This window comes from Rhopilema esculentum, chromosome 2, assembly GCF_057945365.1.
Source record: "Rhopilema esculentum isolate cy_ngs chromosome 2, ASM5794536v1, whole genome shotgun sequence".
NCBI lineage: Eukaryota > Metazoa > Cnidaria > Scyphozoa > Rhizostomeae > Rhizostomatidae > Rhopilema > Rhopilema esculentum.
Genome location: NC_142816.1, coordinates 1636168 through 1780346, shown reverse-complemented (window position 1 = coordinate 1780346; position 144179 = coordinate 1636168). Strand labels below are relative to the sequence as shown.

Below are 144179 nucleotides of genomic sequence, written 5' to 3'. Positions count from 1 at the left end.
ATTCAACCTAGGGTGAACCCTGTTTTGCCCACACTTGATTTTCATGCTTTTTAATGTGGACACAAAGTCGGGGCGAACCCTGGTTAGCTAATGCTACGCATGCGTAGTTAAATTATAACAACAAAACAAGGACAACAAAACAAACAATCTACAAACACGATCAAGATGGAAGTTGCCGAAGTCGCAGTTTATTGTATTTTGTCTAAAATGTTTTTCCTTGCAATGCAGTTTATTCAGAAGAAATATCCAATGGGACGGCAATCAAGATTAAAGCGAATATTGGCTGCATCTCGCAAACGGATTCGACAGTATAAGAGATCCAGATCACAGAGGAAGAAGAAATTTGAAAAATGTCTCAAAAAAGTGCATTCAGCCGGTAGAAGTGGGAGGAAAATATTGGCGTAAAACCCGAAGTAAAAACTGGTGGGACGCAATTTTCTTACATCTTTTTGAGGCATATGATTGGCATGCGTCACAAAAACCAACTCAGGTTCACCCCAGGTTGGTGTCCACACTAGAAATTCATAACACTAACCTGGGTTCAACCAGGGCGAACCCAGGTTAGTTGTGTCCACACTGCAAAATCTAACATGGGTTAGCGAAAACCTGGGGCGAACCTGGGTTAGTTTGTGTAGGTGGACAGGGCCTTTCTAGCAAGCTTAATCTCTTTTGTCTATGAACAATAGGTATTATGTTTGTCAGAAGTTTTTCTTTAAATTTCGTTCAGTTGTCAAGTGTGCCACAACTGTATCCGTAACTTTACGTAAGATCTCCAGCAAAAAACAGTCGAATTGCAAAAGAAGAAGAAACGTAATGTGTAAAAAAACGGATTTCAGCACATTGAACCTGGAGGCTTTACGGGTGATTACGTTTAAAATCCAATGTTGTTGTTCGAATATTTACAGTCAGCAAAAGGTTTGACAAATCCGTAAACACTTAAATGTACCTGTTTATCGCCGAAATTTTGGTCATTTCATTCAATGAGAAAACATAATGTTTTCAGGCGACCGCGTTGTGAACAACATGGCGATTCAAATTAGAACCACCTATGTGGCGTCCTGTTATAGTTACAAACCGATGAAACCAAACTTCAAACCATTGGCAACACTTTTACTCTAAAAATTGAAAAAGCTACTTTTTTAAAAGTAAAAATTTAAACTTTTAAATTGACAGTTGCTCAGCTTTGAAAAATATTTGAGACTTGCTAAAACTTTATCAAAAAGTTTTGTAACAGGTTCTGTTAAACGCAACACAAAAGATTCAGAAAAACATTTGCAAGAACAGATCTAGTCGTTGGAGTGCCTAGTAGGACAATATTAGCCCTGTATTTGGTTGAAAGTGGCATATTCTGAGTCATTTTATCATGCTAATAAATTCGCAGCTATTGAAGTACTTGAGTGTACATGTTTATCGCGGGAATTTTGGTCTTTTCATTCAATGAGAAAACAAAATAATGTTGTTTCAAGCAATTGGCAGCATCTTTTTTCCCTGACCAACGATTTGAGACACCTTTAATTGATTGAGTTCTGATGCAATATTATTATTATGATTGTTATAACATTATTTATATTTGGTTAAAATACTGTTAGTTCTAACTTGAACTAATTAAGACCAACTATTTACATAAAAAGAATTCTAATTACAATAAATACAGTAAATATATGCTTCTGGTGAGATTTCCACGTACCTTTTATCTACATATTTTACATGAGTAACTATCACCTTTCCACTCTTTAATTGTTCTCTTAAAGCTAGCACTGGCTGTCAGACTTTTTATTGAGTCAGATAAAGTGTTCCAAAGGATGGCACCCCTGAAGGATAGTGAATCATTCCCATATGTCATTGTGTTGGTGCTCGGTAACTGTAGAAGATCTTTAGTCCTTAGGTTATAGGCTATATCTTTTGCCCGGAAGATTTGCCGCATAAAAGATGGATTTTCCGAATTGAGGCATTTATATATTTCCAGCATCAATTTTTGCAATTTTTTCGTGGGAATAGTTCTTTCGCTACCCCTAGCTAAAAGTTCAGCAAAGGGGGCTGCGAAGTCCCCCCACATAGTTCTCAGTGCCCTTTTGTGAACTCTGTTTATTGCTGCATTGGCATCTTTCCCACAGAACATCCAGATTAAAGGACAATAATTGAAGTTTGACATGATATATGTATTGTAAAGAATATGTCTCTTGTCCTGATCTAAATACTTTGCTACTCGCGAAAAAGCGCTGGTCTTGTTGTTTGCTTTCGTGCAAAGTGTGTTTACATGCTCGACAAATTTTAGCCTAGAGTCTATAGTAATACCTAAGAGTTTGACTGTGCTAGTTGCAGGAATGGGTTGGTTATCAATTTCAAACTTGTACTCCTGGTCTGGTTTTAGGATTTCCAACCATTCCATTGTCCCGAAACCAACACAGTGCATTACGGGTATCATCCCTAAGATAAGATACAGCCTGTTCTAGGCTTTGACTGCATGTATATATTGTATTATCATCTGCAAAATTACAGTATTCTGACTTAGTAATGACATATGTGAAATCGTTCATGAAAAAGTTAAACAGAAATGGACCTAGCACTGAACCCTGGGGAACCCTAGATTCTATGTTTAGACATTCACTAAATGAGTAGCCATACTTGACGGGTTGCTTCCTGTTTGAAAGGTAACTTCAAAATAGTCTCAGTCTTTTTCAGACCGAAACCAAAGGCAGCTAGCTAAGCTATCAAGAGATCGTTTGGAAGGCAGTCGTAAGCTTTTGATAAATCCATTAGTACCATTCCCACATAGCCCTTTTTATCCAGTGTACTGCGACAAGTACTGTAGCATGTTGTGTGCTGTAGCTGTCACGGAAGCCACACAGTAAACTAGAAAATCTGGTATTTGCAAACGGTTTCATTTGTTTGACCATGATGCGTTCAAAGACTTTTGAAAGGGCCGGAAGGACACTTGTAGGCCTAAAGCTAAGATAGGTGATACATCAGCCAGTTCTAGTTGGCCAGGAAATTCACTATATTCGAACATATTATTAACATACAATGTAATTTGATCAATACACAAATGTGAGAGTAATTTCAAAATGTCCGTAGGAATCTCCCCACTAGATTTTTTGAACTACTAAGCTGGTTGATTTCATTCCAAACATCAAAAGGTGCAACAAATTCAAATTCGTCAATAATAACAACATTCTCCTTAATTCTGATAATAGGGTGGTTCCTGTATTTCAGAATCGAATACAGCACATGATCAGTTGACGAAATGATTTCAACGTCAGACTCTGGCGGTGCTGTGATAGGTATTGTGTCGGTTATGTTGACAAAATAAGAATTGAAAATTTCACAAATCTTCTTGTCGTCATTTATTATGTTGTCGTTTTCTACGAGAACTGTCTTTCTCACTTTCTGACTCAGCCTGTGCAATACTTTTGCTCACTGAGTGTAGATATTATAAGTAAATTTGCTCCATGTGCCATTTTTCTCGGTATTTTCGAACGCTTTTTTCTGTTTAATTCGAATATGAATTGCTGAGCAACTCCGAACGCAAGTCACCTTTGGTGACGTTTACCAATGCCCAAGAGGTTTTGATCCGTGATCCATAATGACAACATCACTGGAATAGAACTAAGAAGTGGTATTTTTAGCACTAGTTTAGAAACTTGGTGTTCGCGGAATATGTATTCATATAATGTGTAATTTGTGCAAAAGTTTAATTTTTTGAAACATTCTTCTTTCTACTATTGGCCTTAACAAGCTGTGTAATATGTTTCTGTTAACGATAGAACCAGACTTGAGCAACAGAGGCGCAAAAGGATGACATTATAACAAAACTGTTTTTCTCTGAATTTTCAATTTTGAACTAATGAACTATTTTACTATTGCACAGGCAGAAACAGCACGTTAAAATGTCTCTAAATGTGGAAAACAAGTTAAATCTGTTGCATAATTTATGCGATACGGCCATTTGAAGTTTTATAACTAGAAAACTGTTAAATTGGCTTGGTTCAAAGATTTTAAAGCTGATGCAGGTCCCTTTTTTCATAACTTCGACGACTGTCGCAAAAAAGAATTAATGTAATCTATCTTTGAAATTAATAAGCAACTATATACCAGTGTTATGTAACTTCTTCAAAAAGGACACTCAACAGTACCAAAAGCATTAGCTCAGCTCTATCAACCGTAAGAAAGTAGAACAGGAAAAATTGTTTGCCTTTAAAGCATTAAAATCAGAACAACATACGATGCAAGTTAAAGGTTATTCCTCAATAATCCTAATAAAAAACTCCCTTTCCTGTCAACTATCACCTTACTATATAACAAAAACAAAAATATCGTGTTTTCTTTATCCTTTATTCGTATTCGCTCAAAGTCTATATTCTTAATATCTTTCTTCAACTTTGATATTTATTTTCTTGCAGTTCACTGGTCCTAATAATCAATGTACTAAAAGCTTTATAAAATCATAAATTTTAGAATGATACAAAAAAATCTTGTCCCAAACACCTGAAGGACCCAAACAGATACCTAGTGTTTACATTAAGTGTCCAATAGGGAATTCTCAGTGTCCTTATAAAAGTATGTACTTCCACTTCGTCGCAACCACTAGACGGATAGTCTTGTATAAGTAAAATAAAATTAATTCCTACCTCATAGGCATACCATTAAATAATATTGGAAAGCTGCCAAAATTATATCAAATCATATAATTATATTTTGATGATATCTACAAATATATCTTGAAATCATTTGCACAAAATTTCACATTTTGACAAATTTTGTCTTTATTTTCTCTAACAGATTATAACATGCAGTTGTTACACGTCAAATTGCTAATAGCAACGGTGTTCGTCACACTTGTGACCATTTTGATGATATCAATGAAAATGCAGATGAAAAATCAACCGATCTTTAGAGGAACTTTTCCGTCAAGAAACCCTTGGGATGGCGTTCCTGAGTTTGTGCTATACTTGAGATTAACCTCTAGTCCGCGTTTTGAGCAAGAGTATAAAGATTATTTGGTTCGCACTATGAAGCTTTTCTTTCCACCCGAACGAGCAAAACTTTTAGTTGTATTGGACAATGAGAAGAAAGAAGACCATTTGCTTGGAGACAAAATAAAAAAGGAATGGCCATATCCACAAATATGCTACAGAGATCCAAGTTCCACCGATGCATACCGCGGATGGGGCAAGGCCAGAATGTTTTGGGACATGATGTATCCTGATAAATGTACCAGTGTATCTTATGTGGGTTATCTCGATACTGATACATTTTTTAGCACCTTAGTAACACCACAGTTGTTATTTGATAATGGAAAACCAATTATAATCGCAAAAATTGGCCAGGTTGAACATAAATGTTGGGCTGAAACAACAGAGTTGTTTCTCGGCAAAAAGGAAGTTATGCAGTGCATGTCAACTTTCCCTATTATGATAAAAACGGAGCATATGTTGAAAATGAGAGAGGTCCTTGCAAGAAATCATAGTATGGATTTTGATTCAGTGTTTAAAAACACTCCTCGTCAAATGTATTGTCTTTGTCAGTTTAGTATCATGTGCAATTATCTTTGGTACTATCACAGAAATGACTACTCATGGCGTTTGCAGATGGTCCCAAATGGTGACTGGAGAGGAAAAAATTTGCTTGCCAGTCAAGTGTCACCAGATTATTATCGGATTAACGTACCCCCAGATATGACGATTCCAATGCAGCGTTCGTCAATTCATCTGAGGTACACGATAACAAATGGTCAGTCCTATCTTTCAAAAGCCCCTTCAAAAAATTATATCGAAGATTTTATTAAAGAAGGACTTTGTTACTCAGCTGGATTTGATGTCTGTCCGGAAAGTTGCAAAAAATGGAACCAGACAAAGATACATTACAATCTTTATTCATTTGAATTTTTTCCATGGTTTTGGGACAAAAGGTGCAAGAAGGAGCAAGACAAGCATTACAGAAACGTCAAAGAGCTAGTTCGCTACTATGCTTCTTCAAAGATGGAAGTTTTTGGACTTTCGTCTCTAGATCAACTATGTACCATAATATGAAAATATTTAGTTATATACCGTTGATGGCGACAAATTTTGCATTTCTTCTTTTTATTCGCTGTTGAGGTCTCTTCAGTTTGCTATAAATTTATCATAGATGAAATGTGCAGTAGATGTGTGTTTTGCAATGATTCAGCACAATGAAATGATCGAAACTGTAGCAGGGTTTATTTTAACGTGCAGTGGTAGCCAATTTGTGCAATGATAAATCATTAATGTACGGTGATACACTCGTTGGTCAAATTTTTTGCAGTGATAAAACTAAAACAAAAGATTTAGTGGTGGACAAGTAAAATTGCAGCAACTACCAGTAGACAACACATAAAGATTATCACATCACAATATTTAAAACAAGAACATAACACTAACAATGATCCATGAAATCTCTCTAAATTTTATCGAATTCAGTATCTAGAAGCCATCTAGTTTGTTTTGTTCTTCATCTTCTCCTTTGTGATTTTTGTTCTCGAAAATTCTTTTAAATCTAGACCACTTTTCCTTGTTGAAAACACTTGTGAAGCTAAGGTGAAAGGCGGTGTAGCTCAAAAACTTTACATACAGTTAGTTCAATTGGTGCGGTCATAAAATTTTCAAAGGCAACACCCAACTGTGTAGCGATAAAAATTCGTTAAAATAAACCTTGAAATCTAGGGGATATATATTGTATACTGTATATCAATATAATATAATATAATAAAATATAATATAATATAATACAATATAATGTAATGTAATATAATATAATGTAATATAATATAATATAATATAATATAATATAATATAATATAATATAATATAATATAATATAATATAATATAATATAATATAATATAATATAATATAATGTAATATAGTATAATATAATGTAATATAATATAATATAGTTTTTTGGCGTTTTTCTTTTTTAGTCAAACGTACTTCTTGTTGAAGTACATTTGACATGAGTTGAAGTACGTAGCAAACGTCTTCAAATTTCTCTCCGTAGTTATTTACCTGTGAACTGTGATCGAGAAAGTTTGAAACTATGTTGTAATGACGTCTCGTGTAAGATCAAAAAATTATTTCAAGGCTTGTTTCAAAAGCAACCACTTGCTACTTACCTTGGTATGATAAATATTATCAAACGAGATCTTTTTCACTAACGAACAAATTGAGGCTCTTTCTTCATTCTCCTAATCGTACTAAAAATTTCTTTTACAGATTAAATCAACTCGTACAATTTCACAATGGCCTTAAAAAATATAATATTGTCGCGCTTCATCAAAAGCTTAGCAACCGGCAGCACTTGTTGTCAATTGACCCCTCTTTCTATTTTGGAATATCTTTCTAGCAGGAAAAAAGTCTGGAGCTTAATGTGAAAATCAGTTGACACTTCTTCCCAAAACTGTAGGGAAAGTGGATCTTCGCTTCGTGAGAGGACTTCAGTATGAGGTTGAAATGATGTCGATTGTGAATCGTTGTTCATGTGAATTTTACCGCTTGTAACAACAAGAGCACATTTTGTTCTAGACCAATCAGCGAGTTTGTTTACAAAATGTCATTAGCCAATCACCTGCCTCCATTTCGAGCTTGATTTTTCAATATTTCAAACCAAAACACAGTTGCTGTGGAGAAAAACCCACCCCTATACTTTTGCCCGGGAAAAAAATTTACGTTTTTCTACGAAGAAGATCTTTTAAACTTACTTTCTAGAGTAATTTTTTGGTTCGAATCTAGGAGCCCTAAGCAGGAACACAAACGGTTGGTAAAATATCTGCAGTGAAACATTACCTATTTTCCACCTCGACCCTACCGCCAAAAATGCCCACCCCCTAATTTATTTCTTATGAAGTTTTCGTTAATTAAACAAGGAATTTTTTTAAGATTTAAGTTACCTGATATTTTGCACAAACAAATCACCCAGCCATCACCTGGGAATATTGTATTTTCCAAACAAAACTAGGCTTTATGATTGCCTTTTCCTTCCTCTACACTACCGCACGGGATGCCTAGGCCCTTTCTAAACCTTCATCGATTTTGATCCACGACAGGAATGCCCTTTCTCGTAAAAGGAATATTCTTTAGATTTAAGCTATCAAGCACTTTTTGAAATATGGCTCTTTGCCCTAAGCTGGGAAAACTTAAAATTTTGGAAAAAGCACATTGAGCTATACCTACTGTACACTAGGTGAGCCAAACTTTGTACTGTACACAACAAACCGGCAGTTCTGCCGCAAAATGTTTTTAAATAACCTAATTAAAAAGGCTGTGACTAGTTGCATAAGAGTTCATGACTGTTTAGGTAGGGAATAATGAACGATCTATATAGGTAGAGTAACAAATATATGAAAGTTTTCTTTTTACAAACATTATCAACAATTGCGAAAGCACAGAAATTGGGCTATGATGACAGGTGTGCACTGTGCCTAGAAGTACCTCTGTATTTGCAATAAAATAAGCTTTTCTTTGCACAACCTCGTAAGATTTCCAGAAAGTGAACTCGCACATACTTAACATTATGCTTGGGTGTCTAAGACTGCTCATTTTCCTCTGTGTTATTCAAGAAATGCTCTTTTCCCCCATTGTTATTAAAGAATAGGTTAAACGTCTAGCAAATCATCCATTTTTTTGTAGAATTTTGTAGAATTGATGTAGAATTTGTCCAAAGCCTCGAAATCCATCTTGTTGGGAACGTGCACTCAACAGTTACGTAATTGCTGCGTTTGTAAGTAAACTAATGACCTTCGTAATTAGTAGCTAGTGTAGGACACGTGTTAGAGTAGATTGCTTGCTGCTCTATTGTCAGCTAATTAGAAGCTTCTAGAAAGTTCTAATGATCGCTGAGTTAGAACCTTTTGCACGCGTCACGTAGAGTTTAGATAGTTGCATATTTCGCAGTGAACGAGTCGATAGAGTCTCAAAACAACAGGTTATGGGCCCAGAACCAAACCACTGCACATGGCTGGATTTGGAGATAAATTCGAAATCGAAAAATTAGATAGGTCAAACTGGCCTACATGGAAGTTTCAAATGAAACATTTGTTGATGGCGAAAGATGTGTGGGGTCACGTAGATGGAACGATTTCATTACCTGACGATAATACAGCATCTAGAGCTACATACGAAAAGGCCAAGCAAAAGGCAATGGCGACGTTGGTAATGGGAATTCAGTCGAATCTTATCTACTTGGTGACATCATGCGAAACACCGAAGGACCTGTGGGGTACTCTCAAAGCCTATTTCGAGAGGGATACGATAGCCAACAAGCTGTTTCTCAAGAGACAATATTTTACTTCAAAAATGCTTGAAGGGCAATCGGTCCAAGATCATTTGAAACGTATGAAGGAAATTGCTGATAAACTCCATGCACTCGGGTCTACAGTAGCTGAAGAAGAGCAAGTCGTGGCATTGCTCATAAGCCTTCCACCAAGCTATACAACACTCGTTACAGCTCTGGAAGCTAAAGGAGATGAACTATCACTGGCCTTCGTCCAGCAAGCCCTTATCAATGAAGAGCAGAAAAAACAGGCCTTCAAAGCAACCGCAACGACTAAAATTAATCGAGACTCAGCATTACATTTGGAAAAGGGCATCAGCAGGCCTTTCAAAAGCAAATGTTACAACTGTGGCAAGGAGGGTCATAAAAGCTTTGAATGTCACAAAAGGAAGCAAGTGAGGCCCAGCAATTCATTTAAAAATGAAACACATAATGCAGAGACTGCAGGAAAGGAGGAAGATGATGACTCAGACTCTCAACTCTTTCTAGCTGAAAATGAACAAACAGAAAATGAGACAAACAGACAATGGATTCTGGATTCGGGTGCCTCGCAGCATATGACCTCAAACAAACTGCTTTTGATTAACTACAGAGAGTTCAACCAGCCTGAATTAGTCAAACTGGGTGACGGACATACAGTGGAAGCCCGTGGATCAGGACGAGCTCAAATAACCATGGAAACAAGCCACAACAAGCAGCTGACAATTGAAATGGATAATGTACTCTATGTTCCGAAACTAGCTTGCAACCTGTTCAGTGTGCGAGCTGTGACACAGAAGGGACTCATTGTTCAGTTCGGACATACTTGTTGCTGGATAAAAGACTCGGACGGTAAGGCTGTAGGCAAAGGAAGACTCGTTAAGCGAATGTACGTTCTGAGCTGCAAAACCGATATAACAGCAGCTTATCACCAATCTGAAAGGATGGAAAATAGCAACCCTAGCACGATGGATATTTGGCATCAACGGCTAGGACATATAAATAGAAAACAGCTATTGGAATCAGTCAAGAAGAAGCTCATCAAAGGAGTTGCCATCCAAGGAAATGACGAACTGAACTTTTGCACAGGGTGTGCGGAAAGTAAGATGAGCAGAAAACCTTTCAAGTCAACAGAGGGGATCAAGACTTCTAGAAAATTACAGATAGTTCACAGCGACGTATGTGGACCAATGTCAATACAGAGCTTTTCGGGAAAGCGTTATTTTGTCACATTCATTGATGACTACTCGAGATGTGTCAAAGTCTACTTCATTAGAAAGAAGTCTGAGGTACTAAAGAGGTTTAAAGAATTTGAAGCCTCTGCAACCAATGAAGCTGCATGTAAAATTGGAACCTTGCGTACAGATAATGGCGGAGAGTATGTATCAAATGAATTTGAAAATCTTCTGAAAAGGAAAGGTATCAAACACGAAACTTCTGTTCCTCACTCTCCACAACAGAATGGAGTGGCTGAGCGCATGAACCGGACTCTCGTTGAATCCGCAAAAGCAATGATGAACCATGCCGGACTCAGCAAGACCTTCTGGGCAGAAGCAGTCAACACTGCAGCCTACATAAGGAATCGTGTTATAACCAGCGCATCAGGTCAAACACCGTATGAAAAATGGTATGGAAAACCCCCTGATGTCTCCCACTTTCGTGTGTTCGGCTGCATAGCTTATGCTCATATTCCAGAGGCTGAGCGAAGAAAGTTGGACAAGAAAGCCAACAGACTTCGATTCTTGGGCTACAGTGCAAACCAGAAAGGATACCGACTCTTTGATATGCAGAGCAAGAGAATAGTGATTAGAAGAGACGTTAACTTCAATGAAAATGATTTTGGATCTCAAAAACAGTATTTGAAGATGGGTCCAGAACCAGCAAAGGAAGATAAACGACAAACAGAGCCTACGGAAAGGAACACGGATGCAGAAGAAAGCCATCCTCGACGATCTCAAAGATCCACAAAAGGGGTACCACCACCTCGATTTGGCTTGGATGAGTATGCTGACGTCACAGAAGCAAGACATGTTGTATTCTCAGCAATCATCGAAGAACCAGCTACCATCCAAGAAGCCTTCAATAGTGAATATTCCGCACAGTGGAAAGAAGCAACGGATTCAGAGTATCAGTCACTCATAGAGAACCAAACGTGGGAGTTAGTGAAGCCACCAAAAGACCGAAAGGCTATCGGGTGCAAGTGGGTCTTCAAAGTAAAGTATGACGAAAATGGACAAGTGGAACGTTTCAAAAGTCGTTCAGTAGCAAAAGGGTATTCTCAGAAGTACGGCGTCGATTTTGATGAAATTTTTTCTCCTGTCGTACGGTTCAGTTCTATTCGAGCCTTACTGGCTTTTGCAGTTCAAAACCGAATGCTGATTCATCAAATGGATGTAACTACGGCATTTCTGAACGGAGATTTAACGGAAGAAATCTATATGGAGCAACCAGAGGGTTACGTGATACGTGGAAAAGAGAATCTCGTTTGCAGGCTCAAAAAATCCCTCTATGGACTCAAGCAATCACCACGTTGCTGGAATCGAAAATTTAGAAACGCGCTCGAATCACTAAATTTCAGACAAGGCCAAGCAGATCCGTGTATCTTCGTGAAAGGATCTCTTGAAAGAAACAATTTGACAATTATTGCTGTTTACGTAGATGATTTAATCATCATATCCACTACTCAAGATGAAATGAAACAAATGAAAGTAAACCTGAGAAAGAATTTCAAGATGAAAGATTTGGGCAGCCTTCATTTCTGCCTTGGAGTCAGCGTTGAGCAAAGCGAAGAAGGTGTCAGTCTATCACAGAAGCAGTACATTGAAAAATTACTGAAGCGCTATGGACTTCAAGATGCTAATCCAGTGTGTACACCTCTTGATCCAAATGTCAAACTTGTAGCAGATGATGGAAACAGTAAACCTGTTGATAACGTTCAATATCAGTCTATGATAGGGAGTTTACTCTATGCTGCCATCGCAACAAGGCCTGATATCGCTCAAGCAGTGGGAGCTCTTTCTCAATTCAATTCAGCACCAACAGAAGCGCATCTTACTGCAGTAAAAAGGGTATTTCGTTATCTGAAAGGAACAATCAATCTTTCGCTGGTTTACAAGAAATCAGAAAGCAAAGAAGTTACGGGATTTAGTGATGCTAGTTGGGCTGACGATATGCAGAATCGCCACTCAACCACTGGAAATGTCTTCATGATGGCCGGAGGTGCGATTAGCTGGCTTAGTCAAAAACAATCAACAGTGGCTCTTTCAACCGCTGAGGCAGAGTACATTGCCTTGAGTAAAGCTGCCCAAGAGGTCGTATGGCTGAAGCAACTGTTTAGAGAAATAGGAGACAATGTGCAACCTATAACCATCATGGAAGACAACCAAGGAGCAATTTCGATGACAAAAAATCCAGTCGGACATAAACGGACGAAACACATCGACATAAGGTATCATTTTGTTCGAGAACAAGTAGAGAAAGGGACTCTGCTACTAAAATATTGCAACACGAAAGAAATGCTGGCTGACTTACTTACTAAATCACTGAACAGAGGTCAATTTGAGTACCTACGCTGCAAGCTCGGAATGCAATAAAACCTGAAAAGAAACTGTTGATTGAGTGGGAGTGTTGGGAACGTGCACTCAACAGTTACGTAATTGCTGCGTTTGTAAGTAAACTAATGACCTTCGTAATTAGTAGCTAGTGTAGGACACGTGTTAGAGTAGATTGCTTGCTGCTCTATTGTCAGCTAATTAGAAGCTTCTAGAAAGTTCTAATGATCGCTGAGTTAGAACTTTTTGCACGCGTCACGTAGAGTTTAGATAGTTGCATATTTCGCAGTGAACGAGTCGATAGAGTCTCAAAACAACACATCTTCTTCAATTCATTGCGATATTGTTCAATCCAGTGTACGGAAAACTAATGCTGCAATTTTGTCAAAGCCACATTTTATCACCCTGAGTGCATACACTCGCCTCAACCTTACGAAAGTAAAGTATCCAGATAGTTCTATGATCGATTGCCCTTTCGAACAAAAACAAAGTCAGGCTGGCGATAATGACTCTATAGTTTAGTCATCATAATCTTGTGAGAAACTCTTCTACAATGAACCAAGTTGTCAAAATTTTGCAAAACTTTTGCTCTTTTCATCTGTTATCATTTTTTGTTAAAATGAGAAACCTTTGCGCTACAAGCTTGACGCAAATCAACTGATGTCAAATAATCGAAGAACAGCAAAGTCAGGTGACTTGGACTCAGTTGAAATGGGCCAATAAAACATGGTAATTTTTTACAAACTGGTTCTTGAGACACAAATATTTTGAATAAAGAGAAATACAACGTGTTTACTCTCAGTCGAGGAAACTATTTGCATGGAGATGCCACCGATCGATTATTAAACATGCATGACATATGGTAACATTTTAGCAGCTCTGAAACGTTCTTGCACAGCAGAAATATCATTTACGTAGAACATGGTTATAAAGCCACAGAACTTCTTTACAGAGGCCAAGTCTTGCTGAACTCGATCGGTACGACGATAAGTTTTAATTCCTTTTTATCTGCCTTGCAATATTTACCGACAGCTTTTAAAACTTCAATTTTCTGTTAATATTTGTAGCAATTCTGCATATCGCAGACCTTTTTGGATGCAAATCGTGTTGTGAGAGTTCTTGCTCTTTCTGACCGCCACAAATTTTTAAGCACCTTGCTTTTAAACTTGTTTGCATATGTTGAAAGAAGTAATTTTTGTGCATCCAGTGATGTAAGGAATTTGATGATCGCTTTTCCATCTTTGTGATAAACGATTATTTCTAGCCGCTGTTGTAAGTCAACTTTCGTTTCCTTCGCTACCAGCTTGACAAAAACCCTCGCAACATTTACTTACACATCGATAAAATAATGTTTTTGACGAATAGATAGTTCAAAGGGCAAATAAACCCACAGACTTCAATCTTAAATCTTAAATCTTAAAAAAAATTCCTTGTTTAATTAACGAAAACTTCATAAGAAATAAATTAGGGGGTGGGCATTTTTGGCGGTAGGGTCGAGGTGGAAAATAGGTAATGTTTCACTGCAGATATTTTACCAACCGTTTGTGTTCCTGCTTAGGGCTCCTAGATTCGAACCAAAAAATTACTCTAGAAAGTAAGTTTAAAAAATCTTCTTCGTAGAAAAACGTAAATTTTTTTCCCGGGCAAAAGTATAGGGGTGGGTTTTTTTCCACAGCAACTGTGTTTTGGTTTGAAATATTGAAAAATCAAGCTCGAAATGGAGGCAGGTGATTGGCTAATGACATTTTGTAAACAAACTCGCTGATTGGTCTAGAACAAAATGTCCTCTTGTTGCTTGTAACTAGAAATTTTATTACTTCTTCATCTAAGACGAAGCTATTTTGGGACTCGGCCATTTTGCAGGATGTCGAATTCGTAGGCGACAGAGGAAAAAGTTCAATAGTTTGAGTTTTCAAGGCGAACGCCGCGCACAGCACAGGAAGCGAAAAAATTCAAATACGCATGCTCCTAACCTATCGCCGGTGTACTATACGTTTCTGCATAGGCATGCGTTTCTGCATGGGCCGAGACGCATATGCGTTTCAAGTGTTACAGCGCACAGTTGTGTAGCATCACTCAACGTGATCACCTTGGTTTTGTATTATACCATACTTTGTAAAGGAAACAGGATACCCTATTTTCTCAGTTTCATCATAAGTGGTCCTTGTTGTTTTTTAAGTTCGTTTCTCACAAACTGCTTAGCAAATTTATAATCGACGACCTTTCAATTGTGACATAACTTGAGAAAACTGCTCTTTTGCCGACTTCAGGCTGTTCCTTAATTTGCCGAATGAATGTAATTCTTTACTTGATTTGCCGACTGGGATTTTGCAAAAGGGGTGCCGCAACCTTAGCATCCCCAATGTAGCTACGGCCCTGTCTATATCCTGCTATATCATCATTTTCTCTTTCTTTCAACGTAAAAAATTCATTTTAAATTAAAAGTCATATCAAAAATATCACTGTAGGAAATATTCTGAATGGTACTTGAATTTAATTTTAAGGGTGTTATTGAAATTTTTTATAATTGCTTCTCTTCATGGGGTCTCGTCTTTTAGTTTGCCCAAGGGCCTTGAAACCTCTCGGCGATACTTCGTTAAGTGAAATTAAGGGATGCTGTAGATTGCTACATGTCAAGATTCTTTTTAAGGAATCTTTAGAGCCGCAATTTTTTCTCAGGACACTATTTTGAAGGAACAATTATTGGTTTTAATAAGTATAAACAAAATGTACATGATGCATGGTGCAGGTAGCTTGTGCTCCAGACCCATAATTTAAAAAAGTGGAGGTCTGGATATTGATAAAATGCATGTTTAATTGCCATGCCTCTTGGTAAGACAAATTAGGCATATATATATAAATAAAACTCCATCTTAACGAAAATCTTTCCAAATAGATTTATAATGAAACGTCAATTTGTCAGAAAAGCAAATAGATTCTAACTCGACCTTGGAAGCAAAATTATAAAGTCATTATTAAAGAAAACCAAATTTTCGAGGGTGTGACAACCATTGTGAATTCTTGGTTATATAGAATCACAAGAAACCAAACTCACCTATATAGAATCTTTAAAAACAAAATTGTGTTTGTGGAGTGACATTTACTAGCGATGTAATATATAATGTTTTTCAAATTTAATATCGTCTGACTTTTCGAAGTATGCCAATTAGACGGACAAAACTGATGACGATAAAGAAAGGTATTTATAGCAATTGCATAATAATGGAAACATTTCATTTTCAATTCAATTTAAACTACAATTACAAATCTCACTATTACAAGGTAATTTGCAATTGGCTAGCCTGGTTTTACAAGAAAAAACTATAACAATCGTAAGGTAAAAGGAAAAACTGAGAAAAATAAAACAACCAAAATTAAAACGGATGTAATTCCGGATTTGTCCATGGTTTATTTTTGCAACAAAATATGTAGTACGTAGTACGGATGGCAATGTTGGAAAGTTTAGAGATGAGATACCGTTTTTGTTGTTGATCGATGGAGAAAGAGTCACACATTTTGAAGAAGGAGATGCAGGAATTGCCAAAGATGCCAAGAGAGCTCATAGAAAGATTCACAAACGAGACACATTTCAACTTCCGCTGTAAGTCAGATAGGAGAGAAGCATACTTGCTATGTTTTCTTGTTGCATTTGTGTCAAGATTAGATTCAAAACCAACAGTAAGCTCTAAGATGTATAGGTAATTGTTGTTAGTCTTCAAGAGAAGATCTGGGCGAAGGTTTTCTCCAGTTATGATTGATGGTGAAAGATAGCCAGGTATATCAGCGTAGATGGTAGATTCATTAACAGCTTTAAGAGACGTAGCTAGAAAGTTTAAGATAGAGTTATGACGCCAGGTGTATCGGCCTTGTTCCAGGTATGTTTTGCAGCCAGCAACAATGTGAAGGAGGGTTTCTGGCATAAAACAGAAAGAACAGTCAGAAGTCTGGCTCAAGTTCCACTTTTTCAAGTTTTTCTGTGTAGAAAGGGTATTGCTTAGGTACCTTATGGTGAAATTGAAAATATTCTGAGGCATGCTACTTTGCACCTTGGACCAAAGTTTGTTTATTTGTGGAAGATCCTGGTTAAAAAGATGTGATAATAAAGATCCTTGGGAAGTTAGAATGTTTTGCAGACGATCTTTATGTTCTTGCTGGACAGCCTTTAATGCTTCTTTCGTGTTCCTATATATGTCATATAATAATAAAAATAATAATAATAATAATAATAATAATAATAATAATAATAATCACTAGAAAGATCACTAGAAAGAAGAGGCAAGGAGAACCTATGTGGAAAAGAAGGTTGCAGAAGCAAGTAAAATACTTGAGGAAAGATTTAAGCCGAGTTGAAGAGTTAAGAAAAGGGAAAACAATTAAGACAAGATTTCAAGAACAGTTACAGAGAAAGTATTGGTTAAAAGAAAAGGGTCTCATAACAGTAAGTGAAGAACTAAAACAAAGGATTACAGCTAAATCAGGAAAAATTACAAGATATCAAGCTAGAATAGATCAATTTAGACAGAATCGACTGTTTCGGGAAAACCAAAGTCGGTTCTATGATGAATTGAATGGCGGAGAGAGAAATGAAGTACGACCTGAAAAGGAAGAAACTATGGAATTTTGGAAGGATATATGGAGCAAACCAACACGGCACAATGAAAACGCAGAATGGCTGCAGGACTTGAAGGAGGAAATTAAAATTGACAGGCAAAATGATGTTGTGATTACCAGGGAAAAGGTAGAAAAGGTTGTTAATAAAATGCCAAATTGGAAATCACCAGGACCTGACTTAGTTCAGGGCTTCTGGTTGAAAAGATTTACTAATCTGCATGGGAGAATTACATTGCAGCTCAACGAGTGCTTGAGGAAAGGAAATGTACCAAAATGGATGACTAAAGGAAGAACAGTTTTGATAGTCAAAGATCCACAAAAAGGAAGGGTGCCTAGTAATTATCGTCCAATAACGTGTCTCGCTATGTGCTGGAAATTGTTGACAGGAATATTGGCAGGTGAGATTTATTCTTTTATGGAGGCTAAGAATGTATTACCAGAAGAACAAAAGGGATCGAGGAAAGGATGTAGGGGGTGCTTAGACCAATTGTATATTGACAAGAAAATCATGAAGGAAGTGAAGCAAAGAAAGAAGAATATTGCAATGGGCTGGCTGGATTATAGAAAAGCTTATGATCTAATCCCACATTCATGGTTGAAGGAATGTTTGAACATGTTTGGAGCTGCAGAGAATGTAAAAAATTTGCTGACCAACAGTATGAAGGAATGGAGCACCATGTTGACATCTTGTGGGGAAGCGATTGGTGAGGTAAAATTTGCCAGAGGAATTTTCCAAGGAGACAGTTTATCACCATTAATGTTTGTGATTGCTATGATACCACTAACGTTAGTACTGCGTAAAATGAAAGCGTCCTATAAGTTCAGTTCAAATGGAGAGCAGATAAATCATTTAATGTTCATGGATGACATCAAACTTTATGCGAAGAATGAAAGTGGACTAGATGCATTGATACAGTCTGTCAGAGTTGTTAGTAATGATATAGGTATGGAATTTGGAGTAGAAAAATGTGCAGTGTTGGTTATGAAGCGAGGGAAAGTAGTCGAGTCTAATGGCATTGACTTACCAAATAAGGAAACCATTAGGTCTATACACGAGGAAAATGGTTATAAATACCTTGGAGTTATGGAAGCTGATCAAGTATTAGGTGAAAAGATGAAAGAAAGTCTAAAGAAAGAATATAAGAGAAGAGTGAAAAAGATACTGAAATCTAAGCTTAATGGAGGCAATATGATAACTGCCATAAACACTTGGGCTGTTTCAATGATGAGATACACGGCACCTTTCGTTGACTGGAGAAAGGATGAGCTGAAAGAAATAGATCGGGGTACTCGTAAAATGATGAATATGTACAGATCACTGCATCCAAGAGATAGTGTAGCAAGACTCTACCTACCCCGTAAAGAAGGAGGACGAGGACTTGTAGAAATTGAGGATTGTGTTCAGCTCGCAATTTTGGGGCTTGAAAACTATGTTCAGGATAGCAAAGAGAGGATATTGTCATCAGTGAGATGCGAGGCAGGAGAAAGAGTGTCAGAGAAAGATTTCAAGAAGCGAAGAAGAGAAGAGAGGCGATCAGAGCTAGAAGAAAAGGCGTTACATGGACAGTTTTTCAGGCAGACAAAAGAAATAAATGACCCAGAGTCATGGGGATGGCTCCGGGACGGGGAATTGAAAAAGGAGACTGAAGGACTGATAATGGCGGCGCAGACCCAGTCATTGCGAACAAATGCAATTAAAGCAAACATCGATAAGACGCAGAGGGACTCGAAATGTAGAATGTGTAATCAGAAAGAGGAAACAATAAGCCACATTGTCAGTGAATGCCCAAAACTGGCACAGAGAGAGTATAAACGTAGACATGACTGTGTAGCGAAAGCCCTCCATTGGGATGTCTGTCGCCTGTATGACATAGATTGTGGAAATAAATGGTACGAACATCAACCAGATGGAGTGGTAGAAACAACAAATGTAAAGATTCTCTGGGATGTCAATATTCAAACAGACAATGAAATCCAGGCAAGGAGACCTGACATAGTGGTTGTCAATAAGAAAGAAAGGAAGTGTTACATCATTGATGTTGCAGTCCCGGGAGATGTGAGAATAGCTGAAAAAGAGATAGAGAAAATCGAAAAGTATGACGAATTAAAGAGAGAAGTGGAAAGATTATGGAAAGTGAAAGCAAAAGTTATTCCTATTGTCTTGGGAGCCCTTGGAACAGTAACACGAAATTTGAGCAACTACATCAAGGAAATTGGAGTCAAGACGCAGATAAAACTAATACAAAAATCTGTACTTTTAGGAACTGCAAGAGTGTTGAGAAAAGTTCTCGAGATCTAAGATCATGGGTATTGATCCGATTTCAAGAAACATCAAGAACAAGCCAGTTATAACATCAGAACTGTGTACATCAGCATAATAATAATAATAATAATAATAATAATAATAATAATAATAATAACAATAATAATAATAATAAATATAATAACCTCTTTATCTACAGTTGGTTTGAGCAATAGTTAATATACATAGATAATTATGCAAAACTAATTAATACCAACTATTTATATACATGTGAAAAAAGTACAATGTTAATCTACCTATTTACATATTTTACAGCTACATTTGTCTCCATACCAGGCATGTATGCCTTTTTTATTTTTTAAATTTGGATACGTTTTCCACATTTTTTATCGTATCAGGCAAGGTGTTCCAGATAATGCCTTCCGAGGAAAAAATGACCCACTCGTCAGGTAGTGACTGCCTTGTTCGAACTTCCTTGGCTATTGCGGTGCGCACAAATTTAATTTAAATGATCCAAATACTATTTATTTGGACGAAAAAATTATGGTCAGTGGGGGGAAAAAATGCGCATTTTTGAGAAATTTTCGGTTCCCCCACGATTGTTCACACATATTGGAAAAAATTATGTATAGTTACAAAGTAGCCTTGATAAGTTCCTTTAGCAACAAAAAATTGCTACCCATTCTTTAAGAGATTATTTTTTAAAAATGAAAAACTGGTGTGCAATTTTTAACCACAAAAAGGAGAAAAAATGCGCACACGTGGCAAAAAACTGCGCACCTCTCAATTACGAAAGAATGTTAATTTGATTCAATAAATTTGTTGATATTTGCTGTAGATAATTTTTTAAATCAAGATTTCCATTTAATACAAAAAATACGTATGTCAATAAGCTAAAAATACAGCTAATAAAAATAGTTTCAACATCCGTAGAAGTCATGTTTTCTTATTGTACCGAATCGTGAGTGTGCAGCTGAATCTTCTTCGAATTTGTATCCTTTGCCACTGACGATTTGCGATGGCTGACATGGGCCAAGAAACAGGTACTTCACATCAACGATTTCAACATCTTGCAGTTTAGGGAAATCCCAAAATCCATCACCTCGATAACGGAGGAAGTTCATCTCTACTGTGTCAGCATTGTCATCAGGATCCTGTGCAAAAGTTTTTTGTACTTTCCCCCAATAAAATTGGTCCCCGTAGTAAACGCAATAGAAAAGACCTTTCTTGTCATCATCCATTTGTTCCGTTATCAGGCTGATCTCCATAGCCAAACTTTCTTCAGTGTTCCTTCTGTTTTTTGCCGCAGATTCCTGGCCTTTTTGCTCTTTTTGTATTTCTCTGACTTCTTTTCCATTATTTGTTTCTTTCGAGTCACTCTGGGAATCATTACTATCCGTTGAATCGTCTGAGATAGCTTCGTCATTTGCGATATTTGATTCGGTTCGTCGTCGCTTCCCGGCTGAGATGTTGCATTCTGCGCCTCCTTGAACAGCGTTCTTACTTGGTCTTCCCCTTTTTCTGATACCTCCTTTCTTTGGTTCATTCTCTTCCTTTTCCTTCATTGCTTGGTAAAAATCGTCATCGGTCACAACTCTTGTCTTCAGGTCAATCTTCCTTCGCTTCTTGGTTTCCTTTTTTGACGAGTCCTTAATCTTGTGCAAAATAAGTTCTTCAAAACTTGCTGAAGTTGAGGGTGAAGAGTCTGTAGCGACAACCACAGGATCGTTGACTAAAATCCAGGATCTTATCCACTGCTTTCCTTCTGGTGCATTTGATGGCATAGGACCAAGTTCCTTACAGGCAGGGCAATCTGATGAAGCTTGTTCTTTAAAGGATGCTGTTTTTTTTGGAGAAAACTTCTTTGGCGTTGATGTCTTCTTGGGGGTTGACATTTTCTTTGGTGATGCTGCTTTTTTTGGACTGGCCCTTGCTTCGTGCAGCAGGTTGTCAAAAGCATTTTCTGGTTTACCAGATTCAACCCAGGCCTTGTACTTTTTAAGCATGTTGGCATCCAGCCTTGAAATTGGATATTTCGAGCTATCGGCAGGAATAATCCCAGTGGCTTCAAACCCTGCTTTTATATTTTGAGAAGATAAACCAAGATGCCAAATTTCCGACAACAGGTTGACAAACTGCGCTTTTCTTACTGGTTCTCGTGCACCCCATTGGCTGACCCAATCATTCAGTTTCTGTCCCCATAGCCTTTTTAGTGGTCCGAAACAGGCAACTGTAAGACACTCGGTTTAGCAAAACGCAGAACTTTCGACATCAATTTTCATTCATCTTTTCGGCATAGGCCATCCACTTTTACACAAACACGCGGTCGCGTGAAAACGAGGCAAATAGATTACGTAATCCCTAAAAAGAGTTCCTTATTGGGAGGGGTTTGAAACAACTTAAATTTACCATCTAATAATATAAAATATATCATTGTTCTTACAATCCAACATACACCCCTCCAAGGTAAATGTTGTCCTCAACATTGAATCTGTTTTCTTGAAACTTTGCTTCCGGGTCACTGTTTCTCACTTCAGTTCTTGTAATGGCGCCTTACAACAACTGTCCAATCAACTCTCTTCACTTTTGTATCATTGCAACCCGACAATTTGTCTATTCAATACAATATGTTGTATTAGGTAAACTGCTCGCAGTCAACAATTTTTCTTCTGGTGAGTCAGACCTTTTGTTGATGTCGTTTATAACAATTTTATGCAAATTTTAACGATTAAGTGGTCCATTTCCAAACACGATAATGTTTTTTTTGTTATGAATAGCTATTAAAAGTACTTTGTCACAATGTTCCACATGATGTGTCTTTATGTACAATATATCGGTCTAATTGGTAGCATTCTGTGGCCTCCTGGTATGAACATCGGGTGAATGAAGACTGGTGGTGTTACAGGAAACTGTCCTTGGGCGTTTCCGAATGGTTGCTGTGGAAAAACTGAATTAACAAAATAGTTGGCTGAATTTCCTGGGGCTGCGTACATCAACCGAGTTGGAGGTAAGCGGGTTCTTTTGGGTCTTCTGATTTGTTCTGATTCTGGGCTAGCAGGTAGGTACACATCTGCTTCTGGTCTCAGGTTTGTTGCATATTCATTGTCAGCTGGTTCAGGGTTTTGTTCTTGTTCTTGAATTCTTGGTTCTCCCTCTGCAACCTGTGCTTGATTGATAGTATTTTCTGTTCTGGGTGCAGCTGTTTCTTCAATATCATTTGGGTAAAACCCAATCTCTTCTGTATCCTCCTCCTCCCCTTGGAATGATTGGTCTGCTGTTGTGTTATGACTATCTGTTTGTTTATGTTTCCGAGCTGACTTATTTCTTCTTGATGGGATTGGATCATCAGGAGTAAGCACGTCACATGGGAGCAATAGGTTTCTATGAACAGTGCGTTTTCGACCTCCACCCTTTTCTGGTTCTATGGTATAAACCGGGCTTGTTTCATGAAGTCGACTTAAAACTTTATAAACCTTGTCCTCCCAGTAGGAGCGGATCTTGCCAGGTCCACCCTTCTCTGAATTCCGTACAAGTACTCGATCTCCTGGATAGAGAGCAACTCCTCTGGCTTTCTTATCATACTGTTCTTTACTTTGACTTGCACTTTTCGCGGCATGTGTGAAGGCTGTTCTGTACGCCTCTTGCATTGCAGATCTCCATTGTTTGACATAAGATGGATAATCTTTCTGTGAACTATGCTTATTTATGTTGAATGCAAGGTCGATAGGCAAACGTGGTGATCTGCCAAAAAGCAGGAAAAATGGAGAATATCTAGTAGCATCATGTTTACAGCTGTTATATGCATGTACAACTTTCGGGAGGTGATCACGCCAATGGGTCTTATATGTTTCTGGTAGTGTTCTTAACATCGATAGCAGTGTCCTATTAAATCGTTCTGCCTTACCGTTTCCTTCCGGGTGATACGGAGTGGTTCTTGAATGGGTAATATCAGCTGCTCTTTCTAGGTGGTGGAATAATTCATTTTCAAACTCCCCACCCTGGTCGTGGTGGATTTTTTCTGGGAACCCAAACCGTAAGATGAAGTCATTGTAGAGGTACCGTGCTGCAGTTTTCCCTGACTTGTCCTTTGTAGCATAGGCCTGGGCATATCGGGTGAAATGGTCCACCACTACCAGGATGTATTCATAACCACCACTACTCTTTTCCAAGTGCATGTAATCAACTGAAACAATCTCCAATGGAGCTGATGTGATAATAGGCTGTAGGGGCTCTCTTTGCTTAAACGTTGGTGGTTTTTGCTTCAAACAGCGACAGTTCCTCGTTATGAAATCAGTTATATCACGTTGCATGTGAGGCCAATAGAAGCGTTCTCTAGTCAACTGTACCACCTTTTCGGCACCTATATGCCCCATTTTAACGTGAAGCTCATCATACACTAACGTTCGCAGTGCTCTTGGTAAAACGATCTGTGTGTTCTGTCCTGAAATTCTCGTTAAGATGCCATCACTATCAAGTTTTAATCTGTTCCATTCACAAGCAAGCAATCTGGTGTTATAGTCAAGCTCCTTCAGTTGATTTGGCGTTGGTCTGTTTCCCGTTTTCATCATGTTTACAATCTTCCGGATACTTGCATCCTTGTCTTGTTCTTTCTGCACACTGACTTTGTCTATCTTCTTTGCAGCGAAACTCTCATCGGGAAGGTGATTATTACTGAAAAGAGCGGCTGATGGATCTGTAAGCACATATATCCAAGCAGTGTCCTCATTAGATCTCTGTTGTACAGCATCAATTGTAGCATCGACCATATCAAGTGTACTTTTGTTTGTGCATGTTGACATATACTTCTCCATATCATAAGGAAGTCTCGAGAGAGCATCAGCATCACCATTGGATTTTCCTGGCCTGTACTGAATTGAGAACTTGAAATCTGCTAATTCTCCAACCCATCTAAGAGCAGTTGCATTCAATTTTGCTGTGGTTAGTACGTTTGTGAGTGGGTTGTTATCAGTGAAAACTTGGAATGGTGGAGAATAATACAAGTAGTCCCTAAAATGATCAACAATGGCCCATTTCATGGCGAGAAACTCAAGCTTCCCTGAATGCATGTGGTAATTTCTCTCACTACGAGTTAGTGTCCTGGATCCATATGCAATAACTCTGAGTTTCCCTTCTTGACATTGATATAGAACGGCCCCAAGTCCTTTCTGACATGCATCAACATGTAAGATATATGGTAAGCTTGGGTCAGGGTAGGCCATAATTGGTGGACTAATCAAGTGTTTGATCAACTCTTGCAATGCTGTCTGATGTTCTTCTGTCCATTCTACTTTTGATGATGATGGCACTTGCCCATTGTGATTCTTTCTGTCTCTTCTCTGATATTGGCTTTTGACTTGGCTTTCATTAGAAGTGAGTAGCTCATATAGTGAACTTGCAATTATTGAGAATCTTGGTATGAAACGACGATAATAGCTAAGCAAACCTAATAGGTGTCTGACTTCACCAACTGTCTTTGGTATTCTATCTTGCAAAGATGTCACTGCTTTGATGTTGTCTGGATCCATTATATAGCCTTTATCGGACACAATGCGCCCCAGAAACTTGACTTGCTTCTTGAAAAATGAACATTTACTTGGTTTCAATTTGATTCCATGTTGGTGTAAGCGTTGCAATACTTGGCGGACATGTTCTACGTGTTCCTCAAAAGTTTTGCTATACACAATGATATCATCGAGGTATGGAAGGCAGGTTCTATCTCGTAGATCACTTAAACTTTGTTCCATGAACCTCTGGAAGGCAGCAGGCGCATTAGTAAGTCCGAAGGGAATCCGTTCCCACTCAAAGAGTCCCCACGGTGTCACAAATGCTGTTGCCGGTTGACTTTCTCGTCCAACAAACCCCTGGTGGTAAGCTTTACCTTGATCCAGGGTGCTGAACCAGCGATTTCCACCAAGACTGTCAAGGGCTTCCTGTACTCTCGGCAATGGGTGCATGTCCCTGACAGTTTTCTGGTTCAACGCTCTGTAATCAACGCATAAACGCAGTGTCCCATCTTTCTTGCGAACACAAACACAGGGTGAGGAATATGGCGATTTTGATGGCTTGATAAAATTTCTGTTCAGCATGTCTTCAATGTACTGTTTTACTTCTCCATACAGTGGACGTGGTATTGAAGCATAGCTCTTCTGAATCGGCTGTGGGTCTGTCAGTGTGATGTCAAGTTGTAAGCCTGGAGCACATCCAATATCGCTATCACCTGCTGAGAATGATTGAATTTCTTCACGAAGCATTTTCTTTACAATTTCTGTTTCATCATGTGTCAGACCACTAAAATCAATTTTTGACAAGATACTGTCTGCATCCTTCTGCACGACTGTCTCCATTACGCAGTTTTTTAATGTTCCTTTATGCTTGTCCATGGTTTCACTATCAGTTTTAGGACGAATCAATGCAGGCGTAACTGATCTGATCATTTCTAACTTTCCCATTGGTGTTCTCCCTGGCAGCATTATGTCATGATTTGTCTTGTTTACCACTTGCAGCTTCAATATATGTGAAGTTCCTTTCTTCAGTGTCAAAACTGACTCTGTCACACTTAGTCCTGATGGTAACATAGAAGGTAAACTTGGCTCAAAAATCATTGGGGTGTGTCTCTCCAGGTAGCTTGTATTTGCTCTGCAAGGAACATCAATTGTTGTGTTCTTCTGAATAACAAAGTCTTTCTTAGTTGTTTTGACATCACAAACCTCATTTTGAGTTTGAGAGTTATACACTAGGTGAATTAATGCAGATGCTTTGTGGTCCGACATGTTTGTGAAGCTTCTTTGAATACTACTCAAAACTGCCTCCTTTCCAACAGAGTCTTCACTGTTACCACAAATAATCTCCTCAATCAGATTATATCCAATAATTGGCCTCTCTATTGTTTCTGCTGTTACAAGAAAAGGTACCTGAATAGTCTGATTTTTCCCCTTGTTGTTAATTAGCTGAAAGCTGAGTTCTGTCCAGCCTTTATATGGAAGATTATCCCCACTTGCTGTTACAAGATTCAAACATGCACCATCTCCTAAAAATTCTGATATGTCCCTGATAGGTCTGTCAGAAAAACAATTGTTAATCAGTTCAGAAGAAATTAATGAAACCTGTGAACCTGTGTCCCAAAGAGCCTCAATTTGAGTCCCGTTTAATGTGCACTGCACATGACACCTGCTACCAACTAACTTTGAAATTCTACCTTGAACCTTTGGAGCAATATGACAAGGAAAAATATTTGGGTCTTGTCCATCACCAAGCCCCCTATCAGACAATGTTGAGTTCTCAGCCAACTCCTTAATTGCTAGGCACAATATTTTATGTTCATGCCATTGTTTCTTCTGACATTCTACACTACAATATCTAACAGACTGACAGCCACCACACTGTGGAAACTTCTTGTTATTATTTTCTGGACGACGACAGTTATTACAAAAAAAATGGGGTTCAACTTTCGAGGCTAACGACCACCCCTTCTCGGAAGCCTCCCTCCGTTTCCCGATTTTCTGTTCCTACAGCCACAGAAATAATGGTCAGGGCTACCACAATAACTGCAATGATCACAATCGGTTTTGCCTGTTTTCCTGCAAGATTCACATGTTGGTCTAGACAAGCTGCTTTTTTGTTGTTCTTTTGCATAATTTGCTGTTTTCATTTCTGCAAGTTCAGTTTTTAGAGCTGCCACTTCACACTTGATCTGCTCAACAGCTGCCAAAATTTTGTCATTATTTTCTGAAATTTTGGCTTGTTTCTGGGGATTGTTTTCCACAATTGAAATTTCATTTACTTTGGATGCTTTGTTTTGGAGTCCAAACTTTTTCTTTCTTTCAGACTCAGCCAATACAGCTAATTGCATTTGGTTAATCAGTTCCTCATCATCAACATTTGAATTTTGCAGGTATGGCCTTATGCGCCCACGAATAGCATCACTCAACAGACCTGTCTCCACTGATTGCCGAAAAAGGCCTGTGACCAAAACTGGACTATACTTAAGGTCATTTTCAGACTCTTCCCTGCATGCAAAAATAATTTTCTGCCTGCAGTCCATTGCACGTATCAAAAAGTTAACTGGGTCTTCCTTGGGCTCCTGTGACATTGTAAGCAATTCTTGATATAGATCTGTTGCACTACCCTCTTTATAATGGGATCTCAAAATTTTCCTCAACCTTGCAAGGGATATTTGCCCTGAACCTTCTAAATAGCTTCTTATTTGTAGACCAGGAGAGATAGAATTTATTATTGCATTCACTACTTCCCCCTCAGAATATCCTCTGTCCAACCCAACTTCAACTTGCCTTATTAGGGATACATAAGACAATTTTTCCCTTTGACCCACCTCCCCAATCTGACCTATAATCTTAAATTCCCTTCTAAACATGCTAGTCTGCATGGTCAGATTATCAGGCTGGAAAGTGTGTGTTGTCTTAATTCTTGTGTTATCCCCCTCTGCACCTTCTGCACACCCTGGGACTGTAGATGTTTCTTCTACTTCATCCCCTTCCAAGGGAGGGGGTGACAACTCACCAAATTTCTTTAATTCATTAAGAAGGGCTTCAAATTCTTGTTGGGTTGATTTTTCAAAGTTTTCTTCATAAACTGCAGACAATAATTTAACGAGCTTTAATCGACTCTTACCAACAACATCTTTCTTCGGCACTTTTAATTTGTCTGCAAGTACTTTCAATTTCTCCAATTCCAGCAAATACAATATTCCCTCAGCCTGCAACAATAATTCCTCCATCTCTGCCATCCTTGTACTAAATCTCCCATCTGGGGTGCCAAAATATGTAAGACACTCGGTTTAGCAAAACGCAGAACTTTCGACATCAATTTTCATTCATCTTTTTTGGCATAGGCCATCAACTTTTACACAAACACGCGGTCGCGTGAAAACGAGGCAAATAGATTACGTAATCCCTAAAAGAGTTCCTTATCGGGAGGGGTTTGAAACAACTTAAATTTACCATCTAATAACATAAAATATATCATTGTTCTTACAATCCAACATTAACGCCAGTATGAATGCCACTCAAGTTTTAATGAATTTAATTTTTAAGAATGGAATTAATGGCGTGGTCGCAGAATTTTTCTCCTCGCTTCGCTCGCGGAGAAGTATCTTCTGATGTCTTACCTCAGGGATTGTCGTAACTGTTAAAGGCCTGGCCATGTTCACTATCAAAAAGATACTTCTATGATATTCAGTCAAAGCGGGCCTAGGTGCTTGACCAAATCAAGCTGGATGGTATGCTATTAGAGCTGGTGCAGAAAGTAAAAAGCGGTGCGACAGATAGTCAAGCGCATGAAATTGTTAAAAACGAACTTTCTAAAATTGCCGAAAATTGACACTTTTACAGCACTGCCAGCACTTGTATAGTAGATTTGTATAGTTTTGTTCTGTTTAATATCTTGTTTTTTATCTGTTTGTTTTGTTTGTTTTTCTTAATTTGGAAAATTCCTAAACAAAATCCTCAAAAACATATGTTCCTTAAAAATCTCTTAAAAATATCCAAAATGCCTTAGTCTAAGGAGAAATCCTTGAAAGTGAGAGCCCAGATGAAAACTTTCTTGCCCGAAATCAGGTGGCCTCGCTTCCACACTATTGTGTTGTTCCTCTAGCCAAAGAATAGAGATTACACTTGCTCGCCTACGAAGCCCGCTACGCGGGCTTGCCAGTGGTCCTACTGTAGAGCATGCAGACTAGCCTCGGAAAAGACAAGAGGTCTATTAACCTCGAAAACATTATAATTATTCAGCTCATTGTTTGCACACAGTTTGTATTTCTGGATTCCTTTAAAATTTCGAAGGAGCGATACTGCTGTTTTTGCTGATTAACGGTAAGTTTGTCCAGGCAGAGAAATCGCTTGACCTTGTTTCTAAAATGAATTTGAAACTCAGGTTTTTTGGAACTGCCATAATTGCTTTGATAGCAGTTGCTTTCTTGTACAATAGCATTGATAATGACTCAGTCTTTCGTGGAAATTCCAAGGCCATTGGTGGAGTCTTCTACAAGATGCAGTTTAAATATAAATCGCTGCTAAAACGAAATCTCGGACCCAAAATGTCCTCAGCGGTGGATCCAGAAACAGGACACCTATTAGAAGAAGAAAAATCTGGCTTGTTTCATTTGGTGACAACATTTGTGCCATTTGATCACGAAGATGTTAGAAAAGGTTTGTTAATCAAAGGTTTATCACCTACTGATGAAGAAATTAAGGCAAGGATGGCTGAAGTGTTTGAGTGTCTCAAAAGAAACCTTGAAAACCAACTGGTATCGCATGTTCACGTTTTGGTCAGGCGAGAATCGACCATTAGACGGTTGAAAATGCTAGATTTCAAGTTTATTCATAAACTCGTAATTCATAACAATTTCGCATCACCGTCCATCAAAGATAACATTGACTATGCTGCAAAATATTTGAAAGGAAAGACTGTAATGTTACTTCATCAAGACAATTTATTAGGACCAGGCTTCGAAAAAGTGAATCACACGGTCCTGAGAGAAAAAAAATTGATGTATGCACTAACAAGGCATCCTGCAAACTGCAGTGCATCATATGCGTCCGAGCATTGTGGAGAGGGTTATCGTTACGTTGGAAGTCATGACGTATTTATTTTTCACGTTAGAGGAGAATTCGCTGATGACAAACTGGCTGAACTAAATGTCCCTCCAAATACATTTGGTATGGAAAACGTTCTTTTGTGGATCTTTAAAAAAAGACTGGCTTATAAGGTGCTAAACCCCTGTAAAGTGCTTAAAGTTTATCATCAACATTGCATTCCGGTGAGGGATAATTGGAGGAAACGAATCAACAGAAACGGCCTGGATGGCGGAGCTTCGTTTACCGACAAACTTGAATAAATTTGACATTGCTAGTGACTTTATTGCTATTAAAATTGCTTTTTGTGTAGCATTTTTTTAAATTTGGTTCAGTTCTTAAATAAACACAATATCATCTTTGAACATCAATATGGATTTCAAAAAATCAAATCAACTACACTAGCAATTGTGAAACTACAATCACAACTAATCTACAACATTGAAAATAATCTTACATCATGCTGAATATTTCTCGATTTGTCCAAAGTATTTGATACAGTCAACCACAGTATACTACTAAGTAAGTTAGAGCACTATGGAATTAGGGGAGTAGGTCACACCTGGTTTAAATTGCGAGAACTCTACAGAATTGAAAATTGATTGTGGTGTCCCTCAAGGAAGCATATTAGGCCTCTTCCTCTTCTTGCTTTATATTAATGATATATATAACTCCTCCGAAGTCCTTGATTTTCGTCTCTTTGCTGGTGACACAAGTATTTTATTTGCTGATAAAAGCCTAGATACAATTGAACAAACAGTCAATTATACCTTGGCCTTAAATTGCATTCTTTGCAGTCTTAAATGACACGGGATACCTATGCTCAGACGGAAAACCATATTTTGATGAATAGGCTGGTGTCTACGGAGGCAAAACAACAAATAGCGAGCAAAACAAAAGGGAAAAACTTTTCTGTGGTATGCAAGACAAAGAAAAGGGTATTGAGAAAGGGAGGGGGGTTGCAAAAATTTTCACAGAGGCACTGTCTTCTGTCAGAAAGAAATCTAGAGTGTAGATTTAGTGAGTGATGTATACCTACCCCTCCCTTCCCCCCTCATGGTTCCAAAATGCATAAATATGAGTAGTAATATTGCTTTAGGCACAATTATCAATGCATTATCTGAAAGACCCTAGCCCTGGCCTGGAACTCAGTCAGGTTTTCTGCTGGATCCACCCCTGGCTTGGATGATGCCATATTGAAAATTGCCTGTTTCATGGCGGGCTCCATTGAGAATCCACTTTTGGAACTTGCTCTGGTCATTTTTATCGCGGGGCCCCTTCAATGTCTAAAACTTTGTAGCTTGGGTGTTCTGTTTGCGCTGACTGTTCTGTTGGTGACGAAAATGAAAAAATAGTCGTCTTGGTGTAAAATTATTAAAGCATCTCTTAACTATAAACGCCTTGTAAAATTTATAAAGTTTATTCAATCTCCAATTTCATTTCTTTCATTACTCAAATAATTGTTGTAAGTAACTAATTCCATGTGTATTGTAAATACTACTGTAGCGCCTGCTGTAAAAAAATTGATTATGATTATATTATGACTCCCTGCAAATAGGATATTCTTGTTATTTTTGTGAGCGGCCAATTTTTTGCAGTCTATTCAGGTGAAGTAGGGCTCGTACCACTCGAACAGGATTTGCTTTTCCGTTAACATTGCTTTAGTCGACGCCAAGTGTCATTTTTATCTAGATTTTTTTCGTATTTAGCTTGCTTATCATTTACATTCTTCTTTTATAAGAATATTTTAATAAGAACACGAGCCTCAAATTTGTGAAAAGTTAAGAACAAATTCAGAACAAGCCGAGGCTGAACATCTGCCAAATGTATTTTTTGTTGAAAATATATGATTATTATTATGACTCATGTTATATTAAGTGATTGACATTTCGAACTGCTTTTGCTTGAACTTCCGGACACTTCACGCTGAGAACATGTTTTGTTGACCTCTAGATTTCCATTACTCGTATTCTCGGATTTAACCTGTTGCAATTGAAATATATGAAAGTTCTGTTCAGTTTATAGTATGATAATTTATAATATTTTAACAGGTTATGGGCCCAGACACTTTTCATAAGTTTTTTCGTCTGTACATGGCTTAGATATTTGCTCCGTACATAAATAAATCAGAGGAAGTCTGTTGGAATATTTCGCTGTAATCGTGGCAGCCGAAGACACTGGTTTTAAAGTTGAAAAAATGAATGGAGAGAACTATCATAGCTGGAAGTTCCAGATGAGAATGTACCTTATCGGAAAAGATTTATGGGAATTAGTTACGGGAGAAGAAACCCTGAATGCCGCAGCAAATCTTGAACAGCAAAGGAGATTTCGAAAGAGGGAAAATGTGGCCCTCGCTACAGTGTGCCTGTCTGTTGAAACAAGTTTACAAATTTATGTTCGATCTGCTAAGAATGCTAAAGAAGCTTGGGACAATCTTGAACAACATTTTGAACGAAAATCGTTATCACAAAAAATATTCTACCGCAGGAAGCTATATTCTGCACGAATGGGAAAAGGAGCGAAAATGATCGACCATATAAATTACATTAAAGGACAAGTGCCACACTTTTCACCCTATCTTTTCTTTTCATTAACTTATAGATCATCATTTAGAAGTAAGTTTTTCCTGGTTTAGAACAAAAAATTCTAATCAGGGGGCGCAGGGGGCGCGATTTTGCTTTTTATCACGTGACCCTGTGACGTACATTGCGATAACTCGGAATTTTCCTGTCATTGATAGGGAGTTTACGAAACACGACGCGACAGGTCCAGACGAACTGAATTCATTTAGAAGCATGTTGTAAACGTTAATATTGCACTGCATACCAGTAGCAGCAATAACAAATTATTACAATCTACGTCACGGTGTCACGTGATTCATATCCCGCCATAATTTGAAAATGGTTTTTAAGTGGGAAAATGAAATCAGAAAGGAAAAATATTTCAACAACACTCTCATGCAGCATTTTACTTTAAGTTAAAAGGAGAAAAAAAATTTGGCGCCAAAAGCGTGTCACTTGTCCTTTAAAACACTCGCCGAGCATTTGGAAGCAGTGGATGACGAAATAGCTGAAAAAGATTTGGTTATCATTTTAATCAGCAGTCTACCTGAGGAATACAATTATTTGATCACTGCTCTAGAAACAATTGCTGAAGAGAAATTGAGTTGGAACTATGTTCGTGACAGATTAATTCACGAATATGATAAAATGCAAGGCGGAAGTGAAGGGACAGTGAGTACTCCAAAAGCTGAGGCGTGCCAAGATGCATTATTTACAAAGAAGTTAACCGAACACAAGAAAATGAGTACTTGCAAGACATTTCAATGCCATTATTGCAAAAAGCCCGGACACTTTGCCAGGGATTGCTTTAAAAAGAAAGCTGATGCAAAAAATAACCCCAAGAACGTAACAGCAAGTATGGCAGAAACAAAACAGGAAAATAGCAATGAAGAAACAGCAACTGAGATTGCGTTAGCTGTGGGTAATACTCCATCAGATAAAGATGACTGGTGGATAGACTCGGGGGCATCACAGCACATGACCCCTCTTAAAAAGGGGATGTATGGATATACCCCATTCAAGAAACCATTAGAAGTGAAGCTTGCTGATGATACTGTAATTTTTGCTTATGGAAAAGGGGAATTGCAGCTTGTTTTGTATGATGGCAAAGACAAGGTGAATGCAACCCTGAAAGTTGTACTTTACGTACCAAAAATACAGAAAAACTTGCTATCTTTGCCTTCTATCACTGACAAAAATGCAGAAGTGCAGTTTAAAGGTCAACATTGCAAGATAATCATCAATGGCAATGTATACAGTATTGGCCACAAGCATGTAAACTGTATAAATTGAATGTAGATCCTGAGCAATCATGCTGTTTTGGATCAACTTTTGCAAATGATGACAATGCACTTTGGCATTATCGCTATGGACACCTTGGTTATGACAACCTGAAGCTGCTGCACAACAAATCTATGGTAGATGGGCTGAGCTGGAAACCAAATGAGCAAACTGATAGAAAATGTGAAGGCTGTGCGTATGGGAAACAAAGTCGCCAACCATTTTCAAAGAACTGTTCACAGAACAATACTCAGCCTTTAGAACTCATACACAGTGATGTGTGTGGTCCCATGAATGTCACTTCAGTGGGAGGTTCAAGGTATTTTGTCACCTTCATAGATGACTGTACTAACTACACTACTGTGTACATGCTAAAGAAGAAGAGTGAAGTACTGGATAAATTTAAAGAATTTGTTGAGTCATCTGAAAGACTGATTGGAAAACAAGTAAAGAAGCTTAGATCAGATAATGGAGGCGAATACATTTCAGAAGAATTTGCTGAATATTGCAAAAGTCGTGGAATACTGCACGAAGTCACGGTTCCCTACACACCACAGCAGAATGGCGTTGCTGAACGCATGAACCAAACAATCATAGACACTGTAAGGTCAATGCTACATCATGGTAATCTTCCATTGAGTTTTTGGGCAGAGGCTGTGTCTACAGCAAATTACTTCAGAAACAAAAGCCCAACATCATGTTTGAAAGAGAAAACACCACATGAGTGCTGGTATGATGAGAAACCTGATGTAAGCCATTTCAAAGTATTTGGCTGTAATGCTTTTGTCCATGTGCCAGACCAAAAAAGAAGCAAACTGGACAAAAAGTCTATGAATTGTATCTTTGTTGGTTACCATTTTGGCTGTAAAGGATACAAGTTGTACAATCCTGAAACAAAGCAGATGATAAGAATTCGTGATGTCATATTTCTGGAGAATTCCTTCGAACACAAACTTGTTTGACAATGAAAAGGGATTAACAGAACTTTTAACTACTGACAAGAAAGATTTATCGTCTGATGCTTTGCATTTCAAGGCCGTACAAGATGCCAACAAGAATGAAGATAATGAAGAACTTGCAGAGAATCAAGAAGAAGAAAATGCTGTGCCAGAAGAACTGCATCAAAGACCTCAAAGAAACAGAGTTGCTCCTGAAAGATTAGGAAGTATAACGGGTGAATGGTGGAACTATGCAACACTTGCTGTATCTGACACTGATGAACCAAAGAATATGAATGAAGCACTGAACAGAAAAGATGCTCAAAAGTGGCAAGATGCAGCTGATGCTGAATACAAGTCCTTAATGGAGAACAATACCTGGAACCTTGTAGATTTGCCTGATGGAAAGATTTTAGTTGGCTGCAAATGGCTGTTTAAAGTAAAAAGGAACGCAGATGGGAGCATCAATCGCTACAAAGTTCGTTTAGTTGCACAGGGTTACTCACAAGAAGCTGGTGATGATTATGATGAAATATTTGCACCTGTGGCAAAATACAATTCCATTCGATCTGTGCTGGGAATTGCAAACCAATTTGACATGGAGGTACATCAAATGGATGTAAAGACGGCATTCCTTAATGGCAAGCTGGACAACGAGATAAATATGAAACAGCCTGAGGGCTATGTAGATGACAAACAACCACACAAGGTTGGCAAGCCTAACAAGAGCATTTATGGATTGAAACAATCTGCTAGGTGTTGGAACATTGCAATAGACCAATACTTTAAAGAATTTGGATATGTTCAGAGTACTGCTGATCTTTGCGTTTATTGTAAAACAGAATGTAAAGACGGAAAGAACTGCTCGATTATAATTGCGGTATACGTGGACGATACTATTTTAGCTTCGAATGACATTGCAATGTTAACTGCTGAAAAGACCAAATTAAAAGAAAGGTTTGAGATGGAAGATCTTGGAGAGATCCATCACTGTCTTGGTATGTCTATAAAGAGGGACAGAAACACTAAAGTTCTAATGATAAGCCAAAAAACGTATCTTGAAAACGTGCTGAAGAGATTCGGAATGCAAGACTGCAAGCCCGTATCAACTCCAATGGAAAGCACTGCACGTTAATCAAAGAATTGTTCGATTGTTCATATGGACCTTGATAAAACAGAAAAAGATGGACCTTGTTTATTGTCCGACTGAAAAAATGATTGCCGACATAATGACTAAAGGATTACCAAAACCAAGATTCGAAGAACTTCGTTCACAGATAGGAGTGAAATTGCTTGATTAGCTTAACTATTACCCACTTCAATACAGTATAACATTCGTCAAGTGGGAGTGTTGAAAATATATGATTATTATTATGACTCATGTTATATCAAGTGATTGACATTTTGAACTGCTTTTGCTTGAACTTCCGGACGCTTCACGCTGAGAACATGTTTTGTTGACCTCTAGATTTCCATTATTCGCATTCTCGGATTTAACCTGTTGCAATTGAAATATATGAAAGTTCTGTTCAGTTTATAGTATGATAATTTATAATATTTTAACATTTTTGAGCAACGTTTTTCTCAAAATCAAGGATTTTAGCGGTATGTAGTTGCTTTTTCGGTGAATATTCAAATTTTTCAGCAAATTAAGGCTGTCTCTCTCACTTTGTTGGCAACTGAGGCCTGAACGCCACCCTAGAGCTAAAGAGCTAGCACTCGCACTGCTTATACTCTATTAGAATCTATTTGTGAGGAGGGAGCCTGAGATAGAAAGGGGGTAGAGGCTCCCCTCTTCCTAGCGATATTCACAGGAGTGCGAGTAATTTTTTTATCACGTGACCAGTGCGGAGCCAATTTTTTTCAAATCGAGTTTAATTCACCTCTTGTCTTTTCCGAGGCTAATCTGCATACTCTACCGTAGGGCCATTGGCAAGTCCGCGTAGCGGGCTTCGTAGGGGAGCTAGTCTTCCGTTAATCGAAATTTGCATGCTATCAATTTGATACATTACATTTCTCATTTAGAGGCAGGGTTGGAAGTTGCTTAAAAACATTTTGCAAGCCCGGGTTTATTCGTGGTTCTTGTGTAGCGGAATTTACTGGGGCTAGTTATCCGTCCATTGAAATGTACACATCTTTCTGCCAGCCCCCACCAATTATTAATCCTCGTTGACACAATTTCATGGATTATTCCTATAAATTCTCCTATTTAGTCAGAATAAAATTTTATAGTTTTCCAACAAATTTTAAAATTTTCTAGTCATCCACTCTTAGCCCTTGTCGACTTATGGGGCGTTTTTATATATTTTCTAAGGTCATTCTTAGAGCTGTTATGTTCATTTTAAAGCACCTCGTTCAATCTTTCTTCACTTGTGATGCTGTTTTAAGCTTGGTTCCCACTAGGCGACTGAGTGCGTTCAAGTGCGTTCATCTCTGGGCGTTCAAGTTAAAAGCTAAGTGGGAATGCTCCGGGCGTTTAACTTGGAGGAGATGAACGCATTTGAACGCTCAGAAAAGTTAAACGCCAAGATCAGAAAATTTTGATCTGAGCGTTTAGACATAGAAGAAGCCGAAAAATTCAAGGAATGTTTCATTCATCAACCAACAAGTAAGATGCAAATGTAAAGCCAAAATAAGGCACTTTCAACCATAGCAATGCATGAAATGCATTTCGTGACTGTTAGCACCTTGAGATCAATAAAACATTGCCAATTAAGAGATTTCTGCTAACTTATAAATTTTGAAAAGAGCTATACAATCAGGATTACTTGAAATGACTAACGAGAGGCAATAAACTGAAAGCATAGAACACCTACAATGTACACGTAAAAGAATTGCGAAATTTGTGGCACGAAAATGCAAGGGAACTTAAGTTGCGATCCAGTTGCGATACTTGATCGGATAGTGTGGCTAACAATGGCCTTTACATAATTTTCAAGAAAGGATTACAACATCTTACATATGCATAATTAATAAGTGATAAAAGAGCAAGAATGATAATTATTTTAGTGTTTAAATGCATGTCCTAGATTCTCTAAAATGCGACATTTAGACATTTTGACTTGTCTTCACACAGCTAGCTGAGGGTTTATGTTTTGCAAGTGGGAATGCCTCGGTAGTTTATCTGTTATCTTTAATTCAATTAAAGGATTAGAGATGAACGCACTTGAACGCACTTTTAGTCGCCTAGTGGGAACCAAGCTTTAAGAAATATTTGCGGGCCACCCTCAAGGCTCCCTGTTTATTCTAAATCAAACTCCTGAAAAAGTATGTTGATTCATAAAAAAATTAACGATTTCTGATCTAAACTCCAAAGAATTAAAATAATTACACAGTTATTTCATTTGAGGCCCTGGTATCATATCTTCGTCACAATTAGCTTTTGAAACACTGCAGCAACAAAGCACTTAAGAAATTGAAAGATAGAAAACAGCCAAAGTTTCGTGCATCAGAAAGGATTCTTACTCCAACAACAAATTCACAAAATACAATTTATGGACAACAGCTAATTTTCATAGATTTAGTCATTTTCTCCTCTTGTTTCTTTGTTCGATTTAACGCCAGCATAAATGCCATAAATTTCGTTTCGAAGGGGTTGAGGATCATGTCTGCGTCATAATTATTGCTTGAAACGCTCTTTGATCTAGATGAAGAACAAAAAGAATAATGATGTTCTTCTATGGTTAATGAAAGCACGTTTTAAGGAAATCGATAGTCATAATGCTTTGTAAAAAATTTCAGAAAAAACGTTCGCCCAAGGGTTTAGCCACCCCTTTAAGCGACCGGTTTTTAGTGTAATTTCGTTGAAATAAGCGCAAAATCATTTGAAATTGTATTATTAGAGGGCAATACAGCCTATCCATATTCTTTTAAGCCCAAAACTACGCAAGAGGTAAAAAATTCAGAGAAACACGTTCGTGGCGGGTCTAGCGACTCCTTTTAGAAACCGGTTTTTTGTGTACTTTCACCAAAATAAGCATAAAGTCATTTGAAATGGTTTCTAGAATGATTCATTTACTATAAACCATTCCCGGGTAACGCCCGCCATTAAATCTGAGTAGCAAACTGACCTTTGGACTCTATGGCCATCAACCGTAGCAATGGTAATTTCCAATACATCAAAGCCGTAATTTCACAATCACGCTATTCTAACGTCATGTCATTCACTTATCGACACTTAATTAAACTGTCTATTATCTTGTACATAATTATTCATTGAATTTCGCCTATTATTTTCCATTGTCTAGCCCCGTTGGCAATTTCAGGTGGAATAAGTGTAGAAATCTTTTGTAGAAAGCAAGAGAAAAGAGAGAGAAAGAACCTTTAGAAACCACGGAGAGCACTAATCGTGATAGAGACGCTTTTGGGACGAAACCGGGAGAAAACCGTAAACTATAGTAGATTATAATCATTCACCTCATTGTTTGTACACAGTCTGTATTTCTGGATTCCTTTAAAATTTCGAAGGATCGATACTGCTGTTTTTGCTGATTAACGGTAAGTTTGTCCAGGCAGAGAAATCGTTTGACCTTGTTTCTAAAATGAATTTGAAACTCAAGATCGTTGGCACTGCCTTAATTGCTTCGATAGCATGGACTTTCTTGTACAAAAGCTTTGAAATTAGTTCAGTCTTTCCTGGAAATTCAAAGGCCATTGGTGGAGTCTTCTTCAAGATGAAGTTTAAATATCAATCGGTGCTAAAACAAAATCTCGGACCGAAAATGTCCTCCGCGGTGGATCCAGAAACAGGACACCTATTAGAAGAAGAAAAATCTGGCTTGTTTCATTTGGTGACAACATTTGTGCCATTTGATCACGAAGATGTTAGAAAAGGTTTGTTAATAAAGGGTTTACCACCTACTGATGAAGAAATTAAGGCAAGGATGGCTGAAGTATTTGAGTGTCTCAAAAGAAACCTTGAAAACCAACTGGTATCGCATGTTCACGTTTTGGTCAGGCGAGAATCGACCATTAGACGGTTGAAAATGCTTGATTTCAAGTTTATTCATAAACTCGTAATTCATAACAATTTCGCATCACCGTCCATCAAAGATAACATTGACTATGCTGCACAATATTTGAAAGGAAAGACTGTAATGTTACTCCATCAAGACAATTTCTTAGGACCAGGCTGGGAAAAAGTCAATCACACGGTCCTGAGAGAAAAAAAATTGATGTATGCACTAACAAGGCATCCTGCAAACTGCAGTGAATCATATACGTCCGCACATTGTGGAGATGGTTATTCTTACATTGGGAGCCATGATATATTTGTATTTTACGTAAGAGGAGACATAACTGCTGACAAATTGACTGAGCTAGATGTCCCTCCAAATTCATCTGGTATGGAAAACGTTCTTTTGTGGATCTTTAAAGAAAGGCTGGCTTATAAGGTGCTAAACCCCTGTAAAGTGCTTAAAGTTTATCATCAACATTGCATTCCGGTGAGGGATAATTGGAGGAAACGAATTAATAGAAACGGCCTAAATGGCGGAGCTTCGTTTACCGACAAACTTGAATAAATTTGACATTGCTAGTGACTTTATTGCTATTAAAATTGCTTTTTGTGTAGCATTTTTTAAAATTTGGTTCAGTTCTTAAATAAACACAATATCATCTTTGAACATCAATATGGATTTCAAAAAATCAAATCAACTACACTAGCAATTGTGAAACTACAATCACAACTAATCTACAACATTGAAAATAATCTTACATTATGCTGAATATTTCTCGATTTGTCCAAAGTATTTGATACAGTCAACCACAGTATACTACTAAGTAAGTTAGAGCACTATGGAATTAGGGGAGTAGGTCACACCTGGTTTAAATTGCGAGAACTCTACAGAATTGAAAATTGATTGTGGTGTCCCTCAAGGAAGCATATTAGGCCCCTTCCTCTTCTTGCTTTATATTAATGATATATATAACTCCTCCGAAGTCCTTGATTTTCGTCTCTTTGCTGGTGACACAAGTATTTTATTTGCTGGTAAAAGCCTAGATACAATTGAACAAACAGTCAATTATACCTTGGCTTTAAACTGCAGTCTTTGCAGTCTTGAATGACACGGGATACCTATGCTCAGACGGAAAACCATATTTTGATGAATAGGCTGGTGTCTACGGAGGCAAAACAACAAATTGCGAGCAGAACAAAAGGGAAAAACTTTTGTGTGGTATCCAAGACAAACAAAAGGGTATTGAGAAAAGGAGGGGGGTTGCAAAAATTTTCACAGAGGCACTGTCTTCTGTCAGAAAGAAATCTAGAGTCTAGATTTAGTGAGTGATGTATACCAACCCCTCCCTTCCCCCCTCATGGTTCGAAAATGCATAAATATGAGTAGTAATATTGCTTAAGGCACAATTATCAATGCATTATCTGAAAGACCCTAGCCCTGGCCTGGAACTCAGTCAGGTTTTTTGCTGGATCCGCCCCTTGCTTGGATGATGCCATATTGAAAATTGCCTGTTTCATGGCGGGCTCCATTGAGAATCCACTTTTGGATCTTGTTCTGGTCATTTTTATCGCGGGCCCCTTCAATGTCTAAAACTTTGTAGCTTGGGTGTTCTGTTTGCGCTGACTGTTCTGTTGGTGACGAAAATGAAAAAATAGTCGTCTTGGTGTGAAATTATTAAAGCATCTCTTAACTATAAACGCCTTGTAAAATTTATAAAGTTTTTTTAATCTCCAATTTCATTTCTTTCATTAATTAACTAATTGATTGTAAGTAACTAATTCCATGTGTATTGTAAACACTACTGTAGCGCCTGCTGTAAAAAAATTGATTATGATTATATTATGACTCCCTGCAAATAAGATATTCTTGTTATTTTTGTGAGCTGCCAACTTTTTGCAGTCTATTCAGGTGAAGTGGGGCTCGTACCACTCGAACAGGATTTGCTTTTCCGTTAACATTGCTTTAGTCGACGCCAAGTGTCATTTTTATCTAGATTTTTTTCGTATTTAGCTTGTTTATCATTTACATTCTTCTTTTATAAGAATATTTTAATAAGAACACGAGCCTCAAATTTGTCAAAAGTTAAGAACAAATTCAGAACAAGCCGAGGCTGAGCTTCTGCCAAATGTATTTTTTGTTGAAAATATATGATTATTATTATGACTAATGTTATATTAAGTGATTGACATTTCGAACTGCTATTGCTTGAACTTCCGGACGCTTCACGCTGAGAACATGTTTTGTTGACCTCTAGATTTCCATTACTCGTATTCTCGGATTTAACCTGTTGCAATTGAAATATATGAAAGTTCTGTTCAGTTTATAGTATGATAATTTATAATATTTTAACAGGTTATGGGCCCAGACACTTTTCATAAGTTTTTTCGTCTGTACATGGCTTAGATATTTGCTCCGTACATAAATAAATCAGAGGAAGTCTGTTGGAATATTTCGCTGTAATCATTGCAGCCAAAGACACTGGTTTTAAAGTTGAAAAAATGAATGGAGAGAACAATCATAGCTGGAAGTTCCAGATGAAAATGTACCATATCGGAAAAGATTTATGGGAATTATTTACGGGAGAAGAAACCCTGAATGCCGCAGCAAATCCTGAACAGCAAAGGAGATTTCGAGAGAGGGAAAATGTGGCCCTCGCTACAGTGTGCCTGTCTGTTGAAACAAGTTTACAAATTTATGTTCGATCTGCTAAGAATGCTAAAGAAGCTTGGGACAATCTTGAACAACATTTTGAGCGAAAATCGTTATCACAAAAAATATTCTACCCAGGGACGAAAACAAGTTGCTAATTTTGGGGGGGCGTGGAAGTATGAAAATTCCAACTTCAAGTGATAAATTTTTCATTCGACCAGTAGATCTGTTGTACCTACCAAATTGATATTTGTAAATAGCCCGAGCACCATAGTTCTATTTTCTTTATAATTACCAAATCTTTACTCAATAATTAGCCTAAAGCATAAAAGCCTAAATCTCTAAATTTTGATTAACATGAAACAAACATTAAACATACTGTAAGAAGTAAAGCAACATTTAAGCAAAACCAGTATTAGATATACTTAATGATTAGTAGTATTCTTTCAGATCAATTGATCAATTTTATCTAAAATACATTTTTTCACGATATAGAAGCACCAAGAATTTGGGCCTTTTATTTTCGTTCTTGATCGAAGAAAACTACCTTTAAACTTTTCAGAGGGCCAAATGCCTTTTCATTCTTTACAATTGAAATGATGATTTGAGAACAAACTTGTGCATATGCCTGATTCGAAAGATGAAATACTCTTCTTTGATCAAATACTTCTACTGCAGTTTTTGCAATGTGTTCTTGCTCCACAGCAGTTTTGTCATAGGAATTTATGATAAGGACTCAAGGACATTAACAAATAACAGGGGGAGTTTAGCATAAACTCGTTTTTTATAAGAAGCGTTGAGAATTTTTAGTACTGAAAGATTCTTAATCTTTTATTGAATTAACTACTCGTAGTTTCTAAAAAAATTCCCACTCTAATATTTTCTGATCAATGCGGGTATTATTATTCCAAACTGTAAGTTTCAAGTTTCTTATCCGTAAGTTCACCTTGCCTGTTCGTAATTTGATTCAACTCCCGTCAGAAAGAAAGAAAAAGAAAACGGGGCAAGTGTGCAATTTGGATCCAGTGGAGACGGGATTCACAATAGAAAACGATTGGATGGGTCAGCTTCAGTCTGTGAATTTTAATGTTTAGAATTTTTATATTTAAAATAAAAAAACTTCTTAAAATATAAAATTCACAAGTTTGGTCTTAAGAAAAAAATTCCAAGTCAACCGTTACGTTTTCCAACTGTAACTGGATTTTCCAAACTTTGGGGGGGCGTTACGCCCCCCACGCCCCCCTATTATTTACGTGCCTGATTCTACCGCAGGAAGCTATATTCTGCACGAATGGGAAAAGGAGCGAAAATGATCGACCATATAAATTACATTAAAGGACAAGTGCCACACTTTTCACCCTATCTTTTCTTTTCATTAACTTATAGATCATTATTTAGAAGTAAGTTTTTCCTGGTTTAGAACAAAAAATTCTAATCAGGGGGCGCAGGGGGCGCGATTTTGCTTTTTATCACGTGACCATGTGACGTACATTGTTATAACTCGGAATTTTCCTGTCATTGATAGGGAGTTTACGAAACACGACGCGACAGGTCCAGACGAACTGAATTCATTTAGAAGCATGTTGTAAACGTTAATATTGCACTGCATACCAGTAGCAGCAATAACAAATTATTACAATCTACGTCACGGTGCCACGTGATTCATTTCCCACCATAATTTGAAAAGGGTTTTTAAGTGGGAAAATGAAATCAGAAAGGAAAAATATTTCAACAACACTCTCATGCAGCATTTTACCTTAAGTTAAAAGGAGAAAAAAAATTTGGCGCCAAAAGCGTGTCACTTGTCCTTTAAAACACTCGCCGAGCATTTGGAAGCAGTGGATGACGAAATAGCTGAAAAAGATTTGGTTATCATTTTAATCAGCAGTCTACCTGAGGAATACAATTATTTGATCACTGCTCTAGAAACAATTGCTGAAGAGAAATTGAGTTGGAACTTTGTTCGTGACAGATTAATTCACGAATATGATAAAATGCAGGGCGGAAGTGAAGGGACAGTGAGTACTCCAAAAGCTGAGGCGTGCCAAGATGCATTATTTACAAAGAAGTTAACAGAACACAAGAAAATGAGTACTTGCAAGAAATTTCAATGCCATTATTGCAAAAAGCCCGGACACTTTGCCAGGGATTGCTTTAAAAAGAAAGCTGATGCAAAAAATAACCCCAAGAACGTAACAGCAAGTATGGCAGAAACAAAACAGGAAAATAGCAATGAAGAAACAGCAACTGAGATAACGTTAGCTGTGGGTAATACTCCATCAGATAAAGATGACTGGTGGATAGACTCGGGGGCATCACAGCACATGACCCCTCTTAAAAAGGGGATGTATGGATATACCCCATTCAAGAAACCATTAGAAGTGAAGCTTGCTGATGATACTGTAATTTTTGCTTATGGAAAAGGGGAATTGCAGCTTGTTTTGTATGATGGCAAAGACAAGGTGAATGCAACCCTGAAAGTTGTACTTTACGTACCAAAAATACAGAAAAACTTGCTATCTTTGCCTTCTATCACTGACAAAGATGCAGAAGTGCAGTTTAAAGGTCAAAATTGCAAGATAATCATCAATGGCAATGTATACAGTATTGGCCACAAGCATGTAAACTGTATAAATTGAATGTAGATCCTGAGCAATCATGCTGTTTTGGATCAACTGTTGCAAATGATGACAATGCACTTTGGCATTATCGCTATGGACACCTTGGTTATGACAACCTGAAGCTGCTGCACAACAAATCTATGGTAGATGGGCTGAGCTGGAAACCAAATGAGCAAACTGATAGAAAATGTGAAGGCTGTGCGTATGGGAAACAAAGTCGCCAACCATTTTCAAAGAACTGTTCACAGAACAATACTCAGCCTTTAGAACTTATACACAGTGATGTGTGTGGTCCCATGAATGTCACTTCAGTGGGAGGTTCAAGGTATTTTGTCACCTTCATAGATGACTGTACTCACTACACTACTGTGTACATGCTAAAGAAGAAGAGTGAAGTACTGGATAAATTTAAAGAATTTGTTGAGTCATCTGAAAGACTGATTGGAAAACAAGTAAAGAAGCTTAGATCAGATAATGGAGGCGAATACATTTCAGAAGAATTTGCTGAATATTGCAAAAGTCGTGGAATACTGCACGAATTCACGGTTCCCTACACACCACAGCAGAATGGCGTTGCTGAACGCATGAACCAAACAATCATAGACACTGTAAGGTCAATGCTACATCATGGTAATCTTCCATTGAGTTTTTGGGCAGAGGCTGTGTCTACAGCAAATTACTTCAGAAACAAAAGCCCAACATCATGTTTGAAAGAGAAAACACCACATGAGTGCTGGTATGATGAGAAACCTGATGTAAGCCATTTCAAAGTATTTGGCTGTAATGCTTTTGTCCATGTGCCAGACCAAAAAAGAAGCAAACTGGACAAAAAGTCTATGCATTGTATCTTTGTTGGTTACCCTTTTGGCTGTAAAGGATACAAGTTGTACAATCCTGAAACAAAGCAGATGATAAGAAGTCGTGATGTCATATTTCTGGAGAATTCCTTCGAACACAAACTGTTTGACAATGAAAAGGGATTAACAGAACTGTTAACTACTGACAAGAAAGATTTATCGTCTGATGCTTTGCATTTCAAGGCCGTACAAGATGCCAACAAGAGTAAAGATAATGAAGAACTTGCAGAGAATCAAGAAGAAGAAAATGCTGTACCAGAAGAACTGCATCAAAGACCTCAAAGAAACAGAGTTGCTCCTGAAAGATTAGGAAGTATAACGGGTGAATGGTGGAACTATGCAACACTTGCTGTATCTGACACTGATGAACCAAAGAATATGAATGAAGCACTGAACGGAAAAGATGCTCAAAAGTGGCAAGATGCAGCTGATGCTGAATACAAGTCCTTAATGGAGAACAATACCTGGAACCTTGTAGATTTGCCTGATGGAAAGAATTTAGTTGGCTGCAAATGGCTGTTTTAAGTAAAAAGGAATGCAGATGGGAGCATCAATCGCTACAAAGTTCGTTTAGTTGCACAGGGTTACTCACAAGAAGCTGGTGAGGATTATGATGAAATATTTGCACCTGTGGCAAAATACAATTCCATTCGATCTGTGCTGGGAATTGCAAACCAATTTGACATGGAGGTACATCAAATGGATGTAAAGACGGCATTTCTTAATGGCAAGCTGGACAACGAGATATATCCACAAGAAAATCAACATCGGGATACATCTTCAAGTTAGGAGGCGCTACAATCTCATGGAAATCAAAAAGACAATCGATAGTCGTCTTATCGACATCGATAGTTGCTATTGAAATATATGAAAGTTCTGTTCAGTTTATAGTATGATAATTTATAATATTTTAACATTTCTGAGCAACGTTTTTCTCAAAATCAAGGATTTTAGCGGTATGTAGTTGCTTTTTCGGTGAATATTCAAATTTTTCAGCAAATTAAGGCTGTCTCTCTCACTTTGTTGGCAACTGAGGCCTGAACGCCACCCTAGAGCTAAAGAGCTAGCACTCGCACTGCTTATACTCTATTAGAATCTATTTGTGAGGAGGGAGCCTGAGATAGAAAGGGGGTAGAGGCTCCCCTCTTCCTAGCGATATTCACAGGAGTGCGAGTAATTTTTTTATCACGTGACCAGTGCGGAGCCAATTTTTTTCAAATCGAGTTTAATTCACCTCTTTTCTTTTCCGAGGCTAATCTGCATACTCTACAGTAGGGCCATTGGCAAGCCCGCGCAGCGGGCTTTGTAGGGGAGCTAGTCTTCCGTTAATCGAAATTTGCATGCTATCAATTTGATACATTACATTTCTCATTTAGAGGCAGGGTTGGAAGTTGCTTAAAAACATTTTGCAAGCCCGGGTTTATCCGTGGTTCTTGTGTAGCGGGATTTACTGGGGGCTAGTTATCCGTCCATTGAAATGTACACATCTTTCTGCCAGCCCCCACCAATTATTAATCCTCGTTGACACAATTTCATGGATTATTCCTATAAGTTCTCCTATTTAGTCAGAATAAAATTTTATAGTTTTCCAACAAATTTTAAAATTTTCTAGTCATCCACTCTTAGCCCTTGTCGACTTATGGGGCGTTTTTAAATATTCTCTAAGGTCATTCTTAGAGCTGTTATGTTCATTTTAAAGCACCTCGTTCAATCTTTCTTCACTTGTGATGCTGTTTTAAGCTTGGTTCCCACTAGGCGACTGAGTGCGTTCAAGTGCGTTCATCTCTGAGCGTTCAAGTTAAACGCCAAGTGGGAATGCTCCGGGCGTTTAACTTGGAGGAGATGAACGCACTTGAACGCTCAAAAAAGTTAAACGCCAAGATCAAAAAATTTTGATCTGAGCGTTTAGACATAGAAGAAGCCGAAAAATTCAAGGAAGGTTTCATTCATCAACCAACAAGTAAGATGCAAATGTAAAGCCAAAATATGGCACTTTCAACCATAGCAATGCATGAAATGCATTTCGTGACTGTTAGCACCTTGAGATCAATAAAACATTGCCAATTAAGAGATTTCTGCTAACTTGTAAATTTTGAAAAGAGCTATACAATCAGGATTACTTGAAATGACTAACGAGAGGCAATAAACTGAAAGCATAGAACACCTACAATGTACACGTAAAAGAATTGCGAAATTTGTGGCACGAAAATGCAAGGGAACTTAAGTTGCGATCCAGTTGCGATACTTGATCGGATAGTGTGGCTAACAATGGCCTTTACATAATTTTCAAGAAAGGGTTACAACATCTTACATATGCATAATTAATAAGTGATAAAAGAGCAAGAATGATAATTATTTTAGTGTTTAAATGCATGTCCTAGATTCTCTAAAATGCGACATTTAGACATTTTGACTTGTCTTCACAAAGCTAGCTGAGGGTTTATGTTTTGCAAGTGGGAATGCCTCGGTAGTTTATCTGTTATCTTTAATTCAATTAAAGGATTAGAGATGAACGCACTTGAACGCACTTTTAGTCGCCTAGTGGGAACCAAGCTTTAAGAAATATTTGCGGGCCACCCTCAAGGCTCCCTGTTTATTCTAAATCAAACTCCTGAAAAAGTATGTTGATTCATAAAAAATTTAACGATTTCTGATCAACTCCAAACTCCAAAAAATTAAAATAATTACACAGTTATTTCATTTGAGGCCCTGGTATCATATCTTCGTCACAATTAGCTTTTGAAACACTGCAGCAACAAAGCACTTAAGAAATTGAAAGATAGAAAACAGCCAAAGTTTCGTGCATCAGAAATGATTCTTACTCCAACAACAAATTCACAAAATACAATTTATGGACAACAGCTAATTTTCATAGATTTAGTCATTTTCTCCTCTTGTTTCTTTGTTCGATTTAACGCCAGCATAAATGCCGTAAATTTCGTTTCGAAGGGGTTGAGGATCATGTCTGCGTCATAATTATTGCTTGAAACGCTCTTTGATCTAGATGAAGAACAAAAAGAATAATGATGTTCCTCTATGGTTAATGAAAGCACGTCATAAGGAAATCGATAGTCATAATGCTTTGTAAAAAATTTCAGAAAAAACGTTCGCCCGAGGGTTTAGCCACCCCTTTAAGCGACCGGTTTTTAGTGTAATTTCGTTGAAATAAGCGCAAAATCATTTGAAATGGTATTATTAGAGGGCAATACAGCCAATCCATATTCTTTTAAGCACAAAACTACGCAAGAGGTAAAAAATTCAGAGAAACACGTTCGTGGCGGGTCTAGCGACTCCTTTTAGAAACCGGTTTTTTTGTGTACTTTCACCAAAATAAGCATAAGGCCATTTGAAATGGTTTCTAGAATGATTCATTTACTATAAACCATTCCCGGGTAACGCCCGCCATTAAATCTGAGTAGCAAACTGACCTTTGGACTCTATGGCCGTCAACCGTAGCGATGGTAATTTCCAATACATCAAAGCCGTAATTTCACAATCACGCTATTCTAACGTCATGTCATTCACTTATCGACACTTAATTAAACTGTCTATTATCTTGTACATAATTATTCATTGAATTTCGCCTATTATTTTCCATTGTCTAGCCCCGTTGGCAATTTCAGGTGGAAGAAGTGTAGAAATCTTTTGTAGAAAGCAAGAGAAAAGAGAGAGAAAGAACCTTTAGAAACCACGGAGAGCACTAATCGTGATAGAGACGCTTTTGGGACGAAACTGGGAGAAAACCGTAAATTATAGTAGATTATAATCATTCACCTCATTGTTTGTACACAGTCTGTATTTCAGGATTCCTTCAAAATTTCGAGGGAGCGATACTGCTGTTTTTGCTGATTAACGGTAAGTTTGTCCAGGCAGAGAAATCGTTTGACCTTGTTTCTAAAATGAATTTGAAACTCAGGTTTTTTGGAACTGTCATAATTGCTTTGATAGCAGTTGCTTTCTTGTACAATAGCATTGATAATGACTCAGTCTTTCGTGGAAATTCCAAGGCCATTGGTGGAGTCTTCTACAAGATGCAGTTTAAATATAAATCGCTGCTAAAACGAAATCTCGGACCCAAAATGTCCTCAGCGGTGGATTCAGAAACAGGACACCTATTAGAAGAAGAAAAATCTGGCTTGTTTCATTTGGTGACAACATTTGTGCCATTTGATCACGAAGATGTTAGAAAAGGTTTGTTAATCAAAGGTTTATCACCTACTGATGAAGAAATTAAGGCAAGGATGGCTGAAGTGTTTGAGTGTCTCAAAAGAAACCTTGAAAACCAACTGGTATCGCATGTTCACGTTTTGGTCAGGCGAGAATCGACCATTAGACGGTTGAAAATGCTAGATTTCAAGTTTATTCATAAACTCGTAATTCATAACAATTTCGCATCACCGTCCATCAAAGATAACATTGACTATGCTGCAAAATATTTGAAAGGAAAGACTGTAATGTTACTTCATCAAGACAATTTATTAGGACCAGGCTTCGAAAAAGTCAATCACACGGTCCTGAGAAAAAAAAAATTGATGTATGCACTAACAAGGCATCCTGCAAACTGCAGTGCATCATATGCGTCCGAGCATTGTGGAGAGGGTTATCGTTACGTTGGAAGTCATGACGTATTTATTTTTCACGTTAGAGGAGAATTCGCTGATGACAAACTGGCTGAACTAAATGTCCCTCCAAATACATTTGGTATGGAAAACGTTCTTTTGTGGATCTTTAAAAAAAGACTGGCTTATAAGGTGCTAAACCCCTGTAAAGTGCTTAAAGTTTATCATCAACATTGCATTCCGGTGAGGGATAATTGGAGGAAACGAATTAACAGAAACGGCCTAAATGGCGGAGCTTCGTTTACCGACAAACTTGAATAAATTTGACATTGCTAGTGACTTTATTGCTATTGAAATTGCTTTTTGTGTAGCATTTTTTTAAATATGGTTCAGTTCTTAAATAAACACAATATCATCTTTGAACATCAATATGGATTTCAAAAAATCAAATCAACTACACTAGCAATTGTGAAACTACAATCACAACTAATCTACAACATTGAAAATAATTTTACATCATGCTGCACATTTCTCGATTTGTCCAAAGTATTTGATACAGTCAACTACAGTATACTATTGAGTAAGTTAGGGCACTATGGAATTAGGAGAGTAGATCACACCTGGTTTAAATTGCGAGAACTCTACAGAATTGAAAATTAATTGTGGTGTCCCTCAAGGAAGCATATTAGGCCCCTTCCTCTTCTTGCTTTATATTAATGATATATATAACTCCTCCGAAGTCCTTGATTTTTGTCTCTTTGCTGGTGACACAAGTATTTTATTTGCTGATAAAAGCCTAGATACAATTGAACAAACAGTCAATTATGAATTGAAAAATGTTTCTGAATGGCTTCTAGCTAATAAGTTATCACTCAATATAGCTAAATCAAATTTTCTCATAGTAAGACCTTATAAAAATAGTAGAATAGAATAATAATAGTAATAAAAAAATAATAAAAATAATAATAATAGAACTGTAAATCTAATAATAAATGACACTAATAAAACTACTCTTAAACCATTGAAAATAAGCCTACGTAAAGCTGTCAGAGTAATAGATTTTGCTTCTTACACAGCTCACACAGAATCAGTCTTTAAACGTTTCAAGTTATTAAACTTAGAAAATCTTTACAAGCTCGAAACAGCGAAATCTATGTTTCAAATCAACCAGGAAAATCATAGTAACTTTCTTCGAAAGGAATTTATCAAAACTAGTAAATTACATTGCTATAATACGAGACAATCGTCCGATCTTGGTTTTTCTCTTCCCTCTATCTCTACAAACTTAAGAAAAAACTTTCTGACAGTTGATGGAGTTGAGCATTGGAATCCTTGGCAATTGAAGTAAAGAATATCCGCAACAAAAATCCCTTCAAAAATTGATGAAACTATACCTTTTACAGAACTCCTAGGCCATAAAAATTCTCTGTACATTTTTTAAATATATCCCTAACCAGTGAAAGTGTAGATCGGCATTCCTTTGTAACTGCTTAAACTAATAATTCCCGTGATTTCTTGTTTATTCTGGAACTTTCCGTTTAAAATGGTATAAAAGCAGCATTTGTAAGATTTGAGTTTTAGTATTAGTTAGTTCGATAGTTAGTCTTCACGCTCTTCGACGATAGAAAATTATTATAGAGACTTATTATTGCTCTCATAATCGGAGAGTCATTTTTCTATGATCAATCTTCGGATCATGGGGGGTCTAAAGAAATGGGGGGGGGGGGGTTAAAACCGTATAAAAAGAGGCTTTTCTGGTAATTTGTTACTTAATATTTGGCATTTTTTGTAAAAAGGGGGGCCAAAGCCACCAAGCCCCTCCTCTTCCGCGGTGATTGTTAATTGACTAAATTTTTTAAATTTCAAACTTTTGTATTCCAACTTTGTATTCTTGGTATATTGTAATTAACATCTGTTTTTGCTGATAGAGATTTTAAGTTTGAGTTTGAGTTTGATCTCGAAGCAATCAAAGAGGGCAAGTTTCTTCTTTGCAATGCTGGTTTTCAGTGTATGGTTTCCATCTGTCGAATTAAACAGAAAAAAGCGTTCCAAAATACCGAGAAAAAGTGCACATGAAGCAAATTTACTAATAATATCTACACTCAGCGAGCAAAAGTATTGCACAGGCTGAGTCAGAAAATGAGAAAGACAGTTCTCGTAGAAAAGGACAACATAATAAATGACGACAAGAAGATTTGTGAAATTTTAATTCTTATTTTGTCAACATAACCGACACAATACCTATCACAGCACCGCCAGAGTCTGACGTTGAAATCACTTCGTCAACTGATCATGTGCTGTATTTGATTCAGAAATACAGGAACCCCCCTAGTATTATCAGAATTAAGGAAAATGTTGTTTTTAGAGACGAATTTGATTTTGTTGCACCTTTTGATGTTTGGAATGAACTATCGTAGGGCCAGTGGCAAGCCCGCGTAGCGGGCTTCGTAGGGGAGCTAGTTTTGACACTATAATGCGTTTTCGTGTCAATCCAATAGCAATTACAGCAGATATTGAGAAGGCATTTCTCCAAATTGAAATACAAGAAGCAGATCGTGACGTATTGCGTTTTCTTTGGTACAAAGATGTGAATAGTCCAAATCCTTCCATTGTACAATTCCATTTCAGGCGTCTTGTATTTGGTTTAAGGTGTAGTCCAGCTTTGTTAGGATAAACAATAAGGCACCCAGAGAACAATATAGAGAAGAAAGCCCTGAAATCGTTAATATACTTAGTAGATTGTACGCTGATAACCTTTCTTGCAGTGCTAAGAATAGAGAGGAGGGTTTTGATATTTATCGTAAAACTAAGGAGATCATGTTGAAAGGTGGCTTTAATCTTCGTAAATGGCATACTAATAATAAGGTTTTGCAAAGCAAAATATCGAAACAGGAAAACAAAATTCAGGTAAATGAGTCTCACGGTAACGAAATTGTAGAGGACGATCAAACATTTTCTCAATATTGAATAGGCTCTACGCTAAGTAACGAGAAATCTAAAGTTTTAGGGGTAAACTGGAATAATGACTCGATACCCTTGGCTATCAACTTGAAAATGTGATTTAAACTTGGCTATAAACTTGAATTCGCACGCGCGCTACCTCCTACGAAACGTTCCGTTTTAAAGTTAGCGGCCAAAATATTCGACCCGCTAGGTTTTCTAAGCATTTTCACCTTCAATTTGAAAACCTTCTTTCAAAAACTGTGTCTAGAGAAATTATCGTGGGACGAAGAGTTGAAGAGTTCGCAAAGAAAATGTACGACTCTTGTATAGCAGAATTAGGCCTTTTGCAAGGTATACAAATAACAAGATGTCTTTTTCAGCCAAAGGAAAAGGTAAGAAAGATACAAATACACGGTTTTTCCGTTGCAAGTCAGGAAGCATATGCTGCTGTTGTATATTTGAGGCTAGAGTACGAATCTGATGAAACTGAAATCAAGTTTCTTGCTTGGAAATCAAAAGTATGCTCCATTAAATCACAGAGTATACCTTGATTAGAATTACAAGGGTTATTATTGTTGATATTAGTAAATTCAGTGAGCACAATACTGCAAGATGAATTACAAGAAACGTCTTTTGAAACCGTTTATTGGGTAGACTCATTTTCCCTCTTATGCTAGCCTGAGTGCAGACTATCTCAACCGCCGTGGTGCGGATCGCCGTAATATAGGGCAGCAGTAATATGGAGAAGTGACTGTTGCCGTAAAATGGGCAACTCCTCAGAAAAGGCTTTAAACGCGTATTTTAGTCATTTTCCACTACATTTAACGATAGATCTTCGAGATAAAGTCTATCAAATGAAATATCTCCCAGAGTTTTATCGATTTACTCCTTAAAACTTTCAAAAAATCTATCTTCGACACTCTAGCTCATTTAGGCCCGTCTTTCTTTTGTTTCCTCCACGAATATGAGGTTCATCCGCGCGTCTAACTAACACATTCGCGCGAATATATGACTTCAGTGCAGTAAGATGGAGCATTCGCGCGAATATATGACTTCAGTGCAGTAAGATGGAGAAGTACTTTATAAAACACGTAAAACCTTTCAAAATAAAAGCAACAGTAGCAAATTTATTAGCCTGCCACATAATTACGATGCTTGTTGCGAAATTTTAACCAATATATGCGTCTTCCTTGTGTGTTTTGGTAATGGTACTCCCAGCGCCGTAATATGGGGCAGTCGGTTGCAACGCCCCCTGTTAGAATGCAAACTTGATTCATTTTACGCAAAATTTGTCAATTTCTCCATTTTACGCAAAATTTCTCCATCTTACTGCACTGAAGTCATATATTCGCGCGAATGTGTTAGTTAGACGCGCGGATGAACCTCATATTCGTGGAGGAAACAAAAGAAAGACGGGCCTAAATGAGCTAGAGTGTCGAAGATAGATTTTTTGAAAGTTTTAAGGAGTAAATCGATAAAACTCCGGGAGATATTTCATTTGATAGACTTTATCTCGAAGATCTATCGTGAAATGTAGTGGAAAATGACTAAAATACGCGTTTAAAGCCTTTTCTGAGGACTTCCCCATTTTACGGCAACAGTCACTTCTCCATATTACCGCTGCCCTATATTACGGCGCTCCGCACCACCCGACCTCGACTATCTTATGCTGCATTCGAAATGGTAAGACTTGGAATCAGTATGTACGTAACAGGGTATCCCGGATATTGGAAATATCCTCTCGAGAACAATGGTTTCATTGCCCAGGGTTACAAAATCAAGCAGATTTACCATCACGTGGAAAAGTTCGTAACCTTGCCAAAAACACCTTTTGGTGGGAGGGTCCGTCATTTTTGAAATCTGACTCTGAGGGTTGGCCTACTGCCCCTGAGTGTGTTGAACTAGAAACCGCTAGCGCTTTGCAGGAAACTATGAAAACGGAATCTGGTATTACGCATGCAATGATCGTGTCAGAAGTAAATGTCCCGCATATCGATAATGTTCTTGATTTACAACGGTTTAGCACAAAAGGAAAGGTCTTTAGAACTATAGCATAGGTCCTTCGATTTGTTTCCAACCTGAAACGTTCCATAAGAAAAGAGGAGTTAAATAAGGAGAAAATTGTGAACGTTCTCGAGATGGAAAATGCGGAGAATATCCTTATAAGATCGATACAAAGTAAATCTTTTGAAAAGGAGCTGAATTATATTAAATCAAATCAAAAAAGCAATCAGAACTTAAAAGTACCCCTGCATGTTAATCAGCTTAACCTGTACTTGGATAATGATAACGTTCTTCGTTGCAGGTCTCGTTTAGGTAATGCTGTACTACCTGAAGCTAGCAAAAGACCTATAATCATGCCTTCATATAATCGTTATTCTGAACTTCTTATTCTTGATAGTCATGATAAGGTGTTCCACAATGGTACTAGGGAAACCTTGAAATTATTGCTGTTACTGGGTGCTGCGGGGGAGAGAACAAGTTAAGATAATCGAACGCAAGTGTGTTTTGTGTAAGAAATTAGAGGGTTTACCTTTCAAGACCATTTTCAGCCCAGATCTTCCGAATTTCAGGGTTGGCGAAAACCCCCCTTTCACGCATGTAGGGGAGGGCTATGCTGGTCCATTGTTAGTTTACAACAAGGACACGAAGGAACAGGATAAGTGCTATGTTTGCCTATTTACCTGCGCCTCTACAAAGGCAGTACATCTGGAATTTACAGAGAGTTTATCAGTTGAGGCGTTCATTCGTGCCTTCCGTCGTTACTGTGCGGCAAGAGGGTTACCAAGAACTCTTGTTAGTGACAATGCTAAGACTTTTAGGTCAGCGTCAAAGGAAATTAAGAAGTTATTACGCACGCCTAGGCTTAAAGAGTACCTTGTACTAAAGGGAGTAAGATGGAATTGTATTGTTGAACTTGCCCCTTTTCATGGAGGGTTTTGGGAAAGGTTAATTCGTAGTACTAGACGCTGTTTAGTAAAATTAATCGGAAGAGCCCTGTTAAATTTTCAGGAACTACACACCATACTGGTAGAGATCGAGGCTGTCCTGAATTCGAGACCCCTCACATTCGTATCCGACGACAGTGACGGTATATCCTATCCGCTTACTCCGTCACATCTCATTAATGGCCGAAACATTAACTGGTTACCGAACGATGCTCATTTTGAGATAATAAGCACCTACGAAGGTTTATCCAAACGCGCCAAAACGCACCATCAAAGTTTGTTGCACCAGTTCTTAAAAAATTGGAAAAATGAGTATCTTATACTTTTAACGAGCCTTCTATTAATGTAAATGATATTGTCATTCTCAGAGATGAAACGAAACGAAAAGATCTTTTTTGAAACTATGTAGGGTCACCGTGTTGCTACGAGGAAGGGATGGTTCGGTTCGTTCAGCGAAATTAAAGGTTCCAGGTAAGCAAACTATATTTACTAGATCTTTGAAATTTTTGCTGCCATTAGAAATTAGAAGTCCAACAACGTTGCAAGCTGACGAATCTATGCCAACGCCAAATGTCGCGTCATTGCAGCCAGCGCAAATTTTCACGCCGGCGCAGTCAACACCACGCCTTGTGCCTTTGCAACAAACGCACACTTTGCAGCAGCAAAATGCCAGTAGACCTAAGCGACAGGCAGTGGCGTACCCAAGAGGGGAATGGGGGGTCCGGACCCCTCCACTTTTCTAAAATATGGTCCTCGAGATTTGTCCAAAAACGATGTAAAACTCATTTGAGTAGTATACTGTATGCTTGTGTCAAAATAATTGTAAAATGCTTTGCTATTTGCCATAGCTAACATGAATCAAATAATGGGGGAAAATTTTGCAAAAAGGGTGTTTCCCCGTATTTGCGAGTGTTTGAAGGGCGTGGTCTAAAAAATTGTCAATAGACCCCAGACCCCCCCACTTCTGCAGCCCTAGGTACGCCACTGGCGGCAGGCTGCAGTAATAGCCGACATTCGTACAAAAGATTGTATTTAAGTAATTTACATATATATATAATCGCTGTGTTATGTTATTTTTACTGAAATGTAATATGTTTTGAATCTATAGATCAAAACAGGGGGGAGTGTGTTGTAAAGGTTCGTGTCCACTCACCACGTGTTAATGTCACGTGATGCGACTGCCAGAGGGTATGTATTTTCAAATTAGCACACGCACATAAAGTTTGAGGAGTTGCTTACAAACGCTAGACGTTGCGTATAATCAAAGTTATGTTTTGTTAACGAAGTTGTTTTTCTTCATGTTCCTGCCCTAACTATACAACAACATCGTACGATGTATCTAAATTCACAATTAACGCGCTCACTTTTAAATCTACAGTCCCTGGTTCTCAGTAACGCTACAAAAATCTCCAAATTTAACTACCAATAAGAAGCAAAAATAACATGTGCAGTTTTACGTCAACTAAAGCTAAATAACAGCAAATTGTAAGTAGAAATAAGCATGCCTATAACACATTGAACGCTTATAACTAAATTTACGCAAACATGTATCTGTAGCCAAGTTATGGAGTAAACAAGCAATGTTCAAGGTTCTCCCGCGATCCTAACGAGTTCACCATGCGATCCATCTAAGTGAACCGTAGGAAAAACAACTAATCACTACGCAATTCTGCGTTCATAGCAAACAATTTACCAACTACATTTAGCAATTATGGTTAGAAGAAAAATGCCCGAAAGCAATGGAAAAGTTCCGACATACTTCCCTCGTTGACTCATATGGAGTCAAGAATAAGACGAGTATTCCATTGCGAGTCTTTTGCTGCGGCGCGCTTAGGTCTAGTAGTAGGGAGTACTGGGGCTGGATCATCCGCTTTATTCTCATGCTCCTCCCCATTTCCACTTCACACGTCTACAATGTTTCTCCTCGCCAATCCGTGTTGTACTTCAAATGGAAATAATTTCTGTAAAAGGCCTATTTAAAAATTCTGGCTTACCTCTTCCGTTTACACGAACCTTTGCGCCTCTTACTATTCCATCCTTTCCCTTGATTAACTGAACGATAACGCCCATCTTCCATTGGCCTCTTTTCACGTTATCTTCCTTCACTAGTACCATGTCCCCGACTGCAGCATTTGATTCCTTGAATCCATTCTTCTTATGCACTTCTCGCAAATCTACAAGATACTCGGTTCTCCATCGAGACCAAAAGTGGTTTAGCTTCTTAAGCAAATAGAAGAATCGTTTGGTATGAGATGTGGTATCTTCATCAAGATTATTAGAGTCACAAGCAATTCCTTCAGATATCTGAGGAAGTCTCCTACCATAAATTAAATGAAATGTTGTCAAAGGTTGATAACCAAGTTCATCATATAAATCTGCCAATGGCCTCTTGTTTATAGTAGATTGTATCTCAACAACCACAGTAAAAAGTTCATCAAATGTCATTCTAGCACTCCCTAACAATTTTTCAAACACCGCTTTACCGTACCTACCATTCTTTCAAAATGACCCCCCCACCCCCCCTTCCCACCAGGGTGAGCGTTCCAAATTGAACTTCCATACAATCCTTTTTGCTTGCAAATATGATAACACTGAGTGGTCACATGTAAGTTTATCTAACAACTTATGAGTAAATTTGAAGGTTTGCGCATTGTCCGTATTTATTATATCTGGAGTGCCCCTCAGCGCTGCAAATCTTCTTAAACTAAAAATAAAGGCAGAACCAGTAAGATCAGTTACAAGATCTAGATGTTATGCTCTGGTAGTACAGCAAACATAAAGCACAATATAACATTTCTGCATTTCATCTGATTTCGACTTATAATACAACGGACCTGCAAAGTCAATACCCACATTAGAAAAGGGTTTAGTCTCTTGTACCCTAAAAGGTGACAAATCTCCAGCTTGTGCAGACGTATAAGGTTTAGGCTTGAATGCCAGCCTGTAGTAGGCTTGAATTGGCTTTCATTTTGTAGCTATTTCTATATGCCTACTTTAAATAAATAGATAAAATAATAGTAATAATATCGGATATGATTTGACAAGTTAAGAACAAACTGTAAATGTCTTATAGCCAAATATGTTCCTCGCACATCACCAGAAATTAGCAGTCCTACTGTCCATGCACTTTTTTGCACCTATTTCGCCATACGATGCTACCACAAATCATGTTTGATACACTGCACCACTTCATTGTTTCTTTTGCTTCTTCCCCTGATAGTCCTAGCCTTTTCAAGTTTCCCCTCACATCCTTAAGTACGGTCCCAAGTGATCCAAAACACATGACACTGATTCTTGTTGCAATTCCATTTTCATTCATTAAGTTTATCAGTGGTTGAAACTTATTTTCTTTTTCTCGGCAGGATGTATCCATATACAAATCAAAGCAGACAGTGACTTCAACAATTTCACATTCTCTCTTGCTCATTTTTATCTCTAGTATATCAGGCTTCCTTTGGTTTAGCTGTCGAAATGCATTTTTGATGTGTGGAAAAGCTGTTTCTACCATTTTGTTGACGAACAACGTTGATGTTGAATTCTTTTTTTGGATTTTTTGGCATAAGAATTCTACGACCCGATCGTGCCTTCGCGAGTATAAATCTTTGTACTTTCTGCAGGAATTCATTAAATGTGCCATTGATTCAGTCCCTTCATTACACATTGGAAATCTTTTATCGTGATCCTTATTCCACATATGAATTAGCTGATTACAAGGAATTTGATTCATACATGCTCGTAGAATAAACTTGACTAAAACTATCAGAGAGTTTCTATCCGTAATAAATTTGATGCAAAATTTGTTTTGTCTATATTCTCAATTCCTATAAAACTTCTTGTGATGTGAATTTTCTGAGTCAGATTGTTTCTGCAAATAACTTGAAAACTGGAACGATGATATATGTGCTCAATAATCTTACAGTATACAATCGGAATGTTGTATTGACGCAATGTGGTTGTAATTTCTTTATGCTTGATACTGCCAAACGCATCTGCAAGTCAATAAATAGAATATGGAGTTTTGTGCTTATATGTCTAAAGCCATCCAACGCTGTCTTCAGGCAAAAAATTTGATCTTACCTATTTCTTCCTTTAAGAAAAGCCCTTTGCCAAAATTTGCGGCCCAATGAAGGGCAAAATAATGCAACGCGAAAATAATTTGTAAATAACAGACGATGAAGATACATCACGAAGTGTCGTTAAGTCTTCGCGGCTATAATTCTTTTTCGGAATTCTTTGCACTATATCATGTTTCCATTCGGAGAGTACTTTTCTATTTTTTAAACTTGTATTAAATATTCCCACAGTGTCAGTTTTAATTTAACTAAATTCTCTCTTTATGGCCTTATACACAACCCCATCTAGCCCTGCTGATTTTCCATTGGGTAATACAACATTTCAATTTTTTTTTCTTTGAATGGCCTAACTTCTTCGATATCATTTTCGTCGTTGTCAGCAAGGGATATTTCTTCCTCGTTTCTTGAATCATTTCTTAAAAGAAACAATTTTTCATTTCGATAGAATGCTTCTGTTCCTGCTTGATCAATTTCTACTTGTATTTTGTTTGGCCATTTACAAACGTTCTTTATAACTTGAATTGCCCTCTTTCTTTTGTGCAGCCAAAGATCTGTCAATTTACTCCTGGAAACTGTATCATCCGTGAACACCCCTTATCTGAATGAAAAGAATGGTTGTATTGTTTTATAGACATAAGACAACTGCTTTTCTAACTGGAACAATAATTTTTTTTGCAATTCAACTATCTAGGCCGAGATGGCCCTTAACTGCTTACAGTACTACAGCGAATAACAATTTTACAATTACATTTTTAAGCTACGCATCAATAACAAAACAACTACGGCGAATACAAAGCTAAATTTTCAGCAAAAGCTACTAGGCTACAAAGATATTAGCTGTTAATCTAAAATGCTTGTGGAGTCGCCTAAAAATTTTGATCTTTTTTCAAAAGACTTTTTGCAAAAATTTCCTAAAAGCTTTGTTGTAATATAATCTTCTTGGCTCATTAACCAAATATACATATTGAACTCGTTCAATGAGGAAGTATTTGGAAATGTTTTGTAGATTTTTTGTAAAAAATGTGCCGTTCCTCGTTAAAAAGGGGGCAAGTTAAGAGGAAATCTACTTCATCCTCAACTTTGAAAATATCGAAAGTCTTACAATACGGACAAAACCTTTCATCTCTTGGCGTTTTGCTTTTACTGAATCGCCCTATTTCAATTTGAAGAGTGATTCTAACAGTGAAATCTTGTATGTAATCAAGATAAGACTCAAATTTGTAAATTGTTTTAAATGAGGCGTATAAATTTAGTTTTTTGTTCTCAGTTATGTGTTCATTCAATCTTCCCCGTACTTCTGACTCGAAATAACTTATAACCTTAGTTTTAATAACTGAACGATTATCCGATTCCTGTATTCCATAGCGTACCCTTAGGTCGCAGGCATGAGATACCCAGTTAGAGTGGCCATAGTTTGCATCCTTTATAAGCATTGCAAAAGCTTTGCTAGCGTAACGTTTTGAATCTAGAGATGATAATCGAGCGAAGAAACTTAGAATACGTATATGTCTATGGGTTTGAAGACTTATTCTTCCCAGTTCAGCGTAAACGGCATCGGTAGTGGTACTAGGTCGAACACCCAAAGCATATTTACAGGCTTTTAGATGAAGAGTTTCTAGCTTAGACCATTCTTCAAAACCCCATATTTCTGATGCACAATTTGGAATATGAACAATCGTATGGTCGAATAGATAGAGAAAAAGACGTGGCTGGAAACCGCCCCATTCTTTGCTCTTAGCAAAATAGGCCTTATGAGCTTTCTCTTTCATTCTAACGATGTGTTCTGAGAAAGACCCGTTTGATTTTAGCGTTACACCTAAATTTTTATATGAGACACATTCGTTAACTTCTTTATCGCCAATCTTCCAAGTTTTATTTTTTGTAGATCTAGCACGGGATTTCTGTTTTTGAATTATCATGACTTTAGTTTTGTCCATGTTCACGTCCATTTTGAGAGATTTTGAAAATTTGTCTAATGCATTCAATTAAGACTGAAGGTCTTTTCAATTTATTAAGGGTTTATTAAAACAAGATCGTCGGCATATAAAAGTGAGTGGACAGGTATATCATCCACCATTACCCCCTGTAAAGATGCTCTAATGTGGCGGTTTAAATCGTTCAAATATAAAGCGAATAGGACAGGACAAAGAAGGCACCCTTGCCGCACACCTCTACTGCATGGAAAAAAATTTGTAAGGCTGTCTTTACCTCTTACACACGATTTAACTTTATCATAAAGTGATGCGATAACTTTTAGGAAATTACCCTCTATTCCGTATGTAACAAGCTGCTGTAACAGCAGCTTATGGTTCACGGAATCGAAAGCTTTTTTAAAATCCACGAAACATACATACAGAGAACCTTTATTGTTTTTGAAATAATTTTCAATTAAAGCGCAAAGAGTGAAAATATGATCGGATGTCTGGTATCCTTTTCTAAATCCTATCTGGCTTTGTTCAAGAATTTCAAATTGGGTAATAATGTTATTCAATCTTTCCAACAAAACACCAAAGAAAAACCTTCCAAAAATACTAAACAGTGTAATACCCCTGTAGTTATTCAGGTCTGTTTCATCAGCTCCCTTAAAAAGAAGTACAATTATCCCTACAGACCACTCATCAGGGAATTTTCCAGATTTCAATAATTTGTTAAAGAGTTTGGTAAACACATGAATGAAATTATCATTTGCCTGCTTTAGAAGCTCAGCAGTCAACATATCGAGCCCTGATGCTTTTACGTTGTTGAGCTTTTCAGCCATCAGTTTGACTTCCTCTAAGGAAATATCACGATTTAAAGTTTCATCAATTAGATTTTCCGTCATGATGTCGATAGAAGGCGCAAGGTTTTCAGGTACACTGTTGTCTCTATTATCTTCAGAGTTTAAAAGAGTACTGAAATAATTCGATAATTGGTTATTAGAAAAGTTTAGACTGGGAATATGGGGTCATCTCTGTTACCACGAAGGGACGGTTCATAGTCATTTAGGTTGGGAGGCAAATTCATCAAGTGGCCTAATCCATGAAATTGTTTTTTATTGTTTTGCTTTCTATTTCTCAATTTGGAAAATTCCTTAAAAAATCCTCGAAAAAACATATAGTCCTTGAAAATCTCCTTCAAAATGTTCAAAATTCTTTAGTCTAAGGAAAAATCCTTGACAGTGAGAGTCCGGATGAAAAATTTCTTGCCGTGCAAAATGAGATTATGCGGCAATCAGGCGGCCTGACTTCAACACTATTGTGTTGTTCCTCTAGCCAAGGAATAGAGACTGCATAATAGGGATTACGTAATTATTCACCTCATTGGTTTTGATATACCCTTTGTTTGAATTTCTGAATTTCTATAAAATTTCAATCGAGCATAACTGCTGTTTTTTGGTGCCTAACAGTAACTTTTGTCCAGGCAGAGAAATCGTTTGACCTTATTTCTATATGGAGTTGAAACTCAAGATCCTTGGCACTGCCTTAATTGCTATGATGGCATTGACTTTCTTGTACAAAAGCCTCGAAAATGGTTCAGTCTTTTCTGAAAATTCAAAGATTATTGGTAAAGTGGATCCAGAAACCGGACATCAATTGAACAAAAATAAATCTGGTTTGTTTCATCTGGTGACAACATTTGTGCCATTTGATCATGAAGATGTTAGAAAAGGTTTGTTAATCAAGGGTTTACCACCTACTGATGAAGAAATTAAGGCAAGGATGGCTGAAGTATTTGAGTGTCTCAAAAAAAACCTTGAAAACCAACTGATATCGCATGTTCACGTTTTGGTCAGGCGAGAATCGACCATTAGACTGTTGAAAATGCTTGATTTCAAGTTTATTCATAAACTCGTAATTCATAACAACTTCGCATCACCGTCCATCAAAAATAACATTGACTATGCTGCAAAATATTTGAAAGGGAAGATGGTAATTTTGCTTCATCAAGACAATTTCTTAGGACCAGGCTGGGAAAAAGTCAATCCCAGTGTCTTGAAAGAAAACAGATTGATGTATGCACTAACAAGGCATCCTGCAAACTGCAATGCATCATATGCGTCCGAGCATTGCGGAGATGGTTATCCTTACGTTGGTAGCCATGATATATTTGTATTTTACGTAAGAGGAGACATAACTGCTGACAAATTGACTGAACTAGATGTCCCTCCAAATACATTTGGAATGGAAAACGTTCTTTTGTGGATCTTTAAAGAAAGGCTGGCTTATAAGGTGCTAAACCCGTGTAAAGTGCTTAAAGTTTATCATCAACATTGCATTCCGGTCAGGGATAATTGGAGGAAACGAATTAACAGAAACGGCCTAAATGGCGGAGCTTCGTTTACCGACAAACTTGAATAAACTTGACTTTGCTAGTGACTTTATTGCTATTGACATTGATTTTTGTATAGCATTGTGTAGGCCGTAGGTTCTAGGATGTCACCTCCGTTGCACAAATCGTGGAACTAAATTATCTTTGTACTTTCTAGGGTTTTTTTTCATGCTAATTACTATAGGACGTGGCCCCAAGCGCTAAACGTGCACAATAATTGAGAAACTTGCTTTTAAAGTGATGGAATTCGTGGGTTTTAGGAAATTTTTCGGACAATTTGATCGCCTCATTTTCTTTTGTTCAGCCTGGTCCGTAAAATATGTTTGCCGCTTCAGATGTTTACGCGAGGCGACAAAACAACTTGATGATGCAAACTATTACAATTTGTAATTTACAAAGAACACCCAACCCAGTAGATCACACAATCGAAACATCCGCCGAGATAACACTTTTTTTAACACATCTCCTCCACGTATTGATAAAACATTTATTGAATATCTAACACCTAACACCGACGTTCGAACACCGGTGTTTTATTTGTTACCAAAAATCTACAAGGAGGGCTCCCCCCCTTTCATCATACCATATGACAACCGCACCTTTCACATCCGTAAAATTCTAAAAAAAACACTGGAATATTATTACAAAGGATAAAGAATTACAAAACAGATGGTCACACACCCCCAATTCTAGCCTTACAAAGGCACAATAATTTTTGGAGACTGGTTAACTCATACTAAATCTTGAGAATGATATGGCATTGCAAGATACCTCGATGTCACACCCTCAACACACTTATTATGTCACACCCAACTCCAATGTTTTTTCTATTTGCGGTTTATCTTTATTAATAGAATATCCCATTTATATAACCGTTTATACATATATGCATATAAATACTTATACATCCAAAGGATGATACATGCCTCTATGGCTACAATATATCTATCTATTTTATATACACTGCTACAATTGATACACCATTTTATTTTAATTTTTAATTTTATATTCTTTATACCCAAAAATCCCATGCTGGCATCATCCCTGGACGCAGGTGTGAGGGGGCACTCAGGTATAAAGGAGCATATTGATTATAAGCCCCGAAATGCTCTACCTGGTGTATTAGCTGGGAAGCTAGCAAGGACCCTTCAAGGAAATTCAGAAAACAGTTTTGCAATCAAAAATCTATAAATTGTAAATTCGAAACTTTCCAGATACTTTCGTGAGGGGAGTGAGTTAACAAAATTTTCGCTATTGGCAGTAGCGTGCCTCAAATGCCTTGAAAGGACGTTCGGCTGAAAATAGCTTTGAAACGACCAAAGGCTGATAATGTATCACTTGCCACAAAATTCAAGGCCAATTTGATCATATTGGTTCTCAAACAACCAAATTTGATTTAGCAAAGCTATTTCTAAAGTTATCGTGCCTTGTTCTAAAAACCTTTTAGCAGGTATCAGTAAGGTTTCAAGGCTTTGAGACTGTCTAGAAAAAGTGGGTCTTTGTTACTTTTTAAAAAGATGATATTCCTCAAAAATTGAATTGAAAGTATTGCCAATATTTTGGCCTTTTTGGCTTCAAACTATAGACTGATGTCTAATGGCTTCACAAAAGTGGTTTGAGTTTCATTGACTGTGATGCTCAGGAGGAATGTTCAGAAAGGGCCTAGGCATTCCGTGCGGTAGTGTAGAGGAGGGAATAGGCAATTATAAAGCCTAGTTTTTTAAGAAAATACATTATTCCCAAGTGATAGCTGGGTGATTTGCTTGCGCAAACTATCAGGTAACTTAAATCTCAAAATGTTTCCTTGTTTAATTAACGAAAGATTCATATAAAGTAAATTAGGGGCTGGGCATTTTTGGAGGTAGGTCTCTGGTGGGAAATAGGTGATGTTTCAGTGCAGATATTTTAGACACCGTTTGTGTTTCTGCTTAGGGCTCCGAGATTTGTACGAAAAAAATACTCTAGAAACTAAGTTTGGAAAATCTTCTAGGTTAAAGAACGTAAATTTTTTTCCCGGGCAAAAGTATGGGGGTAGGTTTTTCTCCACAACAACTGTGTTTTGGTTTGAAACATTCAAAAATCAAGCTCGAAATGGAGGCCGGTGATTGGCTAATGACATTTTGTAAACAAACCCGTTGATTGGTCTAGAACAAAATGTGCTCTTGTTGCCAATCAGAAAAACGCGATAGTGTTGATGGACTTTTTGCTTCTTAAATACAAATATTATATAAAGAACATTTCCTTTAAGATTTTTGCAGTTTTAATTACTTCTACAAATCAGTTATTAAATAATTTCCAAAATTAATTTTTGCAAGTTTGTTCGCGATTTCTAAAAATATTTCAAATTTTGATAGTGACCATACCGTTCCCCACCCTAGCCAATGTGTAAATAAACTGAAATCACTCCGCTTGCCAAGATAAAACATTGCAATTGTAATTATACCAGTAAGTCTCCTGTCCTTTTTAGCTGTTGCAGTACTTTGTCAAATTGCGCCGACGCAGGGGCTTCACTTTTTATTTAGCGAAATCAAACCATATCGGAATTTTGTGTGTGCTTTTAAAGCTATGTTACGACCCAATGTGTATCGATCATGTTAATAGAAGTATGGAACACCTGTTCTACTTGGCCAAAAGCAATTGTGTCACGATTTTAATTTTTTGATGACGTCATCGTAGTATTGTACTTTCAATCAATGATTTTTGCCAAATGTGCACATTTATCGCTTGGGGCCTTTTGGAACTTTGTTCTGGATGCTATGAGGTTCACTTTCATGCAAAAATTGCTTAGTTCCATGATTTGTGCAACGGAATTCGTTTTTTAAACAAGATAGAGTTTCTCATCCTACGGCCATTGTTTTTTATATTCACATAAAATTTTTACAAAACAGTAGTAAAGTGTTTGGGGTGCAAGCACACTTTTCAGTATAATGGATTTATATGATAACACAAGCACGCTTTTCCATATGTAGAGCATTGGGGAACAAAATCGGAACCTTTTGTGAGGCAGTGAATTTGATGTTCTATATTTATAAATTAATTTTCTTCCTTTATTTAGTAAAATACTCGAAAAAATTAATGAACCATCGTTTGGTTCAGTTCTTAAACAAAAACACAATATCATCTTTGAACATCTATATGGATTTCAAAAAAATAAATCCACTACACTAGCAATTCTGGAACAACAATCACAACTAATCTACAACATTGAAAATAATCTTACATCATGCTGCATATTTCTCGATTTGTCCAAAGCATTTGATACAATCAACCATAGTATACTACTAAGTAATTTAGAGCACTATGGAATTAGGGGAGTAGGTCACACCTGGATTAAATTGCGAGAATTCTACAGAATTGAAAATTGATTTTGGTGTCCCTCAAGGAAGCATATTAGGCCCTTTCCTCTTCTTTCTTTATATTATGATATATATAACTCCCCCGAAGTCCTCGATTTTCGTCTCATTGCTGGTGACACAAGTATTTTATTTGCTGATAAAAGCCTAGATACAATCGAACAAACAGTCAATTATGAAAAGAAAAATGTTTCTGAATGGCTTCTAGCTAATTAGTCAATGTAGCTGAATCAAATTTTCTCATAGTAAGACCTCATAAAAATAATAGAATTGTAAATCTAAAAATAAATGATTAAAATCTAAAACAAGAAACCTCCTCAAAATACTTTGGTTTAATAATTGATGGCAAACTTAACTGGAAACCCCACATAAACCAATTAACTACCAAAATATCTAAAAGTATTGGTATCCTTTATAAATTAAGACATCTTGTACCAAAAAGCACCCTTGTAGCACTATACAACTCTTTTGTTCAATCCCATGTTCTTTATGGACTTCTTAACTGGGGCTGTGCTAATAAATTTACTCTTGAACCATTGAAAATAAGCCTATGTAAATCTGCCAGAGTAATAGATTTTGTTTCTTACACATATCACACAGAACCAGGGGGGGGGGGCACAAAGTGCCACATGTTCATATAAAAAATTAAATTTTTTTGCTAATCAAGGGGCTATGTAGGGGCGTTTTCAAAGCTAGTCAAGTTAAAGAAAAGTTTAATCTGCCACGGATTCGCAACTAAAGTAGGTACATTGATGAAAATTAGTATCAAGGCATTAATTTGTGTCCTTTTTCGATTCTGACCAGAAAAAGTAAATTCAACATCGTTTTCTATGGTTTTTCGGCTGCGCATACGCACATATTTTTTGACATATTTCTAGGTGTTAATTTAAAGAAAACTGCAAGTTCATGGTATGAGCCAAGACAGTATAGATGAATTTGTCTGCTAAGGCATTAAAACTGAACTTAAACTTATTTTATCAGTTAAGAAACAATTGTTACAAACTTTTGCCATTTTTCACTTTACAAAGTCGGACAACAGTTGCTTGTAACTTGTCTTGTGACTAGATTTTGGAGCAAAAAAGGTTTACAGAGCGATAAGATGCAGTGAAGTTTGGAAAGTAGCATACTTACAAGAGTTTAGGCACTGATCAAGTTTCATTCAATGCAATATGAAGCTTTTCATGAGGGTTTGATCACAATGATTGTCTTTTTAGCATCACATTTTGGAAATACTCATAGTTTTTTAGCCAAGAATTCATTTCAGCGACCTTTTTGACATTTCAATATAGTTATTGCTTATATGATATAGTTGTTATTGTAAATAATAGATAAAATAGTATGAAGTCATATTTTGTAATGATACTACTTATGAATCAAAGCTGGAGAGCAGTCTCTTGATTTTCAATTGCAGTAAATAAGGGCAGGAAAAAACGTAGCATTGCCTTGTAACATTTATCCAGAGGGTCACTATAAACAAAATATCGACACAGTTTCATCATTCAAAAGCAAAGTCATCATGAGTGAACATCGGAAAAAAAGAGTTTTGACTGCAGAAGAAGCAACCTACAGAAAATTTGAGGCTTGTGGATGAAGGGGTTGAGGGAGATGGAGATGACTTGGAAGAGCTTTACGATGCTGATGATTTGGATGATGTTGGTGGAAAACATATTGAAGCTGATACTATTGAAAGTGGAAAGGACTTTGAAGGAACTGATCCTGATGCATGCTCTTCAGGGCTCATAGAAGGAAGGAGAAAGAGGAAAAAGCTAACATGGATGAGGCTAGTCAACAGCATTGACTTTGATGAAACTGATCCTGATGCATGCTCTTCAGGGCTCATAGAAGGAAGGAGAAAGAGGAAAAAGCTAACATGGATGAGGCTAGTCAACAGCATTGACTTTGATGAAACTGATCCTGATGCATGCTCTTCAGGGCTCATAGAAGGAAGGAGAAAGAGGAAAAAGCTAACATGGATGAAGCTAGTCAACAGCATTGACTTTGATGAAACTGATCCTGATGCATGCTCTTCAGGGCTCATAGAAGGAAGGAGAAAGAGGAAAAAGCTAACATGGATGAGGCTAGTCAACAGCATTGACTTTGATGAAACTGATCCTGATGCATGCTCTTCAGGGCTCATAGAAGGAAGAAGAAAGAGGAAAAAGCTAACATGGATGAGGCTAGTCAACAGCATTGACTTTGATGAAACTGATCCTGATGCATGCTCTTCAGGGCTCATAGAAGGAAGGAGAAAGAGGAAAAAGCTAACATGGATGAGGCTAGTCAACAGCATTGACTTTGATGAAACTGATCCTGATGCATGCTCTTCAGGGCTCATAGAAGGAAGGAGAAAGAGGAAAAAGCTAACATGGATGAAGCTAGTCAACAGCATTGACTTTGATGAAACTGATCCTGATGCATGCTCTTCAGGGCTCATAGAAGGAAGAAGAAAGAGGAAAAAGCTAACATGGATGAGGCTAGTCAACAGCATTGACTTTGATGAAACTGATCCTGATGCATGCTCTTCAGGGCTCATAGAAGGAAGGAGAAAGAGGAAAAAGCTAACATGGATGAGGCTAGTCAACAGCATTGACTTTGATGAAACTGATCCTGATGCATGCTCTTCAGGGCTCATAGAAGGAAGGAGAAAGAGGAAAAAGCTAACATGGATGAAGCTAGTCAACAGCATTGACTTTGATGAAACTGATCCTGATGCATGCTCTTCAGGGCTCATAGAAGGAAGGAGAAAGAGGAAAAAGCTAACATGGATGAAGCTAGTCAACAGCATTGACTTTGATGAAACTGATCCTGATGCATGCTCTTCAGGGCTCATAGAAGGAAGGAGAAAGAGGAAAAAGCTAACATGGATGAGGCTAGTCAACAGCACTGACTTTGCACTTTATCCTGATAACTTTGATGATATGGTTCTTCCTACTGCTGATGACCAACGCACAATAATTGGCTACCTTGGACCAAAAAAGAACCCCAACACAGAAAAATTGTCTGGACACAAAGACCATCATCAGGAGCAGGGCGACAAAATATTTGCAACGTCCTTGGTGGATCACCAAGCTCATTGAAAGGAGATGCCAAGTCAGTTGCAACCCCACGTGAAGCCTTTGAGATATTCATAAACCACATAACAATTGGGGATTTAGTCGCTTACACTAATGCAAGAACTGCAGAAAGAAAAGAAAGGGTCGGAGACATTGCTGACCAGTACTCATTCCAACCTAGTTTGTCGATGATGTTGATATTTATGCAGTCATTGGTCTGATGATTATAAAGGATCTGCTTGGTTTAGATAATCGTCAGTACTCAATCCCATTTGCCACCATTGCAGGCCATCCAGTTTTCAGTGCCAGAATGTCCCGAGATAGATTCAAGTTCGTGGTTGCCCATCTCACTTTTGATGATGTAAAACAGCGTGCAGTGTTGTGGAAATCAAACAGATTTGCAGCATTCCGGGCCATGTTTGAGAAATTCAACAAGAACTGCTCAAAGGGGTTCAGAATTTTTTGACCACGCCCTTCAGACAGTTGCTAATGCGGGGAAACGCCCTTTTTGCCAAATTTTCCCCCATTATTTGATTAGTGTTAGCTACGGTAAATAGCAAAGTATTTTCCTTTTGTTATTGATACAAGCATACAGTATACTGCACTAACCCCCTCCCCAATGAGTTTTACATCATTTTTGGACAAATCTCGAGGATCATATTTTAGAAAAGTGGGGGGGGGGGGGGTCCGGACCCACCTATCCCCCACCTTGGGTACGCAACTGTTAACAAGGGAAATCACAGCACCGCTTCCTGTTAGTACCCTCTTGTTAGAAATAGTTCGATTATTCTTTACATTCTGAACATTATGAATCAGAACATTTGTGTTCCCAGACCAGATCGCATGCTAAATCTAAGCTTGGGTACGTTTTTGTATAAGCAAAATTGTCATGCGTTTCTGTACCAGGACCATTTTGCATGCTAAATTCCACCATTCGTTTTGGTACCCTATTGTTTAAGTGCTTGGGTACGATTTTGCATAACCAAAATTGCCATGCGTTTGTGTACCCGGACCGTTTTGCATGCTAAATTCCACCATTCGTTTTGGTACCCTATTGTTTAAGTGCTTGGGTACGATTTTGCATAACCAAAATTGCCATGCGTTTGTGTACCCGGACCGTTTTGCATGCTAAATTCCACCATTCGTTTTGGTACCCTATTGTTTAAGTGCTTGGGTACGATTTTGCATAACCAGAATTGCCATGCGTTTGTGTACCCGGACCGTTTTGCATGCTAAATTCCACCATTCGTTTTGGTACCCTATTGTTTAAGTGCTTGGGTACGATTTTGCATAACCAGAATTGCCATGCGTTTGTGTACCCGGACCGTTTTGCATGCTAAATTCCACCATTCGTTTTGGTACCCTATTGTTTAAGTGCTTGGGTACGATTTTGCATAACCAGAATTGCCATGCGTTTGTGTACCCGGACCGTTTTGCATGCTAAATTCCACCATTCGTTTTGGTACCCTATTGTTTAAGTGCTTGGGTACGATTTTGCATAACCAGAATTGCCATGCGTTTGTGTACCCGGACCGTTTTGCATGCTAAATTCCACCGTTCGTTTTGGTACCCTATTGTTTAAGTGCTTGGGTACGATTTTGCATAACCAGAATTGCCATGCGTTTGTGTACCCGGACCGTTTTGCATGCTAAATTCCACCATTCGTTTTGGTACCCTATTGTTTAAGTGCTTGGGTACGATTTTGCATAACCAAAATTGCCATGCGTTTGAGTACCCGGACCAAAATGCATAAGGTTACCGAAACGCATATGACACCGGCAAAATAGGCCTTTTGTTCAAGTCCATAAATTATGCACGTTACCATTTACATATACATCTGCAGTATATGCAGGAAAGCCAGAAGTGGGACAGGGCCCGTATTATCGTGGTGGCACAGAAAATATTGTGAAGCATCTCATTGAAAAGCTACAAAGCAATTACAAGGTCGCAATATTTCAATGGATAGGCTTTACACATCATACAGCCTATTCCAATGGTTGCTGAAGAAGAATACCACCGCTATTGGTACATTTATGTCCAACCGACATGGTATTCCAGATGAGTTAAAATCGGCACGAGGGTTTGTAGAATTTGAGAGCCAAATTTATTGGGAACAAACAGAGAAGAAAGTGGTGCCATCTTCATACACAGTGAAAACAAAATCGAAGGGCTCAAAGAATGTTTTAGTCCTGTCTACAATCCAGCCATTGCAAGGAGTCACACGTGATGATGGAAAAAAGAAACCTGCAATATACAAGCTGTATGATTTCACTAAAGGGGACACAGACAGTAGAACAGCGGGTGGGTGGATACACGTGCAAAGCAAAGTCTCCCAAATAGTCCATGGTAGCATTCTACTTTCTTATTGATGAAAGTCGTGTCAATGCCTCAACTATCCTCGCTATCAAAGAGAAAAAGGACCCAAGAAGCATTGACAGCTTTGAATTTGGTTGGGACTTAGAGATGTCCCTCATCAAGCCCTGCATCCAGAGGCGATCCTTAAATGGTCTGTCAGTGCCTGTACAGATGAAAATTCAGTTTTCCTTGAGTGAATACAAACAACCAGGAGATCAGAAGAGGATTGTAGAGTATGAGGCAGTGAAAGGTACAAAGAGAAGATGCAAAATGTGTATCGGTGAAATTAAAGGAGGGGAAGGCTACAAAGAAAGGAAAAATGCACTGACAAAAGTAAAGAATGCCTGTCAAAGATGCGGAGCAGCTGTCTGCAAGCAACATGTCCGCGAGATTTGTCTTGATTTCAATACTGAAGATTGAGGCTTGGATGTAGCAGATGTAGCAGATTGAGAGACTCTGAAACATCCCAGCACCTCTGTTTAGTTTTTCTAGGACTCTGTTACTAGATATGTTTTTTATATTAAATAATCATCTGTTGTGTTACTTTCTTAAGTTTTTGTGGCCAAAATGAAAGAAAAAGCTACAGAAAAGTAATTTGAATATAATATGCCAATGAATGAACATGTCCTTATCAAAAGACCTCAGCGGGAACATATCAATACACAGGTCATCATAATGAAAAAGGAAAATTTTTAAATTCTGTAGCAAAACTATCAAGCTAAATGACGTAGGCTTTATGTGCAGCCAAATTCATGCATCATCCACGATGTATTTTGATATTTTTGAAACCAGTAATGACGTTTTACTACCTCTTTGTTCAGTTATTTTTGTTGATAGAAAAAATTCCAGAATTACTTTTAAATACCAAATATCTCACAAATGTAGGTGGACATTGTTTTTGTAATAAATTGCAACGGATTTACTGACAAAATGAAGTTTTTCAGCAAGTTTTATACATTAATATGGTATATCACGTGACATTTAGTTTTATCGATCATTTAGTTATAAAGAAAGAACGATAGCCATATACAAATCATGTTGAGTGCTTGTTTTGGAACGTTGATAATTTTGAGAAATAACATTAAAATTCTGTCAATCTTCTTGTTTCTGTTAGAAAATGCATTTAATTTGCTTATTTTAAAATGTTAGCCCGATACTTTGGGAATTTATATGAATTTTTTAAGAATTTCGAATATTTTCTAAATTTTTTTTTTCCACCCGGCCGCCATTTTGAAGACGTCATCGTTATTTTGAAGACGTCATGTGACTAAGAAAAAAAAAGCAATAAAATGTAGATTATCAATAGATGAGATTATCATCCTACCAAAGTTCATTGTCCGAGCTAGATGGACAAAGAATATGCAGAGGGGGGGGGGGGGGGGGCACTTTGTGCCCTAGTCTCCCCAAAGTTTCAAAAAGCCTAGTCTGGATAGAGTTAAACTTACAAAATCTATAGAAGCTCGAAACAGTGAAATTTATGTTTCAAATTCAACTTGGAAAATCATAGTAACTTTCTTCAAAAGGAATTCATAAAAACTAGTAAATTACATTGCTATAATACAAGACAATCGTCCGATCTTGGTTTTTCTCTTCCCTCTATCTCTACAAACTTCAAAAATATTTTCTGACAGTTGATGGGGTTAAGCATTGGAACTCCTTCCCAATTGAACTAAAGAATACCCGCAACAAAATCCCTTTAAAAATTGATGAAAATATATCTTTTACAGAACTCCTAAGCCATACGAATTCGTTCTACAATTTTAAATATATCCCTAACCAGTGAAATTTACCAGCCTACCGCCTTTTTTCATTTAAACTGCAGTGAAAAAAATTAGGGTTAGAATACTCGACTAAATTTAACAAGAAAACTCACACGAGTCATTAACGCAAAGCTCTTCGTTACCACTGTAGGACTTTCCTTTGGTTCTAAGATTAATCTTCACTGGAGAATTGTCACTTGGCCTTAATGTTAAGCTTTACAGTTGTTTGCCAGTCCATAAACGTGCAGGCCAAGATAAAATAGAAACAAATTTTAGGGTAAATATCGAATTCAGAAGCGTAAATAGCCCTTTTCAAACCAAAATGAGAAATGACATCAAAGAAATAAAAAACAGCCTGAAGATATTTGTATCAGCTGACAAGTCAAGAAATATATAAAAACACGAACCGGAGAATTACATGAAACTATTGAAAGAAAATGTCACCAAAGATAACAAGAAATCAAACCATGAATCTAAATTGCCTTTTTGTTTATGAAGAATGAGTACACTTGTTAAAAAGGCCAAATTGCAACTCTGAGCCACTTTTGATATTCTGAGCATGCATTAACCTCTTTCTCGAGCAGGGTTGCCCTGATTTGAAATCTTGCATAATATTTGCAAATCTAGCACAATCTTATGACAAATTTGGCGTAATTCCAAAATTGAGATCTGGTGCGTGGTTTCTGCATTACAAACAAGATGGGGGAAAAGATCATGCTTTCAAACTGGGCGAAAAGAGAGTAAGAAGAAACAAGCACAATTTTTACATCAGTGAGATAAACCAATGATCGAATTCTGCCCAAAATACTTGTATTCAATAATGATTTAAATGATATTGACGGAAAAAATCAGTAGAATGTGATCCGAAGATTGATCATAGAAAAATAACTCTCCGATTATGAGAGCAATAATAAGTCTTAATAATAATCGTCTATCGTCGAAGAGCGTAAAGACTAACTATCGAACTAACTAATACTACTACTCAAATCGTACAAATGCTACTTTTATACATTTTAAATGGAAAGTTCCAGAATAAACAAGAAATCACGGGAATTAATAGGTCAAGCAGTTACAAAGGAATGCCGCTTTACGAATTACAAAGGAATGACGCAACATTTCTATAATTAGTTCATTACGAAGCTTATTGTTCTTTTTTATTAAGTGTCTACTCAGCATGTCTAATATCTTTATTGTTTTTTTCTGTCAATGCGTTCATAGTCGCAGCAGGATGCCAGCGTTCTAGAAGTTTCGAGTCGTTTTCTTCTGTCCAGAATGTTTTTTGTAACAAATAACAATACTCGGATATCTACTATATCAATCGTTCAGAGTCCCAACCCCCTCCCCCCTTTTAACTAGGTGAAGAGTAAAATTTTGCCTTTCCATTAGCAGCAGTGAGATCAGCATCATCGAAAACCCTAGGGTAGGACAATGTTTTGATATCACAGATTGCTGTTTTCGAGAAAATTTTCAGACAATGCCTGCCAAAAGTCGTGGGACACTGACATCAATTTCCAAGGTCAAAGTCATCCCCGTCTTCCCTACAGAACAATGTTGGTTTACTATCAAACGGGTTAGGATTTTAGGAAGGACTTTCTTTTAGGAAGCACTTTCTTTGATCAATCATCATCAACATTGTTTTAGGGGGAAGGGGGCGGAATTAGCAATTTCATGAAAGAAAAGAAAGATATCAAATGCAGCGTAAATTGCTGAGTGTTTCAAGTACTTTTGGCTGGCATTGTAGCTTAGTTTCATTTAAGGCAAGGATATGTAATCCGAAGTTTCTAATCAATAATCTAACTTCATCAAGGTGACTACGGAGGCCGTTAACATTAAAGGATGCAATTGCCATGACCTTTTTTAGCCAATATGCTGACGAGACCCCCCCCCCCCCCTCTCTTTCCGCAGAAACATGATCCTCCAAAGATGGAATTTTAGTTTAAGTTTGTAAACAGGCATCAACACTAGCACCGTATTACCATGAATTTGCATACCTGACTAAAGTTCTAGCAAACAGTCTCGGTTAAGATGTAGCTTGTCATAAGCTAGGTGTTTAAAATATTACCATGGCTGAGAAAGCCCATTCCATGACAGGCACAGTATTTCTTTAGTGCTTCATTTGTTTCCACTAATTTCTGGTTAAGATTGGTCCGGTCTTTTTTGAGAAAGATAGCTGATACAGATACTCTAACATCATTATTCATATCCTTGAGCTTTTAGATCGTGTCGTCAAAAATGTTTGCTATTTCCTCAGGTGACCTTGTTGGGACATGGTTGCAACCAACATGTACAATGACTTCTTTAACGACATCAATCTTTTCTTCAATAATCTTTTTGTGTTTTATGAGGACCTGATCACTTTTGAGACCCCCATACCCATAGGGAGTGATATTATACATTTTCTTTTTGTCTAATCGCTTGACATGCGAATCACCCAGAACAAGCACTTTGCCATTAGGACTATGATTTGGTGGACGATCTCCTGAATCCTGGGCTGTTTCTTCGTATCTTACCTCTCTCTGTTTGTTTGAATCTGACGTAGTAACTTTGTCTTTTCCATCACTAGATTGTGTTGCACTTGTGTTACCCTTTTTCTTGTTGTTGCCTGTCTTGTTGTTAGGCCTATTCCTTGTTACTTTTCGCCATGCATGGTCGTTCTCGCAAGGTTTATGAGATATGTCTGAGACTGGACGGCTTGTCTGATAATCTAGGACTTGGTTCAGGAACAGAGTCGTGGACTCTAGTCGACTTTTAAGGGTGTTGTTTTCTTCCTTCAGTAGTGAGATTTCCCGCTGAATCTCAATTAGGGTCATCTAATTACCGCGTGTTTGAAACTTGTCCTTACTGCCGGAAGAGTCACATGAATCCAGGGGCGGATTCAGGGTGTCGCACAGGTCGCACGGAAGACCGTCAGATTCTCAGAATTTAGTTATTGAAATATGGCAATCATGTTTACCAAAATCTTTTATTTTCCTCCTTACAGATAATACATTTGGCTCTCTTTACACAATAAACACAGGACCGAACTTGGTCGATCTCACACACAATGCTACGATATAATTCAATATAGAAAGAATTCCAAGATCACTCTAGACCGTAAACAGTATGATTTTTAAGCATGTCGCCCGTGCAGCACAAATATGCAGGGCTCTTTGTTATGCAAATATTTTACCAAATCTCACCAATCAAAGCTCAAGTTTTCACATATTTGTGCGGCACGAAAAGTCTGTAAACACTATGTTAGATTACTGTGCCGCACAACTGCTGGCAAGGGAAGAAAGTGGATGAGATTGTAAGTTGGGAAAGGGAAGAGTCCCAATTTTCTTTATCTATACGGAAGCGGTGCACAGGAAGTGTACACTTCTGAATCTCAAGATATTTTGTTTAAACTGCATTTTGAAAACCTTTTAAAGGGAAAAATGTTTGACTGAACAATTTGAACGTTTCGGGGCCCCAGTCCTAATTGCTGTGGTTCTGGGTGGGGGGGCTGGGGATGGGCCCCCATCATGGCTCCGCCCTTAACCATGAGGGAGGCCCCCTAGATCGCCTGCTGGGCACTGTTAATGTGCGACCGTCAACTTTTATTCTGTATCCGCCCCTGCGTGAATCCGTTGGTCTTTCATATTTCTTGCTGTGCAAAAAATCTTAGACAAGTTCTCTTAACGTTGTCAATTCTTCTTTAATACCTCTAAGATCAGTGCAGGCAATTCTGCAGCTAGGGCAAAACCACACTTCGCTTATGGGTTCATTTTCTTCATCAGAGGGCCTAGGCCTAGGCCTACCAGGATGTTACTTCGCATTGTCCTCGATGCACATGTTATGAAACCACACCGTGCACCTATCGCACAAGGCCATATTACCACCAGTTTCATCAGTTCGGCCAGATTTGCAATCAACGAAACAATGTTTCTCTTTTGTGACAACAGGAAAATAACGATTGATCTTGTTAACTTTGGAATTATTCGCAGAGCTACCATTCGCACGTCTGTCCTCCAAATTGACCTTTGCTTCTCAGGTCTTTTCTGTCTATTCGTTTCCTCCAATTATCCCTGACCACAATGCAATACTTATGATAAACTTTAAGCACTTTACACGGGTTTAGCACCTTATAAGCCAGTCTTTTTTTAAAAATCCACAAGAGAACGTTTTCCATTCAAAATGTATTTGGAGGGACATCTAGCTCAGTCAATTTTTCAGCAATTACGTCTCCGGTCTCCTCTTACGTAAAATACAAATATATCATGGCTCCCAATGTAAGGACAAGGATAATTGTTTCCTCCAATTATCGCTGACCACGATGCAATGCTTATGATGAACAATAATCACGTTTTTGCGGTACAAAATTTGAAAATGGCTTTGAAAAAAGCTTTTACGTCTGACACCCCTCAGAACATAAAATGTCAGAATCAGGGTCCGAAAGAACACGATGAAAAATATACCTTATTACAGGAAATTAACGAATCATGAAATTAACGCGGTTTGCCCCTCAACCGCCTTAATTTTATGACGCGTTTATTTCATATACGCGTTAATTTAGTGATACATTAATTTTGTGACAGTGTTAATTTAATGAACATTAATTTTGTGCAAAAATTGTAAAAAAGGAAGTTTTTTTCAAGTGGAAGAAGGGATGAAAACAAAAGGTTTCTTTCATTTAACATATATTTTATCCATCTATTTCTTCGTCACTCCCACTCTCCTCGCTTTCACTGGATTGACCATTGTCCAGAATGTCGTTCAAAATTTGTGACGAATCGTCGCAGTGTTCTGTGAACAAGATGTAACAACGATTAAAGTTGATCTCAAATTGTCAACCCTGAAGCCTATCCATGCTAAGTTAGTGAATGAAATTTATCAACACTTTAAACAGGCAGGTCGTCAGACAATTTTATATGGATGGAAGTCAGCAGGGGTGGTTCGAGCCGTAGAGGGTGCCAGGAGTGGTGCGGTAGCAGAATTTAACCCTTTCGCATAACGAAAAAAGAATATTTCAAAAAAATGTTGTTTTTTCATTCTACCTCCCCAATCCGCGTTAATTTCATGCACTCGCAATGTATTTTTTTGGAAAACCGCGTTAATTTTATGCTTCCAAAATGCACATTTTTCACAGACCGCGTTAATATTATGACGCATTAATTTCATGACGCATTAATTTCACGATTCGTTAATTTCCTGTAATAAGCATAAAATAAGGTATACCCAGTTGTGCATCGAAATCGGCCAATCAGATAAACGCAAGCACAAGACCGGTATAGTTGACCAAACAGTGCCGCGAGCCTAAAGAAAAAATTACCACTGGAGTCCAAGAGAGAAAACGATCTTCTTCTGTTTACACAATGGTGGCTTTTTGGAGTCGATCTTCATAGAAACAAAAAGTCCTTGAAATTGAATACCCAGATAAAAATTTTCTTCCGGGGCAAAAGGAGTGTTTGCGGAAATCATGCGGCCTCACTATTGTGTTGTTCCTCTAGCCAATGAATATAGATTACATTGTAATTATTCACCTCATTGTTTGTACTCTCTTTGTATTTCTGGATTCCTTTAAAATTTCGAGGGAGCGATACTGCTATTTTTGCTGATTAACGGTAAGTTTGTCCAGGCAGCGAAATCGTTTGACCTTGTTTCTAAAATGAATTTGAAACTCAAGATCGTTGGCACTGCCTTAATTGCTTCGATAGCATGGACTTTCTTGTACAAAAGCTTTGAAATTAGTTCAGTCTTTCCTGGAAATTCAAAGGCCATTGGTGGAGTCTTCTTCAAGATGAAGTTTAAATATCAATCGGTGCTAAAACAAAATCTCGGACCGAAAATGTCCTCCGCGGTGGATCCAGAAACAGGACACCTATTAGAAGAAGAAAAATCTGGCTTGTTTCATTTGGTGACAACATTTGTGCCATTTGATCACGAAGATGTTAGAAAAGGTTTGTTAATCAAGGGTTTACCACCTACTGATGAAGAAATTAAGGCAAGGATGGCTGAAGTATTTGAGTGTCTCAAAAGAAACCTTGAAAACCAACTGGTATCGCATGTTCACGTTTTGGTCAGGCGAGAATCGACCATTAGACGGTTGAAAATGCTTGATTTCAAGTTTATTCATAAACTCGTAATTCATAACAATTTCGCATCACCGTCCATCAAAGATAACATTGACTATGCTGCACAATATTTGAAAGGAAAGACTGTAATGTTACTCCATCAAGACAATTTCTTAGGACCAGGCTTGGAAAAAGTCAATCACACGGTCCTGAGAGAAAAAAAATTGATGTATGCACTAACAAGGCATCCTGCAAACTGCAGTGCATCAAATGCGTCCGCACATTGTGGAGATGGTTATCCTTACATTGGGAGCCATGATATATTTGTATTTTACGTAAGAGGAGACATAACTGCTGACAAATTGACTGAACTAGATGTCCCTCCAAATACATATGGTATGGAAAACGTTCTTTTGTGGATCTTTAAAGAAAGGCTGGCTTATAAGGTGCTGAACCCCTGTAAAGTGCTTAAAGTTTATCATCAACATTGCATTCCGGTGAGGGATAATTGGAGGAAACGAATTAACAGAAACGGCCTAAATGGCGGAGCTTCGTTTACCGACAAACTTGAATAAATTTGACATTGCTAGTGACTTTATTGCTATTGAAATTGCTTTTTGTGTAGCATTTTTTTAAATATGGTTCAGTTCTTAAATAAACACAATATCATCTTTGAACATCAATATGGATTTCAAAAAATCAAATCAACTACACTAGCAATTGTGAAACTACAATCACAACTAATCTACAACATTGAAAATAATCTTACATCATGCTGCACATTTCTCGATTTGTCCAAAGTATTTGATACAGTCAACTACAGTATATATACTATTGAGTAAGTTAGAGCACTATGGAATTAGGAGAGTAGATCACACCTGGTTTAAATTGCGAGAACTCTACAGAATTGAAAATTAATTGTGGTGTCCCTCAAGGAAGCATATTAGGCCCCTTTCTCTTCTTGCTTTATATTAATGATATATATAACTCCTCCGAAGTCCTTGATTTTCGTCTCTTTGCTGGTGACACAAGTATTTTATTTGCTGATAAAAGCCTAGATACAATTGAACAAACAGTCAATTATGAAAAGAAAAATGTTTCTGAATGGCTTCTAGCTAATTAGTCAATGTAGCTGAATCAAATTTTCTCATAGTAAGACCTCATAAAAATAATAGAATTGTAAATCTAAAAATAAATGATTAAAATCTAAAACAAGAAACCTCCTCAAAATACTTTGGTGTAATAATTGATGGCAAACTTAACTGGAAACCCCACATAAACCAATTAACTACCAAAATATCTAAAAGTATTGGTATCCTTTATAAATTAAGACATCTTGTACCAAAAAGCACCCTTGTAGCACTATACAACTCTTTTGTTCAATCCCATGTTCTTTATGGACTTCTTAACTGGGGCTGTGCTAATAAATTTACTCTTGAACCATTGAAAATAAGCCTATGTAAATCTGCCAGAGTAATAGATTTTGTTTCTTACACATATCACACAGAACCAGGGGGGGGGGCACAAAGTGCCACATGTTCATATAAAAAATTAAATTTTTTTGCTAATCAAGGGGCTATGTAGGGGCGTTTTCAAAGCTAGTCAAGTTAAAGAAAAGTTTAATCTGCCACGGATTCGCAACTAAAGTAGGTACATTGATGAAAATTAGTATCAAGGCATTAATTTGTGTCCTTTTTCGATTCTGACCAGAAAAAGTAAATTCAACATCGTTTTCTATTGTTTTTCGGCTGCGCATACGCACATATTTGTTGACATATTTCTAGGTGTTAATTTAAAGAAAACTGCAAGTTCATGGTATGAGCCAAGACAGTATAGATGAATTTGTCTGCTAAGGCATTAAAACTGAACTTAAACTTATTTTATCAGTTAAGAAACAATTGTTACAAACTTTTGCCATTTTTCACTTTACAAAGTCGGACAACAGTTGCTTGTAACTTGTCTTGTGACTAGATTTTGGAGCAAACAAGGTTTACAGAGCGATAAGATGCAGTGAAGTTTGGAAAGTAGCATACTTACAAGAGTTTAGGCACTGATCAAGTTTCATTCAATGCAATATGAGGCTTTTCATCAGGGTTTGATCACAATGATTGTCTTTTTAGCATCACATTTTGGAAATACACATAGTTTTTTAGCCAAGAATTCATTTCAGCGACCTTTTTGACATTTCAATATAGTTATTGCTTATATGATATAGTTGTTATTGTAAATAATAGTTAAAATAGTATCACAATGATTGTTTTTTTAGTTTTTTAGCCAAGAATTCATTTCAGCAACCTTTTTGACATTTCAATAAAGTTATTGCTTATATGATATAGTTGTTATTGTAAATAATAGTTAAAATAGTATCAAGTCATATTTTGTAAAAATAAAATACTACTTATGAATCAAAGCTGGAGAGCAGTCTCTTGATTTTCAATTGCAGTTCAAAAGGGCAGAAAAAAACGTAGCATTGCCTTGTAACATTTATCCAGAGGGTCACTATAAACAAAATATCGACACAGTTTCATCATTCAAAAGCAAAGTCATCATGAGTGAACATCGGAGAAAGAGAGTTTTGACTGCAGAAGAAGCAACATACAGAAAATTTGAGGTTTGTGGATGAAGGGGTTGCGGGAGATGGAGATGACTTGGAAGAGCTTTACGATGCTGATGATTTGGATGATGTTGGTGGAAAACATATTGAAGCTGATACTATTGAAAGTGGAAAGGACTTTGATGAAACTGATCCTGATGCATGCTCTTCAGGGCTCATAGAAGGAAGGAGAAAGAGGAAAAAGCTAACATGGATGAGGCTAGTCAACAGCATTGACTTTGATGAAACTGATCCTGATGCATGCTCTTCAGGGCTCATAGAAGGAAGGAGAAAGAGGAAAAAGCTAACATGGATGAGGCTAGTCAACAGCACTGACTTTGATGACACTGATCCTGATGCATGCTCTTCAGGGCTCATAGAAGGAAGGAGAAAGAGGAAAAAGCTAACATGGATGAGGCTAGTCAACAGCATTCACTTTGCACTTGATCCTCATAACTTTGATGATATGGTTCTTCCTACTGCTGATGACCAACGCACAATAATTGGCTACCTTGGACCAAAAAAGAACCCCAACACAGAAAAATTGTCTGGACACAAAGACCATCATCAGGAGCAGGGCGACAAAATATTTGCAACGTCCTTGGTGGATCACCAGGCTCATTGAAAGGAGATGCCAAGTCAGTTGCAACCCCACGTGAAGCCTTTGAGATATTCATAAACCACATAACAATTGGGGATTTAGTCACTTACACTAATGCAAGAACTGCAGAAAGAAAAGAAAGGGTCGGAGACATTGCTAACCAGTACTCATTCCAACCAAGTTTGTCGATGATGTTGATATTTATGCAGTCATTGGTCTGATGATTATAAAGGATCTGCTTGGTTTAAATAATCGTCAGTACTCAATCCCATTTGCCACCATTGCAGGCCATCCAGTTTTCAGTGCCAGAATGTCCCGAGATAGATTCAAGTTCGTGGTTGCCCATCTCACTTTTGATGATGTAAAACAGCGTGCAGTGTTGTGGAAATCAAACAGATTTGCAGCATTCCGGGCCATGTTTGAGAAATTCAACAAGAACTGCTCAAAGGGGTTCAGAATTTTTTGACCACGCCCTTCAGACAGTTGCAAATGCGGGGAAACGCCCTTTTTGCCAAATTTTCCCCCATTATTTGATTAGTGTTAGCTACGGTAAATAGCAAAGTATTTTACAATTGTTATTGATACAAGCATACAGTATACTGCACTAACCCCCCCAATGAGTTTTACATCATTTTTGGACAAATCTCGAGGATCATATTTTAGAAAAGTGGGGGGGGGGGGGGGTCCGGACCCACCTATCCCCCACCTTGGGTACGCCACTGTTAACAAGGGAAATCACAGCACCGCTTCCTGTAAGTATCCCCTTGTTAGAAATAGTTCGATTGTTCTTTACATTCTGAACATTATGAATCAGAACATTTGTGTTCCCAGACCAGATCGCATGCTAAATCCCACCATTCGTTTCAGTTCAAGCTTGGGTACATTTTTGTATAAGCAAAATTGTCATGCGTTTCTGTACCAGGACCATTTTGCATGCTAAATTCCACCATTCGTTTTGGTACCCTATTGTTTAAGTGCTTGGGTACGATTTTGCATAACCAGAATTGCCATGCGTTTGTGTACCCGGACCGTTTTGCATGCTAAATTCCACCATTCGTTTTGGTACCCTATTGTTTAAGTGCTTGGGTACGATTTTGCATAACCAGAATTGCCATGCGTTTGTGTACCCGGACCGTTTTGCATGCTAAATTCCACCATTCGTTTTGGTACCCTATTGTTTAAGTGCTTGGGTACGATTTTGCATAACCAAAATTGCCATGCGTTTGAGTACCCGGACCAAAATGCATAAGGTTACCGAAACGCATATGACACCGGCAAAATAGGCCTTTTGTTCAAGTCCATAAATTATGCACGTTATCCATTTACATATACATCTGCAGTATATGCAGGAAAGCCAGAAGTGGGACAGGGCCCGTATTATCGTGGTGGCACAGAAAATATTGTGAAGCATCTCATTGAAAAGCTACAAAGCAATTACAAGGTCGCAATATTTCAATGGATAGGCTTTACACATCATACAGCCTATTCCAATGGTTGCTGAAGAAGAATACCACCGCTATTGGTACATTTATGTCCAACCGACATGGTATTCCAGATGAGTTAAAATCGGCACGAGGGTTTGTAGAATTTGAGAGCCAAATTTATTGGGAACAAACAGAGAAGAAAGTGGTGCCATCTTCATACACAGTGAAAACAAAATCGAAGGGCTCAAAGAATGTTTTAGTCCTGTCTACAATCCAGCCATTGCAAGGAGTCACACGTGATGATGGAAAAAAGAAGCCTGCAATATACAAGCTGTACGATTTCACTAAAGGGGACACAGACAGTAGAACAGCGGGTGGGTGGATACACGTGCAAAGCAAAGTCTCCCAGATAGTCCATGGTAGCATTCTACTTTCTTATTGATGAAAGTCGTGTCAATGCCTCAACTATCCTCGCTATCAAAGAGAAAAAGGACCCAAGAAGCATTGACAGCTTTGAATTTGGTTGGGACTTAGAGATGTCCCTCATCAAGCCCTGCATCCAGAGGCGATCCTTAAATGGTCTGTCAGTGCCTGTACAGATGAAAATTCAGTTTTCCTTGAGTGAATAAAAACAGCCAGGAGATCATAAGATGATTGTAGAGTATGAGGCAGTGAAAGGTACAAAGAGAAGATGCAAAATGTGTATCGGTGAAATTAAAGGAGGGCAAGGCTACAAAGAAAGGAAAAATGCACTGACAAAAGTAAAGAATGCCTGTCAAAGATGCGGAGCAGCTGTCTGCAAGCAACATGTCCGCCAGATTTGTCTTGATTTCAATACTGAAGATTGAGGCTTGGATGTAGCCTAGCAGATTGAGAGACTCTGAAACATCCCAGCACCTCTGTTTAGTTTTTCTAGGACTCTGTTACTAGATATGTTTTTTATATTAAATAATCATCTGTTGTGTTACTTTCTTAAGTTTTTGTGGCCAAAATGAAAGAAAAAGCTACAGAAAAGTAATTTGAATATAATATGCCAATGAATGAACATGTCCTTATCAAAAGACCTCAGCGGGAACATATCAATACACAGGTCATCATAATGAAAAAGGAAAATTTTTAAATTCTGTAGCAAAACTATCAAGCTAAATGACGTAGGCTTTATGTGCAGCCAAATTCATGCATCATCCACGATGTATTTTAATATTTTTGAAACCAGTAATGACGTTTTACTACCTCTTTGTCTAGTTATTTTTGTTGATAGAAAAAATTCCAGAATTACTACTAAATACCAAATATCTCACAAATGTAGGTGGACATTGTTTTTGTAATAAATTGCAACGGATTTACTGACAAAATGAAGTTTTTCAGCAAGTTTTATACATTAATATGGTATATCACGTGACATTTAGTTTTATCGATCATTTAGTTATATAGAAAGAACGATAGCCATATACAAATCATGTTGAGTGCTTGTTTTGGAACGTTGATAATTTTGAGAAATAACATTAAAATTCTGTCAATCTTCTTGTTTCTGTTAGAAAATGCATTTAATTTGCTTATTTTAAAATGTTAGCCCGATACTTTGGGAATTTATATGAATTTTTTAAGAATTTCGAATATTTTCTAAATTTTTTTTTTCCACCCGGCCGCCATTTTGAAGACGTCATCGTTATTTTGAAGACGTCATGTGACTAAGAAAAAAAAAAGCAATAAAATGTAGATTATCAATAGATGAGATTATCATCCTACCAAAGTTCATTGTCCGAGCTAGATGGACAAAGAATATGCAGAGGGGGGGGGGGGCACTTTGTGCCCTAGTCTCCCCAAAGTTTCAAAAAGCCTAGTCTGGATAGAGTTAAACTTACAAAATCTATAGAAGCTCGAAACAGTGAAATTTATGTTTCAAATTCAACTTGGAAAATCATAGTAACTTTCTTCAAAAGGAATTCATAAAAACTAGTAAATTACATTGCTATAATACGAGACAATCGTCCGATCTTGGTTTTTCTCTTCCCTCTATCTCTACAAACTTCAAAAATATTTTCTGACAGTTGATGGGGTTAAGCATTGGAACTCCTTCCCAATTGAACTAAAGAATACCCGCAACAAAAATCCCTTTAAAAATTGATGAAAATATATCTTTTACAGAACTCCTAAGCCATACGAATTCGTTCTACAATTTTAAATATATCCCTAACCAGTGAAATATACCAGCCTACCGCCTTTTTTCATTTAAACTGCAGTGAAAAAAATTAGGGTTACAATACTCGACTAAATTTAACAAGAAAACTCACACGAGTCATTAACGCAAAGCTCTTCGTTACCACTGTAGGACTTTCCTTTGGTTCTAAGATTCATCTTCACTGGAGAATTGTCACTTGGCCTTAATGTTAAGCTTTACAGTTGTTTGCCAGTCCATAAACGTGCAGGCCAAGATAAAATAGAAACAAATAATAGGGTAAATATCGAATTCAGAAGCGTAAATAGCCCTTTTCAAACCAAAATGAGAAATGACATCAAAGAAATAAAAAACAGCCTGAAGATATTTGTATCAGCTGACAAGTCAAGAAATATATAAAAACACGAACCGGAGAATTACATGAAACTATTGAAAGAAAATGTCACCAAAGATAACAAGAAATCAAACCATGAATCTAAATTGCCTTTTTGTTTATGAAGAATGAGTACACTTGTTAAAAAGGCCAAATTGCAACTCTGAGCCACTTTTGATATTCTGAGCATGCATTAACCTCTTTCTCGAGCAGGGTTGCCCTGATTTGAAATCTTGCATAATATTTGCAAATCTAGCACAATCTTATGACAAATTTGGCGTAATTCCAAAATTGAGATCTGGTGCGTGGTTTCTGCATTACAAACAAGATGGGGGAAAAGATCATGCTTTCAAACTGGGCGAAAAGAGAGTAAGAAGAAACAAGCACAATTTTTACATCAGTGAGATAAACCAATGATCGAATTCTGCCCAAAATACTTGTATTCAATAATGATTTAAATGATATTGACGGAAAAAATCAGTAGAATGTGATCCGAAGATTGATCATAGAAAAATAACTCTCCGATTATGAGAGCAATAATAAGTCTTAATAATAATCGTCTATCGTCGAAGAGCGTAAAGACTAACTATCGAACTAACTAATACTACTACTCAAATCGTACAAATGCTACTTTTATACATTTTAAATGGAAAGTTCCAGAATAAACAAGAAATCACGGGAATTAATAGGTCAAGCAGTTACAAAGGAATGCCGCTTTACGAATTACAAAGGAATGACGCAACATTTCTATAATTAGTTCATTACGAAGCTTATTGTTCTTTTTTATTAAGTGTCTACTCAGCATGTCTAATATCTTTATTGTTTTTTTCTGTCAATGCGTTCATAGTCGCAGCAGGATGCCAGCGTTCTAGAAGTTTCGAGTCGTTTTCTTCTGTCCATTCTCCCCCTCTTTGATGAAAACTGTCATCAAACACCACTATCCACTACTGAACTCAAGGGGACACAGTCTTGAAATCGGTCGTTTTATCTCCTTTGCTCCTACTTTCACTTGAACTACTCGAACATGTCCATCGCTTCCTGGGAAGACTTTTACTACACGCCCCAATGGCCAGTTTCCTCTTGGGGTATCTGGTGATATTATCAACACAACATCATTCACCTTTAAATCGCCTTGTTCTTTGTTCCATTTACGGCGCGGCGATAAAGATGGCAACCACTCCTTCATCCAACGCTTCCAAAAGTGACGTACTAGCTCTTGCACTCGTCTCCATCGTCTTGAAGGATGGTAATCTTCGGTGTCGACTGACTCTGGGGCAAATTTTCCACCAGCTTGTCCAAATAAGAAATGGTTAGGAGTTAAAGGTACATCATCCTTGATATCAGCGCTTTGATAAGTCAATGGTCTTGAATTCAATAGACTTTCCGCACCTGTAAAGGCTGTATGAAGCTCCTCGTCTGTTATATCTGCTTTTCCGAGGATAGCAGTTACTGCTCTTTTAGCTGCTTTTATCATAGTTTCGAAGACTCCTCCCAGGTGTGGTGCTAAAGGAGCATTGAAGTGCCATGTGATCCCTTTGTTAGCAACTGAAGTTTCAATCTTATCTCTATCCAAGTGGTTAATTAGCTCTTGCAACTCCTTGTTACCACCAACAAAATTTGTACCATTATCCGACAATACTTCGCTTGGTAATCCTCGTCTGTTTACCATTCTGTAGAATGCGTTAAGAAATGAATTGGTGTCCAGCCCATACGCTAGTTCCAAATGTACTGCCCTTGATAGTAAACATGTAAATAAACACAAGTACCTCTTGGCTTGTTTCTTTCCTCGTCCTTGTTTGGTGATGTATGGTCCTGCAAAATCCAATCCAATTCTTGCAAATGCACGTAGTGGTTCTTTGAGACGAATCGATGGTAATGGAGCCATAAGTTGATTTGCGGGTGTTGCCTTTTTCACCTTGCACTGGTTGCATCTATTTATGACTTCGCGAATCTCTTCTCTGCCTCTTATCAGCCAATATCGTTCTGATAGCTTAGCCAGCGTCTGATTCGTCCCCATAGCATGATTTCCATCTTCGTGGCACTGCCTGACAATCAACCTGGTTACAATGTGTCCTCTCGGTAAAATGATGGGATATTTGATATCATATGGTAAATACTCTGCATTTTGTAACCGTCCGCAGGATCGCATTAATCCATCTTCACCTAATTGTGGTTTCAGTGCTATGATCTTGCTTGATGGTGGTAATATCTTTCCTTTCACCAATCTTTCATATTCCTCTTCAAAGCTTTCCTTTTGGGCTTTGATGATGAACTCATACTCGCTTTCTTGCATTTCGTCAACTCTCAAATTTCCTTGACTCCGTAGATGCTTTGGTCTTCTGCAATTATTCAAGAATCGATTCACCCATGCATTTACTTTTATCAATCTATTCCATTTTGAGTATCGTTTTGGATCTAATATTTCGTCAGACTTCTCTGTTACAAATAAGGCTGTTGTATCAACAGCTGTCTTCTTCATTTCCGATATTGCTTCGTCTGTTACTTGAAATTGATTATCTGGCCAAGACTCTTCAGGATTGTACAGGAAACTGGGGCCATTCCACCAACTTTCATTCTGCACCAAAGCTGTCACGGATAGTCCCTTACTCAGTAAGTCAGCAGGATTTTTCTTCGTTGGAATGTATCTCCATTGACTGTTTTCAGTTCTTGATTGAATCAATCCAACCCGATTTGCAATAAACGGCTTCAAGTTTCGACTTTGATTTCTTATCCACCACAACACATTCATACTGTCACTCCAGAATCTCACGTCTTGTAACTCCATTTTCAAAGCGTCAGCTATTTTGTCTGCCAACTTTAATCCGAGAACAGCTCCTAGCAGTTCCAGTCTTGGGATGCTTATCGATTTTAAAGGAGCAACTCTTGCCTTGGACATGATAAGACGAGAAGAATATTCCCCTGACTCGTAAACAGACTGTAGATAAGCAACTGCACCATATGCTTCACTAGATGCATCCGTAAACACATGGATGAACTGACTTGTTACTAATGACGTCGTCCTTAAGCATCTTGGAATTTGAATCAATGGCAATTTCTCCAACTCATGAAATCATGCTTTTATTTTCGTTACCACATTACCAGGAAGTTCATCATCCCAATTCAGTCCATGTAACCATAATTCTTGCATGATGACTTTGATACGGATGACATATGGCGAAATGAATCCCAATGGATCAAAGAGCGTTGCCATTTCCTTTAATAAAAAACGTTTTGTATATGTCGTACCTTCAGCTTGTTTGACAGACTTGTACGTGAACACATCTCGTTGAGCATTCCACATGATCCCAAGTGTTTTCACTGACGGTAATTCTCCAGCATCCAAGTCGATATTTTCTGCACGATCTGTCTCTGGGATGATCTTCAATACTGCTGTTGAATTCGATAGCCACTTTCTTGCATACATACCGGCTGAGTGCCAAAGTTCTGACAGTTCCGTGTATAGTTTGATACCTGCTTCGTCATCAGTCACTGAATCCATTGTGTCATCCATATAAGTTGAATCTAACACTGAGCTTGCAGCCATTGGCAATTTTTCTGCACTTCTTCTTGCATGTTCTTGTGACACAAATTGAGCTCCAAAGGGTGACGAATTTATTCCAAATACCATTCTGTTGAATTGTAACACGTCGGGCTCAGCAGTTTGATCCATGTTCCTCCACAAAATTCTTTGATACTGCCGGTCATCTGGATGTATTCCAATTTGTAAATACATTCCGGCTATGTCGCAAACCAAGGCAACTGGATGCTTCCGGAATCGCAAGAGTACTTTCACCAAATCTTGTTGAAGTTTCGGTCCTTGGTGAATTACATCATTGACAGACATGCCATTGTATTTTGCTGACCCATCGAAGACAATGCGCACCTTGGTAGTTGCTTTATCAGGACGTAGAACAGGAAAGTGTGGCAAGTACCAGCAATCTTTTCCAGATTCTTTGTCGACTTTTACAAGATATCCCTTTCGTAGATATTGCTGTATAATCTCATTATAGCTATTACCCAGCTGTTTGTCTCTCAAAAGTCTCTTCTCCGTGTTTGCTAATCGGTTCAAAGCCATTTCGTAATTGTCATCAAGTTTTCTTTCCTTTTTCCATGGTATTCTAATTTCATACCTTCCATCATGGTATTCCAATGAGTTCTTCACCATTTCCAGTGCTTCAATGTCTTCAGGGCACATCAATGTCTTGTCTTTTAAATATTCATCCCCTTCAATCTCCCATAACTTTCTAATCGTACTGTTTATCTTTATCAATTCTCTGTCGTCTTTTGGTGACATCACAAAGTTGGTTGAAATAACTTGCCCATTGCAATCACCTACACAAGTCCACCCAAGTGGTGTCAGCCGGGCCACTGGTTCATTTGCTTTCCCCTTCACCTCTCTCTGTGCACAGTGAAGATCAGCATGGTCCACATCAATTAAGATGTCAATCGTTGGCTTTGGTCCAACACTGGGAAATTTGATATCTTTTAAATGCTTCCAGTTGTTTGCCATTTTTATCCAATTAACAGCTCTTAAATTGCCTGTAACTCGGTTGACTGTTAATGCCTGGATCTGCGTTTTCAGCTGTCCATCCAAGGACTCAAGTTGAAATTCAACTGGCATTGTCTCAAGAGAATCAGCTACACCATTAAGCATACTGACTGTTACATTTTGCCTTTCACCTTTCAAGTCCAGTTCTGTTGCCACATCGCTATTTAGATAGGTTTTCGTGCTTCCATCATCTAACAGAGCGTTAACCACAATCTTCTTATTGCCATTCTTTAAAACGACTGGAACAGTTCTTAGTGACACAAACTTTACTTCATCTTGTTTTTCTTTGGACAATGTTGAAGTATGGGAACTTTCCACTGACTCCCCCTCATGCCCTTTCTCAGTTTCTCTTGTCTTTACTTTGTCAACCACATCCTCTTTGTTCTTGTGAAGGAGACGATTATGTGTATCAGTGCACCCGTCGATACCACAAATTCGACTATTTCTGCATGCTCTTGCCAGGTGGTTGCTTCTCAAACACTTAAAACAAAGCTTCTGCTTCTTTGCAATTTCCCATCGCTGGTTCACTTTTTTGCTTTTGAAGGCACTGCAGTCCCATATCATATGATCATTTTGACAAACGTAGCATTTCCTCAAGAATTTCAACTTCTTTGATCGGTCATCTGCTCCAAAGAATGAACTGCTAGAGTTTTTGGGTCTTGTAACCATGTTCTTATGAAAGCCGTGAATTGTTTCTGCGGCTGCTACTTGAAATTCTGCTTCCTCAATAATAAACTGTCGCAGCGTTTCAACATCTTCATTCTTTTGATGCTCGTAAACCCAGCGCTTAAATCTTGACAGCATTTTCTCAGTCATTTTTCTCAACAACTTGTGGTACAAAGTTCCACTACCAAGTTCTTCTGTTCGTTTTGCTTCACGAAGGTTAGTAACTGCTACATCCAATAAGTCTGCGAACCTTTCTATATCTCTCGGATGATCTTCTCTGATAGGTTTGAAGTTGTCCAGTTTGTCCAGGTAGATCATCACTTTCCGTCTTGTCCCACCATATTTTCTTTCAAGTCTTTCTTTTGCTGCTTCATAGACGAATGCTGAATGACCCAGACCATCAATTGCACTAAGCGCTTCGCCAGAAAGATATTGACGCAGTTGTAGTAGCTTGTATTCAGCAGTAGCAGGTGCTTGATCTATACAGGCTGTAAATGCTGCCTTCCACATCTCATACGTCTTTTTGTCCCCATAAAACACTGGAATTGACACTCGTTTTAGCTGTTTCCACAGATCTTGTCCAATATCTGCAGCTTTACTGTTAATATGCCTTGCACTTTGAGCCTCTTGTTCGTATACATTACGATTATATGCATTTACACAAGGTCTTTCTATCATAAAATTTGCCGTTTCATTATCAGCTTCTCCATGGTCCATACCAAGTTCCGTTTCGATCTCTGTTTCAAGCTGCTGATGACATTGCGTTGTCTTTTTTGAAGCTTCTTGTAGCTTTATTTTTTGGGCTGCCAGTTCTTGTTCTAGCCTGGTCTTTTCAGCTCTGTATTTTTCTTCCAATTGTTGTTGCTTTTGTCGCAGTATATGTTCCTTAGCCTGGAGCTCTTCTCTGACACGTTTTTCTTGTTCACGGGCTCTAGCTTCACTGACGTAGAGCCGATTCATCTTACTTGACACTCTCGTCCCAATGCTGGATCCATCTCCTTGGTGACTTGCGAGATACCCATTTGCATCTTTCATAATTTTTTCAAATTCGTTATTAATCTCTTCAATCTCGTTGTTGATGAGTTCTACATTCTCATTATCATTAAATTTTTCGTATTGATGTGATAGTTCAACAAGCACGTTGATTACCTGTTCTTGTTGATCAGACAGCTTTGCTCTCAGGCTTCGTACTTCATTTTGACTAGATAACTCATCTTCGGCAATGGACTCGATTAGTTGATGCTTGATGCGAGTGAACGATGATTTTTCCACAGCTTTCTTCCTTTTCAGTTTCGATATTTCAGCTCGAAAATTCATTGATTGTTCGTCTTCCTCTAATTCTTTATTCTTCTCTTTACGGCCCTTCTTTTTTCCAGCCATTTTCCTCTAATGATTATCATTAACGACTTGAACTTAACTACCCTCTGCTACCAAATTATGATCCGAAGATTGATCATAGAAAAATAACTCTCCGATTATGAGAGCAATAATAAGTCTTAATAATAATCGTCTATCGTCGAAGAGCGTAAAGACTAACTATCGAACTAACTAATACTACTACTCAAATCGTACAAATGCTACTTTTATACATTTTAAATGGAAAGTTCCAGAATAAACAAGAAATCACGGGAATTAATAGGTCAAGCAGTTACAAAGGAATGCCGCTTTACGAATTACAAAGGAATGACGCAACATTTCTATAATTAGTTCATTACGAAGCTTATTGTTCTTTTTTATTAAGTGTCTACTCAGCATGTCTAATATCTTTATTGTTTTTTCTGTCAATGCGTTCATAGTCGCAGCAGGATGCCAGCGTTCTAGAAGTTTTGAGTCGTTTTCTTCTGTCCAGAATGTTTTTTGTAACAAAAACAATACTCGGATATCTACTATATCAATCGTTCAGAGTCCCAACCCCCTCCCCCCTTTTAACTAGGTGAAGAGTAAAATTTTGCCTTTCCATTAGCAGCAGTGAGATCAGCATCATCGAAAACCCTAGGGTAGGACAATGTTTTGATATCACAGATTGCTGTTTTCGAGAAAATTTTCAGACAATGCCTGCCAAAAGTCGTGGGACACTGACATCAATTTCCAAGGTCAAAGTCATCCCCGTCTTCCCTACAGAACAATGTTGGTTTACTATCAAACGGGTTAGGATTTTAGGAAGGACTTTCTTTGATCAATCATCATCAACATTGTTTTAGGGGGAAGGGGGCGGAATTAGCAATTTCATGAAAGAAAAGAAAGATATCAAATGCAGCGTAAATTGCTGAGTGTTTCAAGTACTTTTGGCTGGCATTGTAGCTTAGTTTCATTTAAGGCAAGGATATGTAATCCGAAGTTTCTAATCAATAATCTAACTTCATCAAGGTGACTACGGAGGCCGTTAACATTAAAGGGTGCAATTGCCATGACCTTTTTTAGCCAATATGCTGACGAGACCCCCCCCCCCTCTCTTTCCGCAGAAACATGATCCTCCAAAGATGGAATTTTAGTTTAAGTTTGTAAACAGGCATCAACACTAGCACCGTATTACCATGAATTTGCATACCTGACTAAAGTTCTAGCAAACAGTCTCGGTTAAGATGTAGCTTGTCATAAGCTAGGTGTTTAAAATATTACCATGGCTGAGAAAGCCCATTCCATGACAGGCACAGTATTTCTTTAGTGCTTCATTTGTTTCCACTAATTTCTGGTTAAGATTGGTCCGGTCTTTTTTGAGAAAGATAGCTGATACAGATACTCTAACATCATTATTCATATCCTTGAGCTTTTAGATCGTGTCGTCAAAAATGTTTGCTATTTCCTCAGGTGACCTTGTTGGGACATGGTTGCAACCAACATGTACAATGACTTCTTTAACGACATCAATCTTTTCTTCAATAATCTTTTTGTGTTTTATGAGGACCTGATCACTTTTGAGACCCCCATACCCATAGGGAGTGATATTATACATTTTCTTTTTGTCTAATCGCTTGACATGCGAATCACCCAGAACAAGCACTTTGCCATTAGGACTATGATTTGGTGGACGATCTCCTGAATCCTGGGCTGTTTCTTCGTATCTTACCTCTCTCTGTTTGTTTGAATCTGACGTAGTAACTTTGTCTTTTCCATCACTAGATTGTGTTGCACTTGTGTTACCCTTTTTCTTGTTGTTGCCTGTCTTGTTGTTAGGCCTATTCCTTGTTACTTTTCGCCATGCATGGTCGTTCTCGCAAGGTTTATGAGATATGTCTGAGACTGGACGGCTTGTCTGATAATCTAGGACTTGGTTCAGGAACAGAGTCGTGGACTCTAGTCGACTTTTAAGGGTGTTGTTTTCTTCCTTCAGTAGTGAGATTTCCCGCTGAATCTCAATTAGGGTCATCTAATTACCGCTTGTTTGAAACTTGTCCTTACTGCCGGAAGAGTCACATGAATCCAGGGGCGGATTCAGGGTGTCGCACAGGTCGCACGGAAGACCGTCAGATTCTCAGAATTTAGTTATTGAAATATGGCAATCATGTTTACCAAAATCTTTTATTTTCCTCCTTACAGATAATACATTTGGCTCTCTTTACACAATAAACACAGGACCGAACTTGGTCGATCTCACACACAATGCTACGATATAATTCAATATAGAAAGAATTCCAAGATCACTCTAGACCGTAAACAGTATGATTTTTAAGCATGTCGCCCGTGCAGCACAAATATGCAGGGCTCTTTGTTATGCAAATATTTTACCAAATCTCACCAATCAAAGCTCAAGTTTTCACATATTTGTGCGGCACGAAAAGTCTGTAAACACTATGTTAGATTACTGTGCCGCACAACTGCTGGCAAGGGAAGAAAGTGGATGAGATTGTAAGTTGGGAAAGGGAAGAGTCCCAATTTTCTTTATCTATACGGAAGAGGTGCACAGGAAGTGTACACTTCTGAATCTCAAGATATTTTGTTTAAACTGCATTTTGAAAACCTTTTAAAGGGAAAAATGTTTGACTGAACAATTTGAACGTTTCGGGGCCCCAGTCCTAATTGCTGTGGTTCTGGGTGGGGGGGCTGGGGATGGGCCCCCATCATGGCTCCGCCCTTAACCATGAGGGAGGCCCCCTAGATCGCCTGCTGGGCACTGTTAATGTGCGACCGTCAACTTTTATTCTGTATCCGCCCCTGCGTGAATCCGTTGGTCTTTCATATTTCTTGCTGTGCAAAAAATCTTAGACAAGTTCTCTTAACGTTGTCAATTCTTCTTTAATACCTCTAAGATCAGTGCAGGCAATTCTGCAGCTAGGGCAAAACCACACTTCGCTTATGGGTTCATTTTCTTCATCAGAGGGCCTAGGCCTAGGCCTACCAGGATGTTACTTCGCATTGTCCTCGATGCACATGTTATGAAACCACACCGTGCACCTATCGCACAAGGTCATATCACCATCAGTTTCATCAGTTCGGCCAGATTTGCAATCAACGAAACAATGTTTAACTTATGTGACAACAGGAAAATAACGATTGATCTTGTTAACTTTTGAATTATTCGCAGAGCTAACATTCGCACGTCTGTCCTCCAAATTGACCTTTGCTTCTCAGGTCTTTTCTGTCTATTCGTTTCCTCCAATTATCGCTGACCACGATGCAATACTTATGATGAACAATAATCACTTTTTTGCGGTACAAAATTTGAAAATGGCTTTGAAAAAAGCTTTTACGTCTGACACCCCTCAGAACATAAAATGTCAGAATCAGGGTATGAAAGAACACGATGAAAAATATACCTTATTACAGGAAATTAACGAATCATGAAATTAGCGCGGTTTGCCCCTCAACCGCCTTAATTTTATGACGCGTTAATTTCATATACGCGTTAATTTAGTGATACATTAATTTTGTGACAGTGTTAATTTAATGAACGTTAATTTTGTGCAAAAATTGTAAAAAAGGAAGTTTTTTTCAAGTGGAAGAAGGGATGAAAACAAAAGGTTTCTTTCATTTAACATATATTTTATCCATCTATTTCTTCGTCACTCTCACTCTCCTCGCTTTCACTGGATTGATCATTGTCCAGAATGTCCTTCAAAATTTGTGACGAATCGTCGCAGTATTCTGTATCTTCTGGGTAAGCAGCCTTTTCTACGTAAGAAAATGGAAAGGGCTGCCTTTACAGATTACTTCACAAACACGATAACAAAGGAGCTTGGATCAGATCCCGAAAAAGATGTAACAACGATAAGTTGATCTCAAATTGTCAACCCTGAAGCCTATCCACGCTAATTTAATGAATGAAATACTTCCGTGTCTGCAGAATCAGAATCAGATTCAGATTCGCGTTCGCGAGTAGGTTGAAGATAAGGAAAAGGGCCCAGTCGTCTCAAATATAACTGGCAACAAAATCTAATTCCTATTACAGGTATCACCATACTAGTAGCTACTATTTACAACAAAAATCAGTTGAATATCTTTTCTCGTTTTTCGGGAAAAACGGGGTTTATACCGACCGTTAGCTGCTCTGCGTAAAGAGGAAAAACTGATCGACGCTCGCCCCCGTCTCAAATGTAACTGGCAAAAATATCTAATTCCTATTACAGATATCACCATACTAGTAGCTACTATTTACAACAAAAATCAGTTGAATATCTTTTCTCATTTTTCTGGAAAAACGGGGTTTTTACCGACCGTTAGCTGCTCTGCGTAAAGGGGAAAAATTGATCGACGCTCGCCCCAAAATTTTGGGGTGAAAAATTGATCGACGCCCGTCTAATATTTTGCCCCAAAATAATCAACTGCGAAAAATTAGAAGTCTTTTATATGAAAAGCTATTTATAATGTTTGATGTTAGTGTTAAGTGATATGATTGCATCCTGGGGAGCCCAATATCCATACTGGCCACCCAGGGTTGTTCGGTTCTGTAAAAGGCATGACGTACATATGGGAATCCCAGAGATGAAGGTGGTATCCAAACATGGAGAAAAGAGAGGAGGAGCTCGCTTATCTTTTGAACAACGAGGAAGATTTCGATGCGTTGTTGGACATTTATAGAAGGTTCAATTCGGAATTCCCACCTGAGTATTTTCGAAAGAAAAAACCGGCCATAAGTATAGGTTCGCTGCCTTATTTTGATTATACGCCTATTACCCCAAGTGGTGCATGGATCAGAAAACCTTGGAAAGAGACAAACTTTCTTCCCAATTATACATTGCTGTTTGGTAGGTACCATATTATGTCATAATATTTCCTTATTTCCAGCAATATTCACATTAAAAACAGGGTTTTTTTTGCTAGGATCGACCCGGGTAGTACTCGCACAGCAACATACACCGTGCCGTTTTAAGTATTCTCTAAAAGATAAATGCTGCAATTTTTCGGTTGTCGCCAACCTAACAGCCAGTCATACACAATGAAAAACTTTGCATGGAGTATTTTCATCCCGGGCCCTTTCTCCTGTCCCCTGAATTACATCGGTTAGCATATCTATTAATCATATGTTTTCTAGCATTGGTAGCTCTAGAAACATTCAACCATGTTGTCATTAAAACTAAATTTGTTCAATCAACACAGTTGAAATTGTGCCTCCGGATTTTTCAGGTGGCGGAAGGCCTCAGAATGTTTTTCGAAGTCAAAAAGTGAACATTAATAGTTCTAGATTAAAGAAAATTCTGAAAAGTTTTAAGGTACACTGGAAAGAACTTTCTTATGTAAAAGATTGGCCTGAAGTAGCTAAATCTAGCCTGCGTCACAGACCATCACCAAAAAAAACGCGTTTCGCAGAAGAAGGTCGACAGACTTTACAATTTTTGGAACAAAAATCTTTCTTCAATGGACGATGGAAAAAAGTCAAAAACTAAACGACGAAACGAAAAGAAAATTGAAGTAAGTTCAGCTCACAATGAGTATGGTTTTATTGAAAATGAAAAAGAAGAACACCTTGCTAGCCTAATTCAAAGTGAACATACTAACAAAGCAACTCAGACAAAAGAGGGAAATGATAATGACTGCCATCTGCAAAAGAACTGGTCGAATAGAAAGGAAGTTGATTTTGGTTGTACAGACACAGAAAACAGAAGCCAAGTTTTCAAGCAAAATATTGATATGCAACATCAAAAGGAAATGCGCCTAGGTCAAAGTGCTGCGATAAAAGAAAACATCGCATGTAGGATGGCATCCATTTTCGAGAATGTATCCCGGCACCCGCATACCGTCTCAAATATAACTGGCAACAAAAGCTAATTCCTATTACAGATGTCACCATACTAGTAGCTACTATTTACAACTAAAATAAGTTGAATATCATTTTTCGTTTTTCTGGAAAAACGGGGTTTATACTGACCATATATTCCAGGACCCTAAAGCATTTCTTCTTTGGCCAGAACCAGGAACATTACTTGATAGCAATTGTTATATCCAAGGTGAGTTGGCCATTTCTTGCTTATATGCAAAGCCTTGTCCTAAGTTAAACAGAAATTGTAAAATATTGATGATGAAACGATTCGTTCTCGAAGAACATGCTTTTTATTGCAACTTTTTTAGTTGTCGACGATGTAATTGAACGTGACTACAGTCAAGTGAAGTGCGCATTTGTTAACCAAAGTATTCCACCCGAAGATGCAGTGAGTACTTGACTAAAGTTTCTGCATAAAAACTCGTTGTTAAGCCACTAGGATGACGTCATTTTTGGTAGATTTGCTTTTAATTGTTTTCGATGCTTTAACATGATCTTTTTGATTTGATTGATCTAGCCATTTATTGTAGACGACACACAGATGGCAGTCAGAGCATAAAATTACAAAGAAAGAGTCTTTTGAAAAAGCAATGACAAAAGAAGGGGAAATTGTGGTAGAATGCATCAGGAGCAGTGATATGCCTGGACTGTACATGTATCAGTTAGTAATGGAGAAGGGTATGACATCAAATCACCATTATAGTTATTGTGAATAATAAATAACAACCTTAGCAATCATCATCAGTTTATTAAGAATGTTTTCAAAGTTTTTTTAGGAACTTTCGAAATGCGCACCAAATTAGATTGAAGAATGAAAGCTGAAATCAAATATATGTTAAACAGCAACAAAAACTTATTCGCACTTAATGTTGCTACTATCGTTTTAGCAACAAGGGAGAGGCTAGCAAAGGAATCACTGCTGATGGCAGAACAAATGGTTCAAGAATGCACGGTGGTGGCTGATCATGATTATATCAAATCTATAGCATTTTCTTCCTTTTCAACCAAAGGAAGAAATGGAAGTCTAAAAGTGCCGCAACTTCTGCTAAGAAGTATTTTTGCAACCATCGACAAGCTGAAGAACATAAGAGTTATTAGGATTTTATCGGGAGACAAAAAGGTCCTTCAACAGTTGAAGCATAGTCATAAGAAATAGCTAGTCTGGAAACGAACAATAGGCTCTTGTTATATGTTTTTGTCCTTCGTTCCGCTAGGTCCCAGACCTCCGTAAGTGCAATCGGGTTTTGTTTGCTTTTCGCGATGATGTTGTAAACTGTAAAGTATGCCTGGAAGGAAGAAATATGTAAAAAGCCAACATGATAAATGACCCTTTGAAAGCTGTAATTCTAAATCGTATTCTGTTGCCAGTTACATTTAAGACGGGGGCGAGCGTCGATCAGTGTTTCCCCTTTACGCAGAGCAGCTAACGGTCGGTATAAACCCCGTTTTTCCAGAAAAATGAGAAAAGATATTCAACTGATTTTTGTTGTAAATAGTAGCTACTAGTATGGTGATATCTGTAATAGGAATTAGATTTTGTTGCCAGTTATATTTGAGACGACTGGGCCCTTTTCTTTATCTTCAACCTACTCGCGAACGCGAATCTGATTCTGATTCTGCAGACACGGAAGTCTAGCCTAGAGGGTGCCAGGAGTGGTGCGGTAGCAGAATTTAACACTTTCGCATAACGAAAAAAAGAAAGTTTCAAACAAATGTTGTTTTTTATTCTACTTCCCCATTCCGCGTTAATTTCATGCACTCGCAATGTATTTTTTTGGAAAACCGCGTTAATTTTATGCTTCCAAAATGCACATTTTTCACAGACCGCGTTAATATTATGACGCATTAATTTCATGATTCGTTAATTTCCTGTAATAAGCATAAAATAAGGTATACCCAGTTGTGCATCGAAATCGGCCAATCAGAAAAAGGCAAGCACAAGACCGGTATAGTTGACCAATCAGTGCCGCGAGCCTAAAGAAAAAATTACCACTGGAGTCCAAGAGAGAAAACGATCTCCTTCTGTTTACACAATGGTGGCTTTTTGGAGTCGATTTTCATAGAAACAAAAAGTCCTTGGAATTGAATACCCAGATAAAAATTTTCTTCCGGGGCAAAAGGAGTGTTTGCGGAAATCATGCGGCCTCACTATTGTGTTGTTCCTCTAGCCAATGAATATAGATTACATTGTAATTATTCACCTCATTGTTTGTACTCTCTTTGTATTTCTGGATTCCTTTAAAATTTCGAGGGAGCGATACTGCTGTTGTTTGCTTACCAACTGTAACTTTGTCCAGCCAGAGAAATCGTTTGACCTTATTTCTATATGGAGTTGAAACTCAAGATCCTTGCCACTGTCTTAATTGCTTCGATAGCATGGACTTTCTTGTACAATAGCCTCGAAAATAGTTCAGTCTTTTTTGAAAATTCAAAGATCATTGGTAAAGATGATCCAGAAACAGGACACCTATTTGAAGAAGAAAAATCTGGCTTGTTTCATTTGGTGACAACATTTGTGCCATTTGATCACGAAGATGTTAGAAAAGGTTTGTTAATCAAAGGTTTACCACCTACTGATGAAGAAATTAAGGCAAGGATGGCTGAAGTGTTTGAGTGTCTCAAAAGAAACCTTGAAAACCAACTGGTATCAAATGTTCACGTTTTGGTCAGGCGAGAATCGACCATTAGACGGTTGAAAATGCTAGATTTCAAGTTTATTCATAAACTCGTAATTCATAACAATTTCGCATCACCGTCCATCAAAGATAACATTGACTATGCTGCAAAATATTTGAAAGGGAAGATGGTAATTTTGCTTCATCAAGACAATTTCTTAGGACCAGGCTGGGAAAAAGTCAATCCCAGTGTCTTGAAAGACAACAGATTGATGTATGCACTAACAAGGCATCCTGCAAACTGCAGTGCATCATATGCGTCCGCACATTGTGGAGATGGTTATCCTTACATTGGGAGCCATGATATATTTGTATTTTACGTAAGAGGAGACATAACTGCTGACAAATTGACTGAGCTAGATGTCCCTCCAAATTCATATGGTATGGAAAACGTTCTTTTGTGGATCTTTAAAGAAAGGCTGGCTTATAAGGTGCTAAACCCCTGTAAAGTGCTTAAAGTTTATCATCAACATTGCATTCCGGTGAGGGATAATTGGAGGAAACGAATTAACAGAAACGGCCTAAATGGCGGAGCTTCGTTTACCGACAAACTTGAATAAACTTGCCATTGCTAGTGACTTTATTGCTATTGACATTGATTTTTGTATATGGTATATGGTGTATATGGTGTGATTTGGTATATGGTATGAAGCGATGTTGTTTCGGCATGAAATTTATTGCTGCCATAGTTTGTTTTAAGAAAAATTTTTTTTTGTAAATCATTCTCAGGTGTACTGTGTTGAGGGAATTATTTTTAGTTCTTATCAAAATAAATGAAATGCACCTGATACGGAGGTATAGGTAGACACTAAAATTATGCATACTTCTATGTCATGCTTTCGCAAATCTGCAGAAACGAAACTCAATCATACAGAATCTAAAAAAGACAAAAATATGTTTATGGAACTACAATGCCTGCCAAAAGTCTTGGAACACTGACATCAATTTCCAAGGTCAAAACCAATCATCCCCCTCTCCCCCACGGAACAATGTTGGTTTACTATCAAACGGATTAGGATTTTAGGAAGCACTTTCTTTTGCGCTTCTTTTATGATATTTCGCTAAATCATCAACATTGTTTGAGGGGGAAGGGGGCGGAAGTAGCAATTTTTTTTCATGAAAGGAATGAAAGATATCAAATGCAGCGTAAATTGGTGGGTGTTCCAAGTACTTTTGGCAGGCATTGTAGCTTATGGATAGATAATGCCTATGCAAGCTATGTTTTTATTTAAATAATTCTTGTAAGTAGTTCTTGTAAATTGTCTTGGTTTAATAATTTAATAAGTAAAATTTTATAATTGTGCTTTAAGTCCATGTGTAAAACCAGAGATTAGTCATAATATTTCGCCTCCCCTAGAAGCGTGTTCGTACTGTCCTAAGTAAGTTCGTTAGCTAGAAATTGTAAACATCTATCTGGAATGAACAAAGTTGTGTCAATTTACTCAATTTGATTGTACACTACCAGGACAAAAGTACAAGTATTGCAAAAGTATTGCAACACCTGCAAAGGAGATTAATGGCGGATCAGTGGCATCCTGCCAGGCCCCCCAACCCCCAGCTGACTTTTTTCATAGGGGCGCCGAAAACTCAAAACAAATTTGATACGGCGAACTTGTCTGGTTATTAGGTCTCTAAGAGATCAGCAGTCAACAGAGCCAAAGAAGATGCTTTAGAATTCTAAACTTTCTTTGGGTGCATGCCCCCATAGCCCCTCGAACAGTCTCACTTCAGGGCACATCTTTGTGCGCCTTAAATACTTAAAAACATTTGTACTGTTCTCATCGGCGCAAAATTAATAATTTTTTTAGAGGAGTGTCAGGAAACTTACTGTCAAATTCTTTTGTGTAGAAGGCACATGTTATACAACTAGTTTTGTCTTTCGTGCATCGTGTTTGTGGTTCGTTATTGTTAATGAGAATGTCTTTCGATGTTTGCGTCAGTAATTTTGTTTGTCATCGTGCCATCTCTATTTTAGTTGTTATTAGTTCATTTGCCGTTAATTTGTGTCATTAGGGTTTTGTGTGCGTCACTCGTGTTGTTAAAAGCGTATGTTCTTTGAGAGCAAGTCCAGTCTAGTCGAAGTTGTCGTTGAAAGAAGTCGTTATGTTGTAATCGTTGGTTGTTGCTAATTTATACTTTCACTATTGAAGAACCTTGGTTTAAAAAAAAACGTTATTTCACATTGGTGACCACGACGTGACAACTCGCGACCTTCATTGGGAGCTGAAAAAAATGATGTCGTTGGAGCAATCGAAAGATATTTTATTAGAGATCGTCACAGAAGTAATCGCTTTTATGGCTGAAAAGATAAGGCTGGCTGAAGAAAAAGCAAGAAACCCCTTCGCCAACCGCACAAACGTATACAGAGGGGAGGACGGACGGCCTATTTGTTACAGCTGCTTACGAATAGGCCACGTTTCAAAATACTGCTGGGACAGGCGATATGCCCAGGCTAGTGACGTCAAAGACAGTATCAAGTTTGGGATCCCGCAGTATGTATCAAATTTTCAGAACGCACTGGATGGACTTGAAGCCAAAATGAGGGACTTGAGGGAATTAAATCGAGAACTCAAGGATTGGACAATGCCCTACCAGTTTGATGTTGTTCCATCAGTGCCTAATCATTCTTATGAAACGCAATGGCAGGATCAGATGGAATCTTACGAGCACGTTTCTTCGCTTGGAAAAGAGATTTGTCATGAAAGACAACAAATGGCTGATAAAAGGGAATCCCTCCAAGAGAAACACAAACTTGATTGGAAACATGGACATTTGAAAAGAGACTACGGAGAACCGCTTAGAGATATTACATGAAGTAGCTGTATTGTGAACTAACTTTATTTTAAATTTCTTGTTGTGTTTGTTGTTCTATTTGCATTTCTCTCTCTGAATAATTCAAGCCAGGAGGCTTGTCTTTGAAGGAGGGAGTAATGTTATACAACTAGTTTTGTCTTTCGTGCATCGTGTTTGTGGTTCGTTATTGTTAATGAGAATGTCTTTCGATGTTTGCGTCAGTAATTTTGTTTGTCATCGTGCCATCTCTATTTTAGTTGTTATTAGTTCATTTGCCGTTAATTTGTGTCATTAGGGTTTTGTGTGCGTCACTCGTGTTGTTAAAAGCGTATGTTCTTTGAGAGCAAGTCCAGTCTAGTCGAAGTTGTCGTTGAAAGAAGTCGTTATGTTGTAATCGTTGGTTGTTGCTAATTTATACTTTCACTATTGAAGAACCTTGGTTTAAAAAAAAACGTTATTTCACACACAACACTCATGGCGCACGCAGACATACTCTGAAGACCGTCTTTGTTTATGGTGTCCGGACTCATGCCCCACCCCCTTCTAGGAAAATATTCAATTTCAATGAGTCTCTTTGGCTCTGCTGTCCTTTAGAGCATGGACGCCTGCACAAGATTAGGGCAGGAGGGGCAGTGTTGGTGCCGAGGGCAAATCGTTGAATTTTTCTATTAACATAATCGAGCATTCCTAGGTGGGAGGGGGCGAGGCTGGGGTAACATAATAAAATATTAACTTGAATATGTGCCACCCATACAGCAGGGATTTTTACCATCAAAGATTCTAAACATAAAGAAAATTTTGACGAAATTATCCATGAATGCAAATGATCATTAAATGGCCTTGTCACTCACTATTCACAATATTTGGTTTTATAAAAATCATGGCTGTTATAAATGGGCTGGTTGTAAAATTTTGATTGTCCGCTAAGTTTTTATACCGATTTATCCTCCTTAGGTTCCTGGAGTACTTCTGAGGGAACACATCGTTTGTTTATCATCTATTATCTTTGCCGCTCTCCCTCTTGTGGCCGACCCTGTTACAGACAAACTTTTCATTCTCTGCATTTTTGTGATGGTGTTATCATCTTTCTAGTATTTTCTAATAGATATTAACATAACGAGAGTAGTCAAAGTGGTCTTCATATTTCAGGGCACTTTTTGCCCCCTCTGCCCCTCTTTGAAGAGGGCAGGAGGGGCAGCTGCCCCTCTAGCCCCCCTTGTGTAGGCGCCCCTGCTTTAGAGACCTAGTTAACAGACAATTCGGTTGTTTAATTGCTTCATCCTAGATTAGTCCCTCGTACACTTTTAGGTGCACAAGATAACAAGGAATAGCGTTCACACATTTGGTGCGCAAAACAATAGTTGGTTGTAACAACATCAACAGCATTAGACTTATCAGGCCCTTTCCCGCCCTAAAATTAATTTTGATTGATTGACCAGATTATTTTTCGAATGATATGCCGATTTTGATATGTCTGAAAGGGTGTTCAGCCGCTTAATAGCTTGTTCTTAGGGTGTTCTTTGGGTGTTCATGGGGTGCTCAGCCTGTTCTTGGAGTGTTCAGTCTTTTAGAAACGACGGTGAGCAAACTGCCACCAGTGACAAAAAATATCAAACTGGTTTGATTTCTAGAAACTCGGCACGTGTGGCAAAATTCACACAAAAAACTGCCGCACATGTGAGGCAAATGGCTGAGATCATTATTAAGTACCCTGCAATGCAGCAAAAATGAAGGCCACGTTATAATGGCCTTTATTCGAGGGGGCGTTTAATCGAAGCATTACGGTAGATGAAATCGACTACTATACAGTTAAAGTTAAAGCGAAGAATGAACAAAAATCAATCATACTATTAGGTGACTATGATATGAAAGTAGAATATATAAAAGGGAATCACAACACAAAAAGCTCAAATTGGAAAAATTTCTTTAAAATAATAAATAACGGAAAGCTTCACTTAAAAGAGTCACTTAATGAAAACTATAGTTACAAAGGTCTATGGACACGTATTAAAATAACAGACCCAGAAAACTAAGAAAGAAACAAAATTCTGGATTATGTAATTGTAAATAAAATTGCTTACCAAGAATAAAAACATGCTAATATAGATGAGGAAGGAAACTATGTTTTAGAGAGGATTACTAAGAGGAGTATTAAGGAATCTGACCATAATGCTATTATTATAGATCAGAAGCGGACTGGCCCACCGGGACACCTGGAAATTTCCCGGTGCGCCCTCTGCCCCAAGTTATTTTTTCAAAAACTTGAAAACTTTCCAAAGGCAAATAATCATAGCCCAGAACTAAAATTGATTACAATCATCAATTGACCTCCTATTCAAAGTACGTTTGCATAAAAAGTTTACCTTCACCTTTAAGTTGAGCAATATTAAGGTCAATTGCAAAGTTTCCCAATCTTTGCTATTGTTAACTTAATTAACAAAAAAAAGACAAAATGTTGGTCAGCAAATTCTGCAAGATTTTCTGAAAATCTTGCAAAAAACATATTTTGTTATGAAAATGACTTGAACCATTTTAAACATACAGCTTTGTTGTCTGAAACTCCTCAGAGTATAAAATGTCAAAAAATGGTCCAAAAGAACAAGATGGAAAATTCGATCCACAAATGGGTATTTATTCTCCATCTTGTTTAGCAGGGTCGGATTTAGCGGGGCGGGGGGGGGTGTAGGGGGTGCAACACCCCCCAATAGTTCTGTGTCCTTCGGTAAATTTTGTTTCATTCGGTAAAAATCATTTGTTGGTAGTCAATAGTAACAAGTAACAAACTAACGCCAAGATTTTACTTTATTTATTTTATCAGTATTTATCTTCTTATCAGTAGCGTAGCGGTGGGGGGGGGTATTCTCAAAGGTATTTTAAAAGGGCGTCGTCGCAAAAATTTTCTGCTCGCTTCGCTCATAGGAGACCCTTCTCTATCTCTCAACAGAATGTTCAACACTTTCCCCTCGTTTTGGGATTTGTATAGAAAAGTCTCTACGTTCTCGAGACATTCCTGATGAAATAGAAACTAAAATGCTAAAGCAGTCCAATCCTAAGAAAAATTGGATTCTGAAATGCTTGTCGTGGATTGAACTGACTTTATTCAAAACTTTTGAATACTGTCAATTTTTTTAGATATTTGATTACAACTTTGGAAAATCACTTTTTACACGTAGAGATTCCTCGCCTTACACAATTCAGGATATAAACGTTAATGGAATTGTTAAGGAAATAGACAGGTGTAGAACATGGTCAGCCACCTTAATCCTACTTTCACTAAAAACCTGATTAGCTTGTATCTTTTTAAAGCAAGTACGCCATACATTAATTCGATATCTGTTGAGGGGGTAGCAAGGGATTTCATTAGCTAACTAGCAGACTGCTTGCCAACTGACTGATGAGTAATAATTTTGTGAAACCAATGACTTATGACTAACCATATTATTTTTTTTGACTTATGACTAATGCAAATTATTCCTAGTGCCTGATATCCAATAACCGAGGGCTCACACTTTGGAAAAATTAACTGAGCACTACCCTGTGCTCCTTCCAATCACAATGGTTGTAACTGGATAAAATTATCGATGTGTTGGGTATGGAAAGAATATTGGGTATTGGAACGTTCATATATTACGTAATCAAAGATGGGGAGGAGAGGGGGACACAAATGTTATGGCTATTACGTTCATTATGGCACTTTGTTGAAGTTTGTTAAAATAGTTGTTTAGGGACAAGGGGATTTTTCAAATATTGCCGATTTTTGATTGCGTAGTATGTGCACATTCCTTGTGTTTTCTCTCTTGAATAATAGTCCTTTTTCTTTGGGCCATCAACTACCCCTTGATAGTGAAAACTGCTCTAGGTATGATAGAGAATAATACTTTCTGAACTTGACTTCCGTAGCAATCTATTTTATTTCTATTCTATTTTCTTTAACTAACAACTCATAGTCATCTTGCTTTTTGTACGTTAAAACCAGGAGTTTAGTATCAAAAAGAAATTATGACTAGCTGAAAAAAAAATCTTGTACAATTTTTAAAAACTTTATGCAGAATTTGTTGAGGACTGATGTCCTCATGTATAAAACTCCTGAAAAATTAAATAGAATATTAAACCGGCTGTTTGGAAAAAAAAACTGGTTTCAAATTTACAACTAGCTATTGAAAAATTCCATTCTTTCTTCAAATTTAAAGAATTTCTGTCCCGGAATAGAGACTGTACTTTTTCTTAAGAAAATTCTTACCATGTCTACGCGCAGTTACTCATACAGAAGGAGCCTATCAATGTACAAAATCATCAATTTGCAAAAAACGGATGGCAGCAGAATCTCTTAGAATTCATTTGTCCAAGATATTTTATCAGATATCTTCCGGACAAGTCTACAGTTTTAAGCACATGTTCAATACTTGATCATAATTCCGCTGTTGAACTGGAATCATATCTTTTGTAAATGATATGTAACTGTAGCGTGGAGGCAGGAGCAACATAGTCATTAGGCTAGCAGGTGCTGAGGCACTACGCACCCCTTAACATTTCACAATGATATGCTGAACAACTTTATATGTAACCGTTTGATGAGCTAAGGCAAAGTTTTTGGCACCTATTTGCGCCCTTTTGCTTACTTTTCCTGGTAGGTCGCAAAACGCAGATAACATTATTCCAAAAGAAATTAAGAAGTACAAATGGGTAATCACTTATGAATTCCTTCAGGATTTCAAAAAAACAAGCACAAAATGTGACATGTGGATGGGATGGGCATTGATGTGGATGGGCAAGGAAAGATAAATCAAATCTATTTCAAGTTGGAAATGAGCAAAACAATGTCACGGAAAAATGTTTCAAGAAAAGGTTTAATGCTATCAAAAATAATAGCACAGGTATTTGAAAATGAAGAAAAGAAAATTAAAGAAGAAACTAACTGTTAGAATATACAAAAAATAGAGCTATTGTTTAGTTTTCGAACAATGACGTTTACTTCCGCTTTTATTGCACGCTGTCATGCTGTGAGCTGTAAGAATTTACTTCGTCTAGGTTTTCGTTCGAGTTGTAATCGCCGTTATGTTATGGATGAATTTATCTTCAATCGCTTGTTTCTGTGCGTAAAACTCCTGATTTTAACAGGTTATGGGCCCAGGAGTTTTGATAAATTCGAATAGAATTTGCCACGAAGCTGACTTTCGACGATTTTAAATTCAGTGCGAATTATGGCTGCGAAACCGATGGAGTTTATGTCACAGCACATTGATAAGTTCGATGGAACGAATTTTCATTTATGGAAGTTCAAAATGCAAATGGTTCTCGATGATAAGGATCTTTGGGTTATAGTTTCTGGCGAAGAAGTGGAACCTGCGGGGGAAGGAACCACGGAAGCTTCTGTGCAGAAATTTCGAAAGCGTGCGAGGAAAGCACTGGCGACCATTTGTTTATCGATAAGTGACAGTCAGTTATCTTTGGTTCGATCAGCGAACACAGCTGGCGAAGCGTGGTCAAAATTAGAAAATCACTATGAAGTCAAATCACTGGCTAACAAGTTGTTTTTACGAAAGAGGTATTTTACTGCGACAATGTCAGAAAATGATACAATGATGGAACACGTAAACAAAATGAGAAGTTTGGCAGAGCAAATGGCTTCAGTGGGAGCGCAAGTCTCTAAAGAGGATCAAGTGGCGACTCTTTTGTGCTGTTTGCCAGATTCATATAATAACCTTATTGTTGCACTTGAATCACGAGCAGATCAACTCACCCTAGAATTCATTATTGCCAGATTGCTACATGAAGAAAGAAAACGATCTGAAGTTTCATCTGACCTTGGAATTGCGATGGAAAAGGCACTTGTTACCACGAAGGAGATGTCTAGAGTTGCTGGACACCAAGTGAAATCCACCAACAAGAAAGGGAAATGCTACAACTGCGGTTTAAAAGGACATTGGGCAAGAGACTGTAAGAAACCTAAGAAATCAAGCGAAAGGCCGAGACAGCAAGCTAATGTTACAGAAATGGAAGCCACGCATACTCTCTTTTGGGCAACAACCAGCACTAACAAGAAAGAAGCGAATACCTGGATTATTGACTCTGGTGCATCTCAGCACATGTCATGGTGCAAAGAAAGGATGGTGAATTTTCGTGAATTTGCTGTACCAGAGAAAGTACGCTTGGGTGACAACAGAGTTGTATTGGCACAAGGTACAGGGTCAGTTTGGGTTAAGGTCAAAGTCGAAGGGAAATGGAAGCCTGTTGAATTGGCTGAAGTGCTGTTTGTTCCAGATTTGGCAAAGAATTTGCTCTCAATCAGTGCAATTGTCAAAAGGAATTTGTCAGTGGTTTTCAACGAGGACAAATGTCTAATCCTAGATAGCGATGGAGAAACCTTGGGTTTAGGAAGAAAAGACAGAAAGTTGTTTATTCTTGACTGTCTACCAATGAATGAATTAGCACATGAAGCTAACAGTGCAGATGATTCCTTACAACTATGGCATCAGAGGTTTGGCCATTTAGGAGTGAAGAATTTGAAAACGTTGCAAGATGAGGAACTAGTTGAGGGACTAAAGTTCAATGATTCAAAAGATATGCAATTTTGTAAGGCCTGTGTCGAGAGAAAACAAACACAAAACTCATTTCCTAAAGGTCAAGCTACACATGCTACTGAGCTACTAGAGATTGTGCACAGTGATGTATGTGGGCCAATGCAAACAACCAGTCTGGGTGGACATCGATATTTTGTTACCTTCATCGATGATAAATCAAGATTTACTGCAATATATATACTTTGTAAAAAACAAAGATGAAGTTCTTCAAAAGTTCAAAGAGTTTGAAGCCATGGCAACAAATATCACTGGACAGAGAATCAAAAATCTACGATCAGATAATGGTGGGGAGTATAGTTCCAAGGAATTTAATGATTTCTTGACACTCAAAGGTATTTCAAAGCAGAGAAGTGTCCCAAGAACACCAGAACAGAATGGGGTTGCAGAGAGAATGAACAGAACCATTCAAGAGACTGCAAGGTCAATGCTGCATGCTGCCAAATTAACAAATGATTTTTGGGGAAAAGCAGTTGCAACAGCAGTCATTTTGAGGAATCGTAGTCCCACTAAAGCAGTGAAGGACATGACTCCATATGAAAGTTTTTATGGAAGAAAACCTGATGTTGCACATTTGAAAGTATTTGGATGTGATGCTTACATGCACATTCCAAAAGAGCTCACAAAGAAATTTGATTGAAGATCTAGAAAGTGCATCTTTGTTGGGTACAGCCTTTACAGAAAGGCGTATCGTCTATTTGATCCAAGAACAAAGAAACTTTATGAATCTAGAGATGTTGTTTTTGTTGAAAATGAGTTCAGAGGTCGTATTCAACATCAAACAGTGGAAACAAAGAAGATAGATTCTACTGTTAAACCAGTTTTCAAATCTGATGAAGAACAACTAGAAACTGAGTATGATGAAAGAGTTGTAGACCTTGAAACAGATGAAAACAGACACGTCTCGTTGCTAAAGGCTATTCTCAGGAAGAAGGTATTGATTATGAAGAGACATTCTCTCCTGTAGCAAGATACACATCAATTCGCTCAGTACTTGCTATTGCAAATCAGTTGGATTTAGAACTGCATCAAATGGATGTCCAAACAGCGTTTCTTAATGGAGAACATTGGCAAAGTGTCAAACGTATCTTACGTTACATTAAAGGTACACTAGACTGGGGAATTCAATTTGATGGTTCAAAAGAAGAGGGAGTACAACTTAGTGGATTTGTTGATGCAGACTGGGGAGGTAACGTAAATGGACGTAAATCTCAGTCTGGCTACATGTTTACAATCTGTGGTGGAGTTGTCAGTTGGGCAAGCAAGAAGCAAACCAGCGTAGCTCTTTCCTCAACCGAAGCAGAATACGTTGCAGCCTGTCTAGCTACCAAGGAGGCAGTATGGCTTCGCTCACTACTTGCTGACTTGAATTTTACTCAAGAAGAGCCTACAGTTGTTCAGGAAGACAATCAAGGAGCAATCGCGATGTCTAAAAATCCGAAGTTTCATGCTAGAACAAAACACATAGACATCAAGCACCATTTCATCAGAGAAAAAGTGGAGAAGGGTGAGTTAATTTTAAAGTACTGTCCTACTAACGATATGATTGCTGATATGCTCACTAAGGCACTACCAAGAACACTGTTTGAAAAATTTCGAATGATGATGAACATAACAAACAGAGTTTGAGCAGAGACTCATGAACAACCTCTTTTTAATTGTTATAACCTATTTTTTGAGTGGGAGTGTTAGAATATACAAAAAATAGAGCTATTGTTTAGTTACGAACAATGACGTTTACTTCCGCTTTTATTGCACGCTGTCATGCTGTGAGCTGTAAGAATTTACTTCGTCTAAGTTTTCGTTCGAGTTGTAATCGCCGTTATGTTATGGATGAATTTATCTTCAATCGCTTTGTTTCTGTGCGTAAAACTCCTGATTTTAACACTAACAACATATATACAGGATAAAAATATAATGAATAGGGATGTCACAAAAATAAGAACCAAGACAATTGATAAAAAATCATTGAAAAAACTAATAAAGAAAAATTGAAAAAGCTTTAAACAAATATGGATAAAATTAGATTTAAAGTAAATAGCACTGAGTTATAGAAATTAAGAGCAGATATATTTGGTAAGACCACTCCCAACATTAATTATATATGAAAATGGACAAGAACTTACAGACACTATTGAAATCCCTACAAAGCATGAATACTTTTTCAAGAAACTATTATCAAATAAGAAACCAGAAAATAAATACAAGAGACATGTAAAGCAAAAATAATCTTGTTTAAAAAGATTTTGAAAAAAAGTGAGATAGCAGATCCCCAGAGAAAATGCAAAAAACGGGAATTCTAAAATATCTTAAAAACAAAGAAAATTCCAGGGTTAGATCATATGTGTAATGAATTTTATATGAATTGTGGGGAAAAACTAAAAAACATCAATTTTGAAAATTAAAAATAATGCATTTGAAAAAGCAGTTTGAACAATATATGAGAAAAGATAATAAGAGACAATTAAAGACTGGCCAGGAAAATTTCGAACTATCAATATCAGCAACATCTTTGAAAAGTTGATACTAAGTAGGTTAAGGGAAAATATAGAAAGTGGCTTTTGGAGGTTGCTGTTGTTGGGGAAAAGGGAAGATCAACCCTAGGTCACCTATTTGTGTGGTAAGCAGTGATTGATTACTACAGATACATTAAATGGATATTAATTTAGTGTTCCTTGAATTAGAAAAAGACTTTTTGACAAATAATGTTTGAAATCATGTCTACTAGATTTATGTAAAAATACCTAAAATACCTTGAAGAAAAATACCTAAAAAGCATCTATGAATTGAACAAAGAAGGCTGTGTACAAATGAATACACCATGTGGAATAACTCAGGACATTGAAATAAGTGAGAATTTTTAAACAAGGCATGATATTCGTAGCCCTGATATGTGCAAGTCACATTGATAAAGGAATTGCACCTATAATTAGAAAGAGACAAGGAATACAACATGGAAGGATGATTATCCCACCTCTATTGTATCACTTGATAATACGATGTTTGCATCTATTAGAGAAAATGCAACAAATGTTGAACATAGCAGAAGAGTTTCAAAAACAAAATCCACTAAACTTTAACATTGATAAGAGTGGAAGAATGAAAACAAACACAATCAAGATGAAGGTAAGAAACTTAAGCTAAATGAGACAACCTTAAAAGAGGTGAGCAAATATAAATTACCTATGAGATATAACAAATAACAGCAGAACAGTAGAGGAATGCATCAATAGCAGGGAAATTTCAACAAAGGCACATTAATGAAATAAAAATCTTAATAAGCCAAACAGCATTAAATAACAAAGCATGAAAAAAAGCATAAATTAATTGAAAGTGCACTTATCCCTAAAATCTTATATGGATGTGAAAAATGAATAAAAAAATCTTAAAAATCCTTGAAGATAAAAATAAAGACGTCATAATCCTGACTAAGACTTTAATACCTACATCAACTAATAAACATTGAAAGAAACATGTTTAACAAAACAATTTTACAAAGAACAAAAGCAGCTTAACTTAAGAAATTGCTGGTATAATGAAATAATTAATGACTTGATTAAACTAAAGACCGTAATTACTATAATATTCCTGCTTCTCTTTTATTCCCGCCTCCCTATTTATCCCGCTTGTATTTCATAGATTGTAAGAATAATCCTGCCTCCCTATTAATCCCGCATGCAGGATTAAAACTTTTATTGGCATTTGCCATTCTTTATACACTTTGTATGGGTTGGAAATCAAGAATTGAAACTAATGCTTGGAGTGAATGGGTTGAATCACATGATAATGTCATAGACGGGAGAGGGCAGATAGCTGTCTTCTTTTGCAAGTTTATCAAACATCCAAGTCTCACAGCAAAAAAAGACGTTTTATTCTTTGAATTTGTACTACTGTCTATAAAGCACAATGTCTGATCTGTATTGTCTGTCAAAATAAATTCCCCACCCTCCATTAAATTTTATTCCCCTCATACATTTTGAAATTGCATATTTTTTTCTCTGATTTGCCACAATCATGTTTAAGAGACTTTTTTGTTGAAAAGATATCCTCATACTACACTTCAAGGCATTGAAAAAATAATCCCGCCTTTTTTTGTTAGGTTGAAACGCTAATCCTGCAGCGGGAATATTAGAGTAAATACGGTATACAATGCTCACCATTAGAGGATAGAGCAGCATGTTAAGAAAAGAGTTGGAGATTTTGGAATAAAAGGATATATAAAACATAAAAAAGGGACCAACATTACTGAAATTGAAACGAAAAATGACCAATTCAAAAGCTAATTACAAAAGAAAACATGACAATATAAGTTGCAGAATCAATTTGTATATTCAAAAATCTGGTTTTTTGTTTTAGTATACTTGATAATTTTTCTTGCAAGTTGAGTTAGAATCAAATTGATGAAGTTGACACAACTTGTTTCCATCCCATATAAATATTTAGACCTAACAAATTACTAGAGAATAAACTACATTACGACAGTACGATGATGCTACCAGGGAAGCAAAATATTATGACTAACCTATGGTTAGTCACATGGACCAAAAGCACAATATAAAATTTATTCATTCAATTCAATAACTGTTTCCCAAAATAAAAACATAGTACAGCACAGCATAGCATAGCATTATCTATCAAAGGTGGGTCCATAAACACATTTTTGTTCCTTTAGATTCAATTTTATTCAAAATCCTAGCAAAACCCCTATATTCTAGCAAGGCATGTTAGAGTTTCACTATAGCAAATTGCAGTTGGAGTTGGGCAGAGAGGAGTAACTCCTTTTCAAGAGTGATGTTTGGGGTAGCAATTTCACTATGATGCCTGCATTTCTTCATCTGCATTTCTGGTCCACAGTGCTGTGTGCTTATAAATTAAAATAATTATCTTATAAATTATTCTTCAATCAAAACTGAATAAAATGGCAAAAACAAAGCCCTCTCAATCCCCCACACCTGGGTCCTGCGGTCCTTCCTCAAAAAGGTGTTTCCAAAGAAGTCTCTGGGGCTACGCCCCTGGACCCTACTTTTACCTGTGTGGCAGACCAAATATTTTTCCCTATCTTTTCAAAAAACTCATTCATTCTCAAAACTGAAACTTGACAACTCTGTCCGTATCAGGTGCATTTTGTTTATTTTGATAAGAACTAAAAATAATTCCTTCAACACAGTACTCCCAAGAATAATTTACAAAAATAAATTTTTCTTAAAAAACCATGGCAGAAACATGTATAACATTGCTTATAACTGTAAAATTTATTCAAGGTTGTAGGTAAACGAAGCTTTGCTTCTCAGGCCTTTTCTGTCTATTCGTTTCCTCCAATTATCTCTCACCAGAACACAATGTTGATGATAAACTTTAAGTAATTTACACGGGTTCAGCACCTTATAAGCCAGCCTTTCTTTAAAGATCCACAAAAGAACGTTTTCCATACCATATGAATTTGGAGGGAAATCTAGCTCAGTCAATTTGTCAGCAGTTATGTCTCCCCTTACGTAAAATACAAATATATCATGGCTCCCAATGTAAGGATAACCATCTCCACAATGTGCGGACCCATATGATTCACTGCAGTTTGCAGGATGTCTTGTTAGTGCATACATCAATCTATTGTCTTTCAAGACACTGGGATTGACTTTTTCCCAGCCTGGTCCTAAGAAATTGTCTTGATGAAGCAAAATTACCATCTTTCCTTTCAAATATTTTGCAGCATAGTCAATGTTATCTTTGATGGACGGTGATGCGAAATTGTTATGAATTACGAGTTTATGAATAAACTTGAAATCTAGCATTTTTAACCGTCTAATGGTCGATTCTCGCCTGACCAGAACGTGAACATTTGATACCAGTTGGTTTTCAAGGTTTCTTTTGAGACACTCAAACACTTCAGCCATCCTTGCCTTAATTTCTTCATCAGTAGGTGGTAAACCCTTGATTAACAAACCTTTTCTAACATCTTCATGATCAAATGGCACAAATGTTGTCACCAGATGAAACAAACCAGATTTCTTCTGTTCCAGTGCGTAATTTGTTCCTGGATCCAATTCGGCAGAAATTTTCAGCCCCATTGAGTTAAAAAAATATAATGCTACCAAAGCAATCAAGACACTGCCCAGGATCTTGAGCTTTAAACCCATGGGAAAAACAGGCCAAACAGTTTCTGTACAGTGTATTAACAATGGGCTTAGCAGCGCGTTTATGCCCGCAAGTATAAAACGCAGGTTATGCAGGTCAATAAAACAATTGCGCGGGTCAAAACTAGCGGTCATGTATGGCAGGATGCTTTTTTTTGTCAAAACATCAAAAAATCGTATCAGTAATCAGGAATCACGAACTGCGTGACAGAGATTTTGCACCACATATCAGGATTTGTTTGCTATATCTCAGAACTTATGTGATATTTATCAGAAATTCTTGGCACATTAAAATTGCAAGAGATCAATGAATCTAATTGCTCCAAATTTTCTGATTGCTCCAAGTTTTCTGATTGCTCTAGATTTTCTGATTGCTCCAAATTTTCTGATTGCTCCAAATTTTCTGATTGCTCCAAGTTTTCTGATTGCTCTAGATTTCTTGGTTGCTCCAAATTTTCTGATTGCTCTCGATTTTCTGATTGCTCCAAATTTTCTGATTGCTCTAAATTTTCTGATTGGGGTCATCCATAAAGTACGTTCGCAATCAGGAGGAGGGCGGGGGGGGGGGGGGGGAGTCGATCAAAAATTGTACGCTTGCATACAAGGGGGAGGAAGTGTAATGGGTATTTAGTACGTACGCTTAAGAAATTTATATACGTGAAATTTGAGATTCTCTTCTCCCGGACAATGGTGCCAAAGATCCTTTGGAACAAGCTTTCTTATCTCCTGCACCTTGTTCTTCAGAAGCACCTACCATTCTTTCGCGTCTCCGCGTATCCAATGAAGAGTGGTTATGGAATCTGTCCAACATCTCATTACTTTCACGTGGCAGATTGGACTCAGAGCATTATTCACTGTGACTATCAGTCGAGCGAGTATGAGAGCTGATAAAAGTTCAAGTCTTGGAATTGACATCTTTGTAAGTGGTGCAACTCTGGACTTGGACATGACGAGATTAGTCTGTGAATTGGCATAAACGGCTGCCGCATACGTCTGTTCTGAGCTGTCGCAGAATCCAAAGAGCTCAATTTCTCGTGGTCTTGCTTTAACAGCTCCAAAGTAGTACCTGGGGATGATAAATTTATGTGCACGTGTTATGAGAGTTAGCAATTTAGTCCATTCACTTTTTAATTCTTCTGAAAGAAGCTCATCCCAGGCCATGTTCTCTCGAAATGACCTTTGAAGATATACCTTAAGCGGCGACGTTATAGGTGTTATCAGTCCTAAAGGACCATATATCTTTGCAATTACACCGAGAACAGTCCGTTTTGTCATCTCTGTTTCTAAAGGCTTTAAAGGGACAGCCAAATTTTGCACTTGCATTTTATTGGGTAATCTAAAGGAGTTGAACCTGCTGATCACGAATTCGTTATTTGTTTTTCGATATTTTTTACAGTTTGTGAGATATAAGCTCTTGCATTTCGATAATTGAATTGAATTAACCGACAAAAATTTGTCGGTTTGGCGACACTGTGACTCAATTTTGACGTCACTGCAGGGCCGGCGAAACCGGGGGCTGGGGGGCATGCCCCCCACTTTTTCACAGCGCTTAAGAAAAATTTTAGGCAAAAGTGAAAATAAATGTAGTATGATTCTGTAAGTAACTTTGCCTAGTATTCTCTTAAATGTATCCTTAGCTTTACCTTGGTTGCTATGTCTTTACCATAGAAGACGTTCATAAAATTTAATATGGGAATTAGATCGAAGAATTCGGTCACTGTCTAAGTTTTACAACGTGTGACAGCTTGGTTTAGCAAATTGATCGAGAAATCTAGTCCTAAATAACTTGATGCCAGCACAAATTGAAGGAGTTTCATTTTTTCCATTGCCTAAACTTGGCACACAGGGTCTATTTGTTAACAATTTGTTAAAAATTTTCTCAGAAACTTTACAAAAAAGAGAAAAATCAGCTGTTGAAGGTAAAGAAACAGCTGGAAAGAACTTTTTTGAAGATATGAAAAATAAAGTATGAGCAGATTCGTTCTTAAAAAGTGTCATCAAGAAAACTTTAGAGTTTGATCGTTTCGATAATCCATCCCGAAAAAGAAAATATCGACACAATTATAAATTCTATTTAAACTCATTTTGACAAGCCCAGTTCAAATTTTTTTAAAGCATTTAATTTCCGAGAAAGTTAAGATCAGATGTAACAAAGTTATATCTTAACTGTACAAAATTGCTTAACTTTTTATTTTTAGTTGATAGTTCTTCTGTTGATATTTCAACGTTAATTTTTTTTATTAATCCGTGTTTCATTTTTTTTCCCCATCCTATTTCGGGTAATTTTAAAATCTAAAAAAAAGGTTTTATCACAAGCTATATGATAGTGGTTATTTTAAAACTTTGCAAAACTTTTCTACTTCAAGTCAACATCACAATAGACGCGACTTTGCGACACCTTCAGTCATACAATTATAAAATTTTTCTTGCCGCCAACCATGGTTGCGGCCTTTCCTAAGCCCTTTCAAAACTTTGATGGCCCCTCCACTTTCAAATACGTGTCGCCGGCCCTGCACTGTGCATTTCGTTAGTTTCGCCTCAAGCCGAATCGACCGACGACGATTCGCAAATTGAACACTGCAAGTGATGGTACTCTCAGTTCTGTTCCACCGGCTTTTAGTTTGAGCATTTCAGACATCAATTCTGAAGTATTTAGTTGTTCATCGTTTCTGGAGAACAACTGAAGTGTCAATTTCGATTAATTATACGCGAGGGAAGAGCTGGAACAAGAAGCCGTAGCTTTGTGGGCCTACACAGGTGATCAAAACAAAGTCGTGAAACAGCATGGACACATTCCGACCCGCAGAATTTGAATGATTCTAAACATTTAATATTTTTCGATCCTTAAAAGCACCTGCTGTAGATTCAGATGCAGTTATCAACGCGTGACCATGACTCCTTCACGCTTCAGTGGAAGATATACGAAATTCATGGCGAACGAGAGCCACACATTGTGACGTCAGAATGTCACCAAACTGATTCAGCTCTTGTCGTTTTTTTCTCGGAAAGGTGCAACTTTAAAGCCTTATAACTTCTAAACTAATTGGAATTTTGCAAAAAACGACTTTGCCATAATACACGCACCAGATGCAAACTTTATAGTTAATAAAAATTTTTTTTTTGGCTGGAGAGGCCCTTTAAGATCATTTAGGAATCAATCTGTCTTGTTGGGATTCATTGAAACTTATCTGCGCCATCACCTGCTTCGAATTTGATACCCATTTGCGAAGATTGAAGCCTCCTTGTCTCATTATTTTCTTAGCAACTTTGTACAGCTAAATGGCTTCTTCCTCATCGTAACCTCCCATGTTTACATCATCTGCATTAAAAGAGTTCACAAGACTTTGGCATACTTTAGAATGTTGTCAGCAAAAGATTCTATGTGCTTTTTTAAGGTGGCATTCAGCAGAAAGGGGCTGCAGCAAACTCCAAATACTACTTTGTAGGTAAAAACTCTTGCAAATCGATAGACAGTAATTTGTAGTGATGGAGTATTTACGTCGTCTACCCACAAAAACCTTAGTGCATCTCTATCTGGTGGCCATACTGAGATCATTAAAAACGCTTTCTCGATGTCAGCTGCTAAGGCTATTGGGTATAGTCTGAACCGGGCAACAATTTATGCGACTGTTTTCAGCAAGCATGGTCCAGTATATAGACAGCTGTTAAGAGAAGTTCCGGCCTTGTCTTTCGCAGAAGCATCATACACCACGCGGACATTTCGCGGAAGCTCTTGTCTTGGCGAATGACGGAGAAATGAGGCAAATATGTGGTCTTTCCAACTGTACAATCTTGTGATTGCGATGCGTCGACTTTTTCAATGATACCTCGACTCTCTTGCTCCTTAATAATATTGTTATATTCGTTTAGCAAATATGGATAGGTCTTCAGTTTCGTAAGATTGTATATGAGTCTCTTTTTCGATAGTGTATAGTTGTCTGGCAAAGTTGCATGTTCAGGTTTCTTGGCTGTACGGCTAGCTCCGCCGTTGATTCGCAAATGCTTGAATGGTGGCGCTGTTTAGACACGAAACAAAGTATCCTGCTAGGGCACTTCCTTGAAATATGACCCCGCTTGAGACAAATAAAACAGGGCCTCTGTTTTCGTAGAATTCCCTTTCTTTGGTTGACATCTGTTACTATGTGACACTTTGCAGATGGGTGCAAACTTTTACAAAAACCGCAGCTGATCTTGCTAGTATTGTTCATAAGTGCTGACGTTGTATGAAGCTGACGAAACGGTGGCTTAGAAATAGTTGCGTTGCTAGCTGAACTTTGTTTCAATTGAGCGCATTGTTCTCTGGCATGAAGTTCAGCCTTTACGTGATCTAGTATCTTTCCTATCTCCCACCCTGCATTAGTTTAGTGACAGTTATACGAATTTCATCCGGGAATTTGCTCATTATCATTGGATTAAGAAAGGGTCCATATTGTTCCAGATCGTATCCAAGAGACTGTAAAGATCTGATATTAGTGTCAATTTCATCAACAAGTTTGCGTAAACCCTTTACGTCTTTGTCACTGACAACGCTGCGCAAATGCATTAAAGCTTCAACGTGAAAGTTTACAATTTTTTTGCGCAAAACGGTCCTTTAAGAGTTTTAGAGCGATTTCATAATTTGCTCCGGTAGTTGAAATGCCTGAAATGGCGGCTGTGGCTTCCCCTTCTAGGAGAGTTTTCAGGTGTCCAAATTTGTTCACCGGGGAGAAAGATGAATTTCCCTCAACTATGTCAAATGAGTCCCAAAATTCTTGCCATTTTCTAGGATCCCCAGCAAACTTGGGTAAGTGAAGCCTCAGTAGGTTTGCAATGTGATCAGAGCTTGTGGTTGAGGCCAAAAAATATCATTGGCTACCTTCAGTGTTTTGTTCATCGATTTTAGAAATTTCCGACTTTTTTGCGCCGAGTTCTATTAAATTGGCATGTATTTCTGACTGCCAATCTTCAGAAGAAATTACCTCTGCCTCAACTTCTTCGTAATTTACCAAATCGAATATTTCCTGGTCAATATCCCTCAGTACCTTTAATTTATCCCTCAACCCAGCAGTCAAGCGTTCGATTTCAATTCTAGACGGATGTTCTCCCTCACCCTCTACCGACAAAACGACCAAAAAAACAAACTCAGGGAATATTCAAACAGAACATAGATCAAAGATAATATACGCATCGATCAAAGATAATCAACATTTCTCATCGAATTTAGACGAAATGCAAAATCGAATCTCTTGAGAACTGGGGGGAGGACGTAAACAGCACAAAGCCAGTCAATGTACTGTTTTCCAAATCCATTCGAGATAGAGTAACATGGTCTCTTTGTTGTATCTGCGCGCTTTTTTAACCCTTTTTAAACCCCAGAGCAGCTTTGCTGTCTATTTATACCTTTTTCTATTAATCTTTCGCTTGGTTTCTCGTCAAAATAAAAGTACCATCTATGCTTTGTGTCCACGTGCTTTCTACAGCCCCTCTTGCTGAAAAAAGCTCGATGCACACAGTACTTCACAGGGCAAATGTACGTTTTGTCTTCAGATTCTCTGAGAATCAACGTTCCTTTCCGGTCTTTGGCACCATCCACCTTTGACCAATCAATAATATTTATCTTTGTTTCTCTCAAATAGCTTCTTTTATGCAAAGATGCAACAAATCCATTCACAAAAGCGCCCCACGTAAACAATATGGAGGCAATTGATTGGTCAAATTGCCAACTTTTCATTGAATTAAAAATAACTGAAAAGTTCAGTGTTGTTTTTGAAATTCACTTACAATCTGAATGATTTACATTTTATTAAAAGATCTATTGTGATAGGGAACCGCACACGAAGTGATCAACGTGATTTACTTGAACCCCAGAGGTCATCAATCAAAGTGCACAGTGAACGAGGAATTCTTTCTAAATCAGGCATTAACTGACAGAGGGAAAACTAAGGTCACCTTGCAAGTAAAGGTCACTGGAGTCATCTGTATTCGATGGGGTCAGAGTCCAAACTTTTGTTCCTCTTCCACTGAGAACTGGGGTCAGTTAAAAAAGCAAGGGTTGTGGCTGTGATTTACTACACTCAGAAGTATATATGTGTATATATAAATCCCCTGATTATTGCTATGCAAATTATTAGGTATAAGAGCAAGCATGAACCAGCATTTCTAGCAGTGAACAGAATATTGGATTCATTCAACAAAAATGACTGACGGTAATTCAAAAATTCATTTGTTCGATGTTTTTGGGTCCACCTAGGCAGACAAATCGTTTGACCTTGTTTCTAAAATGAATTTGAAACTCAGGTTTTTTGGCACTACCATAATTGCTTTGATAGCAGTTGCCTTCCTGTACAATAGCATTGATAATGATTCAGTCTTTCCTGGAAATTCAAAGGCCATTGGTGGAGTCTTCTTCAAGATGAAGTTTAAATATCAATCTCTGCTAAAACGAAATCTCGGATCGAATATGCCCTTCGCGGTGAATTCAGAAACAGGACACCTATTAAAACAAGAAAAATCTGGCTTGTTTCATTTGGTGACAACATTTGTGCCATTTGATCACGAAGATGTTAGAAAAGGTTTGTTAATCAAAGGTTTACCACCTACTGATGAAGAAATTAAGACAAGGATGGCTGAAGTGTTTGAGTGTCTCAAAAGAAACCTTGAAAACCAACTGGTATCGCATGTTCACGTTTTGGTCAGGCGAGAATCGACCATTAGACGGCTGAAAATGCTAGATTTCAAGTTTATTCATAAACTCGTAATTCATAACAATTTCGCATCACCGTCCATCAAAGATAACATTGACTATGCTGCAAAATATTTGAAAGGGAAGATGGTAATTTTGCTTCATCAAGACAATTTCTTAGGACCAGGCTGGGAAAAAGTCAATCCCAGTGTCTTGAAAGAGAACAGATTGATGTATGCACTAACAAGGCATCCTGCAAACTGCAGTGCATCATATGCGTCCGAGCATTGCGGAGATGGTTATCCTTACGTTGGGAGCCATGATATATTTGTATTTTACGTAAGAGGAGACATAACTGCTGACAAATTGACTGAGCTAGATGTCCCTCCAAATACATATGGTATGGAAAACGTTCTTTTGTGGATCTTTAAAGAAAGGCTGGCTTATAAGGTGCTAAACCCCTGTAAAGTGCTAAAAGTTTATCATCAACATTGCATTCCGGTGAGGGATAATTGGAGGAAACGAATCAACAGAAAGGGCCTAAATGGCGGAGCTTCGTTTACCGACAAACTTGAATAAACTTGCCATTGCTATTGACATTGATTTTTGTATATGGTGTGATTTGGTATATGGTATGAAGCGATTGGTTTGATATTGCTGCCATGGTTTGTTTTAAGAAAAACTAATTTTTTTTTAAATTATTAATTTTGTAATTTTGTAAATTATTCTCGGGGGTACTGTGTTGAGGGAATTATTTTTAGTTCTTATCAAAATAAACAAAATGCACCTGATACGGAGGTATAGGAAGAAACTAAAATTATGCATGTTTCTTTGTCATGCTTTTGGAAATGTCCAGAAACGAAACTCAGTCATACAGAATCTTAAAAACAAAATTATGTTTATGGAACTAGCTTATGGATAGATAATGCCTATGCAAGCTATGTTTTTATTTGAATAATTCTTGTAAGTAGTTCTTGTAAGTTGTCTTGGTTTAATAATTTAATAAGTAACATTTTATAATTGTGCTTGAAGTCCATGTTTAAAACTAGAGGTTAGTCATAATATCTGGGGGAAGCCTCAACCCCCCCCCCTCTTTTTTAGGTTCCCCTTTTCCTAGCGATTGTCACAGGAGTGTGAATTTAATTCGCACAGGAGTGCAAGCAGTTTTCTATCACGTGACCTGTCCTCATTTTGGAATCGAGGTTCATGGCACCCTTGTCTTTCCAAGGCTAATCTTAATATTCTATCGCAGGGCCAATGGCTGCCGGCGTAGCGGGCGTCGTAGGGGGCTATAAAGTATACTAAAATAGAAAACCACAATCTTGGAGAAAAATTTTGGAACTCACTTCAAAAATCGATAACGGTTTAGATTTTTACGTTTTCCTTTAAATTTTCACCCGCTCTCCCCTTCAGCAATGTTGCGTATGGAAGACACATTGATTTCCAACTTGAAACATTGTACTGGGGGAAAGGGGGCGGCGGTATTAGGTGAATTTGTGAAAATAGCTGAAGTTCCAATATATTTTGTCAAGGGTTGCAGATTATCTTAAAACATAGTTTACCAATGATGAGTTCATGGTTGAATGGAATTTCAAGAAGTCGAACTCAATTATGCAAAGTCTAAAGAAACAAAATTGAGTTTATAGAACGAATTTTCATCTATAATGTTAAAACAACATTAATTTGATTTTGTTGAGCTATGCTCATTAGAGAAACGAAATCTATGTCATCAAAACAGGAAGCTGTCTTGAGTCCCAAATGTATGTATAGGTAGTAACTCCACAACAACATGGAAATTTAGTTGACTCTCTGTGTCAGTGGTGTAACAAATTATATTGTATCGTTAAAAGAAACAAGTCGCGCAGCTTTTCTTGGCCACTAGTTGAAAAAGCAATGTTTGAAAGAATTAAATTTTGGGCACATAGCACATTTTGTGAATATACACAAGGGTATTAAAAGTACACTACCAGGACAAAAGTACACTTGGTGAGCAAAGTATCGCAACAACTGCGAAGGAGATTGATGGCGAAGGAACGTTACTGTTGCGGCTGATTCGGTGCTATTTTCTCTTCAGATTTCTATTGTCTTTGACGTTATACCATTGGCTAATTGAAAATGTAAACAAACAGTCTGATTGGCTCAAAACATTTTTCATCCTTGTTTAAGTACCCTGCGATGGAGCAAAAATGAAGGCCTCGTTATGATGGCCTTTATTCGAGGGGGCGTTTAAAAGAAGGGGACGTTTTATTGCAGCGTTACGGTAGATCAAATTGACTACTATGCAGTTAAAGCTAAGAATGAAGAAAAATCAATCATACTATTAGGTGACAATAATATGAAAGTAGATTATATAAAAGGGAATCACAACACAAAAAGCCCACATGGAAAAAAATCTCTTTAAAATAATAAATATGGAAAAGCTTGAGTCACTTAATGAAAGTTATAATTGCCAAGGTATTTGGACACGTATTAAAATAACAGACCCAGAAAACTAAGACAGAAATAAAATTCTGGATTATGTTTGTGAACAAAAATTGTTTACCAAGAATAAAAGCATGCTAATATAGATGAGGAAGGAAACTATGCTTTAGAGAGGATTACCAAGAGCAGTATTAAGGAATCTGACCATAATGCTATTATTCTAGATCTTAGCCTAAAAAATCAAAATCCAGATAACATTATTCCAAAAGAAATTAGGAAGTATAAGTGGGTAACCACTGATGAATCCCTTCAGGACTTTAAAAAAACAAACACAAAATGTGACATGTGGATGGGATGGGCATTGATGTGGATTGGTAAGGAAAGATAAATCAAATATATTTCAAGTTGGAAATGAGCAAAACAATGTCATGGTAAATGTTTCAAGAAAAGGTTTAATGCTATCAAAAATAATAGCACAAGATTACACCAAAAACATGGGAAAAATCAATAGTTTAAAAAATATATGAGAAAAGATAATAAGAGACAATTAAAAACTGGTGAGGAAAACTTCTAACTATCAATATCAGCAACATCTTTGAAAAGTTGATACTAAATAGGTTAAGGCAAAAATATAGAAAGTGGCTTTTGGAGGTTGCTGTTGTTGGGAAAAAGGGAAGATCAACCCTAGGTCACCTATTTGTGTTGATTACTACAAATACATTAAATGAGATATTAATTTAGTGTTCCTTGAATTAGAAAAAGACTTTTTGACAAATAATGTTTGAAATCATGTCTACTAGATTTATGTAAAAATACCTAAAATACCTTGAAGAAAAATACCTAAAAAGCATCTATGAATTGAACAAAGAAGGCTGTGTACAAATGAATACACCATGTGGAATAACTCAGGACATTGAAATAAGTGAGAATTTTTAAACAAGGCATGATATTTGTAGCCCTGATATGTGCAAGTCACATTGATAAAGGAATTGCACCTATAATTAGAAAGAGACAAGGAATACAACATGGAAGGATGATTATCCCACCTCTATTGTATCACTTGATAATACGATGTTTGCATCTATTAGAGAAAATGCAACAAATGTTGAACATAGCAGAAGAGTTTCAAAAACAAAATCCACTAAACTTTAACATTGATAAGAGAGAAAGAATGAAAACAAACACAATCAAGATGAAGGTAAGAAACTTAAGCTAAATGAGACAACCTTAAAAGAGGTGAGCAAATATAAATTACCTATAAGATATAACAAATAACAGCAGAACAGTAGAGTAATGCATCAATAGCAGGGAAATTTCAACAAAGGCAATCATTCATGAAATAAAATTATTAATAAGCCAAACAGCATTAAATAACAAAGCATGGAAAAAAGCATAAATTAATTGAAAGTGCACTTATCCCTAAAATCTTATATGTGTGTGAAAAATGAATAAAAAAATCTTAAAAATCCTTGAAAATGAAAATAAAGATGTGATAATCCTAACCACTTCAATACCAAAATCAACACTCTTTCAAGCCTTACTATATGAATGTGGACTTAAAGGCATTGGTTTATCAAATAAAACTAAGAAGACTTCAGTACCTACATCAACTAATAAACATGAAAGAAACATGTTTAACAAAACAATTATACAAAGAACAAAAGCAGCTTAACTTAAGAAATTGCTGGTATAATGAAATAATGAATGACTTGATTGAACTAAATATACAATGCTCAAAGAAACAAATTTCAGATCTATCAAGGGAAATTTGGTAAAAAATTGCGAAAAGCAAAATCAGAAGAGGATAGAGCAGCATGTTATTAAGAAAATTATTAAGAAAAAAAAGAGTTGGAAATTTTGGAACAAAAGGATATATAAAACATAAAAAAGAGACCAACATTACTGAAATTGAAACTAAAAATGACCGATTCAAAAGCTAATTACAAAAGAAAACATGACAATATAAGTTGCAGAATCAATTTGTGTATATTCAAAAATCTGGTTTTCTGCTATAGTATTCTTTATAATTTTTCTTGCAAGTTGAGTTAGTTTAAATTGATCAAGTTGATATAATTTGTTTCCATTCCATATATATAGTTACACTAAAGAATTACTGGCTAATAAACTACTTTACCACAGTATGATGATGCTACCAGGGAGACAAAATATCATGACTAACCTCTGGTTAGTCACATGGACCTAAAGCACAATATAAAAGCTTACTTATTTAATTCAATAACTGTTTCCCAAAATAAAAACATAGCACAGCACACCACAGCACAGCACAGCATCGCAAAGCATAGCATAGCATAGCATAGCATAGCATAGCATAGCATAGCATAGCATAGCATAGCATAGCATAGCATTATCTATCAAAGGTGGGCCCATAAACACATTTTTGTTCCTTTAGATTCAATTTTTTTTCAAAATCCTAGCAAAACCCCTATATCCTAGCAAGGCATGTTAGAGTTTTACTATAGCAGATTGCAGTTGGAGTTGGGCAGAGAGGAGTAACTCCTTTTCAAGAGTGATGTTTGGGGTAGCAATTTCACTATGATGCCTGCATTTCTTCATCTGCATTTCTGATCCACAGTGCTGTGTGCTTATAAATTAAAACAATTATTTTATAAATTATTCTTCATTCAAAACTGAATAAAATGGCAAAAACAAAGTCCTCTCAATCCCCCACACCTTGGTCCTGTGGTCCTTCTTCAAAAAGGTGTTTCCAAAGACCTGGCAAAAGAAAAGGCTACGTCCCTGGACCCTACTTTTACCTGTGTGGCAGTCAGGATTTATTTTGGATTGATTAAGATCCACCCATGGCAGACCAAATATAAGCCCTGGCAGAAACATGTATAATATTGCTTATAACTGTAAAATTTATTCAAGGTTATAGGTAAATGAAGCTCTGCTTCTCAGGTCTTTTCGATCTATTCGTTCTCTCCAATTATCCCTGACCGGGATGCAATGCTTATGATAAACTTTAAGCACTTTACACGGATTTAGCACCTTATAAGCCAGTCTTTCTTTAAAGATCCACAAAAGAACGTTTTCCATACCAGATGAATTTGGAGGGAAATCTAGCTCAGTCAATTTGTCAGCAGTTATGTCTCCTCTTACGTAAAATACAAATATATCATGACTCCCAATGTAAGGATAACCATCTCCACAATGTGCGGACCCATATGATTCACTGCAGTTTGCAGGATGCCTTGTTAGTGCATACATCAATTTGTTTTCTTTCAAGACACTGGGATTGACTTTTTCCCAGCCTGGTCCTAAGAAATTGTCTTGATGAAGCAAAATTACCATCTTCCCTTTCAAATATTTTGCAGCATAGTCAATATTATCTTTGATGGACGGTGATGCGAAATTTTTATGAATTACGAGTTTATGAATAAACTTGAAATCAAGCATTTTCAACCGTCTAATGGTCGATTCTCGCCTGACCAAAACGTGAACATGCGATACCAGTTGGTTTTCAAGGTTTCTTTTGAGACACTCAAACACTTCAGCCATCCTTGCCTTAATTTCTTCATCAGTAGGTGGTAAACCCTTGATTAACAAACCTTTTCTAACATCTTCATGATCAAATGGCACAAATGTTGTCACCAGATGAAACAAACCAGATTTCTTCTGTTCCAGTGCGTAATTTGTTCCTGGATCCAATTCGGCAGACATTTTCAGCCCGATTGAGTTAAAAAAATATAATGCTACCAAAGCAATCAAGACACTGCCCAGGATCTTGAGCTTTAAACCCATGTGGAAAACAGGCCAAATAGGTCGTTTCTGTACAATCTATTGACAATAGGCTCTACAGCGCGTTTATGCCCGCAAGTGTAAAACGCAGGCTATGCAGGTCAATAAAACAATTGCGCGGGTAAAAACTAGCGGTCATGGCGGCTTCCTAAAACCAGACCCTGAGACCCTGCGGTCATTATGTCTTGTTCGTTTTCATCTTGTTTACCTAATTGTACGGGGGCTACTCTCAGGGGTGCCTACACTCTCAGGGGCTCCTGCCCTCTTCAAAGAGGGGAAGAGGGGCAAGAAGTGCCCTGAAATATAAGAAAATATTAGAGAATCTTATCGATAATTTATGACCACTTTGGCCACTCTCGTTATGTTAATTTCTTTTAGAAAATTTTAGAAAAATCAAACACCAGCACAAAACGCAAAAGTTGAAAAGGTGGGCTACAACAGAGGAAGCTACAAAGATAATAGTAGATCAACAAAAAACTTGTTTCCTCCAGTGGCGGATTTAAGGGGAGGGGCAACTAGGGGCAGTTGCCCCTCCCTCAACGAGTTGAAGCAAGTTTGGCGCCCCTTTTGAAAACTGAGAATCGGGTGAAAAAGTTTCTTAGACTAAATAGGATATTTTTTTTCAAGAATTACCTCAAAGTTATCTTGTTTATTTCGAAAATGGATCTGAAATTGTTGTATACAGCGTATTCTCGTCACCAATTTTTGAAAAATTTTCAGCGCCCCAACTACCAACCGCCCCTGGTTCCCTCAGGAGTACTCCAGAAACCAAAGAAGAATAAATCGGTATTAAAACTTTGCAGGCAATCAACATTTTACAACCAACCCATTTATAACAGCCATGATTTTAATTCCAAATATTATGTATAGTGCGACAAACCATTTAATACCAATTTTATGTATGGATATTTTCGTCAATATTCTCTATATACTATGTTTAGAATCATTAATGGTAGAAAAACTCAGCTGTATGGTTGGCACATATCCATGTTATTATTTTACCCCACCCTCGAAAAATTCTACGATTTGCCCTCAGCACCAACACTGCCCCTCCTGTCCTAATCTTGTGCAGGCGTCCCGCGTCCCTGGCTACTTTGCTCGAACAGAAGAGATACACGGTTAAAAAGTTTGAAAGTGAGGCCAGCGCATGTGCAGAATAGCAATAACCCAGAATAACGTTCATCCATAGTCCAACAAATAGAGGATTTAAGTTGAACACTTTACAAACCAGCACAATCAATTCAAATCAACAAAAACATGATTAGTTTATACAATGTCAATTGCTGAAAATTATTCATCTTCGCTATTTGAATTAAGATCGTCTTAAGGAAAATTAACTAAGATATCCTGCACTCTGGTGTAAATGTTCTGGTTCATTTTATTTTTCATGGACTTTGTTGGTTCAAAATTGGTGCACTTAAAATTGTGCAGCCCGATTCCGACGGGCCTGTCTCCAGAGAAAAAGAAAACAGACGATGTCTTGGAAAATGAGGTAAAAATTTCCCCAGAAAATAGGCCTACGCCAACGTCTTGCTGTTTTTCATACGTTTATGTAAATAATGGAAAGGATGAAAAAGATCTAGTTTTGAACAGAGCTTGATATTTGTATCGGATCGAGTCAGTGAATTCGATACGAAATGAATCCGGTAGAGTGTGAACAGGGCCTATAGAATATTATAGAAACCTTGTTGATGACAACTTCTTTCTGATATTCCTTTCTGATCTTTGACACCGGAAACAGTTAGTTTTTTCAAAACAGCGTCGGATTATGCGTCGGCTTCTCCGAATATTTTACCCTGGGTACCAGACTCACTATATAAATAGTGAGTCTGGTACCCAGGGTACGAATATTTCAATGAGTAATGAAATGAAGTTAATGGTCAGGAGCAAAGCAAACAGCCCGGCACACAGGGCTTCATCAGGGTAAAATGAAGCCTGTATGCCGGGGCCAATTATAACTATACATATGATTCAATTTTTTTTATTCTAAAATTATGAAAACATAACATTGGATCCACGTCGCTGTTTTGTTTTGTTCCTGACTATTACCTTTTCAAAGAGACTGTGTCTAACTTAGGTGTTGATAGAATATTCCTTCTGTGTTGACAATAGACCATGGAAACCTCATTAGACCCTGAAAAGCTGCCTGGGCAGTCTTGTGTTATACAACTAGTTTTGTCTGTCGTGCATCGTGTTTGTGGTTCGTTATTGTTAATGAGAATGTCTTCCGATGTTTGCGTCAGTCATTTTGTTTGTCATCGTGCCATCTCTATTTTAGTTGTTATTAGTTCATTTGCCGTTAATTTGTGTCATTAGGGTTTTGTGTGCGTCACTCATGTTGTTAAAAACGTATGTTCTTTGAGTGCAAGTCCAGTCGAGTCGAAGTTGTCGTTGAAAGAAGTCGTTATCTTGTAATCGTTGGTTGCTGCTAATTTATACTTTCACTATTGAAGAATCTTGATTTAAAAAACGTTATTGCGAACTGGAGCCTGATTTATGAGCTTTACCTGTCCTGTAAAATACGTTATTTTACATTGGTGACCACGACGTGACGAATTCGCAGAAAAAAATGGAAATGATTTCAACAGAACAATTCAGAGAAATTCTGTTGGATATTATAAAGACCGTTGTATCTCACATGGCCGAAAGGGTGAGGTTGGCAGAGGAGAATGGGAGAAATTTCTTCGTGAATCGAACTAATAGGCAGGGCATTCCTCTCAACCATCGACCGCATTGCCTAATAGGCAGGGCATTCCTCTCAACCATCGACCGCATTGCCTAACCTTTGTTTTCTCGGCTGATTATGGAACAATATGGTATAACAAATAATTTAAGCCCTTACAACATTTTCAAAAATTCATCAAAGTCACGTTACCGATGACGTCAAAAAGCTCTGTTTCCTAGACTGAAAATCATTGTAACTTCTTAAGTATACGTCTGACTTTAATAAAAATGCTAGATTCGGGCTCGCCTGAACGAAAGCTTTCTAATGATATATACACATCACTATTTTAACGATGTCAGCAATTTTCAATGATGACGTCATCACTTTCAAAATGGCCGTCGACCAGCGAGCTGACTCTGATTTTGCTAGGCACAATTTGGCATTATCGCAATTTGACATCATGCATGGTTTTGCTTGACACTTTCTTATAACCGAGAAAAAGCTGCTCCTTCCCCATCCACAGTTTTTCATTATTATTCCTTTAATTTTATTAATTAAATCTAAAATAATTGTTTCCGAAGACCGGACCTGAAGCCGTCGGTACGAAACCGAGCTTTGCACAAAGGCCACGGGCTTATATTATTGGCATTGCCAGGAGACAGGAGGAAACAGTTATTTTATGATTTATTACTTTAAAGCCTTTATTTAATACCCCTGACAGGGCTAGATACCTTGCCAATCACTCATAAGGTGCCTGTCTATCCAGTATGCAAGGAATATACCTTGATTCTTTCTTAGATATGATCTTGACATATTTCATGTTTTTGTTCATGCGGATGAAATGGGGAAGGCAAAGATGAACCAAATTATGTGAACGAATGCTGACTTGTATAGTCAGATCAAGGTGCTGATGGGTTGCTTTCATCAACTCATGGGTTCGCCAACGTCTTTTCCAAAAAAACACATACAGTCAATGCCTATAAGCAATGGCAGATTGATGCAAAAACTGTTGATTCTTGAAAATCGTCAAAAAACTGAAAAGTCGCTTGAAATCACTAAGCTGGAGGATTTGTCTGCTTTGTTGAGCATGGTAGCAGCTTTGCAGAAAAGCAACACTAAGCTACTTTTGCAAGCAGTGCGTAATATGATTCTGCTTACATTTGCATTGAATCACATCAACTATGCCCGCTACTGGACATACCAACACATCTGCTTCTCCATTTCACTTCAATCATTACAGGGTGAGGGTGAACAAACTACAGCCTTCCAAGATTGGAACAAATAAGAATTTAGAGGAAATTTATTGCGATTCAAAAAGCTAAAGGGACTGCAGGTCCATACTGGTCTGGCTTCAGCAAACGTTAATGCGGTTAACACTTGGATTGCTACGTCCCACATTCATAGCAAGTTTAGAGAGGCTCTAAAAAAATACTTTTTCGTAAAGTCATCATCAATTCACAAGTACAGCATTCCAGGTAGGACAAAGCTCCTTCAGAAGCATAATGGTAGCCTTAGAGAACTCTTCGAAGCTATGGCACCAATCGGTTTTCTGTTACACCTGCGAAATCGACTTTAACTGGTGAAGAACTAGAACAATAAAGTTCTACTGACCTCCTTGCAGCGTCGATCATAGGAGAAGGGAATATGCATCGCTTCACAAATGATCGCCTGATTAATGACAGCGTTTAATTCTTCACGCCGATAAAAAAAAACAAAGCTGAAGACAGATCTGGAAAAGATTAAGGGGACATCTACCGTGGCCAAGGAACACAAAAACAGGCCTTTAACTACTCATTTTGAAGGCAGGAAGTCTGCAAGAGGCATTCACTCATCCCATGACAACCGTTCCTCTTTCAATTGTTATCGCTACAGCTGGTTTAACTTTATGTCAGTCAGACAAAGTAACTTTGCAACGACTCTTGCTCGAAAAATGGCAATGGATAAAAGACATGCCTCCGAAGTCTGCTGTTTGGATAGTAGACGGAGTGGCAGCAATTCGCTCCATCAAGCCGATGCCAACGTACCGAGCGCGGATGCACAGCCTAATCCAATTTTTTTGCTCCTGAAGCTGGGTATGAGTTGGTGAACCAGGGCCAAGAGGTCATTTAGAAGTGTACTACCAAAGCATGTTGCAAGGATATTAATGCCACGAGCTCCTGTATCGAAATTAGAAGCAAATTGATTTTATAAGACTGATTTCTGAAGGAATACACATTGGGCTTTTGCTTTTCTCCATGTAAAACGCAAATGGTTCCCATTTCGGAAGAGAAGTTTGCCTTAATCTACAGGCTTTACATGCTTTATCTGGGTGTAATTCTAAATCCTATTTCCGCAACGTAGGAAAGGTAAGGTTGCTGAAGACAGTCATCAAGAGCCCGCGATACCTTGAACTGCTTGACAGCCTTGGAGAAGAAAAAGTGGTTAGTGATAGCGATATAGAGGATTTTCAGAAGTTTGTTAAAATGGTAATGTATTCTGGCAAAGTCAAGAGAAGCTATGTGGAAACAAGACTTAAAATGTATAACAAAAAGAAAGTAACAGTTAACTCCCTTTTGATTCACATTCCTAGAAGATAGCCTACTGCTGGTTGCGTTGCGTAGAACCATCCGTCAAGACTTTCTTTCGAAAGTTGTGGCTGGAAGGGTCTTCTGAAGAGTCTTCCTTGAAATCTTTTTGCTTCACGTGCCCCCTTCTTTGAAGTCAAGACGGAAAAACAAGAGCCGACTTTCAGAAAGCGTTGGGGCAGAATTCGAAAGTGGCAGTGAAAATCTCCCTGCTCCAAAGAAATGCAAGAGATGTACAGAGGTACCGAAATAGGCCCGTAGTGTCGACGAAATCAGTGCTAGTAACGAATACAAGGAAACAACAGACCAGGTAGACTCTGTCCTAAGTAGCACTGAACTTTCCGATGAACTAGAGAATGAACGGGAAGTTTATGACTTCAGTTCATCGGAGGATTCTGGCGGTAAATGGATTTGAGGGAAATATATACCGTAAATCCTCGAATTAGCCCCCTGGGGGCTTATTCATTTCTTATATTTTTGGATGGGGGCTTATTCGAGGGGGGGCTAATACGAGGGGGTTATACAATTATTGTAGACATTAAATTCAATAAAACGCCGTAGGCAACCTCAGATGGCAAACATCATCAAATTGAGGAATCCCATTTGAGAATTTATAGTAGCAGTGGGGGCTTATTCGAGGGGGCTCATTCGAGGGGGGCTTATTCGAGGGGGGCTTATTGACAATTTATGGTTCTAGGGTGGGGGTATTTTCGAGGGGGAGGGGGGCACTTTGGGGATTTAAACGTTAAATTGAGTGATGCAGAATAATTACCTGAAAAAACATTGCCACAAAACGATCCAGAAATGCAGTTGGTTAGATTAGAGCTTTTGTCTTAAAATGTACTGTTCGACGGCCATTTTGAAAGTGATGACGTAATCATTGAAAATTGCTGACATCGTTAAAATACTGATGTGTGTATATCATTGGAAAGCTTTTTTTCAGGCGAGCCCGAATATAGCATTTATATTGAAGTCAGACGTATACTTAAGAAGTTACAATGGTTTTGAGTCTAGGAAACATAACCTTTTTGACGTCATCGGTAACGTGACTTTGATGAATTTTTGAAAATGTTGTAAGGGCTTAAATAATTCGTTATACCGTATTGTTCCATAATCAGCCGAGAAAACAAAGGTTAGGCAATGCGGTCGATGGTTCAGAGGAATGCCCTGCCTATAATGTCTATCGTGCTGAAGATGGCCAGCCCATTTGCTATTGTTGTTTGCGCGTTGGTCACGTTGCCAAATATTGTAGGGACAGGAAATTTTCTTTAGCATCCCAGGAGAAGTGTGATCAAAATGAACCTGTGATTGTTGCCTCGGTAGCTGAAGAGCGACCTCGGGTTACCTTTATTGGCAACATCAAAAGAAATGAGCCACATTTTCAAGATCTTCAAATTCGAATCAAGAAATTGGAGGAGATTGTCAATGAATTGGAGTCACATAAACTATCACGACCAATGGTGACGCGACTGCCTTCTTCAAAACCAATGGAAGTTGACGAGGGTTTATTAGCCACAACATATGAAAAAAATTTGATTGACACTAAAAGAAGAGAAGGACCTTTACGTGTACATAATGTTGTTATAGCCTCGGATAGAGAACCGTATGGACGGAATAAACTTGGACAGGGACATTATTTCTTAGATGGTACTTGATTTACTCATTTCAGTAAAATTATTTGATTGATTCTTCGTGCTGCCTTATAATACTTTTATGTTTCTTCCCCTTCGAGAGATCAAGCCAGGAGGCTTGTCTTTCAAAGGGGGGAGTAATGTTATACAACTAGTTTTGTCTGTCGTGCATCGTGTTTGTGGTTCGTTATTGTTAATGAGAATGTCTTCCGATGTTTGCGTCAGTCATTTTGTTTGTCATCGTGCCATCTCTATTTTAGTTGTTATTAGTCCATTTGCCGTTAATTTGTGTCATTAGGGTTTTGTGTGCGTCACTCATGTTGTTAAAAGCGTATGTTCTTTGAGTGCAAGTCCAGTCGAGTCGAAGTTGTCGTTGAAAGAAGTCGTTATCTTGTAATCGTTGGTTGCTGCTAATTTATACTTTCACTATTGAAGAATCTTGATTTAAAAAACGTTATTGCGAACTGGAGTCTGATTTATGAGCTTTACCTGTCCTGTAAAATACGTTATTTTACACTTGCCAACTGAGGACAGAGAAAATACATTCAGCTTTCAAACTTGTTGCCTTTTTTAAAGGAAAATCATGTTCTGGTCGCAGGGGCGGACTGGCTAATTTTTTTGACCCGGGCAAATTTTGATCAAACCGGCCCACAAAAATAGCAAATAAAAAACTCCTCGGAAAATGCAAGTAAATGTTAGTCTGTAAGGAAAACAAGTTTTTAAATTCAGTAATTGTGTGCATGGATGAATGCTGGTTAACAGAACATGTTGAATAAGTCATTTGCTGACTAAATAGTAAATAAACAAAAATTTTAACTCATTGGTTTGACTTTCTTTCGAAATACAGTAACTTATATGTTGATAATGTGATCGTTCTAGATGTCATCTAACAGGTGTTTTTCTAAGAACTCCAGGTTTGGCTGCGAAAAATTACCACGTAATCTGTTCTTTATATATTTAAAGTGGAAAAGCTTCTATCACACTCAACTTGTGACAAATAATTTTTTAATCCTCCGGAAAACCACAATGATTTTCAGCAATCATTTGGCGTTAATTTATTTCCTATATTCAAATCTTCAACAAACTTTTCTAGTCAACACCGCGAACGAAATGGAAACAACGTGAAAATTCAATTCGACCAATAGCAGAAAAAGGCATTTAATTAGTAACGATGAATCTTCTGATCAGATTAGCTTTAGTTGCGATAAGGAAAGCGATGAAAGAGAGCACGAGGACGGTGATTTTGATGAACCTAGCAGTCCTAGCCACTTTTCAATAATACACTCTAATTCATACGATAACACGGTTAGGGCCATGAAAAGTGTATTTTCAAAGGTAAAGAGATGTCCTGTTGCCAGTTTTCCCACCCGCATTCTTCAACAGGGAAAAAGTTCACTGGGCAATGTTCAGTCGTTTTGCCATAACCAATATTTTCTGGATGTCCATACTCTGAACAAGTGAGCCATGTCCAGCGTGTGTGACCAGTGCAAATGTCCAGTCGTTTTGCCGGGGCTTTTTGTATCGCATTGAAACAGGGATGTTACAGTATAATATGTCGCCAAAAAGGAAATACCGTCAAGAGAAAATATAACAAAATGTCAATAACATGTTCCCTGAAGAAGTGTGTATATTTATTCTTTCCCACAAAGTCTCTGAAAATTTAAGGCAAACAGATTAACGCGTGGGTGTACTTTTTTGCCTCGTACTCACTTTTTAAGCTAATTTATTTTTTTGCACTTTTATCAACCGGCCCTTAAACCGACCGGCCCTTGAACCGACCAGCCCTTAAACCGACCGGCCCTTCGGGCGATCGCCCGAATAGCCCGACCAGCCAGTCCGCCCCTGTCTGGTCGTATAGAAAATGAGAGAACAGAACAGATTAAAAAGGTTTCTCAAGAGCCAGGACATACGAACATCGGACTTTTTTTAAAAAAACAAAGGCTGTGACAGAGAACAGCATTTTAGAAGAGGATGACGTGTCCCAGTGTGGCGTGTTCGGGTTCCGAAGACTTAGGCCAAAAAAACCTGCAAGTTATCGTGTAACTCAGGTGTGCATCAAACTCAATACCGACTGAATACAATTTACATAACGTTGAATATAACATGTAATTCTGGTTTACATCAATCAATGTAGATATCAACAAGTACATCAACAAGACATAACATAGCAAACACAAACTGTACAGACACAGCTAGACAACATAGTTACAGGACAGCAATCAAAGTTATAAATCATCACATACTGACATGGCACCAAAACCCAGCTAGGGCAAACATTACACCAGTGTCCTAAAAAAGCTTCAGATGAGGAACTTCTTGGGAAAACTCTGGGTTAAAGAAGAATTGCATTTCAATGACCAAAACAGAGAAGCCAGCAAGACAAAGGGAAGATCATTCTCCCTGACTGGTTATCGAAGTTTGATTGGCTCTCTTATCATCATCAGAAGAAGGCTGTTTTTGCCAACTTTGCTCGGCATTCAAACAGAAAAAAAAGTCACCCTTTGTATACAGGAGTGAATTAGAAGGTTTTAATAACTGGAAAAAGGCAGTGGAAAAATTTCGAGACCATGCTGCATCAAAACCGCACCGAGAAGCTGATACAGAAAGCAGAAGACAAGGCATCCCAGATATATCCGTGCAAGCTTGACAAACAGAATTCGGAACAACTAGACCGAAGGTTCAATGGGCTGATATCGCACCTTTTTACATCGCTAAGGCAAGAAACTGCTATAAGAGGAAAGGACGACACCAATTCAAATATTATCCAGTTTAATTTGGACAAATCACGAACAGATGAAAATCTTATATTTTTTCTGAAATCACGATCGTACTTTAGCCGCGCTATTCTATCGGAGCAAGAGCAAATGCTGGTCTTGGAAGCGAAGATGAAGATTTTGGAGGAGATAAGAAGAACCGGGTACTTTGCGTTAAGCGCTGATGAAGCCACAGATGTTAGTAAGAAGGGACAATTGTCTATTACACTAAGGGAATGTACAAAAGACTTTGTTGTCAAAGAGTAATTTATTGAAATACGCGAATGCGAGGACGGTATTGCTGCAGAACCACTTTTTAAGGTGATAAAGGATACGCTGATAAGATGCGGGTTTTCACCAAACATGCTTACAGGCTGTTCATTCGGGGGGGGGGGGGGGGGTAATGATGACCAGAGCTTCAAAGCTTTCGCTGCCTTTCTCCAAACTCTTTGCTTTCCAGCATCATTCTGCAGCCCAAACCTACACTCGTCGAAAAAGATTACATCAGCCCAGTCATCTCTAGACCATCGGTTAACAGCTTTGACCCACTTTATTCGTCGGTGACGATTAACTTTTTTGATCATAGAGCTTTTTTTTCTATTGCAGCTGGAAAATTTATATTTCTTTATAATTTTTCTAGCTGTGTTTTTTGCTAATGTTCCAAAATTTAGCTTCTTATTACATAATGATATTATTTCTGGCAACGATTCAAATCTGTTGTTGCGTAATTCTCTCAGCAAAGACCTTTCTTCTCGTGGCGTCGTGAATTTTTTGGGTATGCCAACCCTTGGTAAATTTTTCACAGTTTTTGTCTGGAAAAACTTTTTACACACAGCGAAAGCTGCACTCTTTGAGCAGCCGACAATTGATGAAATTTTACGATAAGATTTCCCGTTATTTTTGTAAAAAACAATTTCAAAGCTCTTCTCGTAACTCAGCTCGTTATTTTTAAAAACTCCCATGTTTACGTTTTAAGGCCTAAAGAAATTTTACAGTTTATTTTTTTCAAATTTTTCGGCGTACATTAACGGCTTCGAAACAAAAACAATATCTTGCGAAAATTTCATTGAAATATTTGCTTTACTTATTTAATGACAAAACATTTTCAAATAGTCTTTAATTTCATAAAATGTCTTCGAAATTTCGAAGGTGTCCCAATACTTTTTGAACGTAAGTGTATCAAAAGTATTGCACCACCTTGTTCAAAATGGCGGCACTGCAAGAACTGGGTGAAATAAGCGAATTTTGTAGCAAAATTCGGCGGAAAAAGGTTGCAAATTTTGCTGGCGCCATAGAATACTTAGTAATAAATTATACAAAGACATGTTTGTTTTTAAAAGTGTAGACCATGCCTAAGGAAGCAAAATTGTCAAATGAGAGGCGAGTCGCTATAAATACGAGGAAGTGGTCTTTAATTTTCAAAAAATGTTGACCAAGATAGATGCAGCCACATAACAGCTGCGGGAAATTAAAAAAGATTTCTCGGGAGTGTTACAGTAGTAAAGAAACCGAGAAGTGGGCGACCAAAATAGATTGATGTTAGAGGGGAACGAATATGTCGGTTTTATTTCACTCTGTTTACACCTAGAGGCATTAAAGGAAATTATACTCGATACTGGGCAAGGTTTTGCAGCTCAAAATCCGTCCACAGAAAATATAATAAGCGTTTTGAACAATTACAAATGAAAAATTTACCTGAGTAAAGGGGAACCATTTTTACCAAAAATTATTTCCAAACAAAAGAAATTAAAGCTTCGACATAGGTAGTCAGAGTTAAGTCCAATTCTTAACATCACTTAAAAAGTTTGAATCCAAATGAGAAAGGTTACAAACCGTGATCCAAATGGTGGTCCAAAATTGACCGTCCAAAAACCAGAGAATCATTAATTCTAAGAGTTTTCCAGGCCTAATACGAAATTCCACAAGAATACGTTGGCCAAATATGTGGATCCATTTCAAGGAGGCTTTTTGCGGTTTCAAAAGTTTGCGACTACCCGTCAAATTATTGACATTTGAAACTGTTAAAAGACGTTTTCTACTGTTATTTTTAAAACAAATGCTCTAAATAGATTGAAGTTTTGATTGGTGGTTGTTTTGCTTTCGACCAATTGCCATTCGCCACTTCAAAGCAGAATTAATTTGCATAACAATTACTTTTAGTCCAGCTGTTATCGACCACAATTGTGCACTTAAATGATTAAAGCATGAAACTTTCCAGAATAGCTAATGAGTTACTCAGTAATCATATCTGATATAGTGCCAGTCGGTATTGTGCTCGAGATCCGAGAACTGCGCATGTCTGTATGGAAACGAGGCTTAGAATAAAGTACTCCCTAATCACTTTATATTTTGATATTCATGCTTCAATCATTTAAGTGCACAATTCTGGGTGTTTTTGGTTGTTAACAGCTGGACTATATTAGGATATGTGGTCCAAAGTT

At 37.7% G+C, this 144179-nt stretch overlaps 7 protein-coding genes and 1 long non-coding RNA gene across 8 annotated transcripts; 3 read left to right on the top strand and 5 right to left on the bottom strand.

The window, feature by feature from the left end:
• Positions 1-39082: 39082 nt before the first annotated feature.
• Positions 39083-40653, top strand: LOC148960552 (uncharacterized). Its single transcript, XM_089109584.1, has one exon. It carries the CDS (start codon positions 39600-39602, stop codon positions 40578-40580), a length of 981 nt encoding a protein of 326 aa, XP_088965710.1. The 5' UTR covers positions 39083-39599; the 3' UTR covers positions 40581-40653.
• A 2484-nt stretch (positions 40654-43137) lies between these two features.
• LOC148960551 (uncharacterized) lies at positions 43138-44179 on the bottom strand. Its single transcript, XR_016143909.1, has 2 exons — positions 43213-44179; positions 43138-43179 (listed from the first exon to the last, which is right to left on the bottom strand). It is a non-coding gene; the product is annotated as an uncharacterized LOC148960551 (long non-coding RNA).
• Positions 44180-49508: 5329 nt separating this feature from the next.
• LOC135695572 (uncharacterized) lies at positions 49509-51607 on the top strand. The gene has a single exon (XM_065214700.2). It carries the CDS (start codon positions 50043-50045, stop codon positions 51021-51023), a length of 981 nt encoding a protein of 326 aa, XP_065070772.2. The 5' UTR covers positions 49509-50042; the 3' UTR covers positions 51024-51607.
• A 38027-nt stretch (positions 51608-89634) lies between these two features.
• LOC135685865 (uncharacterized) lies at positions 89635-91593 on the bottom strand. Its single transcript, XM_065201957.2, has one exon. It carries the CDS (start codon positions 91591-91593, stop codon positions 89635-89637), a length of 1959 nt encoding a protein of 652 aa, XP_065058029.2.
• Positions 91594-91767: 174 nt separating this feature from the next.
• Positions 91768-95292, bottom strand: LOC135690448 (uncharacterized). Its single transcript, XM_065208010.2, has one exon. The coding sequence runs from the start codon at positions 95290-95292 to the stop codon at positions 91768-91770; it is 3525 nt and encodes a 1174-aa protein (XP_065064082.2).
• A 5982-nt stretch (positions 95293-101274) lies between these two features.
• Positions 101275-102263, top strand: LOC148960550 (uncharacterized). Its single transcript, XM_089109579.1, has 2 exons — positions 101275-101785; positions 101995-102263. The coding sequence occupies exons 1-2, from the start codon at positions 101698-101700 to the stop codon at positions 102261-102263; spliced, it is 357 nt and encodes a 118-aa protein (XP_088965705.1). The 5' UTR covers positions 101275-101697.
• Positions 102264-117404: 15141 nt separating this feature from the next.
• LOC148960548 (uncharacterized) lies at positions 117405-143867 on the bottom strand. The gene is made up of 2 exons (XM_089109577.1): positions 143572-143867; positions 117405-120350 (listed from the first exon to the last, which is right to left on the bottom strand). Exon 2 carries the CDS (start codon positions 119417-119419, stop codon positions 118406-118408), a length of 1014 nt encoding a protein of 337 aa, XP_088965703.1. The 5' UTR covers positions 119420-120350; positions 143572-143867; the 3' UTR covers positions 117405-118405.
• Positions 120035-120559, bottom strand: LOC148960549 (uncharacterized). Its single transcript, XM_089110413.1, has one exon. The coding sequence runs from the start codon at positions 120557-120559 to the stop codon at positions 120035-120037; it is 525 nt and encodes a 174-aa protein (XP_088966539.1).
• Positions 143868-144179: the final 312 nt, after the last annotated feature.

Excerpts from the sequence above, each read along its gene's own strand:
- LOC148960552 (XM_089109584.1), top strand. The coding sequence starts at position 39,600 with ATGAATTTGAAACTCAAGATCGTTGGCACTGCCTTAATTGCTTCGATA.
- LOC135695572 (XM_065214700.2), top strand. The coding sequence starts at position 50,043 with ATGAATTTGAAACTCAGGTTTTTTGGAACTGTCATAATTGCTTTGATA.
- LOC135685865 (XM_065201957.2), bottom strand. The coding sequence starts at position 91,593 with ATGTCCAAGGCAAGAGTTGCTCCTTTAAAATCGATAAGCATCCCAAGA.
- LOC135690448 (XM_065208010.2), bottom strand. The coding sequence starts at position 95,292 with ATGGCTGGAAAAAAGAAGGGCCGTAAAGAGAAGAATAAAGAATTAGAG.
- LOC148960550 (XM_089109579.1), top strand. The coding sequence starts at position 101,698 with ATGACAAAAGAAGGGGAAATTGTGGTAGAATGCATCAGGAGCAGTGAT. Across the intron at positions 101,786-101,994 it reads TCAGTTAGTAATGGAGAAGG|CAACAAGGGAGAGGCTAGCA; the intron begins GTATGACATCAA and ends CTATCGTTTTAG.
- LOC148960548 (XM_089109577.1), bottom strand. The coding sequence starts at position 119,419 with ATGACCGCTAGTTTTGACCCGCGCAATTGTTTTATTGACCTGCATAAC.
- LOC148960549 (XM_089110413.1), bottom strand. The coding sequence starts at position 120,559 with ATGACAAAACGGACTGTTCTCGGTGTAATTGCAAAGATATATGGTCCT.